The sequence below is a fragment of the Xenopus laevis genome, chromosome 6L (genome assembly GCF_017654675.1).
Source record: "Xenopus laevis strain J_2021 chromosome 6L, Xenopus_laevis_v10.1, whole genome shotgun sequence".
Taxonomy (NCBI): domain Eukaryota; kingdom Metazoa; phylum Chordata; class Amphibia; order Anura; family Pipidae; genus Xenopus; species Xenopus laevis.
The window spans coordinates 51,714,899-51,836,794 of NC_054381.1; the positions used below are offsets into that span (position 1 = coordinate 51,714,899).

At 37.8% G+C, this 121,896-nt stretch overlaps 1 protein-coding gene across 1 annotated transcript; it reads left to right on the forward strand.

Annotated features, from left to right (window-relative positions):
• Nucleotides 1-66,768: 66,768 nt before the first annotated feature.
• On the forward strand, nt 66,769-109,373 carry stt3b.L (STT3B, catalytic subunit of the oligosaccharyltransferase complex L homeolog). Its single transcript, XM_018267473.2, has 16 exons — nt 66,769-67,911; nt 79,723-79,831; nt 80,815-81,102; nt 84,074-84,139; nt 85,265-85,364; nt 93,398-93,496; nt 94,082-94,228; nt 94,927-94,975; nt 96,774-96,928; nt 98,553-98,758; nt 102,156-102,343; nt 103,971-104,142; nt 104,461-104,634; nt 104,728-104,841; nt 106,392-106,604; nt 107,340-109,373. The coding sequence occupies exons 1-16, from the start codon at nt 67,601-67,603 to the stop codon at nt 107,418-107,420; spliced, it is 2,472 nt and encodes an 823-aa protein (XP_018122962.1). The 5' UTR covers nt 66,769-67,600; the 3' UTR covers nt 107,421-109,373.
• The last annotated feature ends 12,523 nt before the right edge of the window (nt 109,374-121,896 follow it).

A 121,896-nucleotide genomic window follows, 5' to 3' on the forward strand; every position in this document is an offset into this window, starting at 1 on the left:
TACCCCCTTGCGGCCTGCTGGAGCCACAGAACTGGGCCTGGTCAAGGGTAGTCCAGTTACTGGTCTTTTTAACATATCCAGCAATAACTGTGCTTCACACAATGGTCAGCTTGGTGTATAATAGCATCATAACCTATCCACTGTGTGGTTACTGTGATTGATCCACCTAGCAAATAGATACATTACATTTGTTAATTGGAGAGATATAGGATAAACCCATAAATTAAACCATGTAGAGAATAATACAAATTATAGACCAGTTAATCAATGCTTATAGGGGGACGGTCCACTTCTTCAAGCTTTTACACTACCCCTATTCTTATTTTATGTTTATTTATTTGATAAAACGTGCAGAGTGTCTGCAAACATATTGCATATTATTTATTAGTATGTATTATCTCCAGATTATATCAGAACATTACTATGAGTGAACTGTTCCCAGTGCAGCTTACACAATCGTGATTTATAGTACTCATTACTGACTTTTGTGTTTCACCTTTAAGGTAACTTTTAGTATGTTATAGAATGGCCAATTATAAGCAACTTTTCAATTGATCTTCATTGTTTATTTCTTATAGTGTTTTAAGAAATAGATGACCCCATCTAAAAAACAAATGCTCTGTAAGGCTACAAATGTATTGTTATTGCTATTTTTATTACTCCTCTTTCTATTCAGGCCTCTGCTATTCATATTCCAGTCTCTTTTTCAAAGCTATGCATGGTTGCTAGGGAAATTTGAACCCTAGCAACCAGATTGCTGAAATTGCAAACTGGAGAGCTGCTCAACAAAAAGATAAACAAGTCAAAAAGCACAAATAATAAAAAATGAAAACGAATTGCAAATTGTCCCAGAATATAACTCTCTACATCACACATAAACCCCTTTCATATTAAGGGATTAATGTTTTTATACAAAAAATGTTAAATGGTGTGGGATCTGGCAGGAGGCTATGGATCTGAAGACCTATTGCCATTAAAACATTATGCCAAATTTTTATAAGAGGTCAATGGTTACCGTGGCTAGAGCAGAAGTGTGGATCAGCAATATGGGACTGAATGGGTAGTGCCATTTTTCTTCCATATAGATGTAGCACTTGAGTTTTTGGGGCTTGATCACATAACACACAATGCCAAATTAATAATGACATTTTTCACAACCTTATATAACACTCACTTCATATTTGCATTACATCATTGTGTTTTTTTTAACAAGTCTAATTTTTATTAATTTTTTATTTGCTGTGTCTCAAACACAATTTTCCCCTCACTGCTATGTTAAACATTATCACCAGTCAGCAATATTGTAGATTACTTGTCAGGCACTTATTTTTATTTGGGTTGTATATATATATATGTATATGTTTTAGAAACTGCTACATGTGTAGAGGTATGGGACCTGTTATTCAGAATGCTCAAGACCTGGGGTTTTCTGAATAACAGATTTTTTCTGCAATCTGGGCTTTAAGTGTACTAGAAAATCATTAAATAAACCTTGGATCAAGTGCAAGGTACTGTTTTATTACTAACGAGGATTATGTTTAAAAATTTGGATTATTTGCATAAAATAGAGTCTATGGGGCAAATTCACTAAGACGTGAAGCGCCGAACGCTAGCGTTAGTTCGCTAGCGTTTGGCATTTTCGTTACTGCGCAAATTCACTAACGAACGCTGGCGTAGTTTCGCTAGTGTTACTTCGCACCCACGTCTGGTGAAGTTTCACTAGCGACGTAACTACGCAAATTCACTAACGCGCGCAGTGTACTGAACGCTACCTTTTACGCTAGACTTCCTTCGCCACCTCAGACCTGGCGAAGCACAATAGAGTAGATAGGGATTGTTTAAAAAAAAGTCAAAATTTTTTCTAAGTCCCAAAAAACGCTGGCGTGTTTTCTACATTATGGGTGATAGGCTGAAAAAGATCGAAAAAATTTTTGGGGCTCGCCTCCTTCCCCCCTACATTTCCTGACTCATGGCAACTTACCTAGACACATGTGTAGGGCAAAATAAAAATTTTATTTGATGTTTTGAAGCTTTTCTAGCCATTTGTAGTGCTGATACGTGCTGATACGTATTCCTCCATTGAAATTTGAATTTCGCGCCGTATGCAAATTAGCCTTCGCTAGCGTAACTTCGCTTTACTTAGCGAATCAACGCTAGCGCAACTTCGCAACCTTACGCTACCCCTGAGCGCAACTTCGGATTTTAGTGAATTTGCGAAGCGCTGGCGAAACTACGAATCTTAGTGAATTTGCCCCTATGGGAGATGGCTTTTTCTGTAATTCAGAGTGTTCTGGACAATGGGTTTCTGGATAACAGATCCTATACCTGTACCAGAAAATACACTTCCATTAAGAAATAAAAGGTAATTCTAAAGCTGGCCATAGATGTAAAGATTTTTCAAAGATCCGATCGTCATCGTGAGACCACGATTATCTCGAAACCTTCATACGATCTTACGAATTGTCCATCAACTAAAAAGACCATTTCAGCCGATATTGCCAGGAAAACAAAGGGTAGCTGCCTGCTTGTCCCTGCAGACATAGATAGATTGCACTGGGACCGTTAAAGATTTTTAAACCTGGCCGATCAATTTTCTGACAGATGTCGGCCGAAAAATTGTAAGATGTACGATCGTAAGAATCCCACTAACCGCACGATAATTCCGAAGGATTGGTCGGACTTCGCTAAAATCTGTCGTTCGGCAAGAAAAATCTTTGCGTCTATGGGGACCTTAACTGAGAGTGCAGTACAGCAAGTTACATTTTGCAAAATAAAGATTTTTACAGCATATTAGACATGTGGTCATGTAATTGAATACACTTCTGACTTTGACTTCCTTTAAACCTATTTTGATTACCTTTTTTGACACACAGAAAAGTATATGTAAAAAAAAATACCTACGCTCAGTAAACAGCCTTTTTTTAAAATGTTAAGTGGGAGTATATTAGTCAAATATATTCTTGACAGGTAGCTCAATATGCAGCATTACCTTTATAGTTCTAATATCAATGACAAAAATGTGCATAAGTAAGTGGTGTCCTGAGGCTTCAAGGTCTGAAGGTTTTCATACAGATAAGTATGGCACGTCTATATTTAAACAGGTGGCAGATTAAATATGCCATATTCCTAGCACAGACAGAAAGTGATGTACTGTAGATTTTGGAGTGTTCTGCAAATATTTGGCATATGGAGGAAAGTTCTTGAATTAATTAAATGCAGCTAAGTAGTTATATGACTGGGTACACAATATTATAAATATTACAACTAGAACTAAACAGGTTCAAACAGTACAGAGAAGGCACAACATGGTTAGAACTTTTTTTACAATACAAAATCACTGTGTGGAATGAAAGCAGCAACTGTTGCATCAGGAAAGTGACATACTAGTGAGGTACAAATTTGGTTTTTTGGATAAGGGCTCTTTCCGTAATTTAGATCTCCATTAATCACCAGTCACCAGTGGTAAAAATCATTTAAACATTGGATAAACCCAATAGGATTGTTTTGCCACCATTATGAATGAATAATATCTTAGTTGGGATCAGGTACAGGGTACTTTTTTATAGTCATAGAGAAAAAGGAAGAACTGTACTTTTAAAAAATGTCAAATTATTTACTTAAAATTGAGTCCATGGGAGATGACCTTTTAGTAAATTGGAGCTTTCTGGGCAATGAGTTTCCAGACAATGGATTCCATATCTGTACCATTATCAGAGCTGTCAACTCCCCCAATTTTATCGGGAGTTACCAGATTTTATGTGTCTCCCGTCCATTTAACGAATTCCCTCGATTTCTGACGATTTTGCACGATGTGCAGGCAAAAAACCATTGTGCACATTAGTGATGTGCCTGATACCCATGGGACGGGTTGGGTGGGTTTGGCTGACCTCGCACTCCTCTTTGCAGGTGGCTCTTCTCCTGCTCTCCCCGCCCCCCACATTGCAGTGCCAGCTTCCGACTTCCGGGTTGTTCTTTTATAGACGCTGCGCCTGCTAGCCCCGCTTTTTTGTGACGTCATCGGTGGGGCCGGTCGGCACAGGTCTATAAAAGGAAGCCAGTAGACTGGTGCGGGTGGAGGGAGGGCGGGCTGTGGGCGGGTGTGGGTCGGGAAAAACCCGACCCATACATCACTAATGCACATGTACATTTCAGAACCGTCAGTAGAGCAATGTGAGGATGAAAGTCTCTGGTTATGCGGCTTCAAGAGAGGTTCTGTGCCTACACGTTAACCAGGGTCAGACTCGTTCCCCTGCACCCCCACTGCAAACTGTGGGCACTCGTCTCACTCTGCCTGAATCCCCCCCCCCAACTGCAGCTGCAAGGTACAGAAGTAAAAAGGTATGCACAGTCGGGGAGGGTTGCGGCCTCTGGGCGAGCTCAAGACTGGGGTGGGGGTCCCTAATGGGGTGTGGGTGCCCCTAAGGTGGCAGCCCCGGTTGGCCCTGGACCCCCAGTCCAACACAGTTTTTAATGTAGCCTACAAACCATCCAATTCTACAAGATTAACTTTATCATGTTGTCTGAAAAATGGTGCATGGTGATTGATTTTTTGTTTATTGATGTTTTAGTTTATATTCCATTCAAATAAAAATGTTGCCTTTAATTCATGGGACCTTATAAGTATATCAAGGTGAAATCATATTAGAATAATAATATGAATAATGAATGTTCTCAAAAATCTTATTGATGAGCAGATATTGTTCTAGACAAGGCAACTACATTATAATATTACTGGCATGTAGCACCTTAGTAATCACAGGTAAGGGGTCCAGTGATCAGCACATGGCTGTATACCAGGTCTGACTCCAAGAACCAGAATGATTGGTAAATACAGGGGCACATCCAGTAATTAGGACAGGTAGCAGACTGGTGGAATTGTCAAAAAATGCATGAGCAAAGGCAGCTGGTAAGATAGCTGTGGCCAGGATTAGCAGCAGTCAAGTGAGAAAAGAGCAGCAATTACTCTGTTTGGATCTGGGCAAATGCTTTTAGAGTTGGCACCAAAAATTTGCAAAAAAAAACTAACAATCTTGTTTTAAGGCAGCCATATGGGAGTGTGTTTTTGGAAGGAGCACATGAGAAGGCTGTAATCAACATCATATTTCAGGTTGATAATATCAGTGACAAAAAGATCCAGAAAATCAGTAGTTAGTATCCTGAGGCTTGAAGAACTGCTGATTCTATCCTGTTAAGCATGATATATATTTAGCAAAGCAGGTGACAGCTTAGATATGACAAGTCCCTAACACAGAGAGAAATGGATGTATAGCTGATACTGGAATGTTTAAAAATAGTGTATTATTGGAAAGGTTTCAGCCAATGTTTGCCCTATGGAGAAAAATTAAGACGAAACGGCAACTTTGCATATCAGTAATCCATAGCAGTTTATAAGTCATGTGTCTTTATAAACCTAATTGCACTATCCTGGTTGAATATAATTGTAGATTGGTTGCTATGGTTTGCTTACATGATTCTTATTTCTGCAAGAAAGGTATATGTTGATCACTAAATCAATACAGAAAACAGATATGTTGTTGCTTCAGTTTCTATCCAATATTATAATGTAGTTAAGTTTATTGTTAGTAAATGATGTTGGGTGAATACATTATATTAATTATTCAAGTATCCTTCCTATGCTTGCCTTGAAGGACATATAGCACATTATTTAATACACAAGTTTAATATACATAGAGCAATTGTAGAAATATAATGTATTTAGGGATAACAAAGGATCTTGGAAAATGAGCACATGATACTGAAACAGTTAGAACTCCATTCTTTTAAGTTTAATTTAAAACAGACTGTGTGCACTTATTACTAGATATAAATAGGAATAGTACATGAGACAGCAAGAACACAGTTTTCAGTAGGGTGATGTTTCTTGTACTTTTAATAGGAAACTCTGGGTACAGAGCAAAGAGTGGAATTGTGGTTTAAGGTGGTATAGTGTTACATGGTTAGTACAAAGTTACATAGTTAAATTGGGTTGAAAAAAGACAAAATCCATCCAGTTCAACCCCTCCAAATGAAAACCCAGCATCCATACACACACCCCTCTCTTAATTAAATGTTATTTGCCCTAGAGGTAAAAACAAGTTAATTCAACAAGGCAAATATATTTTCTTTGATTTGGAACTGTAGAGGAACCCAGCACCATAACAGAAGAGATCTTTAAAAGAAGGATATACAACCTGCCATCAATAAAGACTTTAAGTGGTGAAAGAACACAACTGTTAATAAGATGTGGCCTTATGTAAAGGATATATTGTAAAAAATACTCCAAAGGTACCCGCTGCATCTCACTGCATATAATGTGCTTGTGTACAGAACCGCTAAGTAGTTGGGGGTTTTTATTTTCATGACTGTGAAAGGCCTGGAGTGGAGAGAATATGGGTAACCAACATTGAACTTACTAATCAAAACACTCACAGGCTGTGACCTTGCCCCCCAAAACCTATTACCCAAAAGAAGACAACACCAATTTTATTGTTGGATAATGATGGCCGCAGCTTCTTTATTCATTTTACATGCTCAAACATTCAACCATCAATAAACTGTATTACTCATTAACCATTTATAACACATATGACAAATTTCTAACATCCATAAACATTCCATATTAGATTTTTATACATAACTCTAACTATTTCAAACCTGTCCTGATTCCCTTAGGCAGATGGTCCTGGGATTACCATCCTGTGCATTGTACCTCGGTACCGCTGCACTCCTCTTGATTTTATTTACATATTAGCAGCAGTACACCGACTCTATTATATTTTTACTTTGCCACCATGGGACCACATGCCCAAGTTGGTCATTTATCCAGTGTTCCTCTTTCTCTCTGGAACTCCTCATAGTTCCTCCTTTAACTCTTTCCACTGCCAGATGCTGTGACGATGAACAACACCTTCTAATCTCTTTTCCTGACTAGAAAATCACCCCCCCCCCTCAACAAGAAACCCGCATACTTATTATTTAGCTCCCTGGGTGGGAAAGGTGGGCCTGTTTTTGACCTGCGTGCTGCCCGGTGAGTAGGAAAAGGAAGTTGCCCTCTCCCGCACTTTCTATTATATCCCCCCCAACCCCCTTTGCCTGCCCTTACCTTTTACTTTTTGCCTATACTTCCTGATCTCTCTGCCCCCTTTGCCCTCTAGTCATGCCCCTCTCTTTAGCCTATTCAGGCTCTATCATCTCTTTCCAGTGATGCATCCACTAAGCTTTCACATTAGCTTCAGGTTAGTCTATGAATGGCGCATCTCTAGCCTCCCCAAACAAAAAATTCACCCTCCGCCTATGCTTACTGGTCAGAGAAATCTAAATGTAGGATGCAAGTATTTTGTGCAGTAGTGAGCAAACTAGATCCAGAAAATATGTAGCATATGGGGAGGAAGAAAAGGGTATTATAGTTCTATCTGAATGACAGAAGAAATGGTATCAAGGAGTAAAAGAATGCATATAAAATGTATATTTTAATGGACGGAGAAGATATATCAATATGAGACTTGGGTTTGAGGTTGAATTCAGACTCACGAGCAAAACCAAACAGATGCTGGAGATCAGAGGAAGGAAGTAAGACAAAAATCACGTCATAATATAATATAGTTGTGTGTACAATGAAAGTTGCACAAGGTCTAGTAACTTATAGTAAACTATGTTGTTTTAAGACCAGTATATGCAAATTAGGGACGGGGAGGGAAATCGCATGACTTTTTGTTACAAAACAAGGAAGTAAAAATGTTTTCCCCTTTTGTTACAAAACATGGAAGTAAAAATGTTTCACCTTTTGTTACAAAACAAGGAAGTAAAAATATTTTCACCTTTCCACCCTTAATTTGCATATGCAAATTAGGATTTGGTTCGGTATTCGGCCGAATCTTTCGCGAAGGATTCGGGGGTTCGGCTGAATCCAAAATAGTGTATTCGGTGCATCCCTACTAACAGGCGAATTTTCGTCAGCTTCGCACCCTTTGCACTACTTCGCCAGGCGCAATTGCGCTACAAATATGTTAAGTTTCATCCCGGGCGTAGAACGCTGACGACTTTTCGCTAGTGTTACTTCGGCTGTGCGAGCATTTCATAGCGAAGATGCGCTATCGTTCATTTATGCCGAAAATTCACTAGTGATTTTCCGCTTAGGTCAAGTTGCATAGGGCGGGAAAGTTAAAGTTGTATGGACGTCTTTATTATAAATGTTGATGCAAATGTTTGAAGTTACCAATGTTACACATGTCCAGGGAACCTTAATAAAGACAAGAGAGTTAATATAATGCCCTACACATGATCTCACTGTAAAATTAATCCCGCTGCAAAGTCACAAGCGTTTTTTGAACTTTAATGCATTTCCGGCTCACAGGATATGATGTAAGTGACAGAAGATTGAGGAAGATCTAGGTTCCTTTTAGCACTTTGCCTGGTCTGAGGTGGCGAAAGAGTTAACGTTCAGTAAAATCCGCACTTTAGTGATTTTGCGTAACAATCGGTCGACAGAGCGAAAAGTTGCCTGCTGATAGAGTGTGAATGAACGCTAACGACGGTAGCGTACGCTAACGAATTGGCACCAGCGCCTGTTAGTGAATTGGCAACGCTGGTGAAAAGACGCTAGCTTTAGCCACTTCGCCCTTCAGTGAATCTGCCCCATAGTGTAAAGTGTTGACTAGGGTGCAAAAAACAACTTTTTCCACTCTCTACTTTGTGCCCTGCATTTCAAAAATGAGAACAACTCCTTGCCCCCAACAAATTTTTCTTGCTCTCCTAGCAAATTCAGGATCCTGCACCCATTTGTCACCAAAACATTATCACTCTATGCACAGAGAAATAGCTACTTTTCTTTGTCCATATAAAATGTGAATCCCACTAACTTTATTTGGAAGTCTGAACTGGTTTGCTTTGCGTCTCAGTTCTTGGTCTGTCTTCTTCCCACTGCAAATTAAAAGTAACAAAAAAAAGATCCCTAAGCAGATAGCAGGCTGACATTTTATTCTGTAATTCCGTGTACATTTTATTCTTTGAAGTTTCTGCTCTGTGAAATGTTTAAACACATAAAAGAATGTAAAACTCTTAAGATGGCAATAAAAGTTATAGGTCAGCATTTGACTTTAAAGTCTCTATAAAAGTCTTTATATTTTTTTGTGCCATAAACACACAAATGTTTTGTTTGCTTTCCTTCTTTTTGAAGTAATGATGCTGCTGAAGGAAACAACCCATAAATCCATCCTGGCCTACATCCATATTATGTTATACAATTCAGGAGGAAAAGACGAGAGTAAAACCATAAGCATGAAATTTGATTTGCTATATGACACACTACCAAGTGTGTGTCTGGGGAGGAAATAAATGTTAAAGATTTTACCTCTTATATATGTAAAAAAAAAAAAAAAAAGATTTTGTGCATAATAAAGCTGAAATTCCCAGAAACAACACTAAAAGATTTAACTTTTTACAAGACGTCAAGATGATTCTTAATCTCAGTTGGAAAGTAAAACAAAAAAGAGAATATTAATATCTCAAAGAGCATTTACATGAAATTCAGTCTAAAATCCCTTACACTCTTCAACTGTGGCAATTGTTTTGTTTCTGTCTTTCATACTCTGCTCTCCCAATTCATGTTACAATACTGTGTCACTTGACACTTTATAAATAACAATAACTACATGACACTTCCATTTAACTAACAAGTTATTGTGTTTTAGCCTCAATAAAAATGGTGCCTGCCAGCGTCATACTGGGTTTGCGGGACACACAGAAAAACCCTCAGGGGCCAACCCAGGCTCACTCCCTGATTGGTTGCCCCATGAAGAAAAGTAGATTATTGGTGCACGATGTGACACATTGCAACTGTGTGCACATGCGCAGAGGGGGGGTGTGTTTGTGTTTGGAAGTCAGGAGGTGGCCCCTGGTGGCTGCCAGAAGGCCCTTGGTGTCTGAGCTCCGGGGGCCCCAATTCTCCAGTCTGATGCTGGGGCCTGCAACTAAGCAAATTGTAGTGCGTCAACATTACTAAGGATTACAGATGTGATAACATTCTTAGTAAGACTTTTAAACGCTTTCATAAGCACCGATCTTATTGCAACAGGCCAGTAATCATTCATTCTTTGCTATTGGGACAATAATAGATTTTTTAGAACAATTAGGGACCCCAGATTGAGCCAAAGATTCATTGAAGATGGATGTAAAAACTCATCAGCGCATCATCCAACAAATGTCGGAAAATACCATCTGGCCCTGATGCTTTCCTGATGTTAACCCTTTGTCGTTCCCTACTGACATCATGCTCTGCAAAAGTAATGGCTTCCACACCCTTCATTAACAGACAATAATGCTCATTAAAGCCCTGTCTAGTATCAATACAATTCACCTGCCACATACAGCATGTCATTCTTATGGAAATTTGTCTCCACTCTCGCCCGCTACCGGCATTTTTCATCTTTTACAGCATTCCGTACACCATATTAAGCCTTCTTTTAAGCACTCAGATCACAGGTGATAAGACCTGAGTTGTACACAGCAGTATGGATATTCACAAGCTCTGGTATCATCCCATCTACCCATGGTTTCTGATTAGGGAATGATTTAATTGTTACTATAGGAATAATATCAGTAGCAAGCATGCTAACAAAACTGACCACTACTTCTGCAAATGTGTTAATGTCCTCCCAGTCACATTTGATCAGTTTTAAAAGGATCCATAACTGCTTGAGGAGCCTGATTTCTTATATTCCTATGTGTGCAGCTATCGTAAATAATCAGGCCAGACGACTTTGAAGTTCACAAAACTATGAAAAGTAAGTATAGAACCAAAAACAAACACAGTTGCGACTTTTATTTGGATTTTTACTATTGAGTAACATGACTGGGAGCAGCTTGGGAACTAACAACATGTCTAATGTCAGATTTGAAAATTTAAATATAAAAAATCTGGTTTGCTCTTGTGAAAAATTAATTTCCATGCAAGATTCTGCTTGAGCAGCACTATTAACTCAGGCATTTTATAAAAATCCCTTTAATATTTTGAAGAGTAGTTTTTTTTAGTGTCAGTATCACTTTGTATTGTATTCAGACATACTTTTGTATACATTAATATCATTGTAACAATAGAAAGATGGAGGATAAACTTTTAAAAGCAACATATTGCTAGAAAAGAATCTAGTATCTTTTATGGGTTGATAAAAACCCTAGGGTAATTTAATAAAGGAAGGCACAACTAAAACTATTTTTGCACCACACACTTTAGCCATTACACTTAGGGGCATATTTATTATGCTGTGTAAAATAAATGACAAATTTACCAAGGTGTGTTTTATTTTACGCCATGTGAATGCAAGATTTGCCGCCATTATTTTACATTGCTACAGACCTTTTAAATTAAATATAGGCAAAAGTCACAAAAAGGCGTAAAAAATGTATGACATGTTTCACCCAGCGAAGCCTAGTGATGTGTGATGACTTATCCCGCTGTTTTTTACACCACATAATAAATCGGACAAAAAATTGTGATTTTTTTTTTAATATAAAATCAGACACTTAAAAAATCATGTATTTTTGGAATTTATTAAACCCCGAGGATGGAAAAGTCTGAATCTGAAAAGCCGGCATCTCAGACCTGTCGAGATTGCATATAAGTCAATGGGAGAAGTCGCAATTATTTCTTGATGTGTGCTGGGTTTCATGCACTACCCCTTTTGGAATTTTCGGGTGAAAATCGGATGAAAAATCAGAAGAAAAAAACGTGAAAATTGGATGAAAATTTGGAAAAAGGTTGTGAAAAACAGATTTTTTTCCACAAAGCAAATTTTCGCAAAATGTAATAATAAATACGTGTAAAAAACCCAGGCAGATTTGAACGGAGTTTGTAGCAGAAAATATTGAGATAAAATAACCCCCTTATTGTGCTGTGGAGCAGGAGAATGCTTTGGGGCACCAATATGTATCTAGAGGGTGTTTAAAATTTGTAATTCTTGTGATTAATGGCAAGAACTTGATTTACTTATTATGTCAAATTAAGCTCGCTCTGATCTTCACCCACAAAAAAAGTAAGTTATTCTTGGTAATGACTATAGAGCATTTAAATGTGAAAGGCCTCTATGCAGTCTTGCATGTATATATGTACATGTATATGTGACATTTCCATAACTATTCTATTCCAAATTAGAAGATTCAATGCAAATTTCAAGCTTGTTTTTATGCTAAACGTACCTTCAAGCTATGGCATATCATCATAAAAACAACTTCATAAGAAACAGTTCATGATTGTTGTTCATATTATTCTTTTGAAAAACAAAATGCTGGAATTATTTTTGCTTTAGACACATGTTGCTAGAAAACACGTTTAACACTGCTTTATCTTCCCCAGGCTCACCTCCTAGATCCTGCCTCCGTGGCTGAAAATCCAATAGTTGGCACCTGAGATAAAATGACATGTTTAACCTTTGATTTGAATTACGATTTGCTGCTGCACAATCTATAATGGCCAGCAATACTGAGGGATAGGGGGAAGGGGAAAAAACACAACACAAATGATGAATATAAATCTAGCGACTTTGGTTTGCATAGCAGTATTGACAGCTGTTAAATTAATAAAACAATAGAAAACCTGCTTGCATAGGCTGTGGTACATGAATATAAACACTGCACATAGTTGTGCTAGGAGAGGAAATGCTTGAATTTTTAAAGTTTATATTGTATGAAATATTGCAGATACTGAACTGCTATTTACGGAACACCGGGGAGTGAGATATTATCATAAGTACTGTTTTGAAGGCAACAACACTTCTGAGAGAGAACAAGTAGAGAACAAGGTAATGCAGTGTTGTAAAGGATACTATAGTAAGACCTCTATTTTCCTATTTCTCTATTTTCCAGCCAGTGCTCTTCTTTGGAAAAAAAGTATCTGCCTCACCAGATCCCCTTCTTATATCCATTGTGGAGCCATGTTGGCATAACCGCTACTGTTGCAACACTCTGTCCTTGACTGCTGCATGCGCATTAGTACATGGTGCACATCAACCTCTGTTATGCAAATGCACTGAATTCAAGGCAGAAATTGGAACAGTAAGATAAGAGGAGCACTAATAGAAAACAGAAAATAGTACCCTCTTCTGTACACCTTTTTTTCTAGCCTTTTAATAAACTATTCATATTTCTCATCATGTAATTAATATGTTCTGTGCAATTTATACTTACATGGGGTAATGTAATAAATGTAGTAACCCACAGCAGCCGATCCGCAAGTGGCATTTACTGGTCAGCTATTATAAAACAGATATCTGATTGGTTGCTTTGGGCTAAAAGATGTGAGCAAACATGAGGCTTTTTATCTCTTTATCCCCATCATCATTCTGAAAATATGACCTTCATAATTATCGAATATGGAGTAGAAGATACTTGGATTATTTTATTAGTGCTTCCAAAACTGTAATTTCACAATTTTGCACAATCTGTATTGTTAATGAATAAACTAGTTAACCAAATGCAGTGGTTACCTACTGAAATGTGATGACTTCTTTTGGTATTGACATACTGATGAGTTAACTGCACTGAGACAAATACAATCAAAATTCTCATTTCCTGCTCCGAGGAATAATTCAAACTTGCTTTATGAATGCTTCCCATACATTGGCTGACTCCTTATAGCATGGTATGATAAATTCTTGCAGAAAAAGTCTCCACTAAAATTTGTAGTTTACAAGTACTCATCAAATTCATCATATGGCTACGAATGCGCCCATGCATATGCATGCTATGGTGCTATGGACATTGAAGAACACTTACTCAAGCAATTAGCTAGTTGTCTTAGTCTATCGTGAAAAGCCCAGCTCTACTTGTTCTTGCTGAATCCAATCCTGTTGCGACCCAGTCTGATCTGGACCTGCTTGATCTCTATTCTGATTTAAGTCTGTCCTCCCACTTTCAATCCTGTGTTGCCTGGTCATGGTAGACCACAACTTGTCTTTTGCTTTGCTTTCCTTGCAACTTATGCCAGTCATAGCTGTTTGCAAAGTCCCTTTTCTTCTCTTGATCCTGACCTGACTGATCAGTCCTGAAAGAAGTAATTGAGTTGGCTCCGACAAGAAAATGTCAACCACAGAGAACTGTGCTCTCTGTTGGCCAAATTACCACGGACATTTTTTTTAAAGACTTGCTTATTTTTCCCATAACAAATCATTAAAAACTACTTTGCAATAAATAGAGGTTCTAGCGCTCTGCCCAAATGCAAAAACATGTAGTTCATCAATCCTCATGTAGGCATACTGCTACCGCTAATCACAAAATCAAAGAGTTGAGGAGAGCATTCATAGGCAGTATGATTGTATGATTACATTTTATTGTAGACCACTATTACACTTATATATCTATATAGCAGTTGCATGTTACATTACAAGAAAAGCTATGTTTTTTTTTTTAAAAAAAACACCACTATTTTAGTCAGTGTAATGTCCCTTTAGCACACTAGTATGAGTAAATTTGTAAATAAAATTAAACCACTGAAAAAAGGAGCACAGGACACAATGTATGAATCACTCACCATGCGGAACAGGTGGTCCAGGTGCACCAGTCCCAGAGTTTAGGGAGCAGATAAACCAACAGAATAAAAAAAGAGGGGTATCGGCCACTCAGAAGGGCTGCCAAAAATAAAGTTAAAATTTTAATGTTTTTTGAAGACATTATCTTCATTGGCCCTATGCGGTTTGTGCCCCCCAGGGCACTTAGTCATGAGCTTGAAGAGGATTTTTAAGTGCCCGATACCCCACTTTTTTGTATTCTGCAAATTTGTGAAAAAGCTCTAATAATTTTGAATTTCATATAGCATTTTTTAAGGACTGCTTGAAGGAGATCTGTTTTTTTTTCTAACCAAAACTCATCTGGGAAACCAGGCAGGCAGTTTTGACCCAGACAGTTCTGAAAACCATGCTGTCTGGGTCAAATCCTGACAGGTGGCAACCCTACTTCAAATTTTTTGAGACTTCCACACTGTAATGTCCCTGCATGTTATTTAAGCACTACATGTAAATCCTGAGGGGGGCAGAACTGAGAGGCAGTGGGGGTGGAGAGAGGCTTGTGGAAAGATAGAGCAGATGTGGTATACTGTGCCTTTTACTACAGAGCCCAACAGCAAAATATACAGCCAGGGTTAAGTGGCACTCATTGGGTTGCTGTGCCCAAGTGCTGCAGAACTACCAGAGAAGATAGACTAACTTAAATCAAGGAAATATTATTACTAGACTGTTGCTTTAATGTGAGGGCACCTAACATTTTCCCATCTGTTTCAGATCAAGGAAATCGCAGTACTGAGCTGATTATCTCAAGTTCTACTTCTGCTCTTTATGACTACTTTAGCAGTAAGAAGATATGAATGTAAATGGGACAGTTCATTTAAGAACTTCTTCCTCATTTACATTTTGATTCTCTTCAGCACAGGTGTGATATATGCTAAATACTTGGAATAGTTGGCTTCATCATTGTAACGTGAAAGGAAAATGAATTTTGACCCATCTTTATTAAGGGGTTGTGTTTTATGAATTTTTTTTTTTTTTGCTACGTTTTTGTCATGCTGAAGGCAGCTTTTTAACTTTTCCTCCGAAAATGCTTACATTAACCTTTTAATAAGTTAATTAGCTGTGCTCGGCTCGCAGTTTCCCTAGGCAGAGGAGGTGAGAAGCCTCCTGGGACCGATTCCTTTGCCATTACATATGGTGTTTGAAATTGTTGTTTCAGTTTTATGAGTTCTAACAAAAGCTCAATGTTCCACTAAAATTACATAAAACATCTTTGTTCCTTGTAAGCCATTTTTATCCAGCACTACACTTTTCACATTTATTAAATTTTCACTGCAATTTTATGAAATGCTGCATAAAAATGTAACAATAATGCCTGCTGTAATTTCCAATGCGAAAGGATTTTTAGTCATTTCCTCGGATGGAAATTTCTGCAGTTGCAAAAGCTTTAGCTCCGGATTGAGGTACTTCAGTTTCTATTGCTCTGTCTGGAATCTTTATCACTTGTGTCTTCTGTTTTTACTACACAATGACAAACCTGCAAAGTAATGAAATGAAGAAAATATTAGAATAATCATATCGTATATTTATGTACATAAGTATTTATTTGTAGAACCTCTGCTATGAAATGCAGTTTGTAAATTTTTACTGCTGCCCAAAATGTAGAATTCAGCATCAATAGTATATTAGTGCCATTCAAGAAAGGTAATCAGCCAGGTTAGTTCAACACTAAATTAAAACATTCTTTGTTAAACAGTGTTTTACCTTAAAAAACAGACAAGGACACCAAGATTCACTGGGTGCTAAGGGCCCACCAGGAAGCCTTGAACAGCAGACTACTTTCCAAACTATTTTTCCTCCCCACTTCCCTCACCTTCTTTATGCACTTTATATACAATAATTTGTCCTCCCCTTCATATCAAACAACACTTTTTGGGGAATTGCTATGGTATAGGCACACATGGCCACATGAATGAGTAAACAGGAGGGACCATTAACATTTAGGCCAACCCGGGATTTTGCCTGGTACCCTGATTAGCCAGTCTGACAACATAGCCCCTCCCCCCCAGTGAATTCAGTTGTAAGGTTTGCTTTCCAGGCTGGAGCTCCTTGTTTTCCCAGCCATTACTGTTAGACGGAGACTTGTGCACAGGGCTGCCATTAGAAACCCCGGGGCCCTGTATAACAAAATTATGGGGCCGTCTGGGCCCAGCCCACCCGGCCCCCAAGCCCCACCCCAGATCATGCATACTCCACACCACAGTTAAAATACCATACACAGACATCAGTGCTAAAAAAAGGTAACCCTCCACACACACAAGTTATAAAAACCTATTGATGGTCAGGGCCCCCTTATAAGTTAAAAAAAATCTGTGGTGCGAGGGCCCCCCATAAAGGTTGTTTTTAAAAAATTGGTGGTCAGGACCACCCTACAAGTTAAAAAAAACAATTGGTGACCAGGGCCCCCCTATAAGTAAAAAAAATTAGGGCCCCAGAGAATATTTCTTTAAAAACATTGGTGGCAGGGGCCAATAGAGTATTAAAATAATACATTGGTGGCCAGGGGATTAAAAAAATTAAAAAAACACACATTGGTGTTCAGAGGAATTGAACTCATGGCTTCAGGACTCCGCCTCCTATTGTGACTTTGGGTCTTTTCGCCGATTCAGGACTTTAATTTTGCTATTTTCGTGGCTTCGGGTCTTTTCGCCACTTCGGGACTTCGGCTGTTCAGCTTTTTTTTGGGACTTCGACTGTTTGGAACTTCGGAAGGGCAGCACTGCTTCGGCGTTGTCAAGGGGGCCCCGGCTCTTTTGAAAAGTTCAGCACTGCCGGACCCCCCTTCAGGCCCGGGCCCGTACATTGTACACCCTGTGCCCCCCTGATGGCGGCCCTGCTTGTGCATGCCCTATAGCTTGAAGTTTAGAATTTGTTCTCCACCCTAGCCTTCTTTAGTCTTACCAAGGAAGGACCGGGAAAGCAGGAGTACCAGCTGGAGAACAAAATGACTGAACTGACTGGGGGTTGTCTAACATATTGGCACCTCCCAGTGAATTTAGGTTTCCTTGTCCTTTAACCTAGGGGGTTTATTTATCATGCTGTGTAAAAAGTGGATTGAAACATTACCAGTGATGTTGCTCATATCAACCAATCAGACCTTTGCTTTGTTTCCTAAATATTGAAATCTAATTGCTGATTGGTTGTTCTGAGCAACATCACGGGTAATGTTTCATGATAAATAGATAAATAGTCCCTTAGTATGATGCATGGATTGAATACAATATCAGCGAGTATTGGCTTTAAAACTGCTGTTTGATTGCTAAGGCATCCTTTTCATAACAACCACACAGTGGTTTGGAAGCTGAATGATCGAATACCTCTATAAAAGATAATTAAAAAACAAACAAAATAAAAATTTGCAGCCAAAATTGCACTTTTCACACTGTACTTCATTTTCATTTTTGCATCATGTAAGCAGGCATGATACTAAAAAGTACAGTTTTGCAAACTGTTTTAGTTTGCAGTTGCAGTTTGCTCAGTTGCAGTTTGCTGAAATGAAGTGCAAAGGCCTGCAGCAATTCTGCACTCATAGGAGAAAAGGTGCAGTGGACCCATTTTTTGCACATAGCTTTTCTTAGTAAATGGCCCCAGATATGTCCTATCACAAAAGAATAACTGTAGTAGTAACACTCTTTTCTAGGGGGGATATTCATATTTACTCATTCAAAGAAGATTAACTAAATATGACATTTTTATTATTATATCATGATCATTATGGGTTGTTGGATACCATGCCCTTTAATCATGACCTCATATCTTTAACAAGGTTTATGTTATGTTTTGGGTAGCCGAGGATGAGTAGAGTATAACAGTGCTTTATCATGTCATGCAGCCATTATACAACAGTAACATTCACTTTCACTTTTAAGCTGACAGGAAGTATGCACAGTATAAGTATGAGCACATTGACATCTACAGGCCATTTGTATAAACACCACATATTCCCCCTATAGTAGGAAAGTATTTGGGCAAGTGTAATAAACAAAAACAATGCATTTTAAAGCAATAATATACATCACATAGTCCTTGGTCCATGCAGGTAGTTTTCTGATTCTCTCAGTACGCCTTATAGGTTCACTTTCCTCAGGCCTATTGCAGTTGACATCAGGAGTAGAAAAATGTCCTTCATCAAATGGAGCTTCTCCAAAGTCATATCTAACAGGAGCAAGACGACTTGCATTCCACATGCGTCCATCAGACAAATTATATGTGTTCTTGCTGGCGTCTCACTTCAAGTGGTGTAGTAAATTTATATTGTCCTTGTTTCAGTATTCCTGGTTTATTAATCCTGACTAAAGATCCAGGCTGAAAGTGTACTTGTAGTTTTCAGTCAGTATAAGCAATGCATTTGGCTTGTTGACGTTTCACGTCAGCAGTAGATGATTTTGTAGGCACAGTATTTTGTGGAAGTTTGATGTCTGCAACATGTAACTTAGTGTGCATCTGTCTGCCATGTAATAATTCAACTGGATATGATTGAGTTGTTGCATTGCACGTTGCTCTGCAGTTATGTAGGAACTCTGTTGTAAATACTTTCCAAGATTTACCAGTAAGATTTGCTGTCTGTAGAGCTTCTTTCAGACTTCTGTTGAATCGCTCGATTTCTCCATTTGCTTGTGGATAATACACTGAAGATTTCCTATGCACAATATTCCTCTCTCTCAGAAAGGATTCAAACTCATATGAGACAAACTGTGGTCCGTTGTCTGATATTAACTCCCTTGGATTACCTTCTCTGCTGAAGACTGTAGACAGAAATGTTATTAGTGTAGCTGATGTTATATGAGAAACAAATGCAACTTCTGGCCATTTACTGTAATAGTTTATCAAGGTTATAGCAAATCTGCAGTCTATAGGAGCATCTGTAAAAGGACCGACAATATCAATAGCAAGTTTTTCCCATGCTGAATCAGGAAATGGTACTGGTTTTACATCTGGTCTCAACTTACCTTTGTGTACAAAGTTCTTTGCACAACCCAGTGAAGTGTTGCTTTGTGGTGAAACTTTAGACATTGGCTGTGTAGCAGGCACTGGTGCTGTAGTAATAAGACCATGAACTAATTGTAGGTTTAATGCAGCAAAGTATAGCAGTACCCTTATTCACAATATAAAAGTCACATTTTGCAGTATTTGATTCAAATTGTACAGTCACTGGCAAGCAACTAAGCACAGGGATTGGATCCTTTAAGTAACTGACCAGTCTCAGGGCAGGTGCAACAAGCGGATCTTTTGCAAAGTATTTCAAGAAAATATCCTTTGGTAGTAGAGAAACAGCTGAACCTGTATCAAACATCAGGTTAATGGAGTGTCCCTTGTCAGCAGAAGCAGTACTGACCCTGACAGTGCATATAAACTTGTCGGGAATAAATGTACCAGCTTTATCCATACTTAATACTGTGACATTTGTAGCAGTGACTTCATGAATATCTTTAGCAGAACTTTAGCAGATCTTAGCAAAATTTCCTACTTTTGTGCATTTGTGGCACCATTTAGCTTTTGCAGGACATGTAACATGAATTGCAGTGTGTTGTGTTGAACCACAGCCAAAGTCACTATTTGTATTTGCTGTATGGTTTTGCAGTGTAGGTGAATCCCTTTCCTTAGCACTGTATTTTGCCTATGACTGTGCATTATTAGGCCACAGTGTTGAATTCACAATCTGTACATTCCCAGCAGTTCCCTGACTGAGAGTTTTAGCCTTTGCCACTGCTCTTTCAATTTGGCTAGCAACTGTAATAGTATTTGCAAGGGTTAAATCCTGCTCTAAGAGCAGTCTCTCTCTAATGCGAGGTAAGTTTGTTTTTTCCACTATTTGGTCTCTTGGCATTTCATCTGTTAGATTCCCAAAGTAACAGGTAACAACCAGCTCTCTCAAAGCTGCTACAAATTGTTCTGTGGATTCGCCATTACATTGTCCACGTTGGCAGAATTTATATCTTTCAGCAACCACATTTACTCTTTATAGCAGTAAGAGCAGTTTCAAAAGTATCATCAGCTATTGGTAATGTATAGAATATATGCTGTCCCTCTGCTCCCAGGCAGTGAATAAGTAAAGCACGCTTTCTAGCAGCAGAAATCTCCCCCTGGTCAAACATACAGATCCAAGCAGTAATATGGTAGGCTCACCAGGGTTTGGAAGAAAAGGTGCAGGCTGCTGCAGAGGTAGAAGATCCCATCCTCATAGCCATTTGTTATGTTTTGGGTAGCTGAGGATGAGTAGAGTATAACAGTGCTTTATAAGCAGAGTCATGCAGCCATTATACAACAGTAACTTTCACTTTTAAGCTATCGGGAAGTATGCACAGTATAAGTATGAGCACAGTGACATCTACAGGCCATTTGTATAAACACTACAGTTTATTGCCCTCTTTTTCAATAGCGGGGGAGGATAAGCCTGTAGACAAATGCATTGGTCACTAACCAGTATATTGTAACCAGGCAGGGAGTTGCCAGCCTATGAAGCAGTTCCTTATCATAAAATTGGTTTTTTTTAATGTACAGATTAGTTATTTTTATGGGTTGTGTGCTAGCTGGAAAGGTCTGCAGAGACATCAGTTTGCATTGACAGACAAAAGACGGTGCTGCAGAATCACACATGAAAGATGCTTTAGAAGAAAAAGAGGCCAATGGTTTTGAGGCTAAGCAGCGCCTTAGGAGTGGCACCCAACAGTCTGATCATTTGGCCTGTCACTCTCAAGTACTGTATGTAGCACCTTGTCACAGCTAATTACTTCTATACGCACAAGGGTTATATCAGGATACAAAAGTTCCCCATGTCAGTCTAACATAAGTATGGTGAAATAAAGAGCAGTTCTAACCTGAAAGGAAACTTGCCTTTTAGCACCCTCTCTCTCTTTCTCTCTATTGCCACTAAGTGTGAAATGATTAGAAAAGTGCTAATGGACCCTGGATATTGTGAGGAAATTATAAAATGGGTTTTATGCTCTTTTGAAAAAGCGAGGACAGACAAAAAAAATAATTATATGCATAAAAAGAATTTGCAGAAAATGAAGTCTCACGAAATGTTACTAACACAATGTGTAATTAATCACTAAGCACATAATGATATTTATGCAGTGTCAGACTGGGATGCCTGGGGCTACCAGAAAACCTTAGATTGTAGGCCCACTTTCCAAACTATTATTCCTACTCTACTCACTCAGCCTCTTAATTTTTCTAGTCTTTTATCTCTACATACAATACTCTATTCTTCCATTATTAAGCCTTATAAAGAAATTTGTAATGAACATGAAATAGGCCAAATGGTTAGAATGAAGAGGGCCCACTGACACCTGGGCCTACCGGGCGTTTCCCTGGTATCCTGGTGGGTAAGTCCGACACTGTATTTATGTGACTGGGGGTTCAAAATCTCAGTATAGTCTTGGTTTAGGTAGCAATGCTCATTGCCAGAACCTGAAAAAAAAGCCTGAGAGGTCTTTCTTTTTGAAATAAATACATTTTTGAATAAGATACGAAAAGGTCATTGATCAACGGGTATAAAGGGCAAACTAACCCTGAACTCCCGACTAAGCATTGCTGTCATGATCGGCACCCAGAATCCAGAACCAATGATAGGTTCCCTGGTCTCAGCTCTTGCTTCCGTCTTTAACAGCCGCCTTTCACCTTGGGAGGAGCCCTCGGCTAATTGGATGCCGCCAGGTCTTATTAAGAGAGGAGCCAAGCTAGGGGTTCTGGACAAGCAGAGGGGCACTATCGTTAGCAAAGTCTTTTGGGCAAAACCACGCCTATAACACAAGAAGATGCACGCCACGCGCGCCCTAAGAAACCGGCACATCAGAGGGAGGTCCCTGCCGAGGGCGCGGCGGGCGTCCCTGCCGGTCCACAGGGTGAGTCGTTACAATTGCTAGAACATTTCCATTGAGAATGAATTGTCTCCATTGATCATTTCAGGGCTTTTTCTTTTACTCTCTGTGTAACATGCCACAGGGCTAAACTCCAAGGCATATGGATGGTGTTGGATCGACAGATCAAATCCTACAAGTCGGATGTAGTTACATATCGCATTGGGTCAAAATATAATGGGACTGATACAAAAACCTGCAAACTGCATGTAAATTTCTCTGCAGCACAACTGTCAGATGAGAACATGCTGCACAGTTCATTGCTTGAAAATGGACGAGATTCAATTCAAGAAGAAAAAAACTTTTCTCCAAATTCAGTTCCAGTTTTTCTATAGACTTCAATAGGGGTTTCACACGATAAACTGTGAGATAAGTTTTTCTGAATTGAATTGCATTTCAAATTGAATATTGTCCTTAGTTTTCACAGAAAAAAAGTTTTCACTTTTTCTCACTGGATTGAATCTGTCCCTTTATTTGATCCGATTTTACATTCTAGCGTGGCAGATTAATAACAAATGGCCCCTTAGGCTACATCCACACAGGCCCCCTTCTTGGCTATTGCTGGGTCTGAATGCGTATAGATCCAGGAATGCGTGGAGCTCTTTACGCTGGGTTGGGGTCGGTGTCTTTCCTGCCATTTTCTCCCAGCAGGTGCGTCCAACCAGACCCAGCAACACAAACTGAAATAAATATAATAGAAATAATTGAAAAAAAAGCTTGATGGACCCCTGATCTCACTGGGACCCTAGGCTATAGCCTAATATAGCCTTTGCATAAATCTGCCCTGATTTTAGCCATAGGGTATCATGTTTCGTAGGATCCTACAAATCTTGTGCAGTTGCGTGGTGTTCTATAAAGATAAAACCTGTAGTTTTCCCTAACAAAAATTTTTGTAGATATTGTGGAAAGGTCCATTTGCATCCTCAAAATAACACAATTCACAACATGAAGACATGCATAATAGAGTGGTGGGGAGCTGCAGCAGCCTAATGCAGGGCTGATCCTATCAAATGTGGGGCCCAATTGGGACCATGTTGGCGGGGCCCCTAGACAAAGTGTTGCTGGCTACTGACACACCAAGTATTTAGGAAAATAAGGGCATACAGGCACAAAATAGAAAGGAAAGGGGCAGACAAGGTAAGAGAGTGAGAGGGATGAAATAGGGGCACATAATAGGGGCACACAGGGTAAGAGAGAGAGGGAGGAAATAGGAGAGTGGACTGGGCCAATAAGTTTTGGGCAGGCTGGGCCGATTCAGCTTGGGAGCAGGCTTGGTTGGATTGGGGGCAGGCAGGGCCTATCAAGGTTGGAGGAAAGCTGGGCCTATGAGAGTTGGGGGCAGGCTAGACCTATGGAGTTGGGGGATAGGCTGGCTTATCAGAGTTGGGGGTGGGCTGGACCTATGGATTTGGGGATGGGCTGAACTCTCAAAGTTGGGGGCAGGCCAGGCAGCATCATGTGCTGAGGGAAATATTATCTGTGCTGCCCTGTGGTGCGGGGCCCCCAGAGGTGCGGGGCCCTATTGGGCCCAATTGGTCCAATTGGCCTAAGGCCGGCCCTGGCCTAATGTACTAGATAAGCCACTCAGCATGTGGGGAGAAATGTGCCAGTTTACTCCAGAAAAAGCACTTATGTTATCGAGAATGTTTTTTCAATAAAAAAATTCCAGTAAAAGGTATATGAGCAATACAGTTTGGTTATTTGTTTCTTTAACCATGCCACACATTATTTAAGTGTCTGGTATTCAATACAATTAAAGACAGCACAACGTACAACTCATTGACAAAGTACACATTACCAAAAATTTTTTTTTTGCTTTTTTTGTTTGATGTTTCATTCAGTTTCCTATTATGGAATCTCCTTATGTTGCCTAGAATGCAATATCTGGAACATATCCAAAAACAACCCGGTAAGGCAGTGCGCTGTTGGCATTCAGTGCAATTAACCATCCGTGAAATATTTATTTGCTGAGCCCTCCTAGGAGATTTACATGCCACAATGAAAGTCATTTCTTCATCCTGATTGCCAGAAATAATTTTGAAAGATTACAACGTTGGTTGAAAAATGCCTCATTAAATTATTTGGAAAGTTAAGTATCCACTGAGATATTCTTTAGCTAATCTTGTAATTATGGTATTTCTCCCTTTTTTAATGAATTGTAATGTATTATTAAAGTGAAACACTAGATATGTACAGTTGTACCCATAAAAGATCTGTAGTGGTTTATTTTTGTGACAGGGAATATATTATACTTGCTGCTATCCTGCAAGTTACAGCTAAATATGTATCTTAAAGGAACAGTTAAGGGCTCATCTAAAAACTGCCAACTTGCATGAATATATATTCCAACATCCTTATAACATCCTGTAAGTACACAGTGATATTGAGCATAAAATTATATTCTGACACTTGCAAAGGCCTGGTTGAGTCAGTGACTTGATGGAATCTTATTTAGGACAATCTTCATTAACGTCTCCTCTCGATGGAATCTTGTTTAGGACAATCTTCATTAACTTCTCCTCTCCCAATCATGCTGTCTTGGCACAGACTTGTAAAAAAATCCAATACTGCGTTTTATCTCAAGAAACCTGTCCATTTCTGCTCCAGCTTGAATTCACTGTGCTCCATACCTTTGCAAGTAATGTTTAATACTGATACTTCGCCTACAGTAGGCTATCATGGTATTGTGGAAGTTATAGTTCAGCAATAGATGGTGTGTCACCAGTTTTGCTAAACTAAATAATATTTTAATCTTTTTTTAGCAGTTTGTTCCTTAAACTACAGGAGGGATCATTTATGAACTCATCTGCAAAGAAAATGTACATTGATCCAATGTATTAAGATACTTGTGTTTATATGCACTCCTGCACTTCCATGTGGTTGTCTATTCACAATTGCTCCTATCAGGGTCGCATTTACCTAGCGAGCACCCCTAGGCACAGCCCCTCCCCTTCCCTTGTATGAATGTGCTAATTTCCTTTGTTTGTCCAGAGCATGTGATCTCGCGCCTGGGAAATTGAAGAAAATATCAAATCTTGTGGGTGTCGCTAGTGCTTTGGAACCAATGCAGGTGCGGCTGAGTGACATGCCACCCCTAAAATCCTGCCACCCAAAGCCCTGGCCTTTACACAAATCCGCGTCTGGTGCCTACCGACTCTGGGGAACCCGTGAGTTACCATCATCCTCAACCTGACAGTAGCTCCAGGGCTCCCACAGAGAGCTGCACCAACAGGACACAATTTGCACTTATCTATCAAAATGAAAATGCAATTCCATTATCAATTATTCATTACCTTTATCATGTATCGAGAGCACACAGATGAGCATGGCCCAATTAGGCTGAAACATGGCAATTTGCATCCGAAAATTGTACTATACTAATTGCACTTGCATTCATAAATGACTCTTAATTTGTGACCTTTGGCTCTCATAGAGAATGGAGGTTTCCTTGTCCTTTAATTGATAGTGGAGATCAGGCCAGATTCAGTGAAATGGTAAAAACTTATCTAATGGTTTATCAGCTGCAAACAATAAAAGCCTATGGAGAAATCTGGAACTAAATTAGGAGATACATTTTTCTCATCTTCTTGAATCTGGTCATAAAGTGAAGGTGCTTTTTAAATGTTCATATTATGATGCATATCATATGCTACATTATTATATATTGTATACATATTTTAATACAAGTTAAATTCAGCTTATAATTTGGGACTTAATGAATCTATTAACACATAGGAGCATTTCCGGCTATTGGATCGCTATCCAGAAATCTGATATTAAGAAAGCTCAGAATTAAAAGAAGGCAGGGGCAGATTTACTATGGTTTGAATGGTAAATTAGAACTAGAATTTTTGGTCAAAACTCACAAACTCTTATTTGAATTCTAATGGGAGATTTATCACATCTCGATCATGGAAACAGTTTTAATTAGACTATTCTCCACCTAAAACCTGCTGAGTTCATGTAAAAGTCAATGGCAGAGCTTGTACTATTTGAAGATGTTAATTGCAGTGATGAGTCAAATTTTTGCCAAGTTTCACTTCGAAAATGACGTCCAATAGACTCCTATGGGAGAAAAAAAATTATTTGACCAGCAGGAGTTTTCAGAGGAAAACTCAATTCAAATTCAATTCGAGTTTTCTGGTCAGGACTATTCGATCGAATTTTAGACACTCAAATTTTTTCATAACTAACACCATTCAAATTGTGAATAAAATTACTGAAACGAACTGGAAATCTTTAGTAATTTAGTAAATTTTAGTAAAGTTGTTTGTAAATGCACTTGAAATTGGTGCCATTTTTCTATCCCTTTGTGAACTGCATGTTCTGACTCTTGAAACAACGGGGCATATTTATCAAAGTGTGAAGTTACAGCTCACACTAGTGTGAAATGCCGCCACTCTCCAATAATTTCTATGGGATTTTTAAAATAGTATTTATCAATGGGTGAAAGTTCACCCTTGGATAAATATGCCCTTAAAAATGCTATAGCATTAATGGAGAGTGGCGGGATTTCTCTCTAACTTCACTCTTTGATAAATATGCCCCAATGTAGCAAAATTCAGCTCTTTATGCATGATTTTAAAGGTCTGTTAATTATTTGGCTTCTGCTATGTGTTTTTCAAGGGTAAGAACCAGTTGTGCAGAGAATAGGAAGGGAAATATATAGGGGCAGATTTACTAAGCGGGAATTTTCATCAGTGTCCGTTTCACACCCATCACAACACTTCGCCAGGCGCAAATGCGCTCAGCCTACTCCATTTCATTAATATGCAGAGTTTCGTTCTGGGCACCGAACGTTAGCGACTTTTCACTAACTGTCCTTTGGCAATGTGAGCATTTCATAGCTATGATGCAATAGCTTTCATTTGTGCCAAGTGAAATTCGCTAGTGATCTTACGCTTAGGTCAATTTGCATATGGCGGGAAATTTAAAGTTGTATTGACGTCTTTAGGAGGGTTCACTATGGATTTGTCTATTTTAGGTAAGAGGAGTGCGTGGGTGTTCAACACAGAGAAATTCTTTTGTTTCAATGGGTATCACATTATTTATATATGGATCATTCACCAAAACACAGTGAATGTAACTTTTTGCAGTAAATCTGCAAGTGCCTGGCTCTACTTCACTTATACCAGTAAAATTAATGTTCCATATGTTTGAAAATGTATGGGGAAAACCGGTTACCCAAAAAAAAGTTCATGTTAGGACTTTTGCAGGAAATCCCACTTCAAAAAAGGTATAGTTGCCGGTGTTTTTTGAACTTAGATGCATTTTTGGCACACAGGATATGATGTAAGTGACAGAAGATTGAGTAAGATCTTGCTACTTTATTGCACTTTGCCTGTGCTGAGGTGGTGAAGGCAACTCTGGCGAAAGAGGTAACGTTCTGTAGAATGTGCATTTTAGTGAATTTGTGGAGTAACGTCCGTTTGCCCGAGTGAAAAGTTGCCTGGCAATAGACTGCTAATGACTGCTAGCAATGGTCTCTTTTGTTAGAGAATTGGCGCCTATGCCTGTTAGTAAATCTTTGATTTCTCTGCAGGTGGCAACGCTAGCGAATTGTCGCTAGCGAATTGTCTGCCCCTTAGTGATTTCAACTACATTTACAAATAACTTTTAAAAAATGACTTTCTTGATGAATGGAAATTGGAAATTTGCTGACAATAACATCTCCTTTCATTGTGCAAAAAACAGTGTTTCGGTGGAGATTCAATGGTGTAACTCTACGGGAAGCAGACCCCAAGGTCATGGGGGTGGGCTGCAGAATCTGCTTCCTCTACAGCCACTGAAAACTTGCCTACCCGCTGCAAATTATCTGCAACAAGCAGGCATGGATAGATGGCTGTGCATTTTTGTAATTGGTCTTAGTGAGTTCTTTACCCCCTCACCTCTGCTCTACAAATCAAAATCTTTGCATGAAGTATATTTAATCATTTGCCAAACAACTTGCAGCAATTCTAGGAAAATGTTAAAGTAACATAAAAATAGATCTATTCTTCTCAGTCTTGTATTATGTGAAAATGTCAGGGCTGTAAGTATTTCATCAAGCAGCAATTGAAGGACAAGGCAAGCTTAAAAAATGCACTTCACTCCTACAGCAGTGACAGATATGGTAGGTAAAATGAACCGTGGGGAGAGAGGCATGTGGCAGCCTGCAGGTAAGGATAAGGCACTAATTAGGGGTGTTCATCCATACTTTATATCATTGCCACGAGGGTCTGTAATTGCTGACTTGCGCTTATGTAACACTCACAGTGACTTTGTCATTAAGGGAATTTCCATCTTTTTCCTGGCATAACAGAAAGTCAAACACTGCATGTCATTTAACTGTGTATTTAAAATACAATTGAAGGAATGGAGAGGTGGGATATTTTAACCAAAAAGCTACAACAGTGTCCATGTTAAGCAAACAAGTTATTTGTTTAAATCATTTTAATTTCTTATATATATATATATATATATATATATATATATATATATATATATATACTGTGTATATATATATATATATATATATTTATTATAATCATATATATAATTTTTTTTTAAGAATAAAACAGTGAATAAAACAGTACAGGAATGAGTTTTGTTATCTGGAATTCTCAGGACCTGGAGTTTTTTTCTGTAATTTGGATCACCATACCTTAAGTTGACTTTATGAGTATGGCACCACCATCTTTGCCTAACATCATCTTGAAAGCAGAATAAAATGCACAATGCAAAAAAATTATTTTTCTGTGCAAACACATTCTCCTTTGTATGATTTTGGCAGAAAAAAAAATGCTTTGTACACAGATCTTTAAAAAATGAAAACAATTGTTCTTTCAATTATAATTCTTTGGTCTTTATCTTTAAATATGATTTAATGTACATAGCAGGCAATTACAGAGAACTGTGTATAGTTTTAACTAACAGCAGCTTGTGTTTTTTATAAGTGAAAAACAAAACAGCTGGTAATACAGAAGGTGGGGTAAATATTTATATAAAAATGGATAAGAGGGAGGTTCAAAATGATTCTTTCCTGTTAACCTTTCCCAGATAAATTCTGTCCAGTTAAATTTTCCCTTGAGTGGTTGGAAATTCTGTTTTATTTATTGCAGCTTTCATGTAATGCATCTGTCACCAGAATGAAATACAGAAATGCGAGTGTACTTCAACACTGTTATTGAGCTATATTGGCCTCCTTTTTTTCTAGTGTATTTACTGAGATATATCAAGCAATATAATGGTGTAGTGTTGTAGTATTATTTAGCAGGCAGTTCCCTAGTGTTATAGATGTCTAACTGGGTCCTAAAATACAGTTAGGAGGGGGGCCTGTTCCTTATCCTGCTTAAAGCGATGCCCTTGGTGTTCTCCCAGTGCCCAGTAGATGGCACTGTGCTAAAATTAAAGTCCTGGGCAGCCATTTGCTCAGGGTCCATTCTGTGTTAGCCCTGGTCTGAGCAGGCAGGCAGGGTATCCAGTGGAACCTAGACAGGTCAGGTCTAGTAAGGATAGGCTACTCACCTTAAGAGTGACAGATAGACAGGCTATTTAGCTGAGCAGCTTGAGGCTCCTCCGAGGATTGTGAGTGGGATTATGATCCCAGGTACCAATTGCCCAGAAGTAGGGACTAAGTGTACAGACCTAGGGATGTAGAGATTCCCCTCAGGTTCCACTTAGGGAAATGGCTGAAAGCTGGGTGTACCCATCCCTGTAAGGGACTGATACTGAACAAAGGTGCTGTGAGTATATGCCTATCCCCTGTTTATGTATGATCCTGCTTGCTCTGTATGTACACTCCATTGTGGATACTCTTGTACAATCAATATGTTCATTGGTTAAGTTATAAGAATCACTGGCGCCCAATTATTGCACCCTGCACAAGTTACACTACACCCTGCCTCCACACCGTTTGCGAGAGCTTACTCTCTAAGAATTAAGGTCTCATCTGGAGCATAGTATTGGGAGTGGAGTTTATAGCAGATGACAGTGCACTTAATTTACTATAGCGCTACAATGTAAAGATGCTTTATCTTCTATGTTAACCCCCTTTTCTACATAGAGATGCAATTTTACATCACCATATATTTATTAAATACACAGTAATTTGTATTCCTGTCAACTTCCATCTACCTACAGAGCCAGTGCAACCTACCCAGCAAATAAACAAACAGAATTTGTGCCACAATTTACAGTTCATTTTTAACAAGGAGTCTTTCCCATCCTCTGCAGTTAAAATTAAGAGAAGAAATTATAGACAACATGTGCCAACCCATAGTACATGTAAAATGTTAAAATGATTCACCAAACTTCTCTTACATCCCAAAAGTTGCATGTCATGGGGAGAAATGACTCCACCAGCTGCCCAGAATGTAGGGCCCCTACCACTAATTTAGAAGAAATTCTAGTGACACATTATGACTTTTATGGTCACAGGACTGGCTCCCCCACAAGTGCTACTCTCTGCCACATGCCTTCTAATATCCCTGGTGCCCAGAGTACATGCCAGACACCTAATCTTCTATGCCAGTGCTGTCCAACTGGCGGCCCACTGGCCACAAGTCTGCCTACTGTGTCTGCTTACTATGTGTAAACTTTAAAAGGTATCACTATAGAGATTATCTGACCCCTGCATTGGTGACACCTCCAATTCAGATGATAAAATACTGCATTGTTCACACATGTAATCCCCCCTGCATTGTTCACACTTGTAACACCTCTATTATTTACACTCTAATGCCCTGTACTGTTTACACCTGAGGCCCAGACTGAAAGTGCCCACATAATTCACATGTTCACACCTTATACAAAATTTGGATGGGGCACCAGCACTGTGTCACTATATGTAGCACTGTGGTCCCTATAGGTTTCTCTGTCTCCTGCTATGTTCTGCCTGCCGTATGTTCCCTGTCTGTGCCATACTCTGCCTGTCCTATTCTCTCTGGGTGTGCCATACTCTGCCTGCCCTATGCAACCTGTGTGTGCCATACTCTCCTGCCCTACTCTGCCTTTGTGTGCCCTACTCTGCCTGCCCTATGCTTCCTGTGTGTGACATACTCTGCTTGCCCTATGCTCCCTGTGTGTGCCATACTCTTCCTGCCATATTCTCCTTGACTGTGCCATATTCTGCCTGCCCTATGCTCCCTGGGTGTGCCATACTCTGCCTGCCCTATACAACCTGTGTGTGCCATAATTTGCCTGCCCTACTCTGCCTTTTTGTGCCCTACTCTACCTGCCCTATGCTCCCTGTGTGTGCCATACTCTGCCTGCCCTAATCTCCTTGGCTGTGCCATATTCTGCCTACCCTATGCTCCCTGGGTGTGCCATACTCTGCCTGCCCTGTTCTCCTTGGGTGTGTCATATTCTGCCTGCCCTATGCTCCCTGTGAGTGCCCCGCTCTGCCTCTGGAACAAAAGCCTGCTAGTTGTTTGTTCTGGGGGTTTGTTAGCATTTGAAAAATGTTGTTAGGGACCCATAAGGTGTTTAATAATGTGCTGGGGGTGATCTGTTTTCCACAATGTTTTGTTGCATCACTTAGTGGTTTTCCTCTCCTGATCCTCTCCATGTCAATGCTTACTGGGAATGGCCTCTCCCTCTACCAATTACAGAATCCACCTACCAAATAAAAAAAATTACAGCAGGGGTGCCCAAAAGGTAGATCGGGATCTACCACTAGACCTTTAGCTGTTGATCAGTAGATCTCAAGACCCTGTCAACAAACCGCTTGTCTAAATCATCCTCCTGTCTCATACTTTTCATTCTGATATTTATTATGATAAGTTAACATAATAAATAGTTGTTAAATATAGCCATAAAAATGTTCTCATAAATCCATATTTAAGAAATATTTTCCATGGAACAGAATGCTAACTGTGATATTATGGATGTAGATCATAATGAGACACAGTATGGGCACTCTTGACTTACAGCATACCTCCCCACAGAGGCAAGTGACAAGTTCTTACCTTTATCCTTGACATCACAGGTAGGGAACAACACTGTAATGGAGAGGACCAGGAAAGGAAAGTCACAAGTAAATCACAAGTATGAAACAATTTTCTGCTTTCTCTAATCCTCTCCATGCCAACGGGACGTAGTACGTTAACTCATCCAAAAGCAAATAATGCAAGAAACTTTTTAATGTGCAGAAGAACCAGATTTCAGTACTTTTGAGCCAAAAAAAGAATACTCAGAGGATCTCACGTCCAGCTTATAGTGAGAAATGAATATACAAAGAGTAGACCAAGACGCTGCCTGATAGATCACTCACCTCTGAAAAGGTGAGACCTATTTGGGTTTAAATGGCAAGCTGAACCTCAGGGTCACTTTATCCGGGAAGAAGGCTGAACTGTCTGTAGAGAAACTAAGTGCTTTTAACTCTTCCACTCTCTTTGCTGCCACTAAAAAGACATACCTGCTCAGGAAATCCACGGCTTTGTTCATTTTTCCTGGTGGATACACCACTCTGAAGTCTAGCAAAGTTGATTCAGCCCAACTATAAATCGGTTCCACTTTGGTCAAAAGAAGAGTGCTATTTGTTCTCTCTTTTCTTATATAAGATACTACTGTGGTGTTGTCACATCTGAAGCCTGAAGAATAGCTCTTAGCTCTCATACATTTGATGGCATGTCTGACCATAGACCTGGCCATACACCTTGAGTTACTTGGGATCCTAGCTGTGCACCCTGACCTACCCCTGAACCATCTGTAAACATCTGCCAGCTTCCAGGGAATAGCTCGGAACCTCAGAAGAGATGATGAGGTACCAGCCACCACTGTAGATCCGAGATCAATGAAGGAAACACCTGGGTCAATTTAATCTTGTCTAAGTCATCCCACTGATGGAGAAATGCAAACTGTAGCTGCCACATCCTCCAGTGGGCCCAAGCAACTAGAACGATAATGGAAGACATCATTCCCATTTACCTTTTGTGCCAATATTGTTGAAAGACATGACTGAAGAGCGAGCTTCTTTACCGGGCAAGAGGGAAGGGAGATGGGCAAAAGGAAGGAAATGGACAATGCTTGAACTCCAGTTTGTAGCCTTCTCATATAACACTCAGGATCCACTTGTCTTCTATTAACTTCTCCCAGACAGTTCAAAACAACATCAATATTTCCCCTACTGTTTGCCCCTGGGAAGCACCACCTTCAAAACTGCTTCCGAGCATTGTTGGAAATCTTCCCCCTGGCCACTCAAAAAATCCCTACTGTCCTCTTCTCCAGTTGCTCAGTCTTGAAGTATCTCCCTTGGAATGAAAAGAATGATGGTCATACGAGGAAGACCTAGAGCTGAAAAGACTTCTTCCCTTGGAAGACTGCTTGCCAAGGTGTCTAAACTTACTTTTCTGTGGCAGCAGCTTACTTTTGCCTCCTGATGCCTTAGAAATTAATTCCTCCAACTTCTTCCCAAAAAAGGTCTAGAAGGATCCTCTCCCAGAGATACAAAAACATATAGCACAGGTTGTTGAACAAGGTGTTGAGATGGGAACAATTGAGAATGAAGTAAAAAAAAAATTGATACAGGAATATCCAATAACACTTGTATTTTATACATTACCTAAGATTCACAAAGACATATCTCATCCCCCGGGGAGACCAATAGTGGCGGGAAAAGACTCTGTGTTTTCCCCATTAGCCATGTACTTTGACAAGGCCTTACAGCCTCTGGTAGCAAATACTAGAGCATATCTTAAAGATAATATGCAATTGCTTAATCAATTGAATAATATTTCCTTTCCAGATTCAGATGTCCTGTTGTTAAGTTTGGATGTAGGAAGCCTATACACCTCTATAGCCCATGATATGGGTATACAAGCAGTTATGGATACCCTCAAGGATACTAAATATAGCCTGGCAGAACAGTCCTTTTAGATTCAGAGGGGTTAATTTACTTTTGCTGCTATCTTGCCCCAGTGCAATTAACTATAGCAATCAGATCTTTGCTATCATATTCTAATTTGTAACCGAGTTTCCAAAAATAATTGATGATCGGGAGCTACTGGAAACTGTAATGGTTCACTTTAGCACCTATGTTAATAAATTAAACCTTATGTGTTCTATTTCAAGTTGCGTCAATTTGTCACAGATGAGATGATTCTAGCTATAAAGCCACCTGAAATAGCTTTCGAAATGCCGCCCCCACATTTACAATTCCAGAGGGGTCCAGGGAATGCCAAATTGCTGGGATAACACTAATATGGAATACTGTCTCCAGGATATCCCCTAATACTGCCATTAGAGAATCCACATATAAAGTGCTGATGCGTTGGCACCTTACACCGGCAAGGAAACATCGTTTTGATCCTTCCACTCCCGATTCTTGCTTCAGGGGTTGTACAGCAGTTGGGGATTATTTGCATATCTGGTGGACATGTCCTGTAGCACAACAATATTGGGCAGAGATTTATAACTTAATTGACCGAGTATTTTACACACATATAGTCCCCGAAGCTACTACGGCTCTTTTAGCCTGCCCGTCCAAGTCCCTTACGAAACTCCAGAATACTTTGATGAGACAAATCTTAGCTGCTGCACGAACCAATTTAGCGAAACACTGGCTACAATACGCTATTGATACTCATGTTGTCATTGCAAAAATTACTCAAACACAGAATATGTTATATTTAACGGCTTTATTGGAAGACAGGGTAGAGAGACATATGCAAATTTGGGCCCCATGGGATTCGTTTCTGCAACCTTGAGCAAAACAATAAGTTCAATGTATGTTATACTACATGGAATTGTACTGATGTGTTCTACTTTCACTGTTCTATACTGGAAAAGATATTTACGTTATCCTCTGTCAATGTATCTATTTTTGAAAAATAAAAGAGATTATAAAAAAAAAAAATTGCTGGGATAAAACTGAGCCTCCCCAATGTGTTGTATAGGGTTTACAGTGCCAATAGGATAGGGTTTCTATAGGTCTTTGAATTGCTTTTATTCAAAGCATTTTTATATAAAATGTCGATTTGGGCACCTATACCTGGTAGTAAAATGTAGGCTAATAAATAATAACACTCCTTTAAGCACTTCATATGCAAAAAACATTTACAAATGTAAAATAAACTGTTGCCCAGCAATGATATATTCAGTGCAAAATTCTACAACATTCTCCCAACACTTATTGATAGTTTAATTTATAAAAATAAAATCCATTGTTATTATTAATGTATATAATAAAGGGGGAAGTAATAACAATAAATGAGTACTAATTTGTCTTGGTCTTACTATTGCTGTTTAGGAGCATTGCAATTTACAACAAATTTGCAGCTACTTCAGAATTTATATGATATTAAAGAAATGACTGGGAAGACATGGTAAAAATAAACCCTCCAAAAGTATCATCTAAAAATACAGTGCACAGCTGAAGTAGTTAGTCCCTTATCTTGCATTTTAACTGCTATGCACAGCATTTTTACCATAACTTTCAAGTGTGTCCTTATACTATATTGCTCTTTAGTGGCAAAAGAGGTGAAAAATGTGTTATGTTCTGTGCTTAAAGGGATACTGACACTAATCTATCTGCAGTGCAAATAATTCTACCATTTAACATTTTATTCTCACACCAAGAAATATATATTTTTTAGTCTTTATAATGTAGTGTAGGCACCCTTTTCATTTCATTATGCATGAGTCATTCTGCAAGTCTTTTTCAGGCACCTATTACAGTTATCAACCACTAAGTGGACAATTCTGAGTTCACATTGATCTGCACAATGCTGAAACCTTCTCCAGCATTCAGGTAATATGCTTTTATATGGCATTCAAGATACCATTGGAGCATTGGCTAAATTACTCATACAGTTATGGAATCCGTTATCTGGAAACCCGTTATCCAGAAAGCTCGAAATTACCATCCTTCATAGACTCTACTTTATCCAAATAACCCAAATTTTTTAGAATTATTTCCCTTTTCTCTGTAATAATAAAACAGTACCTTGCACTTGATCCAAACTAAGATATAGTTAATCCTTATTACGGTAGACTTAAGGTATGAAGATCCAAATTATGGAAAGGTCTGTTACCCAGGTCCAGAGAAATCCTAGGAATCCGCTCCCATACATGACTTTGTTATGAATTGGATTTAACGTGTGACAACCACTACCCTTGTGTGTGTTTTTGTTTCTACCATAGGGCATTATAGAGCAAAGACTTCTGTGAGTCATCAAATATTCTCTTTATATCGATGCCACATTTATAAATAACAGCAACAATGAACAATGAATGAATAGCTAAGGATAAAACAGAATGCATACATTCTTAGTTCTTTTTATTGTATATGTTATAGAATCAGCTCTCTACTAAAAACTTCGGTTTATCCTTATTCGTAACTTTCTGTATCTAAAAAGACTATTAAAGGCTATAGCAATATTGCCGCACAAGATGAATAGTCATCTGTATTCCAGAACAATATTCATTATTTACCAGAATAAAAATGTAGGTGTTCTTTTTTCCATTGTGGATAAAGGATAGCTAACAATCCCCAGTAAGTATGTTTTTTTTATTATTATTATTCTGGGCCCCTACCTCCAAATAGGCAATAAAAAGAAGTGCTGTGGCATTCTGACACGTCTATTCATTTGCACCTGTTTCCTCTCAGGCAGTAAAATTGGATTAACTGCAGTCTTTGTTCTCAGAAAGTATAAAATATTTATTTACCCTTTATTTTATTCAGAATAACTATTATCCTTTCATTATTTTTGTGTCTATTTTGGATAGGCTTTGATTTAAATGGGCTGGCTAATTGATGTTCCCATTTGAGTATATGGAAACAACCTACTCTGATGTACCATGCAGATCATTTTCACATAGTCTATACTTACTTAGCTAACTGCTTAACTGCTATTTATGAGAGAAATACAAGATTCAGAATGGGAAAAAAAATATTTATTAAAAAAAAAACAGCATCACAGATGGACATAGCCCTTATATAACCATCAACAATAACAGATTTCAATTAATACAGGTGTAAGGGATAATGTAGGGGGCGCTGTGGAATCAGATGAGAAAAGGGTGAGTCTTTCAGTCAAGGACTGGCTGTGCACACAAGGAACTGAATGGCAGGACAGGAACAGGGAGATGAGGATGTAGAATCAGAACTGGACCAGGTGAAGAGGGAGATTGGTCAGAACAGGAGCACACTGGGGACTGGATAGCAGGAGGACTGGATGGCAGAAGGACTGGATGGCAGGAGGACTGGATAGCAGGATGACTGGATAGCAGGAGGAAAGTTAAGGGTCAGGCTTGGTAGACATGATTCAGACAGGAGAAGGAAAGAAAAGGCAAAGTGCAAGGTAAGGTCAAGGCAAGGTCAGGATTGGAGGGAGGAGCAGAGCTGGTCTTTGCTTTAAACCGGGCAGGGTCAACCCTGATTGGCTGACCCCAAAGCACCAGGCTGCTGCTGAACTAGGGCTGCAAAGACCAGGTAATAGATAGTGAGAAACCCTGCTGGCTGCTCATCTGGCCCAATGGTTAAGACACAGAGCCAGGAACCCAAAGGTCCCTGGTTTGAATCCCAGCAGAGCCTTACAATAGGTGCATAATTTATGTGGCCTCCTATTTTTTTTTTTCCTGAGTTGTGATCAGTTTAAAATGCATTCAGGAACATTTGGCTAAAAAGAAAAGCAACAGCAGTTTTGAAGATACAATAATTATACATCTTATAGGGCTGTGTACTGTATGGTTTAAACAAGAAATCTGCTCCAAAGTGAAATTGCATGAGCTATTTTTACATAGAAAATGTTTTTTTGGGGGAGGGACAATAAGTATTGATAGCATTCAAGGAGCTATAAAGGTGGCATTGAGGGTAGTAACACTGATACTTGCAGAGTAAATATTTTAAAGAAACTACTGGAACTACAAAAGCCATCAGTCAAAGTACACGAATACCCAATAGGACTATAATAGCTTACATATTGAGAGAATGAAGAAGTGCTAACATTGCACTGATATTACATACTTCTGTACTGCCTGTGCTTCCAGAGACTATTAATGCTAGGCTGCTGAGATTATGCAAGCTTGAATGGCAAGAAGATTAATTCTAGAATGAGGCAAGAGAAAATATGAATCGCATCCAGTTGATATAGTACAGAAATTAAACAGTTTGATGGTGTAGTGTAGCTCTTTTGAAAGGAAGGTTTGTATATGTATTTCTATTCTATTGCACAAGATAATGACTGATCAGTAAGGAGGGGAGTAATAGCAATGGATAAGAGGCACCGCTCACACACCCTGGCCTTCTGGAATGGACGCCTGGTGTACGGTGATGTAGGGATCGTCTCCCTCCCAGTCAGACAATGCAAAAAGAATCACTGGCACTCAAAGGCTGGTGCAAGCGGGGACAAACCCTTGCGTGTTTATTTGCAGATTAGTGCAACGTTTCGGGAATGTACCCCTTTGTCAAGCATGCAAGGTACATCCCCGAAATGTTGCAGCAATCTGCAAATAAACACGCAAGAGTTTGTCTCTGCTTGCACCAGCCTTTGAGTGGTAGTCCTAGCTTTGGGCCAAACGTATTAAAATTCAAGATTGCATTTTGAGTTGCAGTTTTATAAACTCACATTTTCCAATAAAAAAAATTCTCAAATTCCAGTGAAGAACATTTGCCAAGTAAACCTGACAAGCTACTATGACAAGTTGTAATGTCAACACTTTTTATCAAGAATTTACTCTGTGCCTTCCTGTGAACAAGTTTTTCCGATTTGAGACTTTTTGTCAATATGTTAGTGCTTGAGCAAAAAAATCTAAGTTGATCCCAATTTTTCTGTGCTTGAGGGCCCAGAAAATGCTATTAGGTTACTGAGTGACAGCTATTTGTGTCACCAGTAGAGGGGTGGGATTAAGGGGAGAGGATGACCACTGCAGCCTTCAGCTATCTTGGTCATTATAACAACTGCTCTTCCACTTTGGGTCTTTACAATATGAGGGTCTTGCTGCTGCTTTTTTCACTTTTACAATAAGGTCATTGGCTTTCAATTCTGAAGGCTTCATCTAAGTCATGGAAGCTATTGCCATCTGCACAGCAATTAAACTTGTATGCTAGCTCTACAGCTCGGAGAGACCGTGGAAGCAGAACTTATTTTACCTACACTATCCTACTCTCATATTTTTGCTTGCTTTACTTTCATAACACCTATTTTAGCAACTCTATAAAATAAAAATCAATATGAATATTTTACTAAATTGAAAAATAAAGGGGAACAAGGAGGGGATGGATCAGAAAAGAAAAAGTGGCAGGAGGAAAATAGGAAAGAACATATAAGGGAGGGCAGAGGTTAAATTGAACGTTGCTAACAAATGAAAAATGGGAAGAGCCTGAAGAAGAATGGGCAGGGGAAAATGAACATATTGAGGCTGGGGAGAAAAGGGAAGAAAAAGAACAGGGAGGCAAATGAGGACACCTGAGGAGAGAAGACCTGAAGGAAAAGAGAAGACCCAAAGGAGGGGAGAAAAGGAAAAGGCAGAATGCAATTAGAAAGGGGCAGAAACATAGGGAAAGTGATAATGGGTGAATGTGAAAATACTGTAACATGCATTATAGGGAAACCATAACAAATTCATGTTCTGCACTGTACACATTTATGTGTGACACTGATGCAAATAGTTGTACATAGTATGATTTCATCTTAATTCCATGTTTCATAAATTTACATTTTTGACAAGTGTGCTATTAGTTTTGTAGCTTGGAAACGATAATACAACATTTTTTATTTTTTTTCCTGTTCCATGGTGAATAGCTAATGCAGTGCTATATTTCCCCTGCTTATTGCAAGGTTTGGCTTAAATTCCCTTCTGTAATGCACCTTCTGCAGTACAGTGTATTTTTGAACTCATGGTATACTCAACAAACATATTTTTCATTGCTAAAGGTTTTATAGCCCACATTCAGCTATAATACCTGTATATTTTGTTTGTAGTGTCAATGTCCTGTGAGTCCGTTTTCCTCTCTATCTGTAAAAACCCTTTCTTAGCCATTTGGAATCGTCATGGATAGATGTAATTTACACAATTCACTTTTCATGACTGATTCCCAGATGCCTTAATAACCATTCAAGATCAATTCCATGCAATTCATATTCACAGCATGAGATGCACTTGCTGCAATAGAGGCTTTAAAGCAAAGGTAAGTCCAGCCATCTTTGCTGATTTATAACTTTCTTTTGAGTTATTTCAGTTTATTTTGTAATTTTAGAGTGATTTTCTATTGCTGATCTTATCTTTACCATTTTAGATTACTGTTTGTTCTGGCCCTGATCTTTATTGCTGACTTTACCAATATTCTTAGTTTTAACAAACAAAGGAGCACAGGAAATTGACAAACCCCTTTCCTTCTGTGATGCTTTGATCTTGTCGCATGTTGACAGTAGACACATAGCTTGGCATTGATTAACGAGAAATCCAAAAAATCGACATGCTTATTTACTTTTGCTCTTGGTAAAAATTACACACCTTAGTGCTATTTCATTCAGCAAAAGTATTGGGGGCACAGCTGTGCTCAAGTTAGGGGTGTGGCCAAAATATATACAAAATATACAATCCTAAGATCCAATTGTGTCCCCAGTCCTTATTCAGCTTGTACTTATATCCCTTCAAGCCCAAATCATAATATCTAAAAAAAGAGCTAGCGCCAAAGGCACGGGAAAAAACAAATAGATATATAGGGTAATATTGCTTTAAAGAATAGCACAACTTTTTGTGCTCAAAAAGATTGATTAACTCCACCACATATGTGTTAATCACCACCACCATAGGCAATGTAAAGAAAGAAACTTTTTAACTTTGCTTTTTATGAACTTTTTATGTGGGTACTCACAAACAAAGGTTTTCAACTTGCATGTATAAATCCCGCCTTCCAGTATGAACTGCCTTATGCTTTTCATCTGTGACTTCCTGTGACTTATTAAAATGAGTAATGGGCATATTAACCGTTTCACTGCTAGACGATTTGATACTTTTATTGCCAGACCATTTTTGAACATTTTGAGCTCTTAGGGGCAAATTCCCTAACCGGTGAAAATTCCCCAGTGACAGCTTTGCAGCCATCGCAACACTTCGCCGGGTGTAAATTCACTAAGACAACGCTAATTCACTAAAATGCGAAGTTGCATCCACGGCGCCGAATGCTGGTGAATTTTTTTGGGACTTAGAACATTTTTCCACGAAAAATTGAGGAAGTCCTATGAACTCCATTGCACTTCCCCTGGTCTGAGCTGGAAATGACCTCTAGCGGATTTGCGTTAGGTGGAAATGAATGGTAATGCATCTTTGCTTTGAATTGCTTGCATTGGCGAAGTAACGATATCGAAAAGTCGCCATCATTCGTTGCCCACGACGAAACCCAGCATTTTAGTGAATTAGCATTGTGAATTTTCGTCTGTGGAAGTGTGACGAGGGTGCAAAGCGGTTGCTGACGACTTTTCGCAGGTTAGTGAATCTGCCCCTTAGTCTTTTCTACCATAATATTAGAGACAGATGATGCCATTCAATGGTAGGGAAATGAGCATAGAAAGATCATCTTTGCAAAGTCCTGTCCCATAACAGTAAGACAGACTCATGAGCTAAAGGTACTATGCCACACTGAATGTATGCAATATGTACAGGAAGAAATCATAGCTGTCAGTTAAAAAAGGACAATTGAGAACAGTCTTGGGTGCAGGGTTATATCTACAGTATTGGCACAATAGAGTGCCCCATAGGCACGAAATGTACATATTTTAGCACCAGTGGCGTAACTAGAGTGCGCCGGGCCCCCCTGCAAAAAAACCTTCAGAGGGGCCTGGCGCACTCCGATCCCCATCCATGATTTCTTCGTGAATTTTCACCCGAAAACTCTGGGGTATTGCACGAAACCCAGCGTACATCAAAAAATCATTGGGACTTCTCCCATTGATTTATATGCAACCTCGACAGGTCTGAGATGCCAGAGTCTGACTTATCCATCCTCGGGGTTTAATAAATTCAGAAAAATTCGTGATTTTTTAAAAGTCCGATTTTATTAAAAAAAAAACATAAATTTCTCGTGATTTTTGCATTCGGAGTTTAGTAAATAACCCCCATAGTTATGAAGTCCTCAAAGAACTTGCAGTTGTGAACTATGCGTCCTTAGATAGCCATGAAAAACTTAAATATTATTCTTAAGTCTTAATGGAAGATTTAATGCTTAATTAGTTCATAGTGGTCGTAGCTATTTGTACTAAAGAAGTTATCTAATTAATTTTGAAAGTAGTCATTATGTTTGTATGTGTGTGTGTGTGTATCTAATACCTTATATGATATGAATTTGGTTTAAACTTTGGGCAAACGCCAATGACCCTCATAACAAACTATTTTAAATATATATATATTTATAAATTACTTTTTCTAGAGTAACATCAGCTGTTTATATTGGGATCTATTTATTGAATATATATTGCATCTGCTTATCAGTGAAAGGCCCACAGGGCTCCATGCCCTCCCCCCAGCAGTTGCACCCCTGCTTTTCAGTAAAACACTTTTTAGTTTGTATCATAGTAGCTATGGTTTAAAAAAAAACACATCAAAATCTGCATTTTTTTCCTATCAAAACTACTAGTTTATCATTTGTGTTTTGCGCATACAAGAGGCATGGGCAAAAACTCTGGTACTACGTGATTGTGTTCATGGGGGCCCCAGACAAATAACTTTTACAAGACCCCGTAGTTTCTGATGGCAGCCCAAAATATGAATCATTTTTTAAAGCAAACGTATAATACTTACAATAGTCTTCACTTAGTTTGGCAGCAATGACTGTATTATGTTTCCAAAACTGCCATCAATGCAAGATGCACTCAAACACAGTGATTGGAATGTCTGGGTGAATTTTATCAATACACTGCAGCATTGGACTTTGTGCCCAACTATATGGAACTGTCATTTTCTATTCCAGCAGTTAAGCGATTCATATGTTTTATTACCAGTAATTCACACTGACACCAACATCAAGGTATTTTTAGGAGACTTATCACTTGCGGGAGAATAGATTTCCTGTGGACAACAAATCTTCACCTGCCCTACAAAGTATTCAAAGCCTCCATTAGTTCTTTCATTTTACTTAATTACAATGAAATTTGTCATCTGTGATATTATTTCAAAGCAGAGAAATTCAAAATTGGTGACATTGTTTTATGTTAAAATCTTTAACCCAGTAATAATTTAACTGGCTACTACAATACCATACATTTCATAATCAATATGCAACCTAAGCAAACTGTATACACATTTAAATATCTAATTATTTGGAACACTGCCATTTTTGTCTCTTTTGTATGCTTTTAGCTAATTTGGCCAGTTCAGTTGCATTTTATTGAACTTATATATGTTGGAGTGCTCCCACAACCCCCATTTTTGCATAAGTGGAACTGTTGTTCCTCAATATAATGTAATTTGTAGAAAAACAGGAACCAGCACTTGAAATTTTTTGCCTTTTATTAAGCCATAGATTTATCAGATTTGTGTAGCAAATTCAACATTTTGGGAGGACAATGAAGGGTGCGATATTCCTGTTTTTCTATAAATTACATTGCATTCATCTCATGTGTACCCATCAGCTCTACTTAAGTACTTTTCATGAAGAAGTGGCAAAGCTTTCCAAATGATATGGGACCAAATGGGGTCCAGCTTGAACAGCAAAGGTTCAAAACCGTAGGGCTGGCCAGTAAGGATGAGTGAAAGATTTTGCAGTGTTTCGCAGTGAAAAAATGCCCAAAGACACTAAAAAAAATCTTTGGCAAATTTTTCCTATTTGGCAAATTTTCTGTGAAACGGTTCAAATTTGCCCATCCCTAGAGTGGCCATGAGCATGGATGGGGATTGTTACAGTGAGATAAGGAATTAATGTTTATTTGCTCTTCTGGTTACTCCTAGTGGCTTAACATATTTCATTATGGTAACTAGCAGTTAGGCAGATACAAAAAAAACTAAATGGTTGAACTTGATGGACGTGTGTCTTTTTTCAACCTTACTTACTATGTTATTATGCTACTATGTTACATTTTGGTTGGAAAATCTTTCAAAATTCACATGTTTGCAGTACAAATAAGAATAATGGCTAATTTAAGAAAAGCCACAAATTAGTTAATTATGATTGTGGAAAATAAAATTAAATAACCATGGTAATTTTGCTTATCGCTGTTTTCCCATGGATTTTGAAACCATTTGCTGAATAGATTTTCTAATTTTCATGGAAAAAAACCCTATTATCCATATGCCAATAATGCATATATAAGGTTATATTTATACTATTAATTGGATATCTACTGCTTATTTATTGAGTATCTATTGCAAATTTTTATTGTGCAGTTTTTTTGACATAGGGTTCTTTTTCCTATGTCTGCATTACACATATTGGGCCAGATTCAAGTCAGTGAGTAAAAGGTTTATCATGTGAAAACTCATGGACAAGATTAAATTTGAAATTAAATTGAATTCAGAAAAATGTATGTCACGGTTATTTAGATGAAAACTCAATTGAAGTCTATGGGGAAAAAAATGGAAATGAATTTGGAGAAAATGTTTTTTCTCCTTGAATTGAATCTTGTTCATGAGTTTTCACGTGATAAACAATGATATAACTTTTTCTCACTGAATTGAATCCAGCCTATTGAATGAATCACGTTACTGGGAGTCTTATTTATCCTGTGAATTTTAGATGTTTTTTTTACATTTAAATATATGGGAAACCATACAAAACGCAAATGTGTTTTTATTTATGGATGAACTAGATGTTAAAAAAATTGATATAACTTGAATAAAAAGTAAAAAGAATCAAGAATGCTGTAATTAATCTCAAAGACCGTACTGCCTTTAAAAAAAATTGTAAAAATTTGATTTGAGAAAAAATCACTTATATTTTGCCTATGACAACAGACAACAGCCATTGACCTCTACAAGAACTCTGCAGCTTTTAGATGCTGGATTTTTACATTGATATTTTTAATGCTCTTAATAAACTCTAGTTGTGAATGCTCTAATTAGAATTTTGGGTTTTAATCACAGAAAAACTAGAATCTCGGTAAAAAGTCAAATGTTCTAAAAATCTGGGTGTTTTCTTGTGGTCAAATGTTCTAAAAATCTTAATCAAGAGCTGGGTGTTTTCTTGTGGTCTGGTTGTATATTGATGGGGCGAGTCTATAAATGTTTGTTTTTAATTTTGTTCAGTATCTCGTTAAAGGTCCCTGGTAAGGACCAAAAAGTTGATGCAAATAGAAAATGAACTCCTGGCATGCTTCCGCATTTCTTAATTTTTTTGTAATGCTAGGGTTGGTTGTACCCGGGCATTTATAGGGCATTTACACTTTTCATTGACCTGACAACAAGGCAGATTTTGTTGCCAAACACCGAAATGTGCCCTGTCTGTGTATTTACAGGAAGATGCATGAGCACACTTTCTGTGACATAGCCCTTACCGTTAGGTGTATCCCTAAGTCATTTTCAGTTCATATGTATTAGAATTATAAAACAATGGTATTGGACTTTTTTTTGTGTCAGGGATGGGGATTGACTGAAATCTGTTCTTTGCTGCATTTTCATCAACTTACAAAGTTCTTAGCACAAAAGTCACAATGGGAAAACCACAAGAGCAGGTGGCCACTATATTAAAAGGCTGCCCTATAAATCACCAGGGGTGCAACGGTCACATTTTCCTTCTACTCAGCATGAGGAAATCTGTGCGTGTTGCCTCTATAAATGTGTAATAGTACATAACAGCATGGGTTTGAGTTATTAAGTCTACACATTCTGTATTTTCACAAAGTTAGATAATTAGATCTGGATTCTTCTGCTAACATTTATTAGTTTAGAGAAGACTAAACTTTGCAATACGTGACTTGTGCAGCAGTTTGTGTTGAGATTGTTGAAATAATCACCCAGCAGTACTCATGTTGTTTATCTCTTAAAATCTGGCTGGGAACCAATCAAACAGCTGGGAACTTCTCAACCATGCATTTACTACTAAGAACACCATGAGCCCTATGTTCTTTAAAACAAAAGAATAGGCTATTGAGCAATTATTGCAAAGCTGAACTCAACAGCGTCCATAACACCTTTAGCCAAAAGTGATTTATAATTTTAATTAAAATCACCCACCAAGAAAGGCAGACTTTGCAACTGACATTTTAATTATTTATACATTTACAAGAAAATCCCCAAACTGTATTTTTTTTCATGCAAAAAATACATCCGTTAATGTTATATATTACAAAATAAAAATGCAATTTTCGAAATACAGTATTACATACACATAAAAAAAGTAGTTTGACTATACCAAAGCTATGACCTCATTATGCAGAAATCGAATCTTGAAAGAAAAAAAATAAAACTTTGCAGCTGTTTAATTATGTTGTGAAGAAACAAGTTTAAACGAGGCATCATTCTGCAATCAAAAACGCTAATTGTGATTTAAATGTTTACAGACATTTTCATGTCATACTTTATCAACTGGATGAACTATTAATGGATCTGTAGGTGCAGAACTATTGTTCTGGATGTTGTATTCTGCCATATACTTTTAAACAACATTATCTGAGGTTTTTTCATCCCACCACTCTCCACTTGTCAATTCATTTATTTGAAGTTCATACAAGTTTACATTCTATTACACGTGATTACAAACAAATATGTGTAGTTAGTAAGGAATATGATATAACAGGACACAGGCACATGATTAGTAAGTTTTACAATATATAATCTTTTCTATGCATGATTGACAAATCCAATCATCCCTTTAATAAAAAATAAATAACATGAAATAACATGACAAAATAAACATGAAAAATCAAATTATTAAGATCGTACCTTTAATTGCATATTATAAATATAATAAGCATATGGATTTATCCAAATAACCGTGGTCCTCCAAGATGAGAAACTAGGATGCCATCTTTTTGTGTTGTTGTTATGGCCTTTGGAAAATGGATGGACTGCGTGGAGAAAAAGGCAGACCTGTGGTGTTCAGCAGTGGAGAGAGGAAGGGAGAGATTATAGGGCATCTTTAATTTACCAGCAATGTAATTTTTAATACCAGTGCCTGCCCTAACTATGTGATTTACCAACTATGCCGGTCAAATATCGGCCAGGTGACAACCCTAGGTGGAATTCTAACCTTGAGGGCAATTTCACTTGTTTGAACACCTTTAAGCTATGCAGAATATATCAAATAAAGACCCATTACATACCTCCCGACATTTGAAAAATGAAAAGGACTTTTTTTGGCCATGACCTTTTTTATGGCCACTCCCCATAATTTTTACAAATTTTGGCAGGTTATGAAAGTTTGGACACATTTCTGGGCGTTTTAGTGCACTGTTTTATGGGTTTTAATAGTTTTGCTAATGAAAGTGAATTGCCATTTAAACTATCGCGAAAATTAAAATGTAATATTAGCTTCATCATACTAAAATAAGAAACTTTGTAAATACAATCCATTAAAAATTCTGTACCATTTTAAAATAATCAAGTTTATCTTCACTATTCCTCCCTCAGCAACTGTTTCTCTTTATTCTGTCTTCATTCAGGAGTTGGGTGTCAGATGAATGATCCAATATATCTTATAGGGAGGCTCCTTTTGCCTAGAAGAAATTTTATTTTTAGGGTTGTGATTTCTCAGGTTTTATTTGTCCTCAAAGTACAGAACACATAATTACAGCTTTATGCACAGGAAAAGTTTGCCCTAGTACATTATAAAGAGAAGCTCCATATGCTACAGCTTATTTAAACAGTTAAGCATACATTTGCAGTTGCTACTATAAACCTTATACGCTGATGTGTCTTGTTTATATGGATGTGTCACACTTTCTATTAGTTTATCAATCAATAAGACTTGAGTTTACGGGTGCCATTTACTTGGAACATCTATATTTCTTTCCTAGAAGCTCCACAGACTTAAATACTGATGTTAAGTTCCTTAAGGAGGTGTGGATTTATGAATTTCTTCACTGCAGTGAATGTAATGAAGCATGTGATAAAGCTTTTCTGTTATATAACTATATTGTAAAGATACTCATGCAAATAACATGAGTTTTATAGGTGTACGGTAAGATGCAATAATGGTGATCATCACTAAGCTCAGCTGCTCCTTTTTTTTTTTTGCTATTTCATATTTGAGTGAAAAAGCATCTTTTATTTATGGTCATGTGAACTGTCATAATGTATCTTTTATATAATATGGATCCTAGAGAACATTTTGGATGGAAATGGGGTAGCACCATACATAGTGGATAATGACAAACACACCCGTTACACTCAAAATATTGTGCTACAAGTCTTTCCATATTGGCATGTGGGAAGGCAACCACTGCAGAGGTAGTAATAATGAATGGAAATATCTTTTTGCTGCCAACTCTCAGATTATACAAGTGACATGCAGAAAAGCTACAATTGCCATACCATATGAAGGTTTTTGTTGTACTAAAATCCAAATTTTTCTGATTAATTATTAAAAAAAAATCTAACCAAACTAGAATCCACAATTTACTAGGGATGTACTGAATCCACTATTTGGGATTCGGCCAAATCCCTGAATCCTTGGTGAAATACTCGGCCGAATACCAAATCCAATTTGAATCCTAATTTGCATATGCAAATTAGGGTCAGGAAAGGAAATAGTAGAAAAAAATTCTTCTTTTGTGACAAAAAGTCACATCATTTTTCTACCCGCCCCTAATTTACATATGCAAATTAGGATTTGGATTTGGTTCGGCCAGGCGCAAGGATTTGCCCTAATCCTGCTGAAAAAGGCAGAATCCTGGGCGAATCCTGAACCGAATCCTGGATTCGGTGCATCCCTACAATTTACCCTTATTTATCATTAAAAAAAACACGAAAAAATCAGATCGCCAAAAACCGGAACTGTTTATGAAAACTGTGACTTGACGCCTGAAAAGTCCAAATTTTCATGAAATTGTCAGAGAAGCCCAAAATGTTCCCATTATCTTACAAAACCCAGTGCAGACAGAGGGGCTGATTCACTAAAGGTCATTATTCCTTAACGCACTTACTTTTGTGCGTTATTTAAGACGCATTGTTTAAGGAAAGATTCAAGTGTTTTCCCATGCGCTAATAGACATATCACAAGCGTTCATTCTACATTTATTCACAGCGGTATTCTAATCGCAATGCGATACTTATAGAATATAATTAATCCTAACGCATTATTCACATCTTTTAAGCGATAAAAGCATAAAATAATGTGATAATTACTGTGAAATTTAACACCTCCCATGTGTAGGCGTTACTAAACAACATCAGATGGATAAATAGAGGAAGTGAAGAGCAGCAATTAAAGACCGTTATGAGCAACTGGAGCCTTACCTACCGCCACTAACACATTTTCATGATACCTTGGGAAGGTCCAGAATACACTGCGTTCTGTCTCATGGAATTATATCAATTTTCCTAGGGAAAGGAATGAATAGAATACTGTAAAAAGAGACAGTGGTATCCTGAATGTCTTAGGTGCTATAAATTGCACTAATAATGTGTGACTATATCAAATGCCCTAAAATATTGCACAAAATAACGCGTACTTTAAAATACCGTACACAATTCAGCTAAAATGAACGTAAAAATATCACTTCTTAAGTTAGACAAGTAAACTTTTAGTGAAACTAACGTTAATTCTAAAAATATAAGACGTGATAAAAATCTTATGCCATGCTATAAACAACACTCACTTTATTGACCTTGCAAATAGGACCTCTGCCATTGACTTCTACAGGACCTCAACAGGTTGAAGATGGAGTATTTTTGGATTCTGACTTTTTGCAGCCTTGGGGTACAGTATAATAAATCTTGAATAATTCATGTTTTTTTCCCACTAAAAATTCAAATTTCACCCAGCAATATATGTAATAAAATGTATGTGGGACATTGAACAATAGCTGTCCCAAACTCTGCTGCTTTTACTTTTTTCAAACCTAGGTTTTGATATATTATAAATCAGATATATATTGTAAATCAATCTAAAATCAATTGTTGCAAACCCTCTACAATACACAGCATTTAATTTTTTGTGCTCTACTACATCGGCTGTTCGCGTCCGCCGCAAGTTTGCGAACGTCGCGCGACATTCGCCAATAGGCGTTCGCGTCAAAATCGTTCGACCATTCGACCATTCGATCGCTAAAATCGAAGGATTTTCGTTCTAATCGAACGATCGAAGCCATTGGATTGAATGAAATCATTCGATCGAATGGCTTAGATCGTTCGATTCGAACGAAAATCGTTCGATCGAACGATTAAAATCCTTCGATCGTTCGAATCGAACGATTTTCGGATGTTCGAAGTTCGCGAACTGTTCGCGAACTGTTCGCATTTTTTGCCGGTGTTCGCGAACGGCGTTCGCGAACACATTATCGGCGGTTCGCTACATCCCTACTGACTACAGCCAATTATCCCGCTTTAATTATGTTCTTATGTACTGCTGTGGAGTTGTCTTTTCTAGAAGTGAAATATCTCATATTAAAAATATAGCAGCAAGTACAGAATTTTGTTTGAGGTCCTGTGTAACATGTGTATTTTTTCTTGTTTTTTCTGTTTCACGTGTCAGTCATACGATACAGGTTCAGAAAAGAGTTGACAGACCACGGAGCTCAGATCCCCAATACATGTTTCTGTTACTACAAACTGAGATCACTCCAGATCCCTAGAAATCATTACTTTCAGCAGTACATAAATATAAATGTGCACCAGTTCCAACTGAACATCCTCTAACCTGGGGTCCATTTACACAGATAACAATTTGCTTTAGGCAGTCTCACACCTCTTGAGGATAAACCAAAAGGCTCTTGATAGCAGTATATGCTGAAAGCAACTTATAAAAAATGAAAAAAAAATTATATAGTTATTTATGAATCAGCTTTATAGATTCTGTAACTGCAACCACTGTTCAAGGCCTTGCATTTCACATTGATTCATTTTCTTTTTCATTCACTTGCTGTAATTTGAAATTTAGAAACAAGTTTGTCGCCATGTTGCTTAAATGGATTTTCTGAATATATTTGTAAACTAATATAGTGAAATCTCAATCTCAATTTTAAGTTTCCCCTCACTTAACATTGTTTTTTTGTGACCCCACCTATATATTATGCATAATACATTTCCCTGATTTTATATTTTCGCTGAAACATGTTTTTTATTCTGGTCCCTTGAAAAACATAAAATGGGGTTCTACTGTATGTGATCCTCTTGTGGCTACTGAGAGTTATATAAATTAGTTCTGTTCATCCACAGTTATATATACACAGTTATAACTAAGGCCTATGGCCATATGACATGGAACACTATAGCAATGTTGTGTGTTTTCTTATCACCATCTTACCTGCTCCCAATTAGGTCATCTCCTAGTTCCGGGCACCTCTTCTCAACACCACCCACCTCATGCCCCCATCTACCATGCACCCACCTTCATGAAGTAGAGCTTACAAAGGCCTAAACCGTGTACCCCTTTAATTTTACACAAAACCAGATTATACCCATGGGCCAAAAGGGATATTACATCTCCCACGGGGCATATCTAACATTAAGGGATTTCAACATTAGAATTTTTTTTTGCAAGCCCAGCCCTCTGTAGTTACGCCGATGTACTACACGTGTCTGTTCAACATCCTGTTCCAGGGTATTAATTGGGTTGATCATCCTTTTACTATAAACAGCCTCTTCAATTCTGGGAAGTCTTTCCCCTAGATGTTGGAACATTGATTGGTGGGATTTGCTTCCATTCAGCCCAAGAGCTTTAGTGATGTCGGGGATAAGACCTGGTTTGAAGTCAGTGTTCCAATTCATCATGCAGATGTTCATTTGGTTAAAGGTCAAGTCTCTGCGTAAGTGAGCCAAGTTCTTCCACTCCCATCTCTGCTTTAAACAGCCTCTTCAATTCTGGGAAGGCTTTCCCCTAGATGTTGAAACATTGATGGTGGGATTTGCTTCCATTCAGCCCAAGAGCTTTAGTGATGTCAGGGATAAGACTTAGCTTGCAGTCAGTGTTCCAATTCATCATGCAGATGTTCATTTGATTAAAGGTCAAGTCTCTGTGCAAGAGAGTTGAGTTTTTCCACTCCCATCTCTGCAAACCAATTCTGTATAAAGGTTACTTTGTGTATTGACTTACTACCCTGCTGAAACAGAAAAGGGTCTTCTTCAAACTGTAATCCACAAAGCAGGAAACAAGGAATAGTAAACAAAAGCATGGTATGATGTAGTGGTTCCTGGGTCAGTAAGGATGGTTGTGGTTTAAATAACCCCCTGCACGGGGACGGGGTCCAAATATGTTGAAAGCTCTAACTGCAATTTCAATGTTTGCCAATCACAGGTCAACTTTTCTAAGTTTTGTGGAGCTTAGTAACATCTACTTGTGCCACTGTGGCTAAATGAACATCATTAACACTTAGATCATGTATATTAAAGTAGTAGAAGATACAGTTATTACATTGAAAATTGCCCCAAGTAGGGATGTCGCGGACTGTTCGCCCGCGAACTAATTCGCGCGAACATCGACTGTTCGTGTCCGCCGAATGTTCGCGAACGTCGCGCGACGTTTGCCAATTTGGGTTCGCCTTAGCTGGCGCTTATTTTTGACCTCTCACCCCAGACCAGCAGATACATGGCAGCCAATCAGGAAGCTCTCCCTCGTGGACCACCCCCACACCCCCTGGACCACTCCCCTTCCATATATAAACTGAAGCCCTGCAGCGTTTTTTCATTCTGCCTGTGTGTGCTTGGAAGAGCTAGTGTAGGGAGAGAGCTGTTTAGTGATTTGAGGGACAGTTGATAGTAACTTTGCTGTGTTTAGTGATTTGAGGGACAGTTGATAGTAACTTTGCTGGCTAGTAATCTACTTGATACTGCTCTGTATTGTAGGGACAGAACTCTGCAGGGATTTGAGGGACATTTTAGGTTAGGTAGCTTTGCTGGCTAGTAATCTACCTTCTACTGCAGTGCTCTGTATGTAGCTGCTGTGGGCAGCTGTCCTGCTGCTGATCTCTCATCTGCTGACTGCTGCCTGTAACCCAATAGTCCTTGTAAGGACTGCTTTTATTTTCTTTTTTGTTTTTTTTACTTTGCTACTGTAAGAGCCCAGTGCTATTAGTCTAGCTGTGTTGGGGAGTGGGACTGGTGTGCTGCTCCTCCTAGTAGTTCACCACTACCAGCACCAACCAGAGTCAAAATTGTTAAAAAGTATCTTATTTGCACCTGTTAGCTGTTCTGAGCTCTCTGCCAAAAGCTAATTAAGTTAGAAACTGTTTTTTTTCTGGCTGTTCAGTTCAGAGAAAAGAGGGACTTTCCAGTACAAAAGCGGGACAGGGGGTTGAGTGGTCAAAAGAGGGACAGTTGGGAGGTATGCAAGTGCCACCTAGCTGTGTGAGCTTTTTCACATTCTGTCTAAATAACAATAATAATTCCGTGTCCGTAAACATCACCTGAGTGATGTTTTTACAGCAGCAATAATATATTCCGTTTCCACTACTGTATACGTTGCCCTTGCAGGCATTGTTTGCCCAGTCTTTAACCAAGTGCCACCTAGCTGTGTGAGCTTTTTCACATTCCGTGTCCAGAAACATCACCTGAGTGACGTAGTGTGATTTCTGCCCTTTACAGCACAAAACGCAGCGCTGTGTCAACAATGTATTTTTCAGATACATTTTTGCCCTTGATTCCCCTCTGGCATGCCACTGTCCAGGTCGTTGCACCCTTTAAACAACTTTAAAATCATTTTTCTGGCCAGAAATGTCTTTTCTAGCTTTTAAAATTCGCCTTCCCATTGAAGTCTATAGGGTTCGCGACGTTCGCGAACCGTTCGCATTTTTGACGCAAGTTCGCGAATATGTTCGCGAACATTTTTTCCGCCGTTCGCTACATCCCTAGCCCCAAGCCTCAGTAAAATGTATTTATTTCTTTTTACTTTTCTTATGTTTTTCTCCTATTTCATTGTTTATATTGTCATATTAATATCGGTTAAACCTTTTCATCAAATTATTATGCAAGATAAATTTTTCATCCTCACTTTATATGTGTTAATTATAAGGTGCTTGTAATTAATTACAGTGATCAATGGATTGAAGAAGAATTGAATGTTCATTCAGGTTCATTTCTAATATATTATACTAATCAAAGGTATATAACACACACTTATGAATTGACCACAATGTTCCTCACAGTTTGGGGGTTATTTACTAAAACTTGCTTTTATCTCTTCTTTTTATTAAACCAAGCTCGACCAAACTCCCATCCATGATTTTATCTTATTTATCAATAAAATAACTCTATAAAGTTGGGTCAATTCATACAAAATTTTCAGATTTGACGCCTGAATCGCTCCAAATTTTTCAGATTATCGGATGAAATCCAGTGCTGATCATGAACACTTCAAATTGACGTCTACATGAACCGGCAGGTTTGCAGTGGTGGATTTTCAGATTTGGACGTTTAGCAGCTCAGGGGTGTGATAAATCTCGAAAAATTCAAGGGTTTTTTTCCCATGAAAAATTAGAGTTTTTGCCTAAAAAACCTAGAGCAGAAAAAATTGAGGTTTAGCAAAAAAACGCAAAAATGTGAACGGTCCTTGAGGAAATTGTAGCTCAAATATACTTGTCAATACTGTAGGTGAATTATAGTAGATGCCATTTTACACACAATAACAAGACGTCTTACTGGTAGAGGCACTTGTTTTTATCTGCTGAAAATCATGCTTTAAGGTGCCATATACAAGCCCCAGGGACATTCTAGTTATCGCAAAAGTATTTCCACTGTGTTTATATTGTCAAGTGTGAAAACTGTCAGAAAAACTACTCTTATATTCTGTGAGATGTTGCAGTGTTGTTTGGCCTTGCAACGTACAGTCTTTCACACCTTATAATTAGCAACTGAAATGATTTCTTGACAGTCGGCAAAATGTATAGATCATGGAATGATGCATAACACTACTAGAATTATAAAAATTTTATTGGCGTACATTTGACCCTTCATCACACCCATGAAAATTATTGCTTTCACTTAAAGGAAAACTATACCCCCCAAACAATGTAGGTCTCTATTAAAAGATACTGAGTAAAACAGCTCATGTGTAAAACCCTGCTTCATGTAAATAAACCATTATCATAATAATATACTTTTTTAGTAGTATGTGCCATTGGGTAATCATAAATAGAAAATTGCCATTTTAAAAAATAAGGGCCGCCCCCTGAGATCGTACGATTCACTGTGTACACATACAAACCACATGTAAGGTCACATGAGCCAATTAACAGACAGAGTTCTGCCTTTTGCTTCCTCACTTCTTCCTGTTACAGTTAGTGTTGTAGTATTTCTGGTCAGGTGATCTCTGAGGCAGCACAGATAGAGTCACGAAATGGTGGTTCAAGGCAAGAGATGTAAAAGGGCAAGATTTATGTAAATATATATTCCAGTTTGGTAAGATTCTTTAATATGTCATTCAATTTGATATAAACTATCTGTTGCTTAAGTATTCATTTTGGGGGTATAGTTTTCCTTTAAAACACCGGCAAATGACAATATTCTCAGGTCACTTTCCAACTGACTGCAAAAACATAGAAGAAAAGAAAGTAAAGTTTAAAGATTACAGGCTGATTTACTAATTATTGTTATGTAATGATCCAGAATCGTTATGGGGCACATTTGTACATTGAACAGGTAGATTTCCCCTTGATTGGATTAACTGAATTTCCATTTAATTGAATCCATAGACCAATGCAATAAATATCCATATTTTAATATCATCCGAGCTCTTGGTCGATTTGATTCCTTGGACCCCCAATATATTGTATACCTCCCAACTGTCCCGTTGTCTGACGCACAGTCCCAATTTTGACAGCTCAGCCCGCACTCCCGGGTGACTTACTGAAATGTCCAGAGTTTCTCTTTGATCTTCTGCACTGAAGGTAAAAAAAGATACAAAGTTTCTGAAACTCAATTTAAAATAAGAGGCTTTTTGGCAGAGCCCAGAACATTCAGCAACTGCACTTGGATACTTTTGTAACAATTTAATATAAGCAAAGATACAATTGTAACAATTTTGAATAAGCAAGTCTCTTGGGAGAACTGAGACTCATTGCACTAAAACTCTCAGAAATGTGTTCATACTTTCATAACCTGCCAAATTTGGAAAAATGGACATGGTAATTCGGGGGTGTGCCTATAAAATGGGCATGGTCAAAATGTTTGCCATGCTATGCGCGGCACAACTTTTTGTCCATCTTTCCATTGAATATTGGGACGTATAATATTGGCTGGTCTGATTTATAGACATTTTGTTTCTAATGATCATTTGAATCAACTGGAATCAATTGCTCTATAACAATTGTAGGGGACTGGTAAATGGTTTCCTTTTTTTATTGTGCAGTCTACTAAAGGCCACTAAAGGGACCCTTAGACTATAAATGAGATAGGCTCCTCTTACTGGGTCAAATCATGACCCTTAGAGTTTCCTAGTTTAGCCACAAGGTGGCAGTGTGTTAAAAGATATACAGCTATGGGATCCATTATCTGGAAAACTCAGAATTATGGAAAGGCTACCTCCCACAGACTCCAATTAATCCAAATTGTAATAAATTATTTGCTTTTTCTCTGTTATAATAAAACAGTGCCTTGTACTTGATCCAAACTAAGATTTAATTCAGCCTCATTGGAAAGAAAACCAGCCTATTGGGTTTGTAGAATGTTTACATGATTTTCTAGTAGACTCAATGATCCAAATTACAGAAAGATTCATTATCTGGAAAACCGCAGGTCCCAAGCATTCTGAATAACAGGTACCATACCTGTATTTGGGAAGTCATGCTGTTAAAGGGCATTTTACCTGGGACTCCCTGAGGAGTGGATGGTAGTCAAGAGTGGAAGCCCAGAGACATACAGAATCCAGTGAGTGTAAGTTATCTCCTGTCACAGGTCTCTTCAGGAGAGACAGTTAACTTGGGGTATTTAGCTGAGCAGTTTTGGGCTCCACCAAGGACTATTGTGGCATTGTTGTCCAGAGAGGGCATAAGCGTATAGGTTTTAGGATTGGATAGTTATATCTGGGTTCCACTACATAAGGAGCTCCAAGAGAGGGAAAGGGAATTCTAAGTTCAGTGATTGGTTTCTCTTTACACGTCCCATAAAGGTGAATGCTCTGCTCACAGTGCTGTTCATGAGAATATTTGCAACCTGTGTGTTATAACATTGATCTCCTTTGTGTATTGTTCTCAATAAACAAGTTTTGGTTAAGTGATAAAAAACACTAGGGTTCATTTATTAACACTGGGCAAATTTGCCCATGGGCAGTTACCCATAGCAACCAATCAGTGATTAGCTTTTTAAAGCCAACTGTAAGTAGAAAAATGAATGCAACAATCTGATTGGTTGCCATGGGTTATTGCAAATCTGCCCAGTGTTGATAAATTACCCCCACTATCTCTTGTGGAATACTTATATATTGCAGTTTACCCCTGAGTTTAGAGAGCTCACCCAGGGCAAACACAGGCACGCTCATAGTTCTGAGAAAAGGGCCTCTCTCATTTTATATAGCCTTACGCAATCATTATTACATCAGATTTATATGAAAACAGCAGGATTTCCCATTCTCTCTGTTTCATTTTGCTAGTTTATGTGGAAATAATGAATCATGAATCATAAACATGAATACAAATATGCAGAGCATAAATGTACTGTAGTATTACATTGTAAGGCATGTATCATTCTAGTAAACTATCCAGTGCTGGCTAAATACTGATATGAGTAGCCGCAGTACCTTCCACTAAAAGACTGTTTGCTCAAATAAGAAAGCAGCTGCAGTTACTTTATCTACTCTAAGAAGCCTGATTAGTATTTGGTATCTGGAAGGTATTTCCATCACGTGCAAAAACTGTTAGAAAATACATTCTCATATTTTGTTACATTGGACTGTTGTTTGACCTTGCAAAGTACAGTCTTTCACACTTTATAATTAACAAGCTGAAATGAAACCTTGGTGGAATGTACAGATCGCGAAATGCAGCACAATTATGAAAATATTGTGCCTGTAAGATTGCATTTGCTAGAAATATTTTAGACAATAGCAAAATGTATAAGGCATTGTATATCTGTATACATTGTACATTTGAAAAACATGAACTTGTGCTCTCCTTCTGCAAATTCAAAGTAAGCTGTACAGACACATACCCAAATATTACAGCATGCTTAACAATTCTCATTATAATTTTTTTCTTAGTTTATGAGCTATAAATGGTTTATTAGTGTTCTTCCTAAACCTATTTTATATTCTGCAAATAACTTAGATATGCTATTTTACCAGTAGGGCATTGCCATAGCTGACTCATGATGGAATCACTCAGTTAGAACACCATAGTGACTCACCATAGAGCAGGAGGTAAATACAGGGCTCAGTTGTGGCCTACATTCATCACTGCTCTTTAACTTGTATATCTGAATGAAGTGCTAGTTATGGGGCAGGGTGGTGGACACCTATATGTCTCCCTGCCCTCATGGTTACAGGGGCAGCCACAGAGACCCATGGCAACTCATTTAAAATGGAAGGTAAGTTGCAATGTGTAAAACAATGTCACACTGAACCCTACCTTCCATAAAGTGAGTTTTGATAGTTTAATAGCCAAAATGTCCTTTTTATTGTTACTTGAACCAGTTTAAAGGAACAGTTCAGTGTAAAAATAAAAGCTGAGTAAATAGATAGGCTGTGCAAAATAAAAAATGTCTCTGATATAGTTAGGTAGCCAAAAATGTAATCTATACAGGCTGGAGTGACTGGATGGCTAATATAACAGAACAGAATATACCTTCCTGCTTTTCAGCTCTCTGAGTTAGTCAGTGACTTGATGGGGGTCACATGGGACATATCTGTTCAGTGAGTTTACAATTGATCCTCAGCATGCAGCTCAAATTCAAACGCAAACGGTTATGACCCAATGTGGCCCCCTTCATGGCAGTAACCAATCCGTGGAAACCAAGAGAGCAGGAAGTTCTGGCTATTATGTTAGATATCCAGTCACTCCAAGCTTTATACATTACATTTTTGGCTAACTAACGATATTAGAAACATTTTTTATTTTCCACAGCCTATTTTCCTAGTTTTTATTTTGACACTGAACAATTCCTTTAAGAGATGTCCAACTTGCAGGCCATCAGCTGTTCTCAGGGATGCTGGCACTTGTAGTTGACAGCTAGAGTACTGAAAGTTAGATACTGTATCTACACAGCTGGAAGATACATCTTGCACTCTCTCAAATGAGGCACTCTGTGTGAAACAGCCAATTGCAGTCAGAGCATCACTTTTTGTATTTACCATTTCAAATTTTGACACTTTAAGGCTAGGGATGAATGAGGAAGAAAATTTAGTGGTTTCAAGTATTTAGACTTGGGGGGTTATTTTTCTGATAATTGTATTTTAAAAAGTCCAAGCAAACCAGAATCCCCAATTTGACCTTATTTATTATTAAAAAAGCATGATTTAATCGGATTGGGGGGAAAACTCCAATTTTTTCCCGAATCGCTCAATTTTTTTTCTGCCTTTTTCACGAAAAGTCATTATTTTTTGGACTTTGACTTATTGAGTGAGAAATTACAGAAAAAATGGAAATCAAAATTAGAATTATTTGATTAAAATGGAGTCTATGGGGTAGTTTCCAGATAAGGGAACATGTGTGTGTGTGTATATATAGTGAGACATTTTTCCATATATAACTGACATTTGTTTGGGGAAATTATTGGTAGGTGTAGATGCTTGGATTACAGGTCTTGAGACAGGAACACAGGTCTGCGCCTGTATTTTATTCTTAACAAAGCATAAAAAAAATTTCCTTACGAGAACATTTGTGACTGATGGCTAGCAAAAAATATCAATAGTTTTTGCATCAATAGAAGCTATTTGCAGTTCCAATTGTAACAGAGGCTTAGAGTTTTATCTGCAACTTACATAGAACTCACTTTTGGCTTCAATCAATAGCAAACACACAGAGCTTTCTTTTCTCTCATGTTACATGATAGGGAGCATCTCCTGTGCTTTTTTTCACTTGGGATATGAAATCTCCTCTTACAAAAACAGTGGCAGAAGAGCAACATCTCTCCTCTGTGGTTGCAAGATAGCAGCCCTTTAGACACCAACAATTTTATTATCTGGCTAGAAGTATAACTTAATCCATTTTCTTCTATACCAAGGTACACCCCATGGCCCCCATTATGTCAGGAGTTCCACGGGACAGAAGGTGGCAACCTTATTTAAAGATCAGATATATCAGACTGGGAAGGTACTTAAAAATTTGCCAACCATTTGGACATCAGTCAGTTATTGCACTTTATAGAAGATAACTATTTCAAATAATTATTTTAAAAAACTGCCAACTTGCCCAGGCCAGGCTTCCCCAGCAGGTTTAGCCGAGAGCAGAATGGAAGATGCTGAAAAAAGTCTCTATGCACCCCAGAATTTCCTCATGGCACCTATAGGTAGCTCATTCCACTACTGATGTCAATACCCATGTGTTAACCATTAGAAAGCCGTTACACACATAAGATCTACATGGGAGGAGTGCTAGGTAAAATCTTTCTTGTCCAAAAAGAAGAACAGGAGTAAAGTCTGGAATGGTCAATTCAAATTCTGAATCTAAACACACATTTGAATTGGACTTTGCATGCAATAAATAGCTAAAACATCTCTGAGAAAAATCAGTAAGATGAGTAGAAAATTGTTTTTCCCAGTCTATATCAGAGACTGGTAGACAGTTCTCAGAAATGCCTACCTGAGGTTGTTTCTGCCAAAGGCAACAATACTAGGTATTAGAGAGGAAGTAAATTGCACCTTGATCTCTATAGCATATCAGAACCCATAATGGTATTTGCAGAAGTGTGTCTCTCTTTTCAGTCCAAAGGATTATCCTTACAGTGTATTTTAAATGTCATTAGTCTTCCTCCCAAATTTACATCCACAGGATAAAAATAAAAAAAATGAAAGAATAAAATATGTGATGTACTCCAAAAAAAAAGCAATATTAGCATGTACTGTAATAAAATGCTGCATGCTGTATACAATTTTGGGGTTTTCTGGTATAGATTCTGAATAATGTACACAATCAGTTCTGATATTGATTGATATTGGTATTCACCCTGTAAAAAGGGGAACTATCGTAAAAATGAAAATATAATATTAGCTTCAGCATATTAAAATAAGAAACTTTCTAAATACAATCAATTAAATATTCTGTACAGTACTATTCCTCTCTCAGCATCTGTTTTTCTTCATTCTCTCTTCATGCAGAAGTTGGGTGTCAGATAGGAGTGAGCTCTAATACATCTTCTAGGAAAGGGATCTTCACTAGTCAGCGGCTTGAAGGAAAGGGGCACATGGGGAAAAATGTTAATTGACTTTGCTTTTGATACTTAGCATACAGATACATAGATTCATAAGCATATGGTTATGACCCATATGCCCCCCTCAAGTCACTGAGTAGTTACAGACTGATAATCAGAGAGCTGCAAAGCAGGAAGTTGGATTCTGGCTATTATATTATACATTCATTCACTCCAGCATATTCCTTTAAGCAAGGACTAGGTAAGGGAATGAGTCAGGAAAAAAAAGCTAATTTGTTAGGCAGGGAAGAGGTCAGGGGGCGGCAATTGTGTTTGCCAGGAAATACATCAGGGCACATGGCAGACAATAGAACATCTATTAGGCAGGGAATAGGTCAGGGCATAAGACAGACAATAGCCAGTCCATTAGGCTGGGAATAGGCCATGGCATGAGGCAGACATTAGAAAGTACAACAGGCAGGAAATAGGCCAGGGCAGGCGGCAGACAACAGAAAGTCTGTTAGGCAGGGAATAGGTCAGGGCATGCAACAGACAATAGCCAGTATTAGGCAGGGAATAGGTCAGGGCATATAGTAGACTCTATAACTAGTCTGTTAAGCATGAAAATGGTAAAGGCTTGTGAAAGGATAGCTAATCTGTTAGGAAGGGAATAGGTCAGGGCATGTAGCAGATAACTGTAAGTCTGTTAGGTAGGGAATAAGTCAGGGCATGCAACAGACAATAGCCAGTCATTTAGGCAGGGAATAGGTCAGGGCATGCAGTAGACAATAGCATGTCTGATAGACAGAGAATATGTCAAGGCATGCAGCAGACAATAAAAAGTCCATTAGGCAGGGAATAGGTTGAGATGGCTGCAGACAATAGCAAGTCCATTAGGCATCAAATAGGTCTGGGCATGCAGCAGACAATAGCCAGTCTGTTAGGTCGGGTAAAGGTCAAGGAGGGAGGCAAACAACAGTCCTTTAGGCAGGGAATAGGTCAGGGCAGGTAAACAATAGAAAGGTTGTTAAGCAGGGAATAGGAAGCAGGGAATAGGTCAGGCAAGACACCTGGAGTAACACAAATGAATTAAGAAAACCAAAGTTCATGGATGCTGGAGCTGATTTACAAACAAAAGTGTTACACTGCCAAGGTGCAGTTGCCAATAGCCACCAGTTGGGAATATATTTTAGAAAAGTCTACTGCAAGTTGGAAAATGAAAGCAAAAATCTCACTGGCTACTACTCGCAACTGCATTTATGCAATTATTATGCATTATCTTTCTAAATACATCCTTCTGTCTTTACCCTAAAACCCAAAATTTTACCTTGACGGTGATACTTATGCTTGCCTTTCTATGTGTAATATAATTTTTTATTTTAGCTTAACGAAAGATTCTTGCAGTTTGGAGGGACAACGATACTGTAGCTATTAAAGTGATACTGACACTAAAAAAAATTATTTTCAAAATATTAATCTACACAAAGTTACCTATGGGTCACGTTGATCGTTTTTCACTAATAGTTCTGCTTTTGTAAGTAATTGTTACTTTAAGTTCCTAAACCTGTTTTGCCAACCCAACTGTCTCTTCTCAACCTGTCAGTTTCTAATGCTAACAGACTCTGCACAAATTTGGCAGCCCCCTCATAGAGGAACATGGGGGTAAGAAAGGTGATGTAAAAGCATCAGGAAAATACTTTTATGGAAAGATTATAAATAAAATAGCATTCGAAGACAATGTTATGATACAATATAAAAAAAAAGTTTATTTATTGGTGTCGGTATCAGTTAGCTGGTAACACAGGTAATCTATGGATATCTCTAACAAAGGGTAATTATTTTGCTAATCAATATATGTATGCATGTTTTGCATTATATCTTGGGCACACTTTGACATTTGTGGTTAGCAGGGGATTTAAAATACTTTTATATTAAGGATTTGTATAACTATCTTCTTTGTTTTGACTAGTGCTGTATTTTAGCAGTCAGTTGTATGTGTACATAGTAGTGCCACAGAATGTACAGCAAACAAATTATACATTTACAAGTGAATTGTATGTATAAACATTTACCTTTTTCAATGACCTTGCAACACCTAGCAAGAGCGTTTTAGGAAAAACAAAGTACTCTTCTAGAAAATAGGATAACCTAATGAAAGGGGTAAGAAGCAGGGATTGTACATACAGTTATACAGAGAATATTAAAACCAGAGTCTTAGGGATGGCAATATGGATACACATGTAACAAAGTCATGCTTAATACAATATTTTAATCAGCATGTAAATCTACCTAGCCTAGAAACATCATTATTGATTGTGATCAGTTGTGTTCTTAATGAATCAGATGAAAATGAGTGTAGGACTGGTCAGACCAGGGATGACTTTGATGTAGTTGGCCATCTTAAATATATTGCAATGTATGGACAAACAATCCCTGTTTTGTTCAAAGGGAAGGGCATTTTTAATAGACTCAATGTCCTTAAGATAATGGGTTGAGTGCAGAGGATCACTTGTATTTGTCTGTATGAATTTTGTGGATGCAACCTCATTGCACCAGTGCCCACCTTCTGCATGGGGCAGCAGTGGCCCACTGGAGCTCTGACTTTAAAGGAGACTTCAACCCCCCACTTATAAAACCTACTACCCTACATAGCCCCCCCTCCTTGCTCCCCCCTTCCTCACACAGGTGAAAACACCTGTAACTGCCCATAATTCTTTAAAGGGATACGGTCATGGGAAAAAAAAAATTTCAAATTGAATCAGTTAATAGTGCTGATCCAGCAGAATTCTGCACTAAAATCCATTTCTCAAAAGAGCAAACAGTTTTTTTTATATTCAATTTTGAAATCTGACATGGGGCTAGACATATTGTCAATTTCCCAGCTGCCCCTGAAAAACTTCAATCACTCTTTACTGCACTGCAAGTTGGTGTGATATCACCCCCCTCCCTTTTCCCCCCCAGCAGCCAAACAAAAGAACAATGGGAAGGTAACCAGATAACAGCTCCCTAACACAAGATAACAGCTGCCTGGTAGATCTAAGAACAACACTCAAAAGTAAAAACCCATGTCTCACTGAGACACATTCAGTTACATTGAGAAGGAAAAACAGCAGCTTGCCAGAAAGCATTTCTCTCCTAAAGTGCAGGCACAAGTCACATGACCAGGGGCAGCTGGGAAATTAACAAAATGTCTAGCTCCATGTCAGATTTCAAAATTGAATATAAAAAAATCTGTTTGCTCTTTAGAGAAATGGATTTCAGCGCAGAATTCTGCTGGAGCAGCACTATTAACTGATGTATTTTGAAAAAAAATTTTTTTCCCATGACAGTATCCCTTTAAATAACCTTGCATTGTAGAGTCAGTGCAGTGGAGCTCACAGGCTCCATCTTCCAGCTGTTTGGTCTTCTTCCTTCCCTTTGGCAATTTCTATTACTTTTGGCGAATGCGCAGTTATCACAAATCAGAAGACTGCTCCAACTGTGCATGCGCCAATATCCTGCTCACTTCCCAAAGAAGACCTAACTTTATTTCAAATCTTTGCCGGGGCGGTGCAGGTAGGGGAGTGAACCTGGGTCACTGGTGGCCTATGAGGGTTGGGCTCACTGGGTTTTCTCCCGGTGTCTTGCCGGTCCAGTCTGGCCCTACCTCCGCTTAATGGTTTAAAAATAAGTGGCAAGCACAACTTTCCCTTGTTTGTATCAGTTGTATTAGTCTTCAGTCACTTGAATGATCCCTTAAAAACACAACTATAACTCTGTTTATTATATGAAACAAACACAAAAATAGAAAACAAGCATCTGCAAAAAACCTGAGCTTTTCCAGTGCTCCTGATAGTTGACATTGTGGAATTTTATCTGTATTAGCGGGTTTGGATCAAATGTATTAGACTCAATCTCACTAGGGTTGCCACCTTTTCTGGAATAAAATACCGGCCTTCCTATATATTTATGTTTTTTTCCCTATTAATAACATTGGGATCAACCATCATTTTTACCAGCCAGGCCGGTAAAATACCAGGTGGCAACCCTAACTCTTACATGGGAAAGCAAATCAGATACTTGAATCTGTACTCTGTGCATGAGTTTGATACAATGGGCCAGATGCCACCACATGCAATTACTGTACTCTCACAACACGCAGGCTTTCCACAGAGGTCACTTGTGTTATTTCTAAAGTAGCAGATATACATCCCTGTATATAGGGTTGCCACATGGCCGGTATTTTAACGGCCTGGCCGGTAAAAATGTTGCTTGATGCCAATGTTATTGATAGGGAAAAACCATAAAGATATAGGAAGGCCAGTATTTTTTTCCAGAAAAGGTGGCAACCCTACCTGTATAGGGTATTACTAGGAGGTACAGCAGGGTAAGTAGATATGAATGAGGATGCTGTGGGGAATTATTGCTGAAGAATACTGTATATCTCCAAATATCACAAACTAATGGAAGAAGAGTCCTTGTCTTATGCTGATGAAGATAATAATCACCTTGGGAATGAACTTCACAAGCCAAACAGCTGGCCAATAAGTCACCAGCTGAAACTTTATATATACACTAAAACCCCTATTTTACATCCCCTGATTTTAAGTTTTCCCTCATTTTACATTGTTGTTTTGTGATCCCACTTATATATTATACACAAAACATTCCCCTGATTTTACATTATCCTGGATTTTACACCATTTTTTTCTGGTCCCCATAAAAACGTAAAATTGGGTTTTTACTGTAGTCTCTGAGGGGCAAGGTGAAAAGCAAGCCCCGCCCTCATATTGACAGTGATGACTTCCGGGTGTGGGCGTCACTCTGTGAGGAACACGGGACACTGTATGTCAGTCATAAGGTGCCTCCGTACAAGACACAGGCTGGGGAAAGCCAAACGAGCTTCTTTGATAATTAATATATATATATATATATATATAATATAAAGTCACTTGGTCCCAATGTCATTTGACTGTGCAAAGGAAATATACAGGGACACCTCGTGATATCGCCAGGGAGAGACAAAACATATGTTAGAAGGACTAGTTCTAATAATTACAAGTCTAAGTGCTGCTTCCGATAGAAAAGAGTGCCCCCTGCACTCGGCAGCTGCTGCTCACTGCTTACATTCTATTCTATACACCGCGGGTGCTACAAGCGTTTTCATTCGGCTTCAACTGAGCAAACCTAGCGCTCACTCTGCCGACCCCAGCAGCGCCGCATAGCCGAAGATGATTGGCTGACAATTAGGGTTAAACCCCACCTTGCAGTTACGGCTCATTTTGCCCGCAGTCCCCAGACGTGTCAATCTTCAGTCACCCTGCGTTCTCATTGGCTGAGAGAGCGTGCTATTCAAATCGCACAGGCATCTCCACCCCCTTTCTCACTGACAGCACGTGCCGCGGGGCTACTGGGAAGTCTCCTAAAGGATCGCCGCTTTTTACAAACGTCACCCAAGCGGAGGGGTGGTTTGAGAGGTTTTAAAGCGCGACTGGTGGACGTCTCCATTGCTATCCGCCCCTTATGTACCTGTCGTTCTCGCATTGGCGAAGGGTGCAAGTTCGGCTTGAATGTGCAGGCGTGGTCTCTTCGACAAGCCCCTCCCTCTTCTCAGCATTGAGTAGGAAATGTCATTGTGAGCGCAGGAGCTGGAACTGGCTCTGCATTCCCAGGCCTGGATTTCGCTCTCTGCCTTTTTCCTCACACTGTGATGTGGACGGTGATTTTAGGAGAGAGCGATAGAGCGCGCGAGGGAAGGAGAAGCCGACAAGGCTGTGCAAGATCTGCGTGCCCGCGCACTTTCATAAAGCTTTCTTAGTCGCCTCCGAACGCTTCCCTCTGGTGCCCCCACCCCGCCACCTTTACCCACACCCCCACCGCGGGAGGAGGAGGAGGAGCGGCGGCCAGCGGGGGGAATCCAACATGGCGGAGCACGCAGTCCATGAGAACAAGCACAAAGCGCAAGCCGCCAACTCCGGGGCCTCCTCCCCTGCCCAAAGCTCCGGGCGCTCTGTCGCTTCAGTCAATAATAGTAGTAGCGGCGGCGGTGCGCATTCTCCCGGAGGAGGAGGAGTAGAGGGCCATGGAGGACTGTCAGGAGGCTTGTCGCAGCCGGCAGGCTGGCAGTCTCTGCTCTCCTTCACTATTCTTTTCCTGGCCTGGCTGGCCGGCTTCAGCTCAAGGCTCTTCGCTGTCATCCGCTTCGAGAGCATCATCCACGAGTTCGACCCCTGGTGAGTGTGTGTCTGTACGGGCATGTAACAGTTAATGGGATAATAGACACTTGCACCGGACCCTATATTAGCAACGTGCTAAATCCCACTAGCCATTGCTGGACTACAACTCGCCTCTCTGGCTTCTGGGACATGTAGTTCTCGCAAGGGTTGCAGGTGCACCTCCCTGTCCTCTGCTGCTTAAAGCTGATTGGTTGCCAACCTTGGAAATGAACTTGGGGTTTTCTTGGCTATCAGAGGCTCATGGTTAGGGGACAACTATGTGTGTGGGCAGCCCTACATTTCCTCTGATCACTTTTGGGGTTTTTACACCTCACAACAATTAGTATAGGACCGAATGTAGTGTAAACGTTTAACTCTTTCTCAACTGTTCTCCTACAATGCTTGAATTGCAAGCTTTTAGATCTGTTCAATTAAAATGCTCAGCATCCCCCCATCAGCTTCTGTAGTAGCGTAAACAGGCCATGCCTGCCCTAGGGCTTGACAGATGTATTAGTCTGCAAAGGTGTAAGGGGATTATTTTTCTCCCCCGAGTCTTTGGTGACAGGAGTTGCTATTATCCCTGTCCATGTATTCAGTGTAACTAAGGTACTTATACAGGGTTACAAGTATAAGGTGTGTCAGCTTGTCGTGCGTATACAACCCACAGCTTAGCAGGGTGAGGGAAGTTGCAGTTCTGCGCACCTGGAGCACCAAAGACTGCCTCCTCTTTTTTAAATGGGTTTGCTTCCTTGTTTGTTGCACTCCATACATTTCGGTCGGCAGGCACAGTAATTAGAGGAGCCCGTAGCAACCACGTGCTCTCCGTATTCTGCAGAGCATGTTAGATGTTGTGTGCCTTGGGTACATGACTGAGATGGAAGATAATATGGTATAAGAAAGAGCCTGCAGTTAGAGGATGTCACTGTCTGATTTGCAGCAGTCTAGATGGAGAATCAACCTTCTCTGCAAAAATGTGTGGATTAACGACAGATGCTGGGCTGCAGGGGGGGGGGCCCTTATTGGAGTTCTATGCATTTTACCTGTAGGCTGTACTGTGAAACAATAAGTAATGCACTGTTTCATTTCTTGTTAAATTCACATATAGCAGTGATCTCATGTCTGAGCCTTTAGCAATATCCTCGGCAGTCCCAGGGTCTGTCTTGTATCCAGCGTGTGTCTCTCTGCTTTTCACAGAAAAGTTGAACTGAAGCATTCTCAGTGGTTTCAATACATTTCTATTGTTTTGACCGTTTCAAACCTTGGTGCTAGCTGCTTAACGTGCTAAATAATTCAAAAGAAGTATTGCACTTATTTTCTGCTTTAGTTTTTCTGCTTGTGGCTTGTTACTCAAGTCATGCCTCCATCATTATGACTGGAGTCTTGATTAAGATTAAATCTTGTTGCTAATATTCACTCTTAAGTGACGTGATCTTTGTCCCATTTTTAAATGATCAAGAATATGGTGTTGGAGGCCATAAAGAGATGCATATAGAGCAACATACCTGCAACATTTTACTGAACCAAGACCTGAAACTTTACTTTCTTGGCTCACAGACTGTTTTGGTTTTGTCTGTCTTTTACGAGTCAGAATTTGTATAAAGCTTATTCACTTTCCTTTTGCTTCTATTTATGGACAACTTCTCAAAACCCTTTGTTGTTTTCAGTTCGAAACTGTCACAATTAAGCAGGCTTGCAAGCCACAGTTTCACCACCTTCCTTTCCCCCCACAAAAAAAAAAACCCACACATGCATTGCGTTTCAACAAAGTCTTGCTGTTAATTGTCTTCTATGTGTCTCTGTAGCCTTTTTATAGTCTGTTAAGCGCCTGGTCTAGCATTTCTGGCATCGCAATGCTTGCTACTAGCATAATAAAATGGATGCTTCCTATTTTGTCACCATTTCCTTTTTGTTTGAAAATGAGGTTGTCATAGGTGTCTGATAGTCCCATAAGACATGTTCGTTACATCTGGCCTGCCTAAACCACTTGCTCCGGAGGGCTTTAGCTGCGCTCCATAAGCCTTTCCCCTCCACCTCTCTGCCATATGTCCTTCTCTCTTGTGCACTGTCAGATAGCTGTCTGGCAAGAGTGAACACACTGGTATGAAATAAAGAGCTGCCTCCTCAGTTAGGCGGCTGTTCAAACTCTAGTGATTATGAAACAGTTTGAGGCTTGGGTAACGATCCCTTGCTTTGATTACATGCAATTTCTGCAAAATACTATTGTTTTCCGTGTTAGTGACAGCGCACTAAAGTGACAGTAACTAAAGCAAAGTGCTCGTTTAATAAAATTTAGAATTTCTTCATCTATTTGAATTTTCATTTGTAGGATGGGACATGCTGGAATTTGTGTGAGTTAGGAGATTAAATTTATCAAGGCTTTGAAGTAACGGGAAAGTAAAAAATGTTTATAAAATAATACTTGCTTTCACAGCATTAAAATAAGAAATGGCAGTTGTTGGTCACAATTTTTTATTTCATACAATTCCTCAACCCTCCAGGCTGCTCACACTTTTTGTCATGTCTGTGGCTGAGCAAACCTGGGCCACAATTACAGACAAACAATGTAAGGGTTTCTTCCAAGATGCACAACATGTATTTATTAACTCTAATATAGTAACACTATGCAGATGTACTGGATGGAAAGTTTACTTCAGGAATTTCTGCTCCTGAGGGTGTATTTATTATTTATATATAAAGCCGTAACATATTGGCAGCACGTACAATAAAGTGGGTATATACACTGAACAAACAAAAACACAACTGAGAGCTTAAAGGGATACTGTCATGGGAAAAATGTTTTTTCAAAAGGCATCCGTTAATAGTGCTGCTACAGCAGACTTCTGCACTGAAATCCATTTCTCAAAAGAGCAAACAGTTTTTTTAAATTTAATTTTGAAATCTGACATGGGGCTAGACATATTAGCTGTTTCCCAGATGCCCCCAGTCATGTGACTTGTGCTCTGATAAATTTCAGTCACTCTATACTGCAAGTTGAAGTGATATCACCCCTTCCTCCCCCCCCCCCAGCAGCCTAACAACAGAACAATGGGAAGGTAACCAGATAACAACTCTCTAACACAAGATAACAGCTGCCTGGTAGATCTAAGAATAGCACTTAATAATAAAATCCAAGTCCCACTGCGACACATTCAGTTACATTGAGCAGAAAGCAGTTCCATCCTAAAATGCTGGCTCTTTCTGAAAGCACATGACCAGGCAAAATGACCTGAGGTGGCTGCCTACACACCAATAATACAGCTAAAACTATACACTTACTGGTTCAGGAATGAAATTTTATATTGTAGTGAATTATTTGCAGTGTAAACCGTGTAATTTAGAAATAAAAACGATATCATAAAAATCATTACAGAATCCCTTTAATCTAAAAGGTGATGGGTGCATCATCCCAAGGGATAGAAGTTCCTCCAGTGAAATATCTGCATCATACACAGACCGACATTTTTCAACCAGACAAGTTTGACTACATTTCTGTCAGACTAAAAAAAATAACTTAGGTGTCAGATTGGATGTGCAAAGTTCATAATGTAGTACTACATTATACTAGGTTTTCATACATGGTCAGGTGATAAAATGTTTGTATTGGCCTTTTATACCTTTGCAGCAGCAGCATTCACTGTGGTACAGTGTGAATGTTGAATGTCAGCTTTGCCTTTAGGAGGAATGCATGGTGTTTTGTAAAACAAATGAATATATAGCTACAAACTAGATATACTGTATATATGGTTCTACACATGTCAAGTCAACTTTTGAAGCAATAAGTTTGATGATCTCTGTCATTGTCATGCAGGGAAATCCCATTGTGGCATGTAGGGTATTATATAGTTACTTTAGTCAAACCAGTGGGGAGCTTTATGGGTATTTATTCTGTCAAAACTTCTTTTTAGATTTTGATAGCTTGGATACATGTTGAAGAAAAAAATGGTTTATTTAAAATTACATATATGGGATCTATTATATAGAAATCTCTAAATAGTGATCTCAAATCTAGTTCATTTTAAAGGATAAGTAGGTTTTTTTTTTAAATCCCCTAAAATGATTCTAAACCGCCCCCAGAGTGTAGCATACCTTTCTCCATCCATTTAGTTTTATTTTGTTTCTGGGATTCAAGCCTCCGAACTGTGTCAAATGGGTTCTAATTTATAAAAGACTTGAATGCAAAAAACTCCATTCAGTGTAGAGGGGGTGAAAAACTAATTCATTGAGTTTTCAAGCAAAACCTCGAGTAATCTTCAAATTGTTCGAGGGACCTCTGCCATTCACCATTGACTTCTACATGACCTCGACCGATTTTAGATGGTGTATTTTTTGGATTCAAGCGATTTCCAGCTTGGGGTATAATAAATGTAAAAAAAGTTGGTTAATTTTTCTTTTTTGAAAATCTTGAAAAAAGTTAGACTTTTGACTAAAATATACCCTCAAAAACTTGAATTATTTTGGTAAAATACAACTCAACCTTTGATAAATAAACCCCACAGTGTTGTTACTGCCACTGCACACAAAATACCCAGTGTACTATTGGCTTAATGATATTTGCAGGACAGCATGCAAAGCTTCTCATTCAAATTTTGGCAGGTTAGCAGGGGGTATGATAATGTATATTCTTCTTTTTAATGTATTCTAAGCAGAGCCGGACTGGCAATCTGTGGGTTCTGGCAAATGCCAGGGGGGCTGCTATAAGGTGCCATAGAAAGTCACTATTTAGTGGGCTGGAGGGGGCTGTTTGGGCCTCTGTGTGGGCTGATTGGGCCTCTACCAGGGCCTCTTTTAATTCTCAGTCCGAACCTGATTCTAAGTGCTATAGGCTGCATACAAGGCCACACAAGATATTGCATCCATTGACTTTTGTAGCAGTTGGATATGGTAGCTGGCACTGTTTCACCAAAATCACAGTATGCATTGAAGTACATCACCACAATTCTTTTCTTGAATAAAAATGCCTTTATTAGGAACACTGGCATGACCTGGATAAGCCTGAAAAAAGGCTCTGTGTAGCTTGAAACGTTGCTTATCCAGGTCCTGCCAGTGTTCCTAATAAAGGCATTTTTATTCAAGAAAAGAATTGTGGTGCTGTACTTCAACCAATCTATGCAAGAGGAGTGGAAGGTGGCTATTCAGGGTTCGTGCACCACGACCCACTGATTTGAAGTTTTGTGAGCTGATTCTACCAACCAAGCAAAAATCACAGTATGCTACAGAAATGGGAATTCAGTAACCTGCTGAAATGGAAAGTATCAAGGACGGTGTCGGTAATCTTGCAGCACTGATCATCAACTAAGCATTCAACTGTGAAAGATCAACTAAAACATCTTAACTTCCTCTGTTAATGGATAGTATACTACCTCTTTCCAGGTACAGAGTACATATGTTACTAAAGGGAATCTGTCATGTTCCTGTTTGTATCAATATTTGACCACATCAGTGTTTAGATCTTAAGTAAAATTATTTTGATGAGCATACAGTGTGAAATTATTATGTTTATTTATATTATCCCTCCTTTACAGGCCTCCTGCTCTGGGATTTACATCATTGTGTTAGAGCCTGGAGGTACTTAAAGGGGAAGGAAACCTAGTTGGTGCAAAAACCCTCCTCCCCCCTGGCCTACCCGTCCCGCTGGGCAAATGCCCCTAACTTGTTATTACCCTTCTGCGCAGGTCCAGTCCAGGGAGTTCACAGACATCTTCTTCCACGCGATCTTCTTCCTGCTTTGAACGGCGTTTTGGCGCATGCGCAGTAGGAGCATTTCGCCGGTACGGATCTACTGCGCATGCGCCAAAAGTCACAAAGTTTTCTTCGTGACTTTTGGCGCATGCGCAATAGATCGTACCGGCGAAATGCTCCTACTGCGCATGCGCCGGTCAAAGCAGGAAGAAGATCGCGTGGAAGAAGATGTCGTCTGTGAACTCCCTGGACTGGACCTGCGCAGAAGGGTAAGTAACAAGTTAGGGGCATTTGCCCATCAGGACGGGTAGGCCAGGGGGGAGGAGGGAGGGTGGGCAACACACGGGAGGGGGGGAGGGTTTTTGCGCCAACTAGGTTTCCTTCCCCTTTAAACAGTTCGGAAGTCAGGCAGGCTGCAGCTTGCTATCTAACCCTGTGTGTGCCACTAAGCCTGCTGTGTAGACAGAAGTGATGTGAGGGCCGGCCCGATACCCATGGGTTTGGCCCGACCTCGCACCCCCATTTGCGGGTGGCGGGTGGGTCCGGGTTGAGCTCCTCTTCCTGCCCTCCCTGCCCCCTCCTCCCCCACCTTACACTGCTGCTTCCAGGTTCCAGTTTTATAGCTGCACGCATGCTTGCCCCGCCACTTTTGTGACGCCGTGGGCAGGTCTATAGAAGGAACCTGTAAGTCAGGCGCGGATGGCAGATATCAGGCGGGTTTGGGTTGGGAAAAATCCGACCCGCAAATCACAAGTGGACAGACAAGGGGATCACAGAGTGAGGTTGTGGAATTCACGCCGGGTGATGTTGTGATGGCTGATTCTGTGAATGCCTTTAAGAATGACTTAGATGATTTCTTGGACTGACATAATATCAAAGGCTATTGTGATACTAAACTCTGTAGTTAGTATAGATATGGGTATATATAATTTATGTGAAAGTAGGGAGGGGTGTGTGTATGGAGGCTGGGTTTTCATTTGGAGGGGTTGAACTTGATGGACTCTTGTCTTTTTTCAACCCGATTTAACTATGTAACTATATGTTATCTAAAAGTCTGGATTTTGCTGTATTCAGCTTCCCTGCAGCCAAGTGTCCAGTTCCCAAGATTCCATGAACAAATCTGTGATTAACAGTTATGTAAAGAATGAAAATTGCTGTTATGCAAGTCATTGTAGAAAACCGACTTGGCTGGAGGATGACAACTGCAGCACTGTTCAGTGGTTATTGTAGTCTGACCCAGAAGTGCAGATAGAAAGAGTAGACTATACTTGCAGCTACATAATCTCACTGAACGCTTCAGTATATTTGCAGGTTACTTTTTAATATTGCAGACTCCAATGATTAAATATCTTGATTGAAATAAATTCAACAACTATATTGTGCTGAGATTACAATTGGAAATGTTGTGTAACTAGATGTTACTGTAGTCTGTAGCAAAATCTTTCTAGAGACCCCCTCCATTTAAAAAAAATATTCTGCATGAATATATATTTAAACGGCCTCACTGGACCATATAACTCCTGAGTGCTAAGAATCCACAGGGTCCGCTTCCAGTATAGTTAGGACCCCTGCATTGAAGAGTTACCTGCTGCAAATAAATTATAGCAACTTACAAAAGCAAAATGGTTTCCGATTTTGAATGTGCGTGTAACAGCTGGCTGCAGTCCGTTCTTGCTACCAAAATTATAGTCCCTCCATTGATGAGAACTTTATAGAAACAGTGACTGTTCCTATCCCTGAGTTCAGGCTCTTGGCAAGTAAGCAATTAATTTAGGCCTCATACATGCCTGAGTTTGAGTGAGGCATTAAAGTTGAGGATGATAACTATACCTCTATAACATCGATAGTAGCTTTTTTTGGCAGAAGTCTGAGTAAACCAAATGCGAACCCTTAATATCATGCTGCTTTAGATCATGTCGCGTTACGTTAATTTCTGATTTATTTTTTTGTGTGCATTGAGTTCTCCCTAAATTATCATAATCTCCTGTGTAACTCTTCCAATATGCATCTGATCACAGGCCCCTACTAACTTTCTAAAAAACCGCATGTGTTTGTTTTGCTTTTAAGGGCAAGTAACACCAAAAATGGCAGGATTTTGTATGCTTTGAAATAGCATTACTTTCTATTGGTAAACATTGTGTTTTCATATGGTTTATAATGAGCTGCTGTAGAGCCATGGGGTTGCCATTGAAATTCCAGTAGGGCTGTATATTCCACAGTTGTATGGCTGATACAATACACATTATTCTACAAAAAATACCCTAGCTGGAAAATATTCATATATTTGTGGAACAAATAAAACATCTTTGGTGTTACAGTCCCTGTGAGAGGGACATTCAACATTTAGGAATCCATATGACCTTCAGTGCTCATATATATTTCTGCAGCAGTACCTTGAATGTTGTTGGTTGGAAAGCAAAGGACTAATAACTTATAGCAATCAATCAGCAAATAGCATTTTCTAGTCAAATGTGAAAGGAAGGGTCAGATTGGTTTCTATGAGCTAATACCTTGACAAACTTAGCACCTTGTATTACAATACTCCATAAGTATATTACATGTCGCAAGGCAAATCTAAGGTCTCATGACAACTAAAACTTTATTTTAAAACTCAGAGATTAAGGAGGAGATTGTTAATAAATTTGCACCCCTCAGCAGTGCCCATGGGGAGTGAGCATATCTTGACTGACCCTAGCAAGAAGGAAGCATAATTAATTTTGTGTAAGAGACCGAAAACAGCATATTATTTAAAAATAAAACTGCGGTGTATTATTGTGCATAGCTACGTCATACTGAAACAACAATAGCATTAAGTAGTTAACTGATAGATTCATGATCCAACTGGTTCTTTTCTGCCATACACATTGCTTCTTTGTACCAAAACTGTTTCCCCTACTGGAGGTGTGGGCTAATAGAACTTGTGGGAAGCAAGAGTATTTTATGAAGAAAAGTAAGGATTTACTTAGATTAGAGAGTAAAGATAATTAAGAATTTCAAATGACTATTAAATGTTTCTACCTATAAATTGATTGTCATATAATCTTATCTCCTGTGCAAGTTTGTGAACGCCTTTATTTTAAATGTCTACACAAGTATCCCCTAAAAACGTGTGTTTGTTGATACAAGTCTTAAGACGTAGTATTGCAAAGCCTATTAAACAAGTAGATCAAAGGTGAATACTGAATTGTACCAGCAACTTCTGCATGAAAATGTTAGGGTATCAGTCAGTGAACTGAAGCTCAAGAGAAAGTAGGAAATGCAGCAAGGCAACAACCATAAACACACAAGTTGATCTACAAAAGAATGGTTAGAGCGGAAAAAAGGCAATGTTTTGGAATGTCCGTGTTAATGTCTCAGGTATTATAAATACCATATATTCATAGGACTACTATGTTGCATGCAGAGACCCAGAAATGTTCCCGTAAATACCATTCATTGTTCTGTTAAAACTTAAGTAGTAGCCCTTTCATGCACCATAAGGGTCTGGCAACACAAGCAGATTCGGTGAGATTAGTCGCCCCAGTTGCCTCACGAGAAAACTTCAGGCAACTTCAGAAAACTAAGCGCAGCATGAGCATTGCCGCAGGTGATTTTCATTCTAGCTGGCGGAGGGCAGGGGGGAAGGCAGTTCGGGGAGATTTTCACCCCGAAGATGAGATTTGTCACTGGAGCGATTAATCTCCCCGAATCTGCTCGTGTGGCCAGACGCTAATACCAGTATACATATTCCCTTCCCTATCGCCATACCTTTTTTTGCCAATAGGATTTTCTTGAAAGCTTCCCATGGGCTATCTTACTTATCTTCATTTCAGTTGTTTTCATGATAGTCTTTACTATGTTACTTTTCAGGAATTCATTTTAAACATTGTATTTGTTATGAGTTATTCCTGTTTTACACAAACACCTCATCATCTGAGATTTCAGAATACTGTCAGATTTTATTCACCTAGTTTATTGCCAATATAAAAATGCTTAATAAACCATAGCTCTAATGTTTATAACCATGCGCACTTGGAAGCCTCCTTTACAATATATCTTAAATCTTCCTGATTGTTTCTTTAGAGCTAAAATGTTTAAGTCAAGGGATTCATGTTTGATTGCTTTTGAAGATCTTCAAAACACTAGTAGTTTTTAACTTGGGTAAAAGGCCATAACCAATGCAAACAACGAGCTACCATTTTTAGTATGCTGTTTCCATGTAAACTGGCCACAGAATAAAAAAATTAATTCTGCCACTTTTCTATTTTTAAAAAAAGAAAAGTGGGCGTCCAATGGAATACTCACCATATGCTCTTTTTTTTAATTTTTTTAAAGATTTATTAGTTGATGAACATACTGAAATACAGATACATCATTACTGAGAGCTGCCTACTACTTTGAGTTCAGGGCTTTTTCTTTTGTTGTAACTTTTCTATTTTTGCCTATGTTAAAGATTTCAGTTTGCAGATATTACATTTTCAGGGTTAAATTACAGGGGAATGGTAGATGTTTCTGATCAAATTAAGGGATATTGGTTTTAAACATAATGTTTGTACAATAATTCAAAATTTTGGCCTTGGTACTTTTCTTTTTAAATTGTTTATTAATGACCTTGAGGTCGGCATTGTAAATACTGTCTGAAGATACTAAATTGTGGAAAAGTACTGGTTCTAGGCATGATGTTGTCACTTTGCAGAGAGATTGGACTAAATTCGAGAGCAATCCTCTTAGTTTGCTCATAGCTTCTGCAGAATTATCATAAAAACCTTTTGACAGGGTCAAAGTTCCCTGTACTAAGCACAGCTGTACAGAACAATATAGTGGCTTTTTAAATATTTGTGAATTTTGTTATTGTATGTTCTATATCCTTAGGGAAATCATTTTGTGGTTTGCAGAAGTTGCCTGCTAAACTGTGTTGTTTGAACGTAAATCAGTACTTTTTCATTTTAGTTTAAATTATTCATGTCATTTGTGAAAGAGAGATGTTGAAATGGGAACCAACCCCAATAATTGACTAAAGAAAGAAAATCTAATTTTAAGCGACGTTACACTATACATGTATTATATATATATATATATATATATATATATATATATATATATATATATATATATTTATTAAAAATTGTCAATGGATTTAAAACGTATCTGTCCTTTATTTTCTGTAACTTAACGGACCTTTGTTAACAGCAATTGCATTTACAAATAACTTCAAACTCAAATTTGAAATGAATGTATAATACAGTGTTGGGTTTACACTGATTTTAAAGAGCTATTGTTAACATTAAATACTTGATATTTAATTCATACGAATTATGAAATGAGAAACTTCCTAAATAAAGTTATTCTTTAGTTTTTTCCTTTCAGCAAATTGGCTGTCTTCATGCAGTAGTTAGAGTCACTGATAGAAGGTTAAACTGGGTATACACTTTAAGATATGTTCATTTGGTGAATGGCAAACGAGCAAATCTTAAACTGACTTGGCCACCATCATATTAGCTCATGGGCCAGCGATCAGATAATAATGGGGGCCTAAAAAGACCTGTCAGGAGAGGACTGCATCAACATGGCATTGTGTTCTAGTCTGTCCTCACATGTTATTCCTTGCCTACTTTATAAATATCTGCACTAGTTTTGCTCAGATGCCAGTCTTGCAGGGCACATAAATCGGTTTGCTACTTAATTGGTATTAACGAACCATAAGTTGGTGTATGCTCCCTTTACCTTGACAATCTATTTGAGCTAAACCTTTTTTTTTTTTTTTTTTTTTTTAATAAAATCCTTATTTTCTTACAAATTCTCTTTTGATATTAGACCACTGCAGAATATGTGATGCAAAACTGAATAGACTGTCTGAGTGCTGCTTGTCCGTTTCAGTGTTTTACATAGAAACTTTACTTCAGCAAATGTTTGTATTGCTAATTAAAACAATATATTACCTACTCAAAATCACCATCTTAAACTAAGTAGTGTGTCAGCCAATTGTATTCTTGTTTTTATCACTTAAAATCTCTAGCCTACACATAGTTTGAGTTCATGCACTTACTGAGCACTGGCAAGGTTTGTATGACATTATCCCAATAACCTGGTTTATGTGTAATGTTTTATAACAACTATATTGTTGAAGGATGCTTGTACTATTATTCTGACTAGTGTATTTGTTATGTGCAGGTTTAACTACAGATCAACACATCACCTAGCATCCCATGGCTTTTATGAATTTTTAAATTGGTTTGATGAACGGGCATGGTATCCACTGGGGAGAATAGTAGGAGGAACAGTAAGTATTTTTTATTGTACACTTTATATTTTTTTTAAAATAGACAGTCATACTGTGTGTGTGTGTGTGTATATATGATTTTGCACAATAATAAAAATATCTGTCCGTAATGACCAATAAGGCAGAGATCATAGATAATAAAAAAAAATGCAGGAAGCAGTAGCCAAGCTTTAAGAATATATTTTCACTGCTTTTAAATTGGAAGATACTATTTGCTGATCATCTTGCAAATGATTCAATTTCATATTTGTTCGCATTTGTACATCATTTCTTTTTCACTGTTATGTGATGGGAGCACTCTCTGCTTTTCCAGCCCCCATTTGGGGCTTGGAACGAACTGCATAAGGTTGTTATTGACATTTCAGTCACTGACTGTGACTGAAACCGAACAAACCCTTGAGAGGTTTGCAAGAGCAAGCAAAACGTTGGGTGTGTTGACCTCCTCAACCCCGACCTGGCTCAGAAAGACTGTTGGAAGGAGAAAAACCCCTTTAAGAGCAACCTCTCTAGAGAAGTGGAGCTAAAGCTCCCCATAGACGTGACGATTCTTCTTGCTGAACGACCGATTTTAGGGAAGCCCGACCAATCCTTCGAAATTATCGTGCAGTTAGTGGTATTCGAATGATCGTACATTTCGGCCGACATCTGTTGGGAAATTGATCGGCCAGGTCAAAAAATCTTTGTCGGTCCCAGTGCAATCTATCTATGTTTGCAGGGCCAAGCAGGCAGCTCCCCTTTGTTTTCCTGGCAAATTGGTCTTTTTAGTTGATGGTAAATTCGTACGATCGTTCTGAGAAGATCGTGGTCTCACGATCAGGATCTGATCTTTTAAAAATCTCAACATCTATGGCCAGCTTAAGTGTGTATGGGCAGATTGCTTTTTTCACTATTAGTCTGCATATATTTTTGTTGTTTGCCCTTTATTTTCATCTGTTTCAGTTATTTATCTAATTTTCTTTTGGATTTTTTTTATTTTTTTGCAGGTATACCCTGGATTAATGGTTACAGCTGGGCTCTTCCATTGGATTCTAAATATGTTAAACATAACCGTTCATATACGAGATGTATGTGTGTTCTTAGCACCAGTATTTAGTGGCCTTACATCAATCTCCACTTTCCTGCTCACTCGAGAACTGTGGAACCAGGGAGCAGGACTTCTAGCTGCCTGCTTCATTGCTATAGTGCCAGGATACATATCCAGATCAGTTGCTGGATCATTTGACAATGAAGGCATTGCTATTTTTGCACTGCAGTTTACATATTATTTGTGGGTAAGTAATTGGATTTTTGTCTTCCCTGGAGCCTTTCCTTGTGCTCTTTTCGAGAAACAATATCTTTTATGAACTAAAGATATTGTCTGCATGTTAATTTACCTTCTACAAACTTGTTCAATGCTGAATACTTATTAGGGAAATAAGACAAGGAACTGAAAAAGCTGTTGCATCTTAATTATGTCTTTACTGTAGAGATTCCAGAATGCACAGTAGCCCAGCTTATCAATAGCAACCCAGAGCAATCTGAGCATGTGTGTCATTGACACTCAAATGATGGCCTATCAAGATGCACAATGATGATATCTTGTAGACAAGTTTCAAGGGTGTAGACAAGGGTCTGTTATACTGAACTTACTGTACCAGGCCAGAGGTTCACAAAGAAAAAAAAATCAGCATTTGTAGCAAAATTCATATTTAGGCTTTATCAAACCCAGGTCTTAATTTGAAGTATCACTTCCAAATATACAGGTTGACAAGTTAATAGGGGTTATTAATGGGCAAGTAACACAAGGAATTGAAATGCCGTTAAATCATTTACATGTGGTATTCACATTTTTGTACTACTGGCACCATTCTTATGTCAGGCCACCCACAAGGATATTACCAAACACGTTATATGCAATTAAAAAAAACAAGACTTTGCTCCAAAGAGAATGGTTTGACATATCAAGATATACAGATCTAAATAGTCTGGACAAATACATTTTTTATTTAAGCAGTGCCAACAATTATTCAACTTAGATGTTACCAGATTTACAAGAAGGCTTCACAATTTAGGCATAAAGTGGTAATAAACAGCAGTTGTCAAAATGCCATTTCTGCCTCTCACCATTTCTCATTTAAATCTGAGAAACCAGGTGCCTAGAGCACAATTGCTATTTTGTGCTGAAGTTACAATAAACTGTCCCCACCCAAGTGAATGTGTTTAGAATCAAGCAGTACTTAGGGGCCTCTTTATTATGCAGTGTAAAACAGAATTCACCAGAAAAACGGTGTAAAAAGCTGTGTAAAATAATTTGCAAACTTATCAGTGTGTGGGATATTTTACGCAATGCAAAAGCCAGATTTTCCACCGTTATTTTACACTACTTCGGACCATAGTAAGTTCCGTCGCAAGTTTCTCAAATTGAAATCGAGTAAAAAAAATTACACGATTTTTACAATGCGTTGTGTGGCGAATTATGCTGCTGTTTTTTCACCACATAATAAATCTCCCCCTTAGTTTTAGTAAGGTGGGGCTCCTCTTCTCCATTCAGGTTATACACAGCTTCAGCAATTGATAAAATACGCACTACGCAAAACATATTGGACAGCTTTCCTCAACCGCTTAAAGAGGGGACCTGTCACCTGAAAAAATTATTCCAAATCCTATTTTAGCATGTTACAAAATAAACTATATAAATAAAATTAAACTATATAAATTATTTGAATCTTGTTTCTATCAGTCTGGGAATTCATAATTATAACAAGCAGGCAGGAGCCATTTTGTGGACACTTTTGTTAAGGCAAGCTTTGCTTCATCTCAAAATCTTATTTGTGCACCAGAATGGGGGACCATACATTGGCCACACAATTAAATGGTAAAGAGAGAGGGGAATTTGGGGAGTGTAGTGACATCTAGTAAGTGCTGAATGCAAAGTGAAAGTGATTGCCTGCCCCACCTCTATGCCTAAGGCATAGAGGAGGGGCAGGAAATATTTGATTGACAGCTGAGACTTTTAAATACGTTTACAACAGCTATGAATGCTTTAATAAAAAAAGTTTGGATTTCATGTTTAATTTGAAAAGGACTTTTATTATACAGATTTTTATGTCTGGGTGGCAGGTCCGCTTTAATTTGCTAGGCAACATTTTTTGCATAAGTAGCTATGTAACCCAAAACTTTATTTTTTATTTTTTTACAATATACGGCACTTACAGCTTTAAGTTGTCCCCTATCTTTTCATGTAGGTAAATATGATCTGGGTTGTGGCGGTGGTTGTAAATTAGTAGAATTCATAACATCAAGGTCATAAATTTATTTTTTGACTTGAAAAACAAGGAAATCAAGAGCCAGCTGCATTTAGCACTGATCGATGTGGCAGATTCTGTTGGTAGCTGATTTAATGATGACTGTTCTATGGCGAGACTGCAGGGAAATATAAAATGTAAGGCAGATAAATAGTGTTAAAGAGAAATGTTCACCATTCAGCAAGTTACTCAAGTAGTACAGATGTCAGACAGGAAGCAATGATTAAATGTCATTGATAAAACTTGCACGGAAACTCTAGTGCATGATTACGTTTATTTCCTGTTGGTTGGCTTTTATTATATATTTTCTTTAGCTATAGTTTGGTGCTAACATTTTCCCTACTACAACTGACTCCAGCCATGCTGGTCGCCAGTATTGCACTGCAAATTGCTGACTAGTTTGCTTGAAAGTTAATGTCCACCCATCAAAGACCACCTTTAGACTGCTGCAAGAAAAATAAACTAGTACTGATTTTTTAATCATCCACTATGACGCTTACATTTTTCCTTTGCTACTACTAGTGTAGTTTTCTCGAACGATGGGAGAATATGCTTGATTGCTCCCCATTTGACTTTATTCGGCTAGGAAACACAACTTGGTGGTTGTGCATATGTGTACTAATGAGTGGTGTGTATAAGCCACTCAAGCATGGTACATTTTTGATTATGATCTTTTCATATGTTGAGTCCATGGTTCCTTATTTCTGTGAAGTTTGAGGGTTGTTGCATTATATGTTTTGCTTGCTTTGCAGTAGAGGTCAACCTGACTTGCAAAGAGTTAAAAAATAGATGCAGAGCAGGGACGGATCCTGCAGGAAAACCTGTTGTAGTAAAAGTAATAGGTCTAACGTTTTCCGTAGTAAAATCCATGCAAAATCAACTTTATATTTAGATATTTTCTGTGATTTTGCAGTCTTATTTGTTAGGTTTATATTAACCTTTTGTTTTCTCATTTCAGGTAAAATCTGTAAAAACAGGCTCTGTCTTCTGGGCAATATGTTGCTGTCTGTCTTATTTTTATATGGTAAGAAAAATACCTTTTATGCTAAACCAAATTTAATACAACTTTTAAATGCTAACCATTGTCTACAGTACTATTTTTTTAAGAAATTGTTATAGGGATGCACTGAATTCAGGATTAAGTTTGGCATTCAGCTGAATTTTAGACATGTGGCTTTAAAGCATTGAATGGCTGAACTCAAATTTTTTTTCCCCAGTTGATGCAATTTCTTTATTTGAATATGCAAATTAGGGTTTAGATTCAGCTTGGTATTTGCCCAAATCTTTAGTGGAAGATTTGGTATTTGGTGAATACAAAAATAAGGCATTTGGTAATGTTAATTATTACAGATATATGCACAGTCCAACCTGCTATGAGTAGTAGAGTGTACCATTTGTATTAGATTTTAATTGTATTAAAGATCTTTACATAGGTGTCACTAAAGCTGGACACAAGTGTCCAGTTACAAACCCATTGTAATACAGGTATGGGATTTGTTATCTGGAAACCCATTATCCAGAAAGCTAAAAGTATGGAAAGGCTGTCTCCCATAGACTCTTTTATCCAAATACGGTAATCTGAATTTGTAAAAATTATTTCATTTTTCTCTGTAATAATAAAACCTTTATTGGAAGCAAAACCAGCCTATTGGGTTTATTTAATGTTTACATGATTTTCTAGTAGACCTAAGGTATGGAGACCCAAATTACGGAAAGATCCATTATCTGTAAAACCCCAGCTCTTGTGCAATCTGGATAACCAGTTCCATACCTGTACCTGAAGTCCAGGGTACTGTATATTTCATTTCATACCTATTTGTTGGCTATTGACTGAAACTGGCCGTACAGTATAATTGTATTAATTGTGTTCTTGGGTGCCCATAAGGCGTCATCCATATTCAAGATGAAAATTGAAAACTTATAGGCCAACTCAGAGGCCATCTGCTGTCCAAGCAGTTGGAAGGGACAACATTCCATATCAATTAGTCCTCTGGCCTCCGAGTATTGACCCACTTATAAACAGTTATTGTTGTTAATCTTAGTTGCAAATTTAAATTGAGTTGAATTTTTTGATGTGTCTTCATTTCACAAGAAAAGCTGGATGCCTGGTGCTTGTCAAAATAGTTTCCGCTTTTTTTTTTCCTTTTAGGTGTCTGCCTGGGGTGGTTATGTGTTTATCATTAATCTTATTCCACTACATGTGTTTGTGTTGTTACTGATGCAGCGATACAGCAAGAGAGTCTACATAGGTAAGAAAATGGTGCATTTTTACACCTAGAAGAAAGGTACAAATAATGCATTTTGGGTTATTTCTTTAATTTCATACTTTACTCCTGTTTAATGTTTTAAAGGGGTAGTTCACCTTTAAGTTAACTTTTAATATGTTATAGAATGTCCAGTTCAAAGTAACTTAACTTTTAATATGTTATAGAATGCCCAGTTCAAAGTAACTTATTGGTGTTCATTATTTTTCTATAGTTTTTTTAATTATTTGCCTTCTTCTACTGACTCCAACCAGCTTTCAAATAGGGGTCACTAACCCCATCTAAAAATCAAATGTTCTGTAAGGCTACACATTTATTGTTATTGCTACTTTTTATGACTCTAATCTTTCTATTCTGGCCTCACCTATACACATTCCAGTCTCTTATTGAAATGAATGTATGGTTGCTAGGGTGATTTGGGCCATAGCAACCAGATTGCTGAGCTTGCAAACTGGAAAGCTGCTGAATAAAAAGCTAAATAATTAAAAAAACACAATTAAACCACTTGCAAATTGTCTCAGACTATTGCTCTTTACATCATACTAAAAGTTAACTGAAAGGTTACCAACCCCTTTAACCTCTCTTCAGCAGAATTCTATTCACCTGCTGCTGCTAGGGTCTTCCATAGGCAGACCATTTGCAGAAAAACAGGCAATGAAGTACTTGTTGAATGCTATGCTCCTCCCCAATATACCTCCCCAATATAGTCCTATAGCCACATATTTCATAGAACTTACATTGTAGAACCCATTGGACACATTGTCTTGGTGATATTGATTTATGCTGCAGCAAAATTGTTTTATATATTGATCAGTCACAGTGTTTGCTCATGTGCTAGCTAGGGATGGGCGAATTTGACCCATTTTCGTTTCGACAAAAAATCACCACCGCTGAAATTTCGCCGACACCCATTAAATGCGATGTGGGCGACATTTTTGAGGCGAAACAAGGCGAAAAAATTCTCCCATCCCTACTGCTGGCTCTTGACTTGCCAGTATTTAATATGAATGTATATAATGTATATATTATACAGATCAATAGTTGTGCTAAATGCTCTATATACAGAGTGAATGTGTGAGTGTGTGTATATGTATGTATGTATGTATGTATGTATGTATGTATATATATATATATATATATATATATATATATATATATATATATATATATATATATATATGTATATGTGTGTGTTTGTGTGTATATTTCTACATATAATGTGTTTATAATATTTTTTCAGAACGTCTGCTTCTTGTACAATTTCGGGCTGTTGTAACATTTATCAACCTCAATCATTCGCATTTTTGAGTTGCCACATTATTGTGCTTTTATAGGCTCAGGCTACAGGGGGAGAAAAGATAGCCATGAGCTGGACTCAAAGGTGGGTGCAGGAGGGCAGCAGAGACACCACAGTTTCCAAATTCCAGCAATCCTTTAGGGTTGAATTAACTAACACAGGGGAGATTTGTTCTACCGCAGTAACCCATAGCAGCTAATCAGAGCTTTGCTGTCATTTAGCCTTTAGTAAATTGGATAAAGCTACTTTTGGTACAGAAAAATATTTGCAAAATCTTGCTCAACATCCAGTCACTGAGCAAAACTGTTTTAGGAAAGTCTTAGCCATTCAGGGCAGGTATTAGCTGGTGATTCAGCGGTATCTGATAGATTCCTCCAGGACAAGGACCTCGTCAGTTAGTTGATGCGTTCCTCTCCTGCCGACATAAACAGATAAATATTCTGATCCCATTGTTGCCTGTGGGTCTAGTTCTCTATGTCCTAATAAATTTGCTGTAGAATCACATGCAAAACTACAAATGACTAATGCTTCTCAGCTGATCATGTGTTGTGCAGACTTTCTCTGAGAATTTTCCATAAACTAGAGCCAGGCTAATCATTTTCACTGGAAGGCATTTGTAGAATTTTATGCTTTGACCCAATCCTGTAGTAATTTCCTTGTAGGAATGAAAACTATTCGCAAGCGGAAACTTTGATAAGATCCATCTAAACTACAAAGAAAGCAAAATGAGTGCAACCAATTACATTTTTGTAATTAAGACCCAGTCGTAGAATAGTAATGTTCAAATGTATTTCTTTTAGCATTAACACAAGCGTCATTCCTAGTAATTTGCTGGCAAAGATTTAATCATTCAGGCACTTGCAAAAGAAAAACAAACCTGCATTTTAATTTGCCTTTTTAATTACTTTTGAATTTAATGTTTGAAATATGCCTGATATGCTATTGCATAACTTCCTTGTTATATATTTATTATGTCTGATTGCTTATTTGTTTTTTGAATATATATGCATTTTAATGATGCAGTGATATATTTAGAAGGAAATGGTGTTAAGGAAATGTTTTATAGGAAAACTTTTTTTTTAAAAAGGAATTACAACCACATTTCCAAAAAAAAAAGTTGGAACACTGTGTAAATTGAATATAGGAATAGAATAGGATAATTTGCAAATCATTTAAACTCTGTTTAATTGCAAATAGTACAAAGACAACATATCAAATGCTGAAATTGTAAAATGTAATAACCTCTTCTTTGTAACCATTTGGCAACTGAGAAGACAAATTGTAGTTTTGAAAGTGAAATATTGTCCCATTTTTTAATGGTACTATGGGGGCTATTTACTAAATTCCGAATGCAAAAATTACGAAAAATTCTAATTTTTCGGGATTTATTAAACCCCGAGGATGGAAAAGTCAGAATCTGAAAATCCGGCATCTCAGACCTGTTAAAGGAATAGTTCAGTGTGAAAATAAAAACTGTGTATAAATAGATAGGCTGTGCAAAATAAAAAATGTTTCTAATATATAGTTAGCCAGAAATGTAATATATAAAGAAAGACTGGAGTGACTGGATGTGTAACATAATAGCCAGAACACAACTTCCTGCTTTGCAGCTCTATAACTCTGAGCTAGTCAGCGACTTGAAGGGGGGCCACATGGTACATATCTGTTCAGTGAGTTTGCAATTGATCCTCCGCATGCAGCTCAGATTCAAAAGCAACAGATATGACCCATGTGGCCCCCCTTCAAGACTCTGATTGGTTACTGCCTGGTAACCAAGGTAGCCAGTCAGTGGAAACCAAGAGAATTGAAAAGCAGGAAGTTGGGCTATGTTCTGTTATGTTAGACATCCAGTCACTCCAGTATTTATACTTTACATATTTGGCTAATTAACTATATAAGAATTTTTTTTATTTTTTGCACAACCTATTTACTCAGTTTTTATTTTTACACTGAACAGTTCCTTTAAGGTTGCATATAAGTCAATGGGAGAAGACCCAAAGTTTTGTTGTGCTGGATCTCGGGGCAATACCTCAGAGTTTTCGGGTGAAAATTATGGGAAAATCGGATGAAAAAGTCAGAAAAATTTTTGAAAATCTGATTTTTTTTTTTTTTTCCCCCCCTGCAAAGCAAATTTTCAGGAAAACGTGATAATGAATAAGCGTAAAAAAACCCAAGTGGATTTGATCGGCGTTTGTAGCAGAAAATATTGAGATAAATTCAGACTTTGATAAATAACCCCCTTTTTGTCATTTTTCATTCATAATTCGGTAAAAGTTTTCAGTTGGTGACAGGTCAGGACTGCAGATGGGCCAGTTTAGCTCAGACTCACTTACTATGCAGCCATGCTGATGAAATGCATACAGAATATGGTTTGGCATGCCTTGCCATAATAAGTCCTTCCCTGAAAGAGTCTTCTGGATAACAGAAATGTTGTACGTCGTTCAGCATTAATGGTGCCTTGCCAGATGTGCAAGTTCCCTATGCCATGTGCATTAACCCTCACCATCAGGGATGCTGGCTGTGTGCTGATAACAAGCCAGATGGACCTTTTCTTTAAGACAGGGCATACAGCATCCATTATTTGCAGAAAGAATTTAAAGGGGACCTGTCACCTTAAGAAATAATTCTAAATTAATTTCTATTGTGTTTGTCAAGCAAAATAAACTTTACTTAAACTATATAAATTTAATTAAATCTTGCTTCTTTCAATCTTGGCATTCATATTCATGGGCACGGTTATTTAGACAACCTTTGTATTGCAAAATGCTATAAAAGGCACAGAGGACAATTCACTAAAGTGTTTTTTTTAACATTTAGAAATTCCATAATTCTAAACCAACATATTTCACTGTACTTAGCACAATTTTGTTGAAAATGATGTGATTCTTTTAATTACATATAGACTACATTTTGCTTTCTGCCTGGCACAATGTACTTCTCTATGGCATTGGGGGTTGTAATGGCTTTCTGCAAAGAAGCAGTTTTTCCTTCCTAAAAGCAATTTTGTAAATACAATCTGTTTTGTGTCCTTGTAACTATTAAATTAAGAATGCTGACCACTCACACATAGGGAGACGGAATATTCTTATTGGCAAGATTGCTTTTCTTAACAAAGCAGTTATCAGAAATGAGCATATTGTAAGAATTTCTGTCAGCGGTAGATTTAACATTTCCAGCAGAAACACGGCCATATTATAGTGCAGAAAAGGTCTGGTAATGTAAAAATTATTTATGCAAAGTATATTATTTGTTGAAAGTGACTGAATTTTATTTGATATTCAAGATGTTATCCAGCTATTTAGCAAGCCTGCACTTTGTATTTTTCTCCTGATGTAGATGAAAAGGTGTACCTCCTGCTATGATAGTATGGGATGATAATAAGAATTGTATATGAAAAATATACATGAAAAATCAGCAAGGAACAAAAATATCTGGAAAAATTCCTAATTCCTATCTAATAGAAAATCTAATTTTCTATTTTGTAGTGTTAGGGAGCTGTTATCTGGTTACCTTCCCATTGTTCTGTTGTTAGGCTTCTGGGGGGGGGTAGTGATATCACTCCAACTTGCAGTAAAGAGTGACTGAAGTTTATCAGAGCACAAGACACATGATAGGGGGCAGCTGGGAAACTGACAATATGTCTAGCCCCATGTCAGATTTCAAAATTAAATATAAAAAATCCCATGACAGTATCCCTTTAAATACAGATCTATCCATGGCAGTTTTTGTTGCCAAATGCATTCTGCCTTCTAAATGAAATCCGTTTGTGTGTTTCACTTCTTTACATATTAAATTAATTTACAATGGAATGAAAGCTGATTAATGCTGTACAGCTTGCCATAGTCTTCAGGTCTGAAAAACGAATGGGAACCTAACCATTTTCTCGTGTCATTAGCTCTTTATAAGATCTTCTACTTTTTAGGGATATGTGCCATTATGGAACAAGCAATATTGATCTCTCCATTAGGAAAGTCCAAGCATGGATCATCAGGGCATATTACTCCCCCTTATAATTTTATTTAGCTTTAGTCCCTTATTTGTTACAGTAGCTGGTCTAGCTCTCATCACATAGTCATATGTATTATCTGTTTATTTTTGTAGGGTTCTTTATTTTAAACGTTAAGATAAATTACGTGATTCCTGTTTTTTATTTAATAAACACAGAAATGTAATTAATGATATTGTTACTCTTTCGCCCAAGATCAGCGGTAAGTATTCATGTATTTGAATACAAAATAGACAAATACACACTGAGACTTCTGTCTCCACACGGTGGCAGTCTTACAGTTATATTAAGGCTCCTAGGGGGATAAATTTGAGGCAATTTAAGATTTTTTTCAATAAGGATGTATTAGCAGTCATGTTATCTTCTGCTGTGCATATTTTAGTTTTGTTTTTTACAGCAAACTATGGAGTTTATTTAATATCTGCTTTTAGTAGTCTCTGCCAACCCCAAATAAATGTCATTGACAAAGTACATTGAATGCTCAGTGTTCCTGCCTCAAAAATTTCACTTTGTTCTGCTTTGTTTTCAAAGTGGAACAGAAAATAACAAAGGAAACTTTGTTCAAAAATTGATGCAAATAATATTGCATGAATCCGTGCCATAGAGGATATTTTATTGCAAATTATGGCTTCTTTGATGGATGTTTTGTCATACTAAGATTAGAAGTGCACTGGATAAATAATAAAGGGTTTCAAGAGCATTTTGTTCTGGAAAAAATGTCAGCCTTAGATACAGTTAAAGGAAGATTACACCAAACTAATGCTATGTCAAACAAAATTTGGTAATATTTTCATAAATTAACATGATGGATGAGAGCTGAATGTGCCATTAAGTAAGCAGTTCTCTTAGGGAAAAAACTGAATTATAAAGCAAACTAATATCCCTATGGCAGAACAGGAAGCTGATGCAAGCCTCCTATTATAATATTATACTAATGCTTATTTAGGTGTATGCCAAAGCAAAGTGACATACTTTTGTTATTGTGACTTGAACTTGAATGATCAGATTAAACAGATTTGTTGCTCTGTGTTACAGAAATTTGCCATTTTTCGCCGTTCCTAAATACCTATGCCTGGATTTTTACTGAGAGAAGACAAAAAACATTGGTATAGAAGTTTATAATGGGCAAGAAATTTTCTGGTGGTATTGCACATAAGCACCTCTTTGCCGTGCTTTTTGGTGGCATTATATAAACTATGGTTATGTAATTACTCTATTAACTGAATTACATATACCGTCTCATGTTATCTTTAATATCATTGATCCTGTGTTAGATAGCTGCACATAAAAAATATGTATTGGTACTGTGCGCTTTTGCTTTTCCAGTTTAATTCAGATAAACTCTTGTGGTAAATGCAGTTTGCACGACTGAGGTTTAATTAAGAGAAATGTTCCCCCTGCGTGTTGGCTGATGGATTGATTCTTCAGTTTAGTGGCATTGCAAGAACCAGACAGTGGTAGAAGCATGCTTCTTTCCTTCCAAGATTAGTTAAGCTTCCTTTCTATTAGTCAGATCATTTCTCAGCCTGAAAGATGCCAACTGCATCCATTTCAACAGAAGCAAGATGTAGAAGGACCCTGCTGTTGTAATTTCTAGTTCTGCTTCAAGTAGTTTATTTATAGTGTGTTTTCTTTACCAAGATAAAAAAAAAGATTCAGGTGTGTCCTTATGCCTTTACAGTCATGCAAGGTAAACTCATGGCTTTAAACTCATTGCTTCTGCCTTCTTAGTCTTCATCCACTGACCTGCAGGAATTTCTCCCCTTTTTTTAATGTAGGCCTCCATAGAGAAATCTTGGATATCAATTGCTGCCTTTCAGCCTTGGGTCTCCTTGCAGTCATCTGTTCCATTAGTTTAATCTTCTGTATACCAGGGGTTCTAATGCTTACCAGATAAGTGATTGAGAGTTTAATGGCAATGTAGATAAAATTGAAGAGCTTTTGTTCAGAGTGCAGGGTTTGTATTTTGGGGCATGCCCAGGAGAGCCTTATGGGAATCTCCCCATATTTGTGATCATATTCTTAATGTTCCTCCTAAATTCAGATAATTTAGGGCAAGGCCACATATAAGAAAGAGTGCTTTCTTGGCCACGTGCTTTCCAGCACACTGCCAAGGTACCTGGGTATAATGTACTAAGCTTCACTGGGGTGTAATACCAATAACATTGTCTTGTTTGAATTACATGTTTTCTGTGATTTTAATATAATTTTGAAATGAATTACAGTCCTACACATGCCATATACTGTGCCCTTAACATAATTGAATCGTGTTGAAAGACCAATGTCCATCAAGTTCAAACCCTCCAAATGAAACACACTGACCCCTCCATACCCTCACATTAACCATGCATAGATTTCTCCAGACGTTTACAATTTATATTGGTGACTGTTTTAGTGCTGTAGAGCTTTTACATAGTTTTTCCAAACACATTGTTATTCTCTGAAGTAAATGATTTGCATTTCATTTGAAGATTTAAGTATTTAGGTGTGCATTTCTGAGTTGATTTACATTGCAAATTCAATGAATTGCTCTATGCATTTTCTGTCTTCATTATAACAAGACAGAAATTATTTAGCATTTGATTTTAACTGAAGCAAATAAATGAAAAGGGATTATAAAGCTGCATGGTTAAACGTGTTGAATATTGGAACGTAAAATCAGAAAGTTGTATATAATGTTAATACTCCCTCCTTTTTTTTTTTTCTCCTTTGCAGCTTACAGCACTTTTTACATTGTGGGTTTAGTACTGTCAATGCAGATTCCCTTTGTGGGATTTCAGCCAATTCGGACAAGTGAGCATATGGCAGCTGCAGGTATGGTTATTAAGAACTTTGGAGGCTGGGTAATTTCTTTCTTTATGGAATATTAGCACTCACTATTTTACCATTTTCTTTTTAGTCTAAAGCAAAATACATTTCCTAACTAATTTCACTATAAATAAGCAGCATCAGTTTGATGTTTTGCCATATGCAGTGGTGTTGAATGAGTGGGGCTGTCAGTTCTTTTGCACAGGACACACCTGAAATGCCCAGTTGCCTGAATACCTTTTACCATCTTAAGGGGTGTGGGTGTGTGTGGTGTGTGGTGTGTGGGTGTGTGTGTTTGTTGTAAAGGGATGCATACAATTGGGCCAGTTATTCATTGTGGCTTGTCGATTTTTGGCACTGTTAAGCATCATAAATCATTTTAGCTTCAACACATTCACATATGATCTATCTGTCTCTTGGTCAGATACTGACTGAATGATACAATGGTGTAATCCTCTGAACCAAAGACATTACATTGTATTTAATATTTTCTTTTGTTTCACCAACTTTTTAACACTTTGCCTTTAAGACATCTTATTTGCAGGATATACTAATGCTGCCTTAAAAATGTATTCCTCCCTATGTATGTAGGAGTCTTTGCCCTGCTGCAAGCCTATGCCTTCCTTCAGTACTTGAGAGACAAACTAAGTAAGCAGGATTTCCAGACACTGTTTTTCTTGGGTGTATCGTTGGCTGCTGGAGTTGTATTCCTCACTGTCATCTATTTGACTTATACAGGTATTTGCACGTCTTTTATTCTCTCTATTTCTATTTGTAACTGACTATGAGAGGGCAATGGCTCCTCTACAAGATATGTATGGCCAGAGCTAAGCACACTGATGCTTGGGTTTTAGCCTTACAAATCAGTGATGTTATGTATGAAGATATAAACATTGTTTCCAATGTAGCCTGGAAATTTGACATATTTATGCAAGAAATACACTTTATTACATGTGAAAAATGTGGTATGTTTTACATTTAGTCCATTTCAAATCACATGCCTCCTCCTGCCATTAAGACATCTTTTGCTTAAAACTCTAGTTACTAAGCCAGAAAGCCAAAACCTTTTGGATAAACCAGTAACCCAGTGGTACATGTGGAGTTTTGACCACTTAACATAAGAAGTGTGAACAGGGGTGTTTGGTTTTTTGCTGTCCTACTCTTTGTATAGCTTTAACCAAACTCCCCATGTTCCACTTCAACCTCCAAAATAATTGGATATTCTCTGACAATTGTTCTGCTGGTCTTTATATTTTTATTATGTTTTTTAAATTGTTTAGCTTTTTGTTTCGCTTCCCTCCATTGTCAGAAGCTATATAGTTGCTAGATCCAGTTTACCCTAGCAACAAGTCAGTGAATAAGATGCCTGAATAGAAAAATACATTATTTTATAGGTTTATCAGGGTTATTGATTATTTCTTTGCATTTTTTTGCAGGCTACATTGCTCCGTGGAGTGGAAGATTTTACTCACTTTGGGACACAGGGTATTTGCTAACTTTATTTTTACAGTGATTTAATTAATTTAGTATCTTTTTTTCGTTTGGGCTTTTTTTGGACAGATTTCGTTGCATGTATCTAAATGTAAAAAATGTAAAATCAAAATATGATTTGTCACAGATTTTCTATCCACAACAACATGACTGACTTTTGTTTGTCATTGCAATACAGTGGCGTACGGGTACATGTGCATGAAAGCAAGACTTAACGTCACAACATAATGAATCAGATTCTGTGGCATTCAGCAAAGTGTCTTTTAGTTGCATGATGAGATTTCGTGGAACTTTGTTTTTTTTATCTTTATTTTATATCACCCCACATGTAAAAAAGATCAAATACCTTCTACTGGAATGCATTCTTTTTATGCAGTAAGGTTATACCAGCTCAATGAATGCAAAGGGATTTGTAAAATTTGCCTAATGTGGGTAGTCCTGAACAGTTAGTACATTTTTGCTAATTTAAAGTTGCTAGACCATCCCTTTTAACACAAGATTGCAATAAAATCCATATGTTGCATGGCTAGTTCATTTTTCTGTGCTGCTGTGCAAAATGTATCTAACAGGCCTACAGTGTATCCCATATTGTCTATGAAATATACCTAATTAAGTGTTGCCACAATCTGGCAGACTCCAAGCCTTTATATAGTGAAGCGATAACAAGAGAGAGACACAGTGCTGTATAAATTTTAGCCTTCCACTACTTGCTTTATTTCCATTTAAAGTCAGTTGTCTTGGTTTACTCACAAATATATACCAACATTTATTATACCCCAACAACGAAGTTTGAAAGATTGTGTAGATTTCACTACAGGCCACTTTTCAGTGGATACGTACCTCATAGCTTCATAGAATTCAGTGCAGTCTGAAGTACACATATATTAATTAATTGCAAATTACCAATGCAACTATTGATTTTGAATCAATAGTGTCACAAGGAAAACCACAACCCTTTCAGATAGTATCTGATCTATTTTAAAGGGGACCCGTCAACCAAAAAAAAAATTCAAAATCCTATTTTATAACATTAGTCAAGCAAAATGAACTTTAATTATATTATTATATCAATTATTTGAATCTTGTTTCCTTCAGTCTGGGAATTCATAATTATAGCAAGCAGGCAGGAGCCATTTTGTGGACACTGTTATTAAGACAAGCCTTGTATCATCTCAGAATCTTGTTTGTGCACCAGAATGGGGACCTGATGTCCATCCCTGTGCACTGGTTACGCAATTAAATGGTAAAGACAGAGGGGGAATGTGGGGAGAGTAGTGACATCTAGTAAGTGCTGAATAGAAAGTGAAAGTAATTGCCTACTCCGCCCCTATGCCTAAGGCCTAGAGGAGGGGCAGGCAATATTTGATTGATAGATAAAAATTTTAAATGAGCTTACAACAGCTTTAATGCTTTATGCTTTAATAAAAAATAGAAATTGGATTTCATGTTTAATTTGAAAAGGACTTATTATACAGCTCTTAGTGTCTGGGAGACAGGTCCACTTTAAAATGTTTGTTAGGGATACATGGTTAGTTGCAGCAGGAAAATAGGCTGAAAAATCCTTAATTCCTAAGAAATGGGTATTCCCAGTGATTTATATATATTTTTTTTCCTTTTAAATTGGCCTTTTATTATAAATTTGGAGTACTGTTTGCAAATTACACTATTTTGTCAGAATATCTTAGGAGTTTTCAAAGATGGATTGTTTTATGGGAAAGTGTACCTTAGAACTGTGCGTTTGGGCTTGTTCAGCAATAGACCTTTTCATTTTGTTCTCTTTTGTTCCTAACAGGTATGCAAAAATCCATATCCCCATTATTGCATCTGTGTCTGAACATCAACCAACAACATGGGTGTCCTTCTTTTTTGATCTGCATATATTAGTATGTACATTTCCCGCTGGGCTCTGGTTCTGCATAAAAAATATCAACGATGAAAGAGTTTTTGGTAAGCAGGAAATAAAAATAGTTCAAATGTACCCATACCTGTCTAGCTTAAAATTGTGTTCGGTTTTTCTTTTATTGATTATTTCTTTAAATGCAAAATGAAGAATAATTCAGTAGTGTTTATACATTAAATATTCTGTACATGTTATCATTCCAAAGAAGTGATCGCTGGCTTTATTTGCTTTGGCTGAGGCATTTCAACATAATAGACATAATAGAAATATATGTCGATATTCTGGTCTCATTAGAATTCCTTTCACCTCCCAGACACAGGTATAAATGTTAATATGCAAAAAGGAATGTTTGGACAAAATAAATCTTAAATATAATTTAAAAAACACAAATTTCCACCATTGAATATTTGGAGCAACTGTAGGTTTATGACTATTTTCATTTGAACTGAAGACCATCCCTTGAATTTTTGAAAGCCTTTTTTAAAAACACAGTCTCTACCTAAATTACCACTCACATAGAACTGTTTCAAACAAGCAAGTCCCATGTGCTGCTTCTCCAGTAGGGTGTTGCAAACACATTGTTGTACTCTGTGATCATGGGTTCCCTGTGTGTTTGAATTCGACACAGATATATATATATATAAGAGGTTGGAGATTATGTAGGGGAACCTGTTTAAGCAAAAGTGATACCTTTCTGTCATTAAATGTGACAGAAGGGAGAACCTAGTACCAGTGCCAGATGGGGAAACCGGTCATTCTGTTTTAGGAGGAAGCTACCTCCAGTTTGTAGGGGAAACATAAGGGTGGAATTTGTATGGAGAAGAACTCAATATTATTATTTTCTAATAGAGAACACATGTCTATAGTTACTTATGCCATAGACAATGAGAACAGCTGCCCCCATATTAAGTGCTCAAAAGAGCAATATGACTTTACTTTGTCAGGGAAATGTCAAACAATAAAGAAATTAGGAAATGTTGCCTTTAGTAAATTATTGAAGTAAATCGGCACCCGGACACCCATGCCCTTTTATTTATACTTCTTTACAGTAAAATGATCGTATTTTCTCTCTCGCTCTTTGTTGCCTTTTAGTCTTAATCTCAACTCATCTCTCCATGTGTGCCATAGTTATCTTACATTCCACCTTCCCTTTTATTCATTTCTTTTCTGCAACCATGTCTCCTTCCATTAACGCTTCTTGTGGGTCTTCTGTGTTCTATTTGTGTTCTGACAGTCCTTTCAATGCACTTTCCTGTTCTGATTCCCAGTACACTTATCTTTAAGGCTATGAGTGTGCTGTCAATCAGAAAAGTAAATAGCACTGCCTGAATGGGGCAGGTCCAGATTTTCATACCTCTCCAAGAGTAGCTCAACCCTGAAAGCACCAAAGTTGGCCTCTTTACATGCCTCCTAGTGATGTTCTTACCCTGCTGTCAAAGGCACGCAAGTCTTTTACATTTAAAATGGCAGTGAGGTCTGGGTGCTGATCTGGGGCAATTTCAGGAACAACATTCCCAATCTAGTTTGTGTCAGGGTATAGCTTTTAAGCCAATGCAATAAACACCCTCTCTTGCTTTGATGTGGATGCCATGTACTTATAGCTCCATGCTGTTTCTGATGATTATTGCTTTTTTTCTTCTTAAACCTATGAACTGCCATTTGTCTCTGCAGTTGCTCTGTATGCAATTAGTGCAGTTTACTTTGCTGGCGTGATGGTTCGTTTGATGCTGACCTTGACTCCTGTGGTTTGCATGTTGTCTGCCATTGCCTTCTCCAATGTTTTTGAGCATTATCTGGGGGATGACATGAAGCGGGAAAACCCCCCAGTGGAAGACAGCAGTGATGAAGAACGGAATTCTGGTACACTCTATGATAAGGTAATTAAATATATTTTCCACATATATCACAGATATTTTCATTGTTTTCTGAGCTGAAGTTATGTTATCATATCTGTACTTGCCTGTGTAGTGCATTTGCAGGGAATTCAGGCACTCCCCAAGCTAGAAACTCGATTTACACTGTTTGACAGTGATAAGCAGGGAGCGCTTATATAAAAACCTATACTTTATAATAATTTTATGATATAAATTGCTGTCTACTTTGGTGGAAAAAAAGTATGACTTGCTGTCAAATATAAATATCCATGGCCCTACCTGGCTGGGACAAACTTAACGGGGTTATTCATCTTGAACAACTAGTTGGTCACCAGCAATAACAACTTTTTCCAGTAACTTTCTATTTTCTATGTCTCACTGTTTTTCTAATATTGAAGTGTAAAGTGTCATTTTTCACCTTCTAAAGCAGCTCTGGAAGGGGAGGGGTTGCCGACCCTGTAAATTGTTCCCTGCCAAGCAGAATCTCTGGGTTTCATTACAGGCAGCAGTTAGAATTGATAGTAGTTGCTAATATTACAGAGATGCTGCTGAGAAATGTATCAACTAAATGTTGCAAAATTGTAGCAGTTTAGAGTCTGTGCCTGAAGTGGTGAGCTGCCAGACTGAAACACCAGCGACACGAACATTCAACTTTAAACTTAGATTTTGGAAAAACAGTAAAAAATAAATAATGTAAAGTAATTGAAAAAAAGTCTTTCATTTCTGGGAACAATCTGAAAACAACTGAACTGAGGGGTTGTTCACCTTCCAAACACTTTTTTTAGTTCACTTTACACTTCAATATTAGAAAAACAGTGACACATAGAAAGTAATTAGAAAAAGTCATTATTTCTGGTGATCCATCTGAAAACAACTATTTGTTTGAAGGTGTACAACCACTTTAATGCCTCTTACTTTCAGTTTCATTACACTCCAGCTTATAATAATGTAGGAACTATATGAAGGATAATTAGAACTATATATTTATATATGCTGCATCTCCTGTTTAATTTCTATGAACTTTAATAAGATGATCTGCTATTTGCATTTTATTGATCTGGAGCCATATAACATTTATGCTAAATGCCCTGCCCATAATTCTTAATGTATATGGGAAGAAAAAGTCAGTATAATTATTCGTCAGGCTTTTCTGTGCACAAAAAATCTGTATGACACTACCTTAGAACATTACCTTTTGTACAGGTTTTACGGTTTTGTCTTTTATGAATAAAATGGCACCTGGGTATTAATGTGGCAAATTGTTGTTTAACCTCTGTATTGGTTTCTGCAACAAGAAAATGAAGTGATTGAAATGACAATCCATTTTTCCCCTTGAACGTTAATTAAATTCCTTGGCAGTGTAGTGCATGTGGGGGTAACCGTTTGATTATGCAATGATTGTATTAAATGGCAGGTTATGTTTCATGCTGGTTGCCACCTCTAGGTAAGTACTACGTTATGAGCGCTACTCTGCCAAGAGGCTACATGGGAATCGCTGGCTGTTTGTGTTTTGTACACGTGAGAGAGAAGGTGTCCTTTAATTTAGAATTAAAGTGTGTTGCCGTTGGTGCAAAACCAACCTGAAACATTGGTGCTATAATGCTTCAGCTTTGTTTTTGAAATTTGTTACTGCAAAGATTTGAGTTAAATTGAGACTTTGACAAAGGGCCATGCGGCTTGAAACGTTGTTGCGTTTGTTCAGATGATAAAGCCATGAAGTTCCAATAAAGACTTTTTAAAACAAATCTTCAAGACTGGTGCTGTCTATCGTGATTTTGGTAAATTGAGACTTTACCAGAATGGGAAAGATAAGTGAAAGAAAGGAAGCCAAAGCAAAATGCACCTTTAATACTGGAGGACTCGTTCACCAAAGGGAGCGGGGGGCAAGATGCAAAAAAAGCAATTGCATTAAGCATATTGATAAATATTCCCTAAATATCTGGGCGAGCTGTATTAAAAAAAAAAAAAAAAAAAAAAAGGTATCCAATTACTTTTTCTTGATGGCAGAAAATAGCCTCCCTAATACTGTTTCATAGACACTTGCAGCTCAGACATGCCACTATTCCCTAATATCTGCAACACCTTAAACATTGTTTCTCTGCAATGGCGTCTTCTTTAAAGGGCCCCTGGTTGGTGTTTTGTATATTCCATACTTCTAGACATAGATGACTGTCTGATTTGATTTTATCCATCCATATTTATGACAGTAGTGATATATACTCATTCAGTATCATGCAATTCACAGCACTTATCTCACCCCTACACACCTTTACGGTACAGACTAGAGTCCTGCAGCTTTGCGGGTTACCTGCTGCATCTCTCTCCCTGCAGTTTTCCCTCCACACGTCTCCCCCTCCCATGTGACTTCCGGCACAGCTCTCTTACATCACACGGTGCGCTTCTGTCCCTCCCCCTCTCGACTATCTGGCACGTTTGATGATGTCACATCCAGCTTCCGGTTTGATGGTGGTCAGCAGGTTGCGGGTCAGGTTGTGGTTTAGGTAGTTGCGTGTCTGGGTCGGGTAGTAGTTCAAAGTGGATAAATATGTGGGTTGGGGTCCGGTTCTTAGAAATTGGTTCTCGCAGGACTTTAGTACAGACAACCTTTACTTTTAAATACATTCTTAGCAATTACTCTGCTCCATCCTTACCTTTTCATTTAGTTTTCCTTCCTTCTAAAGTGTAAAAGTTATTTCCAACTGAAAGCATTATTTAGCAATATCTAGATTTCTTCAGAAGACAGAACCAGGAGTGCAGAGAACTTAAACAGCCATACCAACACGGCTTTCATTAGAAATGACATATACTAGCCATTGGAATATTTATTGTATATTGGAAATTGGATTACATTTTGTTTGGGGTTTAGACCTATTGGCAGTATAAGTTACACAGTATGTCAGTGACATGTGGCGAGTGCAGATATTAAACCTAAAAGCTCCTTGTTTGATGTCATTACTTGTCCTTTAAAGAGTAAACCACTTGTGCATTCTTCTACTTATTCTGAAAGGAGAAATTACTATTTTAGCTTGCATGAATAATTTAGATGCACAATTTTCCCTTGATCTACCGCCCACTAGAAACACAGGCCAAGGTGCATTTATAAAGAGTGTGGAACCATAAATAGGGTGACATTTAATTCATAATGTAACGAACATCTGTCAAGAGATTATACCTGGCAGCAAGTGTGTGTTTGTGGTGCTATAATTGGCAATGGTATTAAGCTAGTGATGTATATTAAGTAGGTAAATTATAACATTTTTGCAGATTTCAAGGTTGCAGAAATAAACCATTCATATAGCAATGTAATATTGTTTCACGTGTGTGTGTGTGTGTGTGTATATATATTTATTACAACTGGAGTGATTCTTTTACTACTATTTATTTTTTATTTTCCTTTCAGGCTGGCAAAGTGAGAAAGCATGTGTCTGAGCAGGAGAAAGCAGAGGAAGGTCTTGGCCCTAATATAAAGAGTATAGTCACTATGTTGATGCTAATGCTGTTGATGATGTTTGCTGTGCACTGTACATGGGTAACTAGCAATGCTTACTCCAGCCCTAGTGTGGTGTTGGCTTCATACAATCATGATGGGTAAGACTTCCTCAACATTTCCATGTTATTTATTGTACCTTTGTTGTGTTTTATATTTATTTTAGAAATCTATGAATGTTTCTTCATGAAGAATTTAAAGGACATGTAAAGCCTACATTTTCCGGCCATGTACAGTATTTAAGTTGGGCACATCTCCCCCACCCAAATGGCATTATTTGTACTGCATACATCCCTCCGTTTGCCACATTTCCCTAAAACAAATGGCAGCTTCACTCAGGGTCAAATACAAGAGTCCTCTGCACTCAACCCATTATCAATATATTTAAGACAGCGACATTTTGTGCATACTGCTACTAAAAAATGCCTTACCCTTTAAACAACACAGGGATTGTTTGTCCATATATTGCAATATATTTAAGCTGGCCAACTACGTCAGTCATCCCATATCTGGCCAGTCCTACGCTTAATTTTCATCTGATTCATTAAGAATTCATCTGATTCATTAAGCTTCACTCAGGGGCCACTTTCCCTCTGACACATCATCAGTGCATTTATATCTGCAAACAGCACATATGCAATGTAATGTTCATGCAATTGAAGAATGCTGGCATACACAGGCAGAGTTTACTATGATAAGTCCTGCTTGGATTTAGCACTGTAATGGTTATTTTTTGCTCAGGAGAGGGGTAGGATTTAAAAATAGGAGCAGCCAACTAGAGCAGAGTTTCTATGTTAACCAACAACACCATCTCTTCATTGGCTGGTAGACTAGAGGGTGTTTTTATTAATCTGAGTTGAGAAGAACTGAGCATGCTCATGAGCCAACAGCCAAAGGAAATTCACGAGGGAGGGGGCTGAGTGGGTTAGAGGAGCAGAAGGAATCCTAAGTGATTAATGGGATACTGCAACCTTACTATTAACCTTTGAACAACCAGAGTGGCAGGTATTTAGAGATGTCAGAGGCTCTTCAGTGATTACATTTTTTCTACATGTCCTTTAAGGTTAAATGCATTCTGGGTAGTAGTGCTTCGAAGACTGCTGATGTAATCACTAAACTGTTTCCATTGTTAAGACTACATTTTCCAAAAAGAACTGTTATGACTAAAATGTATGACTAGTTATCCGGAAACCCTTTATCCAGAAAGCTCCAAATTACAGAAAGGTCCTCTCCCAAAGACTCCAAAAAAATCCACGTTTAAAAATGATTTTCTTTTTCTCTGTAATAATACAGTAGCTTGTACTTGATCCAAACAAATATAATTATTCCTTATTGGAAGCAAAACCAGCCTATTGGGTTTACTTAATGTTTACATATTTTCTAATAGACTTAAGGTATGAAGATCCAAATTACAGATCCATTATCCAGAAAACCCCAGGTCCCGAGCATTCTGAATAACAGGTCCTATATCTTTACTTAAAGTGATACTGACACTAAAAAACTACTTTCTAAAATATGAATGTACATAACAGTACTTTTTTTTTTTTTGCTGAGAAGTTTGTTTTTGTAAGTAATTGTTAGTAGAACTTCCTAAACCTGACTGTTTTGCCAACCTGACTGTCCCATCTCAACCTGTCAGTTAAAGTTTCCAATGCTAACGGACTCCTACTGCACAAATATGGCAGCCCCTCATCACTCCTGTCTTTGACATAATCACTGTTGTTTCAGAACGCGAAACATCTTGGATGACTTCAGAGAAGCATACTACTGGCTAAGACAAAATACTGATGAACATGCCCGTGTTATGTCCTGGTGGGATTATGGCTACCAAATTGCAGGAATGGCTAATCGAACCACTTTAGTAGACAACAATACGTGGAACAATAGCCACATAGCTTTGGTAAGAATGAATACCTTGGCCTTCAGGGCTTTGGCACACTGCTCTCCACACAAATTAATGGGAAGTTCTGCAAGTCAGCCAGCACCTACAAATCAAGTTCAAAAACACATGTAATAAAAGGCACTTAGTTTCCCGGGTGCATAACCAACGAATAAGACAGTTCTACTTATGGGTGCCATAGTCCTATAGCTAATTTTTTACTTTTATTACATTTCCCTCGTAAGTGTGCTATGGCTCTTGGCATTACTTGAGCCAGTCAGAAAGAATACTACATATCGTTTGCATCCACACGATTACTAATTCTCATTTTTTGTATAGGTTGGAAAAGCAATGTCCTCGAATGAAACGGCTGCTTATGAAATAATGAAAAGCTTGGATGTAGACTATGTGCTAATAATTTTCGGCGGTGTAATTGGATATTCCGGCGATGACATCAACAAATTCCTCTGGATGGTTCGGATAGCAGAAGGGGAACACCCGAAAGATATCCGGGTAATTATCCAAATCCTACTGGGATTTGTTTCTTTTAATTAAAAAAAACCCTGGATCCCAATAACTTTTTCTGTTTCCCCCCCCTCCATTCAGGAAAGTGACTACTTCACCCCACAAGGAGAGTTCCGTGTAGACAAAGCTGGATCTCCAACCTTGCTCAATTGCCTCATGTATAAGATGTCTTATTACCGGTTTGGTGAAATGCAGGTACATTGTAAATATTTCTAAGTTCTTCCAATACACTCCCTTTAATACTAATAATAATTAGTTGATGAATGATTGCTTCCAGAGGGCATCCCCCTGGCAGAACTTGCTGTCTCAGGTGTTAGACATATTATATCAGATTCTTAGTGATCCCTCTTGACTCTCCTAAAGCAAAGGGCGACGCACCATATTAAAATGAAACCTATATACCGAATATGTTTATTAGTTATAGCATAGTAAATAAAGCTTTGTAGTGCAGCAATAACTCCATTTTAAATGTTATGTTTGTAAACAGTAACAGTGTACTAGGTAGTTCAGGTGTAGCCAGACAATTTAGGATATATGTTATGGTGTTATGGGCAAGTCGGGGAGGTTTATCCTTCCAGATAAATTTCAAGCATATTTTTTGTAACTACTGAAGGAAGCCTTTGTTTGAAATAGATATACAGCAAGGTATCGTGAAGTAAGGATTTGACTCTAGTGAGCAAAGGTAGTTAATTTGCATCAGCAGCTTGATTATATTGTGCCATGAGTTTAATACCCAGCTAATCTAAATGTGGAAGTGCCCAATTGAAATCGAAATTAATTTGTAATAACTTGAGTAATGGAGATGGGAGATTGATATTAAGAGCTTTGGACTTAGCCCAGTTAACATGCAAGCTGGAAATCGTACCAAACTTCCCTAGTAGGTTGTATAAATTAGGAAGAGATGTCATAGGTTTTGTCAAAGAAAGCAGCAAATAGGCTGCATTTGTACTCTACTGATCCACTCGTGATACCAGATATATCCAAGGAAGCTCTGATTAAAGCTGCTAGTGGTTCTATGGCCAATAAAAAGAGTGTTGGGGACAATGGGCAGCCCTGGTACGTGCCTTTATGTATTTTAAAGGGTTGGGAGGGAAGGCCCAGAGTTCTAATTTGGGCAGCCTGTGTATTATATAGAGCAGAGTTATAATTTAAAAACTGTATTAGGAACCCCATATGGCGCAAAATATAAAATATTCCCAATCCACTGAATCGAATGCCTTCTCTAGATCCAAAGATAGGATCATCGAGGAGACATTCGATTGAGGGGCGGACCAAATAATATTAAACAATTTTCTAACATTGTCATGTGTGCTTTCCTGGATCAAATCTAGATTGGTCCATATGGATAAGAGAGTGAATAAATGATATAAAACCAAAACCGTCGCTAGGATTTTTACATCCAAATTAAGTATTGTGATTGGCCTAAAATTGAGTTACATCTTTGCCAGGTTTGGGTAATAGGGCTGTATCGGCTGCTAAAGCCTCTCATGATAAATGTTACCCATGTGAAAGTAAATACTGTAAGCAGCTGAGGGGCTAAAATGTTTTTAAATATCTTATATAATGCACCTGTCAACCTGTCAGGACCTGGCGCTTTAGCACCTTGATAGCATTTAAAAACATAGATTTTGCCTAATGTATTTTGTTGCTCTTGGGCTCAATGAAGGCAGATGTAAATAAAGTTTTGAACATTGCTTCTATATCAGTTTCACTTGATATTTATTGTGTATAAATTTGTTTTGCAGCTTGATTTCCGAACACCCCCTGGGTTTGACCGGACGCGTAATGCTGAAATTGGGAATAAGGATATCAAATTCAAGCATTTGGAAGAAGCTTTTACATCGGAGCACTGGCTTGTTAGAATATACAAAGTAAAACAACTAGAGAACAGAGAGGCACTTGATCATAAACCTAGAGTAACCAATATTGTACCAAAACAGAAATATTTATCAAAAAAGGTATGTTTTTGCACTTCTTGATCTTTTAGCTAATCGTGGCCACCGTCCACTAATAACTGCAGCGATGAGTTATATTAAGAACGGCCGGTCACTTTTAGCCATGCTGCAAATGCAGGACTGAAGTATCTTGCCAGATGTTTAGTGTGGAAATCACATGACTTTAGTATGATTTGGATTTGGCCTCAGATTTCATTGTACTTTGTGATTTGGTTCTGTATTTGGTTAGATCTGGTGCAGCTGTTTCCAAGTCAAAGAGCTATTCATCTGGTTCATCTCTAGTGATTTTTGAGAATCAGTCTAAAAATGCAAATATCTCATGAATCGCTTTTAGATTTAGATCCAGTTTTGGTTATCCCATAGTTTAGCATAATATACTTTTATCTTCAGTGTATATGTGGTTGCCATAAAGGAATAATGGGTCCCATAAGAAAAGAAAAGAATGACCCTAATGTTAGAAGGTGCAACCATTTCTTTCCTTTACTTATGTTTGTTACTTTTGACCCTGCACACCACCTGTATTTCCCTTTATGATGGCAGGTGCTCCCATATAATAATTATTTTTGAATAATGGGGCCCATTGAGTCCAAACAGTGAATGACATATCCTAATATTAAGTTTATGGTGAATGAGGGCCAATAGCCGAGGGGCAGAGAATCAGTTAAATACAAATGTTGTTGAACTGAATGAAAATCTTCTGTTGCTTTTCATGCGCTAAACCATATATTTCACTTGTAGACGTCTAAGAGGAAGCGTGGCTACATTAGGAACAAGCTGGCACTGAAGAAAGGCAAGAGACCAAACAAGAAAACCGTCTAAACAAACTTCTCTCCCAGGAACCTGTCCTGGACATGGACAGCATTTGCCTTTAGATGAACTCGTGTTTCTACACCAACATGAGGCTACGGAACCATCTTTGGTCCAGATTATTGTACAAAATTTTCAGGCAATGTCTGATTCAATATATATATGTATATGTATATATATTGGCTTATTAAGAACAGCTGTTATAGATTTGTAATGTGAAGCCAGACAGATGCTGTACCACAATAACAGCAGAATTTTCTTTTTTTTTTTTTTTTTTTTTTCTTCTTCTTGGGTTTCTTGGTTTTTTTTTTTCAAAATCTGTTAATTAGGACTGCACCAAAGAGCCCTCTAATTTGGTCATTGGCACACTCACATCATCAATTTATTAGTACTTTTTTTTATTATCTCCATAAAATACAAATAATAAACACACAATACATATTCTCCCTGGTGCCCGGGCAGGAATAACAGGATAAGTGACGTTTGTGGGTCCTTGAAGTGAACCATTCATATGTCAATTGTCATTAAAAAGAAATTCAAGGATAAAGCATGACGTAATAAAATTGAAACAATAAAGTCAAATCTTTTGTTTTCTCTAGCTGATTTTTATTTTTAACAATCTCAAGCTGTACAAATAACAATAGTCATTGGCAGTGGAAGTGTACGACATCCGCTTTTCATTTTGTACAATTTAGAACAATCAATGGTGAATCACAATGGAGTCCAGAACATTGTACTTAATATAAGGCACAGGGAAAAGAGACAAACCCAAATCTTGACTCCACTGTTGGGAGGGAACTCTAATATTAACAAAGAATTCCTTTGTCATATCATCAGCAAACTCCTGTTATTTGTGTTTGTTACTGAAGAATGAATTGTATCAGCCCCTGATAAAGGTAATTGAGAGATGGTTTAGTATCCAGTCTTCTCTTCTACACCTCAAACTCATTTGAACCCGAGCCAAACGGCTTTGTTGTATTTCGAGCTCTAGGGCAAAGTTGTATGTGAATGATTACAGCTTTGTGATGTTTTTATAGAAACAAATATACAGCGATACAATTACTTACTGATGAGTTATAACGTACAACACGGTATCTTGAAATGCCTCCATGAGATTCTGGAACTTTTGCAAGTTCTTTTTTTTTTTTTGTTTTTTTTATTAATTTGGTTTCTTTTGGCTTAATTTGATCTCTCATTTTTGTGTGTTCTTTGTAGACAAAAAATGACAATGTCAACTGAAATGCACTATATTGTAAATGGGGTAAAGAATATGGGTGGATCTGGTGACATTCTGCCGCTGCTCGTGTTGCAGATATTTTGTTTTTCTTCGATCTTGATGGGAAAACAATACTGTGGATTTTGCGCCTAAAGCAGACATTTCTGATACATATGGCGCACAAATAATAACGAATATTGTGAGCCAAATGCCTCAAAAAGCCAACTCCACCTGTAAACGCACGTTATAACTGAATTTCACACGTGTAGGCGGAAGGTGACTCTATAGCGACAATGTTTTAGTGACGGTTTCCCAAAAAGATCAGAGGCAATTTATTTACATAGTTTTGTATTTTTTTTTTTCCTTCTGCTTAAATTAAAGCCCATAGAGTTTTTAATTGACTCAAACATAAAGTGACCATGTTGGGGGAGGGGGGGATATGTTTGTCTAGAATTTAAAAAAACGCTTACATTTTGTTTAAATATAGGGGAATAAAGTTTTATTAATACTTTCCTTTGTGTGCTGTTTTTGTTTCTCATGCCCATGTTTCAATCTGTCATGGCAATGAATAATGGGTTGATTAGGCAAATAGTTTGTTTTTTGTTTTTTTTTTTTGCGTTAAATTTTTTGGTATAGATAAGAAAAAACTTAAACTTATTTTCAAGATGTTTATTGAAGAGACATGTAAATGGAATTGCAGTAAAAAAAAAAAACTGGAACATTTCTTTTCAAATAAAAAGGGAAACGTTTGTGTTGCTGTGTTTATTTTATTTGGCGTCAAGTTTACCCCTTTGAATTATGGGGAATTATTCGAATACATGAAGAAGGTTTGCTTTACCAACCTCCCATAATACTGAAACTAGAGAAAAGATAACCGATGTTTAGTGGGTTAATAATAATTTGATAACATTAGTTGCTGCCATTTATTTCTTATGTTTCTGAGATAATTAATTAACTAATGGACCAAATCTTCACAGATGCAGACCTGCCTTATACAGAAGAATGGGAGTAACAAAATTAATTCAACATTGAAACCTACATTTATACATAAAGTTAGAAAATTAGAAACTAATTAAGGAATTTTTTGTTGTGTACAGTTTGAAAGCGGTGAAGGGGAAACTTGCCCTTTAACTCGCTCCTGCCAGTTTTCCCAAAATGAAATGCCAACCTTTGCCATTTTATACTTTTCCCTGAGGGGAAACTGTATTTACGTAGAAAACCTTCCCCCCCCCCCCCCCCCCCACAGGACAACATAAGCCTGAAATTCTGCACAATTCCTATTCTGTAACGGGATACTTAAAGGAAAACTATACCCCCCAAACAATGTAGGTCTCTATAAAAAGATATTGCATAAAACAGCTCATATGTAAAATCCTGCTTCATGTAAATAAACCATTTTCATAATAATATACTTTTCTAGTAGTATGTGCCATTGGGTAATCATAAATAGAAAATTGCCATTTTAAAAAATAAGGGCCGCCCCCTGGGATCGTAGGATTCACTGTACTCACAAAACATACCAACAAACCATACATGTTAGGTCACATGAGCCAATTAACAGACAGAGTTGTGTCTTTTGCTTCCACACTTCTTCCTGTTACAGTAAGGGGCAGATGTATGAAGGGTCGAATATCGAGGGTTAATTAACCCTCGATATTCGACTAGGAACTAAAATAGTTTGACTTCGAATATCGAAGTCGAATGATTTAGCGCAAATCCTGCGATCGAAGGATTATTCCTTCGATCGAACGATTAAATCCTTCGAATCGAACGATTCGAAGGATTTTAATCCAACGATCGAAGGAATGTCCTTCGATCAAAAAATCTCAGGCAAGCCTATGGGGACCTTCCCCATAGGCTAACATTGACTTCGGTAGCTTTTAGCTGCCAAAGTAGGGGGTCGAAGTTTTTCTTAAAGAGACAGTACTTTGACTATCGAATGGTCGAATAGTCGAACGATTTTTAGTTCGAATCGTTCGATTCGAAGTCGAAGTAGTGGTCGAAGTAGCCCATTCGATGGTCGAAGTAGCCCAAAAAACACTTCGAAATTCGAAGTTTTTTTAATTCGAATCCTTCACTCGAGCTTCATGAATCGGCCCCTTAGTGTTGTAGTATTTCTGGTCAGGTGATCTCTGAGGCAGCATACAGACCATCAAGAAATGGTGGCTCAAGGCAAGAGATGTAAAAGGGCAATATTTACTTAAATATATATTCCAGTTTAATAAGATTCTTTAATATGCCACTTAATATGATATGAACTATCTGTTGCTTAAGTATTCATTTTGGGGGTATAGTTTTCCTTTAAGATCTAATGCCTTTAAATTACAAATGTACAAAAATACACAAATGTTTTCAGAAAATTTAAAGTCGGAGAATGGAGAAATGTGCTCTTACCAATCTTTTGTAAGCCTGGAAACAGCTGATTTTGTTCCCCCCCCCCCCAAGTTATGTATCATTTTATTTACGGAGAGTCCTGACATGTCTAGAGCTGCAGCTCACAGCATTACAAAAGAGAATTTAAAGTGCAGGTATGGGATCCATTACCTGGAAACACATCATCCGGAAAGCTCTGAATTACAGAAAAGCTCATCTCCAATGGACTCCATTTTAATCATGTAATTAAATTTTTTTTTTAAAATGACTTATTTTTTTTTTTTTTCTGTATTAATAAAACAGTACCTTGTACATGATCCTAATGTTTAATCCTTATTGGAAGCAAAACTCCAGTTTATAATTTCAGCAGTGAGGTCGCTAGGGTAATACAAAGTAGCAATACAAATACATTTGCCTTACAGAGCATTTGTTTTGTTAAATGGGATCAGTGACCCCCATTTGAAAGCTGGAAATGGTCAGAAGAAGGCAAATAAATTGAATAAAAAAACTGAAGGCCAATTGAAAAGTTGCTTAAAATTAGCCATTTTGTAACATACTAAAAGTTAACTTAAAGGTGAACCACCCCTTTAATACTCTTGATAAATTTGGTACCATATCAGGTTGAACAATCCCAGGTTTTGAGCATTAAACGACAAGGCACTCTGAAGCTTTTAAAAGTGAATTTATTATTGATTCTATTTTCTTGGCAAACATCATGCTTTATATACTTGGGTATTAATTAAAGTTGCATGTTCTCTTAGACTCATGGCATAAATATGATCTCTCCTGAATAGGTAGAATTAACTGCTAAATATTTTATATATATATATATATATATATATATATATATATATATATATATATATATATATATATATATATATATATTACAATTTATTTTTGTTCACTGCCTGTTGTGGTGCCAACTAGCATATTGAGAAATATGCAAATAATATAATGCAGTTTGTATGGTATTTAAAAACAACTAGAGTATCCAGAGAACTATGATGATGATGAAGAAGAAGGGGGTCACAGATATTGACCCTTCTCCTAGATGAGTTAAAACAAAAGCCCAATTCACCCAACTGCTTTGTCTTTGCTTCCAGAGGTGATGAGACCAGATATTGCCTTCCATTTGTTACACATTATGATATTTCTATGGGACAACAATAAATACACAACCCCTTTTTTCAAAAAAGTTGGGACACACACATAAAAGAGAATGAGATAATTTGTAAATGATTAAAGTGAATGCTAAGCTCTGCTGCACTTCTTGCTTTGAAATCCTCTCCCTCACGACCCGCTTGTTCCACAGCCCCAAGGCAACAAGTCGAAGTATTTTTCACTAAATTTGCCGATTTTAATGTACGAACGGTTTTACTTCAATGTGTGAAGACTTAGAAAATGGTTGTAGAAGGTCCCCATAGGCTAACATAGCACTTCGGCAGGTTTAATTTGGCGAAGTATTGAAGTAAAAGTTTTTTTTAAAGAGACAGTACTTTGATTATCGGATGGTCGTATATTTGAACGATTTTTACTTCGATTTGAAGTAAATTCGAAGTCGTAGTATCCTATTCGATGGTCGAAATATCCAAAAAATTACTTCGAATTTTTTTACTTCGATAATTCCCTTGAATTCACTTCGACCATTGATAAATCTGCCCCTATGTGTACTTTCCAAAAATAAATGTTTTTCTATGGAAATAAATGCTCTGTGGGAGATACAAACTTACAGTGAAGGTTTTGAGGTAATTGTCAAATGTTTATAGAAACAGGAGAAAAAAGACACGGTTAGCCACTGTTCTTGACACTTGAGGCTTTCCAAATCAGTTGAATTGTTGTACAACAAATAAAATAATTTTATGGTATAAATCCCTATAAAATGAAAAATTGCATTTTTTCTTATTTAGAACTCTAAATCTTGTTCCGGAAGTGAAAATTCACAAGATTTAGAAAGCTCAGGTTTTCTTGAAAGAGAACTATCCATAATTTTCCTAGGTAAACTAAACACATCCAAGAAATGCCCCTAAAATGTTACAAAATCAATTAAAAGGGGAGTGCTGGCTGAATGAAAGTGTGCTTTGTTTTTGTAGAGAAATAGTAGAACCTTGTTGTGATTTTCAACCTTCCTTCCTTCATTCAATGTATTCTCTGTCAACTCCCCTGATAAAGGTGTGCATATTGAAACATAATACAATTCCCTACGTAATTTCCTAATAAACATTAAAGGAGAACTAAAGCTTAACTAAAGAAGTAGCTGGAAATGTTTTTGACTCCTGCACCAGCCCAAGGCAACCACAGCCCTTTAGCAGTAAAGATGTGTCTCCAAAGATGCCCCAGTAGCTCCCCATCTTCTTTTATACAGCTCTGTGCTGCTGTCACTTACTGAGCTTAAGGACTGACTCAAAATATACAGTACACCTAGAATAGAAATTTAAGTCTGATTAGTAATTAATACAGATAATTACTACATGACAGCATAGAAACCAGTGCAATTAGCATCAGAATTAATCTTCTTTAAAGCGGTTGTTCACCATTGAGCTAACTTTTAGTATGATGTGGAGAGTAATATTCTGAGACAATTTGCAATTGTTTTTTATTTTTTATTAGTTGTAGTTGTTTATTGTTGTTATTTATATGCATGTTTTATTATTTGTTGTTATTTAGCTTTTTATTCAGCTGATCTACAGTTTGCAGTTTCTGCAATCTATTTGCTAGGGTCCATGCATTAAAAGTAGCAATAACAATACATGTGTAGCCTTACAGAGCATTTGTTTTTAGGTGGAGTCAGTGACCCCCATTTGAATGCTGGAAAGAGTCAGAAGAAGAAGGTAAACAATTCAGAAACTATAACAAATAAACAATTAAGACCAATTGCAATTGCTTATACAGTAATTAGCCATTCTATAACAAATAAACAATAAAAGATAATGTAAAGGTAAACCCTCCTTTATATATCTTGCTACTGCAATTGGTTTCTCTCTGCTCATATTCTATTGTCTGCACCTCTGAGTCTGACTATTGAAACAATGTAACACAAATGACCTCACCTTAGCAGCCTTACAGAGCGTTTGTTTTTATTTGGGGTCAGACACTATTTCATCATACAACGTACATGCTGCACAATTAGAAAACCTGCGCAAACATAAGCATTAATTGTGACTCAAGCCCTATAAGACATTTGCTCTATAGGTGGAATTTTATTGATGTTTGGCAGGACAAATAAGGACAAATGGCAGTTGGGTTGAGACTTTTCTGGCCAGCCATGATGTTCTTGTGATTATAATGGGACATTCCTAGAAAAAGTTAAAATTGGGGACAGGACAGAAACAACTTTTTGGCATTAAAATGTACTCAGACAGGGGCCAATTAGTTTATTTTAAAATAGTATTGGAATATCATGTGTAACTGCCCAAATTGTTCTCACAGTGCAAAACAAAGTTTACTTTACCTTTAACATACTAACAACTCATATTTTAATTTTTTTGTCGTTTTCGGCTTTCTTTTAAATCTCGTTCCAACTGTCAAATGGGCTTTACTGTCTCTGAAAGTCAAGAAACTGAAACTGAGGCTAAAATATTAATGTTATTTTATTACTTCCTTTCTAATCCGCCCTTCTCCTATCCATCTCCCAGTCTCTCATTCAAACCACTGCCTGGTTGCTATGGTGAATTGGGCCATAGCAACCAAATAGCTGTTGAAATTCCAAACTGGAGAGCCGCTGAACAGAAACAGGTATAGATATATAAATATAGATATATATATATATTTTTTTTATTATTTTTTTTTTAATTTAAATTTAAAACCACCAAGACCAATTGAAAATTGTCTTAAAATATCACTTTCTCCATAAGAGTTAATATAAAGGGGAACAACCCTTGTAATTAAATATACAAAACATTGTTTACTAAAAAGAGATGATTGTCTGTCTTTGCATTCTAGATATTCAGGGGTGTTACAATAGGTTGGGGGGGCAGGAGTCAGGCCCAGAATGATTAGCACTTTTAATATATATCTGCAAAACTATAGTTGACCATAAATGTGTGCTTTTCTGTATAAATGAATTACATGATTTTTGCAAATTTGCATTATTTCGGTCTAATCAATTTGCTTCCATGGCACATAAGAACAGTTGTCAATGCTGCTGATGTTTGGTTGATAATGCTGGGTTATAAGTAATCACTTTCTAAGCAAGATCTACTATAGGTACAGTATGTGTGTTTGATACTAAAGAAAATCTTCTGCAGTTACTGCAAAATCAACACATTTACATTGTTTTGGGGGGGGGGCAAAGGTTGAAAAAAGTAAGTTCACCCAGAAAACCATATATTTTCGGAAAGTACACATTCCCACGAATCTAAATTGGGTACGCATGTCTTTGTACTCCAAAGTACCAAGTCGCAAACCATTCCTAAATTTGGTGATTTTGGTGACATTTCCAAAAATCACCTCAAAATTTCTACCCTGCAGCATCGTATTACCCACATACTTTTAGGTATCAAGATAAATCACCCCAAATATGAAAACTTAGGGACCTCTGAACAGTTTGATGCCCAATATGTAAAGGTGAACCCAAGCACGTGGCATATAGGGGCCCCAAAAGGAAGACCCCCAAATGGTCTGTCAGATCGCGGGAACGCATCATCAAAAAGATCCAAAGGGATTTTTTACTTTGCCCGATCGGCATCTGCCCAACTTTCGCCAGGTATCAATCGGGAACACCCGTTGGATGGCCCCACATATGGGCCAATAAGCTGCCAACTCAGTCTGTCATCAGCTTTTATCAGGGCCTAAACCCCTTCATTAATTTCCACCAGTCCATCTGATGACATCACTACTGGCAAAGCGATGTAACCGGATATTCCAACACATCAGCAATGGCAGTTTCACCCCATCCTGACAGATCTTGAGCACAGGGAACTTCCTTGAGAGGAAAGTGTCATTTCCATGTTCTACACTTGTTTTTCAGGAAGAAAACTGCATATCTCATTATTACAAAGGCTTCCATAATTTTCTCTAGCGAAACCAGCAGAGTTTGAATATATTGTATCCACACATTGTACAAGCTACAGGGCTGACATAGAACAAACCAGAACAGTAGAAACTAAACTTCAACCAGACACAGTATTGACAGAATGACATTCCAGTATTTTTTCTGATGTGAAGCAATGAGCTCATGCGAAACTGTATTCTTACCTAAATAAGATGCAAAATTTGGTTTGTTCTGTATAACCAGACTTGTGTTGTTGTTCTCCCTGTATTTAACCTATTTTATATGACATATATGCTAAATTACAGAAAGACCATCTCCCATAGACTCCATTTTATCCAAATAATCCAAATTGTAAAAAATTATTTCCTTTTTCTCTATAATAATAAAACAGTACCTTATACTTGATCCAAACTAAGATATAATTAATCCTTATTGGAACCCTATTGGGTTTATTTAATGTTTACATGATTTTCTAGTAGACTTCAAGCAGGAGTGCCCAACATCTACTTTTAGGGGCAAATTTACTTAAGGTCGAATATCGAGGGTTAATTAACCCTGCCGAATTGAAATCCTTCGACTTCGAATATCGAAGTTGAAGGATATACTGCAATTCGTTCGATTAAATCCTTTGAATCATTTGATTCGAACGATTTTAATCCATTGATTGAATGATTTTTCTTCGACCAAAAAATACTTAGAAAGCCTATGGGGACCTTCCCCATAGGCTAACATTGACTTCGGTAGGTTTTAGATGGCGAACTAGGGGTTTGAAGCTTTTTTTAAAGAGACAGTACTTCGACTATCGAATGGTTGAATAGTCGAACGATTTTTAGTTTGAATCGTTCGATTCGAAGTCGTAGCCGAAGGTCGAAGTAGCCCATTCGATGGTCGAAGTAGCCAAAAAAACCATTCGAAATTCAAAGTTTTTTTTCCTCTATTCCTTCACTCGAGCAAAGTAAATGGGCCCCTTAGTGATGTTGTCCCATTATGATCTACATAAGTTATATTGCTATATTTAAGAATGTAATACTTTATAATGTATTATTATTATATTATTATGATACATATCTGAATGAAAAGAATAAGACAGAAGGATGATTTAGACATCAGTGCCTTCAGATCTACTGATCACCAGCTAACGGTAGAACTGGTAGATCCTGATCTATCTTTTGGGCACCCCTGACTTAAAGGAACAGTAACACCAAAAAAAATAATAGTATTTTAAAGTAATTAAAATGTAATGTACTATTGCTATGCATTGGTAAAAGTTACATGTTTGCTTCAGAAAGACAACGATAGTTTATATATCTAGTATAGGTAAATCTAAAAACAACTGGACTTGCTGAGACCAGTTGTTTTTAGATTTACCTATACTAGATATACCATGACCGGGATGAATGAAAATCGTCATAGTCATATAGTTTATATAATTAAGCTGCTGTGTAGCCAAGGGGGCAGCCATTCAAGCTATAAAAAGGAGAAGCCTACTTAGCAGATAACCAATAAGCTCTGTAATAGAATACAATGGTATTCTACAGAGTGCATCTGGTATTTGCTATGTAACCTGTGCTTTGAATGGCTGTCCCCATGGCTACACAGCAGCTTGTATAAATAACTATATAAAACGAACTATAGCAGTGTTTCTGAAGCAAACACAAAGCTTTTACCAGTGCAGGGAAATCCTACATTATAATTGAATTACTTAAATTTGTTGGTGTTACTGTTCCTTTAAGGGAGGGAGATCCAAATTATGGAAAGATCTGTTATCCGGAAAACCCTAAGTCCCGATCATTCTGGATAACAGGTCCCATACCTGTATTTATAAAAACAAGTATGTCTGCCAAGACTGAAACCCAGAGCCACTGCTGTTCTAAGCGGTTTCCTCAACTATTGGCCAAAGTGTCCGGATATATTTGGTCTGAGGTGGATCACTGGCAGCTGAACATGATTGGCCCAAATCTAAATGCAAATGTTAAAGAAGGGACATTATAGGGAGTAGAACAAGCCTCCTCTATCTATTTCACATGAAGATACACATACCTGGAAAACTTGCTATGGCATTAACATCACTTGTTTCCAAGCCACTTGAGGTTATGGATACAACCCTGAAATAACTGACCGAATCCTTCTGCCTGGCCAAACCCTATCCTAATTCTTGTACCCACCCCCCCCCCCCCCGAAACGTTGATACTTTAGGTGATGTAATAAATGGGGTAAGCTCCCAAACTGAAAAACATTGTGTGTGTGAGAATCTGTAAATACATTCTACATTTCCTCAGTTAAACCCACAATTTAAACAACGTGTTTCCTGAGAATGAAACCTTTTATTTCCAGGACTTTGTCCTTGCTTTGAATCTAGTTGTAACAGCAAAGAATCTTATTTTCTCATCAACACCTACGAAATGAAGGGAGAATGCAACTCAAGCTGTTTTCTCTTACAAAAGCCATTTTCTTCTTCTTCTTTTTATTCAACAGATAAAAGCCTTATTAATAGTGAAAAGACCCAAAAACGCTACATTTCATGAGTTCTCAGCTTTTAAATAACATACTTGATTAGAAGCCGTAGCCTCTTTGTAAAAGCTCCAAAAACACATGGAGCCTTATTTTCCCGTCACCGTTAAACAAAGGTGACAATGCAATTCAAGCTGTTCCATCTTACAAAACCCTTTTCATTTTTTTAAACAGATATATACTTATTTACAGAGTGAGCACAAAAAGCCAAATGACATGATTTCTTTTTTTTTTGCTTTTTCTGCAACACTGGAATATATGTAATTATGTCCCCTCGGTGGGGTTTGTGTACTGCATCTGATGTTCATCAAACAGTAAAAGAAAAATCACAGAAAAACTGAATGTTGCTTGTAAACCTTTCCCCATGAGTTGTATACTTTGGAAGTAACCCATGGCAGCCAATCAAATGTTTGCTTTCATTGTTTTACCTGCAGCTAGCTGAACAAAGCTAATCATTGACTGGTTGCAATGGCTCACTAGCCAAGTACAAATTTGCCCAGTGTTTGTGAACAAGTTAACCCCCAAAATTCAGAGTCTTTTAAGTTATTTTACATCTATATATTGCTTTTATTATTTAAAACCCTAAATCATGTTGACACAGCCACAGCACCAGATATCTCATTCAAAATTCCTTTTATTGATTGTGAATAGCAAGATCACTCTGAGCACAAATGATTTTCTTGCATCATTTTATATCATCTCTAAAATAAAAGAAACAACGAAATATTCATACAACGCATGGCAGGGGACACTCATCCAGGTCTTCAGGACATGAACAACTAATAGGACGTAAGAACTTGGCTGAAAAGGCAGTGTCATTGTTCCACTGTGAGCAATAGTTATGAGGATTGATTGTCTGGTTCATCCTGCAGATACTGGTGCAAACTTGTGAGTGATCAATAATGGATAGTTTAGAACATTTTTGAAAGCTTCCATAGTGGTTGGTGGGACATCTGATGGTGATGGTAGTCCAGGAATGAGGGCCTTGCAAGCCTCCAGCTTTTGGGATAACATCTTTCAACATGAGAGAGAATCAAAACTGGACTAACCCAATGATTTGTATGGCTCTGCATTTGCAACCTGGTAAAGCACCCAAAACAGCTTGCATTCTGATCCCTGCAGCTGTAAGTCCTGGCTGTCATATTTATATTCTGCTATGTTAAGATATTTACGCTGTGAGGCTGCATGCATCATTGTCAGTCTTACCATGCTCTGCCCAGCTGATATGCACAAGTAATTCACAGCTTTATTTTCATTGGAATTGTTTAGGAACAGAACTGGGAAATGCTTTATAGCTGCACTAGCGTCCTGCTGCACGACTGAATGTATTCAGCCAGTAATAATGAAAACTTCAGGTCGTTTTTGCGACTCAGAGAGCAGCTGTTTGACATACACCAATGAACTGCAAATGCGATCCAAGCTTATGTCTTATTTATGGATAGCAGTAGCCCTTTAAAGGGGAAGTTCTCCTTCCAAACCATGCAGTTGTGTCTGTGAATATTCTCATTCATCCAAGTCATGGTATATCTATAGTAATAAGTCAAATCAACTGGCTGTATTTCTTTCCTTGAAGGAGTTTCGCTAGTCATCTGGCTTTCTCAATTCAGACCTGTACATAAATATTTCTGGCTATTTACCCCGTAATCTTACTCCAATTAGCATAATCTGTTTAGTAAAACAAGCATGGGGTCAGAGACCTCACGGAGGCAAGATGTTGATGGTATTAGCATGATTGGAACTATGAGGTGTTATTAAACCGTCCAAGGAGAGCATGTGGCTGACAATAGGGGGCAGATTTATTAAGGGTAGAATTGAAATTTCGAATTTTCTATTTTTTTTTATTTATGGCCAAAACTGTCAAATTCGACTAGGAAATTATGCAAACTTGATTTGAATTTTTTTTAAAAATTCGAATTCAAATTTCGAGATTTATCAAAGGGGGCACATTTATTAAAGTCTAAAATAGAATAAGGCTAGAAATGCAGTATTTTGTATACTAAATATAAACATGAACTTACTGAAGCCTAATCAAACAAATGATTTATGCTTTCAAAGTTGGCCACAGGGGGTCACCATCTTGTAACGTTGTTAAACGTCATTGCAAGACAGACCAAGACTATACACATGCTCAGTGTGGTCAAATAATATCTGCCAGAGGCTGATACAACAAGACTGATTAATAATCAGAATATACAGACTGCACTGGGTCCTGTGTTGTCATGTAATCTAATGTGGATTTAATACAAAGGGGATGTAAAGGCAAAAATAAAATCCAATACAAATCTCTACACAGTCGCCGACTGCTCTACAGGGAAACAAACAAAGCTGCTTGAGTTCTGCATGGCTGGGAAGTAAGGCGGGGGCCCCCTGCTGTTCATAAGTATGATTGTTTCACTGCAGAGCATTTAGGGACCGTCTGACAATTCCTATCCACAGCAGTAAATGAAGGGAGAATTTCACTGCATACAGTCAGGTTTCTTATAAAAACGGTACACATTTTTTAATTAAGTATATTTGAGATAGGTTTCTTTTTCATTAAAGAAAGTAAAAATGGGATTTTAAATTTTTGCCTTTACTTGCCCTTTAATGGTCGAATTGAAATTTCTAATTTTCAGAATTATTTTATGGTCAAAACTGTCACATTTGTCAGAATTTGTTCTTAAACAAAGATGTTTGTAGCCTTCCTGAAATTCAAATTTTTTTTGGAGAAAAAACTTGAATCAAGTTTTGTATAATTCAAATCTTGCTGCAATCAGCACAGTCTCATTAGTCGGAGACCTCATGGAGGCAAAGTCTTGATTGTAGCTATGAGGTGTTATTAAAACTTCCAGGGAGAGGTGCCAAAACAGCATTGTATATGGGTGACAATAGGTGGCAGATTTAGTAAGGGTCAAATTGAAAATTCGAATTGTCTAATTTTTTTTTATGGCCAAAACTGTGAAATTTATCTAGGGAATTATCCAAACTCAATTTGAATTTCGAGATTTATCAAAGGGGCCAGATTTATTAAGGGTCAAATTGAAAATTAGAATTTTCTAAAAAAAAAATTATGGCCAAAACGGTCAATTTGACTAGGGAAATATCCAAACTCGATTTGATTTTTTAAAAAAAATTTGAATTCGCTTTTAGAGATTTATCAAAGATAAAGTCATGGTATATCTAAGAATTTTTTTATCAAACAAAGAAGTTTGTAACCTTCCTGACATTCAAGTTTTTTTCAGGGGGAAAAACTCAAATTGAGTTTTGTATAATTCAAATCGAATATGATTCAAGTTTTCAGATTGGTAATCTTCGTCTGGGTGTACCAGCTCAACAAGACAGGTTGCTACACTAGTTGAGACATTTCTCAGCAGCATCAGAGAAATTGCAGCAACTAATGTATCGACGGTCAGGGC

Excerpts from the sequence above, each read along its gene's own strand:
- stt3b.L (XM_018267473.2), top strand. The coding sequence starts at position 67,601 with ATGGCGGAGCACGCAGTCCATGAGAACAAGCACAAAGCGCAAGCCGCC. Across the intron at positions 96,929-98,552 it reads CAACGATGAAAGAGTTTTTG|TTGCTCTGTATGCAATTAGT; the intron begins GTAAGCAGGAAA and ends TTGTCTCTGCAG. Across the intron at positions 102,344-103,970 it reads GCTTCATACAATCATGATGG|AACGCGAAACATCTTGGATG; the intron begins GTAAGACTTCCT and ends CTGTTGTTTCAG.